Raw genomic sequence first — 144,179 nt, forward strand, 5'->3', positions numbered from 1 at the left:
GAACCGGACAAGAGATAGATGTGTGCAAATTGGCTGCAGGTCACATCTGGTCGTCGGCTGGAAAGAACTTTGAAGTATCCTGAGACTGCAACAGGCAAATAAACCACGTCTTTATTGCCGATTGGTGGAGTAAATATTTCCCTGCCTCACGCTGCTCGGTAACTTGGCAACATTTACTGTACTCCAAAGATAGACAATCTGACGAAGGGTCTCGACCCGAAACGTCACCAATTCCTTCTCTCCAGGGATGCTGTCTGTCCCACTGAGTTACTCCAGCATTTTGTGCCTTTCTTCGGTGTAAACCAGCATCTGCAGTTCCTCCCTACACATGTGTTGGTTGTACTCCAGATTTGTTTAAGTTCCACTTGCCAGAGTGCTAGGTGATACTGAACCCAGTGAAATATCGTGGGGACGCGGACGTCTTACAACCATAATAGGCAATATAAATATAAGTACTTCATTTGGAGAATGCACCATTTCTGCGTGTGCTTTTTACTCGCTGAAGTACGGCATTGTGTGCAAACATATCCTTTCCAATGACTGCTTGGATCAACTATTTCAACACTGACCTGGATTGCATCCTGATACTTAATGCGAATGTATTCTGTAGCTGTTTTCCTCCGTCGACTGGAAGAAACAGTAATAAAGCACTATGCTTTCTATATATTTTTTAATCAAGCCTGGTTGGCTTGGCTGGAGAACGAGTAATCCCACTCAGCCATCGGTAAAGATTTTTAAAGATATGTATTGAAGCGCTTTGGCTTGAATAGGTGCTTGAGAGCAATAATTTGCATGTGAGTCTTATGCAACCGGTTGTTGATCTCAACCATGTGAAACAGCAAGCTTGCTCCCGGGCGCTCCAGCTGGCACCTCCCTATATATAACTCTGACCTGCTCGCAATTGCATCATGATGTAAAACGAACACAGAAAGAATTGCAACGGAGTTTGCAGAAAACGTGGAGAGAATAGGAAACTTTACAACAAATTGTTTGCGAAAAGGAATGCTCGTTTCTCGCTTACCAAATAATTCATGTTTTTTTTAAAAGGTAGATAGCAACCTGTTTCTGTCTGAAAAATGGTCGCGACTCTAAACGTCACGCATTCCTTTTCTCTAGAGACGCTGACTGACCCGCTGAGTTACTCCACCTTTTTGTAACTATCTTCCATTTAAACCAGCATCTGCAGCTCCTTCCTGCACATTTCGCCTGTGCAGCACCACTCTGTTGCTTGCCTCTCCTCCCAGACAATTTGACTAGGCTGCAGTGTTGGCTAATTCCTCTCCCCCTCTCTCTCTGTTGATTTCAGATCCGTTGCTTGCAATCTCATCCTCGGAAGAAAAAGAAGCGCCTTCGCTTTTCGCTCTCTCTCTCTCTCGCTCTCTCTCTCATATATATATATACACACACACACACACCAAGGACCAGTACTTCGCCTTACATCAGGTGGCTGCAATGTGAGTGAGAGCCGAGTTGACGTCACGCCGCGGCGCTGTGCCTGGCGCTGTCCCGCCGCTCCGGGCTCGCTTCGTCTCCTCAGCCGCAGGAGGGGAGCGGGTCAGTCAGTGGCACCGGGCGCACGGCACCCGCAGCAGAGTAAATCACCCTCTGAAGCGGCAAATGACAAATCCGCATCGGCCACAGGGATTACACCAACGGGATTTCTTTGATGGTAAGTTTTATTTATCGTGACACCGGGAATGAATTGGTGACAGCGTTTCTGTTACGTTTTTCTGGAGCATTTTCAGTTGACAGGGAATGACACGGTGCAAAGATGGGTTTTTTAAATCCGAAAACAACAGGGAAAATGGGATTGGGAAGGGAGGATACGGGGATGTTGAGATCTTTATAGCCCTCACTGACTCCTGGGAGAGATGGGAGAGACGTATATTTGCTCAGTACTTTGCCTTTGTCTCCCTTTAATGAGTAAACGTGTGGCTCTGTGTGGAAAAAGGTTCGGGTTAGTGCATCACACGGAAACTGGAAATGCATAAATAATAGATTAATACAGGCGCAGCGTGTTCTACAATGTGTGTACAAGCTTGCTGATTTAGCCGCTACCATAACTATATTTTGTAAATAAACATTAGCATCTGCTATTAAATCTCCGAGATACTGTTACCACCACGGTCGCTAATGCTGTTTCGTAACTGATTATCCCATGAGTGATGTTGATTTAAAATCTAGCCTCAGCACCCTAACCAAAAAGAATGCACACAAGATAGAGGCTTGCAAAAAAACGTATGTGGCTACTTCGGCAGCTGTAAGTGGGTGTCGAATAATGGAGCATATTGGGTGACTCGTACAACACATAGATTTCTTTTGTGTGGAAAGGATTGCCTGTAATGCCCTCTGCTTGTCCAGCAGGGCTTTAAACAAGAGATAAGCATCGGCGAATTGTCTCATGGCAGAGAGATACATTTTGAGAGGAATAATACCCCCAAAACGTCACCCGTTTGCAGGAATTACCCGAATAGCTGAGGTGGGATTACGATCTCATTCCCCCACCTGTACTTTACCTTATGTAAGATATCATCAATAAACCAAACAGGAAATTCCGAAGAAACTCGTTTTCCTAAAGGATGTTGAGCATCTGAAACTCGCTCCAATAAGGAATGATTGTGGGCAACGCTATGGACACATTTAAGGGAATTGTATTTGATCAAGTTGGCAATAAGGAGTTATGATGCTATGTTATAGGAAGAGTCTTCGGGAGCATGTATAACACACGAGCCAGTTGGATTTACTGGTCTCTTCCTGTATTAGTAAATTGTATATCATTTTTTTTATTAAATAAATAATTTCGTGATTTTGAAAAATAATTAATATTAGCCATCACCCACATACTACACCTGCGTCTCCTATCCCATCCCCTAACTGGTTCCATCTACCCATCATCTCACCCTTGTTTGGGTCCACCTTTTTTACTGATAAGATTTTGATCTGCAGCCTTTTGTTTCCACATCACATTCCAGTCTCTGTCTGTCCCTCCACCAACCTTTTCCTCCACCTGGCTCCATTTACTCCCTCCTCACCTGCTTCCACCTATCATCTACCATTCATTACTCCTCCCTTTTACCTATTTATACTGTCTATCTTCCCTGTACACTCTTAAGACCTGATCTAGAATCTCACCCCAAAATGTCGTCTATCCTTTTGCTTCCAAATATGCTGTTGACTTGCTGAGTTAACATAGAAACATAGAAAAATTGAAAATAGTTGCAGGAGGAGGCCATTCAGCCCTTCGAGCCAGCACCGACATTCATTGTGATCATGGCTGATCGACCCTAATCAATAACCCGTATCTGCCTTCTCGCCATATCCCTTAATTCCACTAGCCGCTCGAGCTCTATCTAACTCTCTCTTAAATCCATCCAGAGACTTGGTCTCCACTGCCCTCTGTGGCAGGGAATTCCACAAATTCACAACTCTCAGGGTGAAAAAGTTTTCAATCTTTTACCTGGTCTTTTAAATCTTTCTTCATAAGACAGTCCCGCGATCCCAGGGATCAATCTCGTGAACCTACGCTGCACTTTCTCAATCACATGGATGTCCTTCCAGAAATTAGGAGACCAAAACTGTACACAATACTCCAGATGTGGTCTCACCAGAGCTCCCCTCTCATGCCTTCATAGTCCCCTTTGCTCAACTGCATCACTGACATTTCTGATTTAACCTTCTCCTTCTCAAATTGCAGATTAAAACTAATGATATTATGATCACTACCTCCAAGCGGTTTCTTTACCTCGAGTTCTCTTTATCATATCTGGTTCATTGGAAAACACTAAATCCAGAATTGCCTTTTCTCTGGTCGGCTCCATTACAAGCTGCTCTAAGAATCCATCTCGGAAGCACTACAAACTCTCTTTCATGGGGTCCTGAACCAACCTGGTTTTCCCAGTCTACCTGCATATTGAAATCCCCCATTATCACTGTGGCATTACCTTTGTTAGATGCCAGTTTTAACTCCTGCTGCAACTTACACCCTACATGCTGGCCACTATTTGGGGATCTGTAGATACAGGTGCACAACCTTTTGTCCGAAAGCCTTGGGACAAGACACTTTTCGTAATTCGGAATTTTTCAGCTTTCGGAATGGAAGATTTTTAGCGTAGATTTTAACGGCTGGCTCAGTGGTAGAGTGCTCGGCTCATATCCGTAAGGTCGCGAGTTTGCGCCTCGATCCCGGCAGTTACTCGATCGCGAGTTTGAGTCTTCAATGTAGTTTTTTCTTGCAGAATAGGAGAGAATAGGGAGGGTTAGGCTGGGATCATTCTCTGCGAGATGATCTTAGTGCGGGAGACAAGTGTAGGAGAGGTGTACTGACTGTGTGGGCAGAACTTTGGAAGTATTTGCCCACCATTCTCAAAAGCCGCTGTGTCTCCCTGTCCCTGGGATAGCAGGGGGCGATTAAACAGCACAATACTCCCCTCCCCCTCCAACTCCAGAGGAATCCGCTCCCCGATGGGCCGCTATGGCGACAAGTGGCAGTTCACCCACAGCCCGAGCTGCGCCACCCCAAGAACAAGACGTACTTTGCACACCATCAGCTTCTGCCCCTCTGGAGTTTCTCTGGAGTTGGAGCGGGGCTGGGCTGCTGCTCCGTGCTTGCAGTGGGCCTAGGGGTCAGTGTCCCGATGAGAGGGCGCAGCTCGGGCTGTGGGCGAACTGCCAGTTGTCGCCGTAGCAGCTCATCGGGGCGCGGCTTCAGGTGGTCCTGACGTCTCCGGCCAGTTTGCAGTTTTCCTCTGGAGTTGGAATGGGGCTGGGCTGCTGCTGTCTGTGGGTCTCTGGGATCTCCGTGCTTGCAGTGGGCCTGGGGGTCGGTGTCCCGTTGGTCCAGACGTCTCTGGTCCAGACTGACCTGCTGGCATCGCCGACGTGAAGACAGTGCAAAGCCCCCACGCCGGTGCAATGGGTGGGGAGCTGGAGAGGGGAGGGAAGGTGTACTGAGTCTACCGTGGGAACTTTTTAACTCAGCAGGCAGGCAGCAGCAGATTGTCAATTATTAACCCTCCGCACAATATACCCTCACCTTCTCTTTTATGAATTGGGATTTAGTTCCCCTTTCTTCGAGGACCGACAGGAGGTTCCGCTGTCACCTCTGCGGGCCGCCCTCGGTGATCGTCTTCAAGGACCTTTCTTCAAGGACCGAAAAAATGTCCGCTATTCGGAGCTTTTCGTTATTTGGAATTTCGGATAAAAGGTTGTGCACCTGTAACACCAATTAGTGTCTTCTTGCCTTTAGTGTCTTCTTGCCTTCCTCCAGAAGTTTGTTTTTTGCTCCAAATTCCAGCATCTGTAGTCTATTGTGTCAACTATTAATATTAGATTTCTTATTAAGCACAAACAGAATGACTGCAAGATTAACTGTATTTGGTTTAAGTAGAATATATTAAACATTATTTCTGGTAGTTGTCTACGCTCCCATGGTAAGGTAGTTTAATTTAGAGAAGCAGCATGCAAACAGGCCCTTTGGCCCACTGATAGACACAAACAGCTGGAGTATCTCAGCAGGACAGGCAGCATCTCTGGATAGAGGGAATGGGTGTTGTTTTGGGTCGTGACCCTTCTTCAGAAACATCACCCATTCCTTCTTTCCAGAGATGCTGCTTGTCCCGCTGAATGACTCCAGCTTTTTGTGTCTATTTTCGGTTTAAACCAGCATCTGCAATTCCTTCTTATACCTTTGGTCCACTGAGTCCATACTTTCCATCTACACTAGTTCTATGTTATTCCACCATCCCATCCACTACCTACAAAAGGAGTAATTTACAGAAGCCAATTAACCTACAAACCTACCCATGTTTGGGATGTGGGAGGAAACCAGAGCACCTAGCACAAACCCATGACACCAACCTAAGGAGAATGCAAACTCCACACAGACAGCACCCAAGATCAGGATCGAACCCGGGTCTCCAGCACTGAGGGAACAGCTCTACTATGTCTTTGAGTCAGTTTTTATTTTTTTTATTTTTAGCTGTGTATATGTGGGGAGTGGGGGCTGTGGGGGAAACCGTTAATCTCTTCCGTGTGCGGGGACCCGACTATTCCCTGTCGGGTCTCGGATGTCGTTGGGCCTAACATCGTGGAGCCGGCGGCGACCTCTGGCCGGGACTAACCTGAGGGCTCCAGTTGCAGAGCCTGCGGAACTGACATCGCGGAGCTTGCCAACTTCGGAGCGGGAAGAGCTGTGGTGGCGTGCAGCTGCGACCCGACATTTGGAGTTCGGAGGCACCGGCCGCAGACCCGGTGGACGGGAACATCGGGAGCTCGCAGGTCCCTGGTGGGAGACCGCTTTTCCGAGCTCCGCAACGGCGACTTCTCCCGCTGGAATCGCGGGTTTGAAGGACATGGAGCCGGGGCCTAACATCGCCCGGCGTGGCTTAAACGGCCTCAGGACTTATCATCGCCCGCCGGGGGCTTTAACATCGGTGCCCCAGTTCGCCTCGACACTGCAGTTAGACTGCTGAACCACGGGAGAAGGAACAAAGGGAAGAGATAAAGACTTTGCCTTCCATCAGTGAGGAGATGTTGGAGACTGTGATGGATGTTTATGTAAACTGTGTTAAGTGTGGGCCTTGGATTGTTTTGTAATGTGAAAAAACTTGTAATGTAGAATGGAATTTTGTTCAAACCCAGGTTTGAATGACAATAAATAGCATTCTATTCTATTCTATTCGTCTACTAGCTGTGCCACTGCTGCACTAAAATAGTAGCTGAAGGAGTTATAATCATCTCATAAATTCCTCCATAAAATTGATACATTGTAATCATTCTGCGATATCTGTTAATCTCTGTAAAATATAATCCAAGGTATTACTGAATAGTATAACAATTGTAATATCATGTGCAGGAAAGAACTGCAGATGCTGGTTTAAATCAAAGATAGACACAAAATGCTGGAGTGACTTAGCGGGACAGGCAGCATCTCTGGAGAGAAGGAATTGGGTGATGATTCGGGTCGAGACTGAAGAAGGGTCACCCATTTCTTCTCTTCACAGATGTTGCCTGTCCTGCTGAGTTACTCCAACATTTTGTGTCTATCTTCAATTGTAATGTCACCTTGTTTGAAAACAATGAGTGCAAGAATACATTATCAGTCGCTTGTTATTTATAAGTGGAGACCTTTAGCCCTTACATTGATGATTTATTTTACAGACTCACTGCTATGCATGATGTAAACAATGGCTTTTCTTTATTGCCACACTCCAGATATTGGTCATGTTCAGTCTTAAAGAAGAGATAAACACTGCGTAAAAAGTAAATGTTCCAAATAGCTTAACGATAGCCTAACATTACATCTCTCCTCATGTTGATTAAAAGAAGCATTCTGATTTTTTTTAAACTCGTAATATAACCATATAACAATTACAGCACGGAAACAGGCCATCTCGGCCCTTCTAGCCCGTGCCGAACACTTACTCTCACCTAGTCCCATCTACCTGCACTCACACCATAAACCTCCATTCCTTTCCCGTCCATACACCTATCCAATTTATTTTTAAATAATAAAAATGAACCTGCCTTCACCACTTCCACTGGAAGCTCATTCCACACAGCTACCACTCTCTGAGTAAAGAAGTTCCCCCTCATGTTACCCCTAAACTTTTGTCCCTTAATCCTCAAATCATGTCCTCTTGTTTGAATTTTCCCTACTCTCAATGGAAAAAGCTTATCCACGTCAACTCTGTCTATCCCTCTCATAATTTTAAAGACCTCTATCAAGTCCCCCCTTAACCTTCTGTGCTCCAAAGAATAAAGACCTATCTTGTTCAACCTTTCTCTGTAACTTAGGTGCTGAAACTCAGGCAACATTCTAGTAAATCTCCTCTGTACTCTCTCTATTTTGGTGACATCTTTCCTATAATTTGGCAACCAGAATTGTAACCATATTCCAGAATTGGCCTCACCAATGCCTTGTACAATTTTAACATTACATCCCAACTTCTATACCCAATGCTCTAATTTATAAAGGCCAGCACACCAAAAGCTTTCTTTACCACCCTATCTACATAAGATTCCACCTTCAGGTAATATCTTTTTGTCACTAAGGTTTCTGGATATGAGAAGGTTGCACTATGGATAATTTTTGAATTCTGGTTGTGAAGGTGCAGGCTTTGAGATCAGCTGTTCAGTTTCTTTGATCTTGAAGTATCCATTTTGGATTCAGTGATGATCAATGTTGATGATCAATGCAATGCTTGATGATGGAACTTCTAGTCATAGGGCCACAGAGCATGCAAACAGGTCCTTGACCAAGATGACATCCAAGATATACCAATTTTCCTGCGTTTGGCCATATCCTTCTAAACCTTTCCAGTCCAAATGTCGAGTGTTTAATTGTCATGTATACTTGCAGCAGCATAACAGGACTGTAAATATAGTACTCATAGGTAACATAATGAACAAAAAAAATAGAAACTTAAATATTAATGCTAAAAGACCTTGGTGCAACCAAAATAGTTTCTAAAGATTGTTTTTGTAACTCTCTCAACCACTTAGTCTGGCAACTTGTTTCATTTTTGCATGGCTTTCTGTGAAGAAGTTGCCCCATTTAAATCTGTCGCCTCTCTCCTTAAAACTATGCCTTCTAGTTTTTGCTTCCCTTGATAAAGACTGAGCCTTCACCTTATCTATGCCCTACCTCATGGGATTTTCCTTTACTTGCCTGCCAGATCCAATTCTTGTCCTCTTTTTGCTCTCTGGATTTCCCTCTTGAGTATAACCCCTACATTAAAGTCATCGAGGGATTCGCTATATCTTGATTGCCTAAACCTGACATGCCTCCTTCTTTCACAAGATCGGAGCTTAATATCCCTCATCAAGCAGGGTTCACTAAACTTGCCTTTCGTCCGAACAGGAACGTGATGTCCGTATGCTTCTGCTATCGTACTTTTTAAAGCCTCCCACTAGCCAGACATTATCTGGTCTTAACCCTAAATGTCACCTACTCCTTTTCTCCAGAGATGCTGCCTGACCCGCTGAGTTACTCCAGCTTTTTGAGTCTATTGAAACATATAAGATTGTTAAGGGCTTGGACACGCTAGAGGCAGGAAACATGTTCCCGATGTTGGGGGAGTCCAGAACCAGGGGCCACAGAGTAAGAATAAGGAGTAAGCCATTTAGAACGGAGATGAGGAAACACTTTTTCTCACAGAGAGTGGTGAGTCTGTGGAATTCTCTGCCTCAGAGGCCGGTGGAGGCAGGTTCTCTGGATGCTTTCAAGAGAGAGTTAGATAGGGCTCTTAAACATAGTGGAGTCCGGGGATATGGGGAGAAGGCAGGAACGGGGTACTGATTGGGGCCGATCAGCCATGATCACATTGAATGGCGGTGCTGGCTCGAAGGGCCAAATGACCTCCTCCTGCACCTATTGTCTATTGTCTATCTGTGGTTGTCTACGTCACCCAATCAGCCTCTGAAAGTTCTTGCATAATGTCTCCAAAATTGCCTTGCCCCAATTTTGGACCTTAACTTGTGGACCAATCCTGTTTTACATTAACCATTTAAAAACTAATAAAATTATGGTCACTTATTCTCCCACTGACACTGTGACACTTGCCTTACCAGGAGATCTAGTGCTGCACCATCTCTAGTAGTCTATTAAGGAAGCTTTCTTGGGCCCATTTTGATGTTATGCGATGTGAATTGGCTAAGATAGACTGACAAATGATACTTAAAGGATTGACGGTGGAGATGCAATGGCAAAGATCTAAAGATCTCATGGATGTATTGCAGCAATTGTTCATCCCTGTCTGGCGTAAAAAATAAAACGGTAAAGGTGGCTCAAATGTGACTAACAAGGGAAATTAGGGATAGTGTTAAATCCAAGGAAGACGCATATAAATTGTCCAGAGGAAGCAGCAAACCGGAGGACAGGGAGAAATTTAGAATCAACAGAGGAGGACAAAGGGGTTAATTAAGAGGGGGGAAAATAGAGCATGAAAGAAAGCTTGCGGGATATAAAAACTGATTGTAAAAGCTTCTATAGATATGTGAAGATGAAAAGATTAGTGAAGCCAAATATAGGTCCCTTACAGTCAGAAACAGGCAAATTTATAATGGGAAACAAGGAAATGACTGACCAGTAAAACAAGTACTTTGGTTTTGTCTTCACTAAGGAAGACACAAATAATCTCCCAGAAATACTTGGGGACTGAGGATTTAGTGGGAGGGAGGAACTGAAGGGAATCCACATCAGTCAGGAAATGGTGTTAGCTAAACTGTTGGGACTGAAGGCAGATAAATCCCCAGGTCCTGATGGTCTGCATCCCAGAGTACTCAAGGAGATGGACCTAGAAATCGTTGATGCATTGGTGCTCATTTTCCACTGTTCTATAGACTGAATCAGTTCCTGTGGACTGGGGGTAGCCAATGTACCTCCACTTTTTTTTAGAAAAGGGGGAGAGAGAAAACAGGGAATTATATAGACCAGGTAGCCTGACTTTGGGGAAGATGCTTGGGTCGATTATTAACTATTTTGTAGCAGCGCATTTGGAAAGCAGTGACAGAATCGGTCAAAGTCAGCATGGATTTATGAATGGGGAAATCATGCTTCACTAATCTTCTGGAATTTTTGAGGATGTAACAAGTAGAAGGAAATAAGGGAGAGCCAGTGGATGTGGTATATCTGGACTTTGAAAAAGTCTTTGACAAGGTCCCATACAAGGGATTAGTGTGCAAAATTAGAGAACATGGTACTGGCGGTAGGGTATTGACATGGATAGAGAACTGGTTGGCAGACAGGAAGCAAAGAGTAGGAATTAATGGGTCCTTTTCAGAATGGCAGGCAGTGTCCAGTGGGGTGCCGCAAGGCTCAGTGCTGGGACCCCAGTTATTTACAATATATATTAACGATTTAGACAAAGGAATTAAATGTAACATCACTAGGTTTGTGGATGACACAAAGCTGGATGGTAGCGTACTTCTCAGGGGGTATGGAGAGAAGGCAGGTAAGGAATACTGAGTTGGATGATCAGCCGTGATCATATTAAATGGCGGTGCAGGCTCGAAGGGCCGAATGGCCTACTCCTGCACCTAATTTCTATGTTTCTATGTGAGCTGCAGGAGGATACTATGAGGTTGCAGGTTGAATTGGATAGGTTGGGTGAGTGGGCAGATGCAGAATAATGTGGATAAATGTTACGTCATCCACTTTGCTGGCAGGAACAAGAAGCTTATTATCTGAATGATGTCAGATAAGGAAAAAGGGAGATGCAACGAGACCTGGATGTGATAATATTGGCCAAATAAATATGTCACAAAATGGAGGATCCCTGCATTTGCAAAGCCTGCTTGTCCTCTTTCTGTGAAAAGCTGCAAAGCCATGAGTCTCATGGCTCCAAGGAGTCTGGATCCTGGGAGGAAGTCAAGCACAGGGTGATGTCCAGATGTCCTCCCTATTGTAAACATGTATGAGGGTTTTGCAGAAAGAGCTGAGCAGGGTTGCAAATGCATGATTAGGATTGGTTATAGAATGGGGTTCTGTAAAGTATTGTTAATTATATTGCAGAGTATTGGTGCTGTTATCTTGTGATTTGTCAAAGTATGGTGCCTTGTTCAAACTGTTTATACTACCTGGGGAAATGTTTCTTTACTTTGGTGAACTGTCTTCCAACTAGAACCGTCTGTGAAAACAATGTAATGGGATACTTTGTGATTGGGTTAGGGAACTGTCAATAAATGTATTATATTATCTTTATTTGTGATTGGCTTGTAGGGGTTGCCCCCCTCCCCCTGTATTTTCACGCCACAGGTCCGATACAGTATAAAAGAGGGGACACCACATGGATCGGAGTCGATCTTCTGGAAGTGCACTTGGGACTGTGTTGATCGTTTGGAGGTGTCTCTTCGCACGAGGCTGAAGGGCTTGGACGAATAGAGACAAGGATCGGACTCGCAGTGTTGGTTAGGTATCGTGTAGGAAGTTTGTTGTGAGTGAGAATAAAGAGTTAGTTGATCCAGTGCTTGACTCAGTGTTTTACTGAACTGGACTAAGGGGGTAAGTTGTAGGAGCATCATTACAGGTGTCCTTGTACATCAGTCACTGAAAGTAAGCATGTAGGTGCAACAGGCAGTGAAGAAAGCAAATGGCACATTGGCCTTCATAGCGAGATGATTTGAGTATAGGAGCAAGAAGATCCTTCTGCAGTTGTGCAGGGCCCTGGTGAGACCACACCTGGAGTATTGTGTGCAGTTTTGGTCTCCTAATTTGAGGAAGGGCATGCTTGCTATTGAGGGAGTGCAGCATAGGTTCACCAGGATGGTGGGATTGACATATGATGAAAGAATGGATCGACTGGGCTTATATTCACTGGAAGTTAGAAGGATGAGAGGGGATTCTTATAGAAACATATACAATTCTGAAGGAATTGGACAGGCTAGATGCAAGGAAATGGTCCCAATGTTGGGGGAGTCCAGAACCAGGGGTCACAGTTTAAGAATAAGGGGTAGGCCATTTAGGACTGAGATGAGGAAACATTTTTCACACCGTGAGTTGTGAATCTGGAATTCTCTGCCACAGAAGGCAATGCAGGCCAATTCACTGGATGTTTTCAAGAGAGAGTTAGATATAGCCTTAGGGCTAACTAAATCTGGGGGATATGGGGAGAAGGCAGGAACGGGGTACTGATTTTGGATGATCAGCCATGATCAGATTGAATGGCGGTGCTGGCCTAAAGGGCCGTATGGCCTACTCCTGTACCTATTTTCTATGTTTCTATGGTCCTATTAACAAATTCTATTGCGTTCAAGCCTTTTGTACTATGGATAGTACATTTCAAACAAGATCATATCTATGGCTTTGCTTGTTTGGCTGTGTTTATTGTATTTCACAGCAACTGTAATGTGTCAGAGGTCTGAATTCTGTGTGCTGCTTTGCATTAGCTTTCATGTTCTCTTGGGCTTGTCACACGTGTAGCTGCTGATCATGTATCTCATGGGATATCTCTGGAAGACTTGTGTGCACACGTTGTCAATGAGTGCAACTGCATCTGTTCCTATTATTGAGAATGACATTGTCCTATAGTTTAAAAAAGGAGCACTGAACTCGTTCGTTCCATGGAGTCAGGTCTTGATGGAGGGTCTCGCCCGAAACATTGACAATTCCTCACCCCCCTGTTGCTCAACCCAACAGATGCTGCTCAACCTGTTGACTTCCTCCAACAGTTTGTTCTTTACTCTCATAGAACAAGGCTCGTTGCAGCTTTGATTTTGCTCGGTGTCAAAAGAGCACGGGAAACTAGGACCAGGTGTCGGCTGGCTAACCAGCCCCATGATTCAATATCATCATGGCTGAACTATGTATAAGAAGGAACTGCAGATGCTGGTTTAAACTGAAGATAGACACAAAAAACTGGAGTAAATCAGTGGGACAGACAGCATCTCTGGAGAGAAGGAATGGGTGTCGTTTTGGGTCGAGACCCTTCTTCAGACCGGTTAGGGATCTATGTAAAGGAAGGAACTGCAGATGCTGGATTACACCAAAGGTGGACACAAAATGCTCGAGTAACTCAGCGGGTCAGGCAGCATCTCTGGAGAAAGGGAATAGGTGATGTTTCAGGACGAGACCTTTCTTCAGACTGGGAGTCAGGGGAGAGGGAAACTAAAGGTATGAAAAGGTACAGAACACAGATCTGGCAGCAATTGCTCGGGAAAGGTGGAACCCACAATGTCCATTATTGGTTGTGGAAGAAGGGATACAAATAGTGGAACCAACAGGATGACTAGAGTGGGAGGAGGGTTACTTGAAATTAGAGAATCAATTTTCAGCCATGTTGGCCTCAACACCTCAACTTCTCAATATCGCTCTATTGCTCACTCTATTAATATTTATCCACATCCTGTGCGGCACGGTGGCACAGTGGTGGAGTTGCTGCCTTACAGCGCCAGAGACCTGGGTTCAATCCTGACCTTTGGTGTTGTCTGTTCGGAGTTTGTACGTTCTTCCGGTGACTGCGTTGGTTTTCTCTGGATGCTCCAATTTCCTCCCACACACATAGATGTACAGGTTTGTAGGTTAATTGGCTTCAGTATTGTAAGTTGTCCCTAGTGCTGCTATTGCTAGTGTCGGCCGATTGTTGGTCGGCGTAGACCTGCTGAGCTGGAAGGCCTCTTTCTGTGTTGTATCTGAAGTCTCAATCCTCTTCAAATGGTTTTAATGATCCAGCTTCCACCACCCATCAGAGCAAGAATTCCAGAGATTACCACTTTGTGTTAAATGGCCAGTTCCTTATCTTGAGGCTATATCTCTTCACTAGGGTGGCACAATGCTTCACAACACCAGAGCCCCAGATTTAATCCTGACCTTGGTGCTGTATGTGTGGAGTTTTCACATTCTCCATGTGACCTTGTGGGTTTCCTCTGGGTGCACCAGTTTCCTCCCCTATCCCAAAAAGATGTTTAGTTTAGAGATACAGTGTGGAGATGGCCCCTCGGCCCAACGAGTCCATGCCGACCATCGATCACCCGTACACTACGTCTATGCTATCCCTCCCCACACTCTAGGGGCAATTTGCAGAAGCCTATAAACCTGCATGTCTTCATGCAGAAAACGCCCATAGTCAGGAACCAGGGTCTCTGGTGCTGTGAAGCAGCAGCTCTACCGTGTGCCACTGTGCCGTTTGTGCAGGTTTTTAGGTTCATTGGCCTCTGTAAATTGTCCCTAATGTGTAGGGGGTGGATGAGAAAGTGGGATAACATAGAACTAGTGTGAATGGGTGATCACTGCTTGATGTAGACTTAGCGGGATGGAAGACCTGTTTCCAAGCCATACTTTCAAACTCCCATTATTGAAAACATCTCAACATTTACCCTGACAGCTCCCTTTGGATCTTGTGTACTTGAATAATGACACAAAGCTGTGTGGCAGTGCGAACTGTGAGGAGGATGCTATGAGAATGCAGGGTGACTTGGACAGGTTGGGTGAGTGGGCAGATGCACGGCAGATGCAGTTTAATGTGGATAAATGTGAGGTTATCCACTTTGGTAGCAAAAACAGGAAGGCAGATTATTATCTAAATGGTGTCAAGTTGGGAAAAGGGGAAGTACGACGGGATCTGGGGGGTCCTTGTTCATCAACCATGAATATAAGCGTGCAGGTACAGCAGGCAGTGAAGAAAGTGAATGCCATGTTGGCCTTCATAACAAGAGGAGTTGAGTATAGGAGCAAAGAGGTCCCTTCTGCAGTTGTACAGGGCCCTAGTGAGACCACACCTGGAGTATACACAAAAAAGCTGGAGAAACTCAGCGGGTGCAGCAGCATCTATGGAGCGAAGGAAGTAGGCAACGTTTCGGGCCGAAACCCTTCTTCAGACTGATCGGGGGCGGGGGTGGGTGGGGACAAGAAAGGGAAAAGGAGGAGTAGCCAGAAGGCTGGGGGATGGGAGGAGACAGCAGGGGGGCTGAGGAAGGGGAGGAGACAGCAAGGACTAACAAAATTGGGAGAATTCGATGTTCATGCCCCCGGGGTGCAGACCTGGAGTATTGTGTGCAGTTCTGGTCTCCAAATTTGAGAAAGGACATTTTTGCTATTGAGGGAGCGCAGCGTAGGTTTACAAGGTTTACAAGGATGGCGGAACTGTCATATGCTGAGAGAATGGAGCGGCTGGGCTTGTATACTCTGGAATTTAGGATGAAAGGGGTTCTTATTGAGACGTATACGATTATTGAGGGTTTAGACACTCTAGAGGCAGGAAACACGTTCCCGATGTTGGGAATAAGGGGTAAGCCATTTAGAACGGAGATGAGGAAACACTTTTTCACACAGAGAGTTGTGAATCTGTGGAATTCTCTGCCTCAGAGGGTGGTGGAGGCCAGTTCTCTGGATACTTTCAAGAGAGAGCTAGATAGAGATCTTAAAGATAGCGGTGTCGGTAAGGCAGGAATGGGGTTCTGATTGTGAAAGATCAGCCATGATCATATTGAATGGCGGTGCTGGCTCGCAGGGCCGAATGGCCTACTCCTGCACCTATTGTCTATAATAAGGTCACCCCTCTTCAAATCTCCAGGGCTCAAATGCTCAAATGATCTATCTCATTGTAGGCCAATTCTCTCATCTCGATTAATCTGCTTTGCGCTGCCTCCAAAATTAGGAAAGGAAACAAAAATGTACACAGTATTACAGTACAAACTTCCTATTTTTAAACTTCAACCCTTTTACAACAAAGGTTAAAGTGAAGTTTACGTTAACTATTTATTGGAGCTACCTGCTAGCTTTTTGTGATTCGCACACTGGAACACCTAGATCCCCCTGCCATTCTCTTATTCGTGGTCTCCCTTTATTTAAGTACTAATCTGCTGTTTGATTTCACTTACCAACGTGCATGATCTCATACTGCCTCACATTAAATCCCTTTGCCCACTGGCTCAGTCTAGCTGTGTTCTTTAGCAGAATCACAGTATCTTATCAAAATAATGTATTCTACTTATTTTAGTATCATCAACAAAACAGTCGCTGCCTCCAGGTCATACAGGTAAATAGTAAAGAACTGATCCCTGTGGTACTCCACCAGTTACCTCCCTCCTACCAGTCTGAAACTGACCCATTCATTCCAACTCGGTTTCTATGAAACAGACAGTTTTCAATTCATTCGAACACGCTTCCTCCAATACTATGGTCGTTTAATTAATGCACCAACCTCGTATATGGCATCTTGTCAAGTGCCTTTTGGAAATCTAAAGGTGTTACATCTATAGATTCCCCTTACCCAACTATCCCAGTTACATCCTCAAACATTTGAGTAAAATTGTCAAACATATTTTTACCTTTCATAAAATCACAATAGACCAGGTGTAATCTATTTGGGTTTCTTAAATGATTAGTGATCCCCTCTTTGGTTATTGAATCTAGCAATTTGCCAATAATAGCTGTTAAAGTACCTGGCCTGTAGTCCCCTGCCTTATGCTCTTAGGCACTCCACATTAGTGCCCTGAATTTTTCCAATATGCTTCCCCTTGTAATTGGGATTTTTGCATGTTTCAGCATGTTATTTTAGTTATTCTGATAGCTGAGGAACATTAGCAATGTATTCCACAGCAAAGACTAATGCAGATTTATTCAACATTTCTGCCACATTTTGTTTGCTGTTATTCGTTTACTGACCTTGTTCTCTGGAGGCCACACATTTACCTGAGCTGCCTTCTTCATATTTATATGTCCATAGAAACACTTCTTTGTTTCTATATTGCATCACTATATTTTTTCATTAACTTGGATACATTTATGGGCATTGATTGCCAGAATGATCTGCAAAGTTGATGCAAGGTGCAGGAAAAGGAGTAGGAACCATCTTGGGGAACGGCTGCTAACCAGCAGCCGTCCGTTTAATTCACTTTTTTTTGAAGTTTTGAGTAAGTCCTGTGCTTCGTCCGTTGGAGAAATGGACTTTTTAATGTGGGGGGTAGGGGGCAATTTTACTTCTAGGTCCCTACCTGGTCGGTGAGGCAGCTTTTTCTCCGGGCTGCCCCGTCGACCCGTCCTCAAGGCCTACCAACGGGCGTGGAGCGCCGTTTCCTGGCGAGGACCACCCAGCACCTCGGCTTCGGTGGTGGCACAGCGCTGGAGCGCTATCGCGGAGCTGGCGATGCCTTGCCTGGGTCGCCGCGCTGGATTGACGCGCTGGAGCTCCGGTGAGCTGTGACCGCCGAGATCAACACCTCCGGGCTGCGGGTCTGTGGAGCGGAGCGGGCGGCGCCGACTTCAACATCGGGAGCCTGGGAGCTCCAAACCGGCGCGGCCTTGTCGGCTTTGGAAGCCGCGGTCCCCAGCTAGGAAGCGGCCGTTCCAGGTGGCCCAGCCGCTGAGAGGACTCTCCCGACGCCGGGGCAACACCACCCGGCCAGAATGGCCAGGAACATCGGGCCTCCGTAGAGGCAATAGCGGAGGCCTCAATAGGCCTGACTTTGGGTGAACTGGGGATGGGGACTGGACATTGTGCCTTCCCCCACAGTGGTAACCACTGTGGGGGGATGATTTTTTTCCTGTGTGTAAGTTACTATGTTAGTCTGTGTCCAAGATGGCTGTCGGAAGGGAGAGTGGACGCTGGCGCAGTTTAGCTGCCGCTGCTCTCTCTTCACATTGTGTTTTTTGTTTTTTTGTCTTTGGAGCGATTTCTGTCTTTAATTTGTGTATTGGTGATGTCATTATTTATTTTACTCCGACTATATGTTTTTTCTCTTCTGTTAATTTCTGTAAGGTGTCCTTGAGATTTTGAAAGGCGCCCGAAAATAAAATGTATTATTATTAAGGTGATATTTTCACTTGATGAGTTAATGATTGGGCTTGAGGTGATGTGTGTTAAACATTGGCTCTTTACCTTGTGCCTTGCTTACAAATCCTCAACACAAAATAGTTTCTAAATTGTCAGTAATCAGCTTTACATTGTGAATGCTAGTTTTGATATGGAGAAATATCACCCTGTTGCGGTCGGGATGCCATGAACTGAAGTGGCCTGAATAGAAAGTGTTCAGGTTCAACATGCAGGTGCAGAATCTAGCTAAGCTTTCATTGCAAAAAGATTTGAGTATAGGAGCAAAAACAAAAGAGAACACAAAAAAGTTTATCGATAGAGGGAGTGTTGACTGCTGGGAACTGCTTATGTGGATTACTTCCAATTGATTAAAATTCCTTAAGGGGTTGGACAGGCTAGATGCAGGAAGATTGTTCCCGATGTTGGGGAAGTCCAGGACAACCAGCTTAAGGATAAAGGGGAAATCCTTTGAGAAGAACTTTTTTCACGCAGAGAGTGGTGAATCTCTGGAACTCTCTGCCACAGAGGGTAGTTGAGGCCACTTCATTGGCTATATTTAAGAGGGAGTTAGATGTGGCCCTTGTGGCTAAGGGGATCAGGGGGTATGGAGAGAAGGCAGGTACGGGATCATATTGAATGCGGTGCAGGCTCGAAGGGCCGAATGGCCTACGGCACCTAATTTCTGTTCATCTATAGAACATAGGTTCACGAAATCTAGTATTGAACAAAAACAAAAGCTTAAAATTCTGTGGATTATTCCAATGATTAAAATTCCTTTCCAGAAAATAACATTATATGTGGTGAATAATGTTGTAAATTCTTTACAATATAATAATTGAGATGAAATCGTCCGCTGATGAATGGACCTTGAACGGATGTTCATCACATATCAGAAATCGTATTGTAGCTTAAAATTCAATGAGCCTTGCAAATGCATTTGAATCTCATACTGCTACATAAATACTGATTTATTCATCAGCATGGTGTTTGAAAATGTTAAAAAAAAATCAGATAACATAAAACAAAGAAGGATGTTTCATTTATGATTTAACAAGAGTAGTTGCAATGCACTTGATTTTCGAAATAAACATTTGTGTTGTTTAAACATTATTTAAACATAAATAAACATATTGCATTGTCACAGGAGAGTGCATCGCTTTGGGCGAATGACTATCTACAGAATTCTTTGATCCTCTTGGCATTTTTTAGCACACAGGAAAGCTACAGATATCATTGTTAACTCTCTCTCAGCCCTGCTCTTGAATGCAGCATATGTTAATTTTATCACATGGATGACTCGCTATCTGATCTACTGTTTCTGTCAGCGTGGATACCCATTCCATCTCTTTTTGTCGCTTCCTCCAAAAGCTCTGAAATTAGGACCTCATGCAGCACCATATATGGTATATTTTCTTCCTTCAAGTATATTAATGCTGATTAAGATGCTTTTGTTCATGACAAAATAACTTTTTGAGGTTCCAAAACTCGTAATGCAGAGATTAGTATTGAATTTTAAGATAAAGATGGAAAGTAAAAGAAAGAAAATCAGCATCGGCCCATGTCCAAATGTTATCTTGCTGCATTCAGGAAAGTACTAGTTCACTTTCTAAATAGTTCTGAATGCAATTGAACATTGTGTAATCATCAGTGATCATCCCTCTTTCTGTGCTTCTGATGTCCTTACTCTTATAACAGCGAGGGAATAGCTGTCCTGAATTTAGTAGAATGTGTTGTCGAGTTTTGTATCTTCTGCCCAACAAGAGAGGGGAGAAGAGGGAATAGAAACAGAAAAATAGGTGCAGGAGTAGGCCATTCGGCCCTTCGAGCCAGTACCGCCATTCAATATGATCATGGCTGATCATCTAAAATCAGTACCCCGTTCCTGCTTTTTCCCCATATCCCTTAATTCCTTTAACCCTAAGAGCTAAATTAACGCTAACTCTCTCTTGAAAACAGCCACAGAGGGTAGTTGAGGCCAGTTCATTGGCTATATTTAAGAGGGAGTTAGATGCGGCCCTTGTGGCTAAGGGGATCAGGGGGTATGGAGAGAAGGCAGGTACGGGATACTGAGTTGGATGATCAGCCATGATCATATTGAATGGCGGTGCAGGCTCGAAGGGCTGAATGCATTTCGTTGTCTCTGTACTGTACACTGACAATTAAAATTGAATCTGAATCTGAATCTGAATCTGAATGCCCTACTCCTGCACCTAATTTCTATGTTTCTATGTTTCTATCCAGTGAATTGACCTCCACTGCCCTCTGTGCCAGAGAATGACGGGTGCATAAATGTTGGCTGAGCTTACTGAGGCATCACGAAGTGTAAATGGAGCTGATTAGGGGGGAGGCTGGTTTGCATAATGAACTGGATCAAGTTAACGGGTAATAAGAACCTCTGAGAGACAATGAAGGAGATGTGTTCAGAGAGGTACAGAGCGAAGCTTGGACCTTTCAAGTAAAGGCAGGTGAACAGGAAGGAGAAGATGCATCTCAAGAAAGAAAAACGTGCAAAATAATTGACTTGGCTTACTGCACACTTGTTTGTGTTCAAAGGTTGGGATCTTTACCTCAACATCACATGGTAGAAATGTGATGCCTATCAGTCTTGCAAACTTGCTTATATAGTTATACAAGGAAAGCCAGATGCTGGAATGCCTATTCACATGTGACCATAAAGTATTCCTAGTCCTCCTCCTTCCTAGATACTGGCTTACACCGAAGATCACAATCACAATCACAAGAATACTTTATTGACCAAGTATGTTTTGAAACATACGAGGAATTTCATTTGTCAAGTCAGTCATACAAATAAAAAGCAACAGAACACACAAAACACATTTTAACCCATCCACCACAGAGGCTCCTCCACATTCCTCGCTGTGATGGAAGGCGAAAAAAAGTTCAATATTTTCCCTTAGCTCTCCCGTGGTTGGGGGCCTCTGTTGACGGGACGATCTTGACTCCTGGAGCCAGCGGCGTTTTGGATCCTCCGCGTCGGGGCGATCCAGCTCCTGCATCGGGGGGATGTCAGCTCCCCGGCACTGGGTGACTGAATTCCACGTCGACGCTGGTCGAGCCTCTGCATTCGTCGGAGCTCCCGACTAGTCTCTCCCGAGACAGCAAGCTCTTGATGGTAAGTCCGCAGGCCGCGGTTGGAGCGATCCCAGGCAAGGGATCGGCTCCGATATTAAGTCCGCGCCCCATGGTTGGGCCCAAGATTAGTCCTAGGAGGCCTCCAGCTCCATCGATGGTAGGCCGCAAAACGACCGGAGACGCGACCCTGAAACATCGTGTCTCTGGCAAGGTAAGATACTGCAAAAAAAAGATTCCCCCAACCCCCCCACCCCCCCCCACATAAAACAAACCGGAGAACATTTACACAAACTTATAAAACGCACTAAAAATTTCAAAAAAGACGAAAAAACAAACAGACTGTTGGCGGGGTTGCCAATCGTTCGGCAGATAGACACAAAATGCTGGAGTAACTCAGAGGGACAGGCAGCTGACCCGTTGAGTTAATCCAGCATTTTTTTTCTGTCTATAAATGACGGGAGTTTGACTGGCAGATAGTGACGGTGGAGTAAGTGACATACATGGTAGCAGCTGTGCATTGAACTGGACCTGGCTAAGGACCTGTGGTTAATCAGTGGATTGGGCTTGTGAGGGTTGATGTACACATGATGTGTACATGATCCTTTTGTGCTAAAACCATTCAGTGGCTTATCGTAGTAATGGAGAACGAGAGGAAAAAATAATAACAACAGATATTCATCTGAGAACAAGAATATCAATCAGTTCAGCAGGTCCAATTAAATGACATAATGACATGAAACTAAGTGGGAATGTGGGTGGTGATGAGACTGCAAGGACAGTTTGGGGATATTGATAAGTAGTAAGTGGGAAACAATGACAAATATAATATAGAAGAATGTGAGGTTATTCGCTTTGGTAGTAAAATTAAAAAAAATTGAGTTCTTTGTAAAATATGAGAGGTTGATTCTCAAAACATGCTGGAAATATGTTCATAAGACATAGGAGCAGAATTAGGCAATTCGGCGAAGCGAGTCTTTATTCCACTATTAAATCAGGACTTACAGTATCTAACTTAAGGAAGTAGCCCCAGAAATAGTGGATGCATTAGTGATAATTTTTCAAAACTCTTTCGATTCTGGAGTAGGTTGTGAGGATTGGAGGGTAGCTAATGTAACCCCACTTTTTAAAAAGGGAGGGAGAGAGAAAACGGGGAATTACAGACCAGTTAGTCTAACATCGGTAGTGGGGAAACTGCTAGAGTCAGTTATTAAAGATGGGATAGCAGCACATTTGGAAAGTGGTGAAATCATTGGACAAAGTCAGCATGGATTTATGAAAGAGTATGAGTTAACAGGTCCTTTTCAGAATGGCAGGCAGTGACTAGTGGGGTACCACAAGGCTCAGTGCTGGGACCCCAGCTATTTACAATATATATTAATGATTTGGACGAGGGAATTGAATGCAGCATCTCCAAGTTTGCGGATGACACGAAGCTGTGGGGCAGTGTTTGCTGTGAGGAGGATGCTAGGAGGCTGCAAGGTGACTTGGATAGGCTGGGTGAGTGGGCAAATGCATGGCAGATGCAGTATAAGGTGGATAAATGTGAGGTTAGCCACTTTGGTGGCAAAAACAGGAAAGTAGACTTATGGATGGTGGCCGATGGTAAAAGGGGGACCTGGGTGTCATGGACTTGGATAGGCTACAGGTTCTTGGTGAGACCACACCTGGAGGTGAGTAGAGGGGGCTGATTCCTGGGAATGCATGGCTTGTACTGCTAGAATTTAGTATAGGGTGGATCTTATAAATGTGAGGCTAGATATTGTTCCCATGTTTGGTGGCACAAAGGAACAGGGGAAATCTTTTAAGTAGAAAAACATTTTTCACACACTATGTTATCCCTGAATGGAGGCCAGTTCATTGGATAAAGAGGGGTTAGATGTGGCAACTAAAGGGACCAGGGGGTATGTACATGGTGACACCAGTCATTGAATGTAGGCAGGCTCGAAGGGCACGGCCTACTCCTGCTAGCATCCCGGCAGTAATCTTTGACAACCTTACTAAAGAACCTAATCTTCATCAATTATGAGTAGTCATTGAAAGTTGCACGCATTCATAAAGAAAGCAAAAGGATTTGCATTCATAGCAAAAGATTTAGTATAGGAGCAGGGAGATTCTACTGCAGTTGTACAGGGTCTTGGTGAGACCACACCTGTAGTATTGCGTACAGTTTTGTTCTCCAAATCTGAGGAAGGACATTATTGCCATAGAGGGAGTGCAGAGAACGTTCACCAGACTGATTCCTGGGATGTCAGGACTTTCTTATGAAGAAAGACTGGATAGACTCGGATTGTACTCGCTAGAATTTAGGTGATTGAGGGGGGATCTTATAGAAACTTACAAAATTCTTAAGGGATTGGACAGGCTAGATGCAGGAAGATTGTTCCCGATGTTGGGGAAGTCCAGGACAAGGGGTCACAGCTTAAGGATAAAGGGGAAATCCTTTAGAACCGAGATGAGAAAAACATTTTTCACGCGGAGAGTGGTGAATCTCTGGAACTCTCTACCACAGAGGGTAGTTGAGGCCAGTTCATTGGCTATATTTAAGAGGGAGTTAGATGTGGCCCTTGTGGCTAGAGGGATCAGGGGGTATGGAGAGAAGGCAGGTACGGGATACTGAGTTGGATGATCAGCCATGATCATATTGAATGGCGGTGCAGGCTCGAAGGGCCGAATGGCCTACTCCTGCACCTATTTTCTATGTTTCGCATTAAAAATACCTAAAGACTTGGCCACAAATATCTGTGACAATGACTTCCATAGATTCACCACCCTCTGACTAAAGACATTTTTGCTCATCTGAAGCTATGCCCTCTGATCCTAGTGGAAACATCCTGTCCATGTTATCCAAGCCTTTCTTTTTTCAGTAACTTTCAAAAGCTTTTCCCTGTACCTCAGTACATGTGACAATAAACTAAACTAAACTTCATTGAGATCGACGTTCATCCTTCTAGACTCCAGCGAGTACTGGCCCAGAGCATTCAAAAGCTTATCATGTTAACCCAATCATCCCCAGGATCTACGTAAACTACCTCTCCAACCCCAGCACATCCCTCCTCAGACATAGGGCCAAAACTGCTCACAATACTCCAAATGCAGTTCGACAAGTGCCCTATAAAGCCTCAACATTACAACCCTGCTTTTATATTCTAGTCTTCTCGAAATGAATATCTTCCTTACTATCGATTCAAACAGCAAATTGATCTTTTGGGAATCCTGCACCAGTACTCCCAAGTCTCTGCACCTCTGAATTCTGAATCGTCTCCCCATTTAGAATATAATCTATGCCTTTAAAATGCATGACCTCACACTTTGCTATGCATGTATTCCATCTGCCACTTTTTTGTCCACTCTCCGAATCTGACCAAATCCTTCTGCACAGTCCCGGCTTTCTCTACACTAGCTGCCCCTCCATCTAGCATCTGAGTGTTGATGTACACAAATTTGTTTGTGAAAGCTAACATGCAGGCGAATCAGGTAGCTATTCTGTAAAGTGGTATTCGAACCTTTGTTGAAAGAGGATTTGAGAACAAGACTAATGATTTTCCAAATTTACAGACCCTTGGGTGAGACCACATCTGAAGTGCTGCCGATGATTTTAATTTTCTTAGTTAATGTTGTAGTGGCCAATTCGCCACTATAAATATATCCTCTGCAGAGGAAATGCATCATGGATTCAGCTAGTCCACCATTTGAGGAAAGGCAGAGTATGCTCAGTTGCTATCTGTTAGAATTTAGAAGAATAAGAGGTATTATTGTTTGAAATCTACAAAATGTTTAGAAGTCTTAGGGTAAATGTTTCCCCTGGTGAGGAGTCTAGAACTAGGGAATCCAATTTAAAAAAAAAACAGTGGGCTATTTGGGATTGAAATGGGAAGAAGTTTCTGCACCCGGAGGGTGGTGAATTTTTGGAATTCTCGGTGGATGTTAATGATCAACTGTGTTCAAAGCTGAGATTGATTTCTGGATACTAATGGAATTAGGGGATGATAGGGCAGGAAAATGGTGCTAAGGTAGAAGATTAGGTTGGGGTTGTTGAAAGGTGAAGTCGGCTTAAAGGCCTGAAAAGCCTTCCCCAGCCAATATTTTTATATTTGCAAATGAAGTTCACTCCTTTGAGCACAAAGTGAGAGTACAGTAAATTGAATCAATTATTTTTTCCACGCATTGTTCAAAGGAATATTAATGCAATTCAAGCAGCTTTTACAAGTAATGGGAAATGGTTATTTCAAATTTGGTTCACTTTAAATAGGTTTCATTGCAAACTAGCACTAAAGTCTAGCTGACATTGTTGTTACTTCTAACATCCGTTGTACAAAATAATACAGTTATTGTCTAATTAATACAGTGCTCCGAACAGAGAGCTAAATAAAGTTTGATGCCAAAAAAAGTACTTGCAAAACATAAATTATACCTTTGGCTATATTTCATGTTAATTGAAAATCAACAAACCTGCAGATGTGGAAATTGAAGTTGGTGGAAATCTGAAAATGTCAGAAACACACAGCAGGTCAGACAGCATACAGGGGTTGAGAAACAGAGTTAATGTTCACCTTTTGCAACTTCTAGCATCTTTACTGCAATTTCACTACTGGACATCCTCCCTTCTCTCCAAATAGTATGAAGGAACAATTACCATCATAATTCTCTGGTCCACTTTTCCACGTCCATCAATCAACCCACTTAGCAAATTTCCCATATAATTGTAGGAATTACAAGTGGGACCCGTTGGGTCCCGTCCCCGCAATGCGCTGTTGCGGGGGGAGGGGGCAGCCTGTGATGTCACACACACACTAACCAACCCCTCACACATACTAACCACCCCCACACACACACACTAACCACCCCTATTGATATTATATTAATATTATTCATTCACTCCTTTTACACCATCACCTGCCCTATCCACTCACATAAAGCCCCCAACTCACAGGCACAGCTAGAGAGGGAGAGGGAGAGGGGGTAGAGAAAGAGGGGCACAGAGGCACAGAGAGGGACACAGGCATAGAGAGGGGCACACAGAGGCACAGAGAGGGATACAGAGGCACAGACAGGGACACAGAGTGACACAGAGGCACAGAGAGAGGGAGGGAGGGGAGAGGGAGGATAGAGAGGAGGGATAGAGAGGGGGGGACAGAGAGGGGGGGGAGAGAGCGGGGGGGGAGAGAGAGGGGGGGGAGAGAGAGAGGGGGGAGGGAGAGAGGGGGGAGAGGGGGAGGTATGGCGGAGAGAGGGGAGAAAGAGAAGGAGAGGAAGAGGGGAGAAAGAGGGGAGAGAGGGTGAGAGAGGGGGAGAGAGAGAGAGAGAGAGAGTGGGAAAATGAGGGGAGGGAGAGAGAGAGAGAGAGATGGGGGAGGGAGGAGGAGGGGGGAAGAGGGACCCGACCCGAGACAGCCCAACCAGAGACTGATCCGACCAGAGAGCTCCAGTACAAAGCCCGACGCTCGTTCTTCAAAGCCCGGGGGGAGAGAGAGGATGAAACCAAGGAGCCGAGAGAAAGTGATGCCGAGCGTCTTTTGAAGGGGGGGGAGGAGGGAGAGGGGGGGGGGGGGGTGACGTCCCTCACAGCGCGAGGAAGACAATTGACAATTGTGCAAGTACGACGGCAGCAAGCAGAGGGGCGGGGGAGGAGGAGATTGCGGGGGGAGAGAGGAGATTGAGGGGGGGAGGAGGAGGAGGAGGAGGGGGGGAGAGGGAGGGAGGGGGGGGGGACGGGGGGGAGAGGAGGAGGATCCGAGATGGTTCCGACCCGAGACGGACCCGACCAGAGATGGACCCGAGAGCTCTAGCTCTGGGCCCTACTTGCTCGTTCTTCACTCGCAGCGCACTCTTCAGCTCAGATCTTTGATCTTCAGTCGACGGGCCGTCTGTTGAATAACGGGAGGGAGGAGGGAGGGGTGGGGGGGCTGACGTCACTCGCAGCGCGAGCAGACGCAGGCAGGCAGATCCATCGTGACGTCATCAGGGAATAAGCAGTTATTTTTTTCCAAGTTTCTTCAGATTTGTGAACATTTTGATTAATAACTCGAGAAATAATGCATGAATTTTTCAGATAAGCCGATTTTTGACTTCACGGGATAAATCTCTACTGGAATATGTTAACATTTTACCATTAGCACGTTGTCTTTTCAAGAAGATGTGATCGCACACGAACAAATAAACACACACACACACACACACACACGATCAGAATTTTAGAGTTATAAAGGATAGCATCTGCTGTTTTATTTCTTCCCTTCGCACCATCCAGGGACTCAAACAGTCCTCCCAGATATAACAGCAATTCACTTGCACTTTTGCTTGCCCAGTGCACTATTTGGAATACTTACTTAATAATAACTTTAATAATAATAACTTTATTTATAAAGCACTTTAAACAACTGTAGTTGCCACAAAGTGCTGTACATGAGAACTCATGGACAAGAAGGTATTACAAACCATTAAAAACCGTAAAACAAAGGACTATAAAACAGTAAAAATTAAAAGACATTAAAAGCACTAAAAACAGGAGCCAGTGTCGAAAGCCAGAGAATAAAAATTAGTTTTTAGGGTGGATTTGAAGATGGACAGTGAGGGGGCCTGTCTGATGTGCAACGGCAGGGTGTTCCAGAGTGCCGGAGCAGCAACAGAAAAGGCTCTATCCCCTCTGAGCCTCTGACTAGACCTTGGTACCTCAAGGAGCAGCTGATCAGCTGACCTGAGGCACTGGGCGGGAGCGTATGGGTGGAGCAGCTCAGAGAGGTAAGGCGGGGCGAGCCCATTCAACGATTTAAAAACAAATAAAAGAATTTAAAAATAAACTCGAAAGTGCACTGGGAGCCAGTGAAGGGAGGCCAAAATTGGCGTAATGTGCTCCCTCTTTCGAGTTCCGGTTAAGAGGCGAGAGGCAGCATTTTGAACCAGCTGGAGACGAGCCAATGAAGCTCGTGCGACTCCAGAGTAGAGTGCGTTACAGTAATCCAGCCTAGATGTAATAAAGGCATGGATTACTGTTTCAAAATGCTGCCGCTCGAGAATGGGCTTCACCTTTGCCAGCTTCCTTAGGTGAAAGAAGCTGGACTTAACCACCGCGCCTATTTGTTTATCTAGGTTAAAATCACCGTCCATCCTAAAACCCAGGTTTAAAACTGTTGGCTTTACGGACAATGCCAGTGGACCCAAGTCAACAAAGGGAGGTTCACGGCAGCCATTAGGGCCAAACAAAATCACCTGTCTTTTTTTCATTAAGTCCCAGAAAGTTTAAGGCCATCCTTACTTTACCTCATTGTCACATGCGACTGGGCACAGTTAAATCCTTTGCTTGCATACCCAATGTATATTGGTGTTCATGGTGTGGTCTCCTCAACATTAGAGAAACCAAATGAAAATTGGGTGACTGCGGATCCCTGAGCTATTGAGACTCTATATTGAATTCAACAATTTCAGTAAACCTGAATTTTCTCTTTCCAGATTTTGCTCCAAGAAAGAGAGTGAAAACAAATTAATTGTCAGTTGCAAAGAAGGTGGGGGAGGGTTGTTGAAACAAAGGAAATGTCCTTGATAGGGTGAGACTCGATGAATTAATGTTGCAGTTAGAGTGGCTAAAGCACATTATGCTTCTTTGCCTGTGCAATGTGTTGTTAAAAACAAGGTTGTGGGACATAAGATGCAGGACAGTCTATATAAATAGAATAAGAAATGCTAACCCAAAATGATGGCAGGTGAAATTGTCTGTTCTAAGAAAGACCGAAAGAAATGTTATTCAAAGTTGAGAATTTGATATTGAGTTAGGAAGGCTGCAACATACACAGGTGGAAGATGATCTGTTGTTTTCAAGAGATAGTTAGATTTAGCTCTTCGGGCTTAGAGAATCAAGGGATATGGGGGAAAAGCAGGAACGGGGTACTGATTTTGGATGTTTAGCCATGATCATATTGAATGGCAGTGCTGGCTCGAAGGGCCGAATGGCCTACTCCTGCACCTATTGTCTATGTTTCCATGTTTCCTCAAGCTTGCATTATGCCTTTATTGTAACATTGTAAAGTGGCAGGAAACTGGAAGTGCAGGGTCAATCATGTGGACTGAATGCTGGTACAGTAGTTCTCCTTTCAGTAAAGTAGAAACGAGCAGCTGCACATGCTTGTTTACACAAAAGAACATAAAGTTTGGGAGTAACTCAGCGGGTCAGGTAGCATCTCAGGAGAACATGGATAGGTGATGGTTCGGGTCCAGATCCTTCTTCAGACATCTGTGGAGAAAAATGGATAGATGATGTTTCAGGTCGGGACTCTTCTTGAGACTCCTATCAAACTTACAACATTCTTAAGGGGTTGGACAGGCTAGATGCAGGAAGATTGCTCCCGATGTTGGGGTAGTCCAGGACAAGGGGTCACAGCTTAAGGATAAGGGGGAAATCCTTTAAAACCGAGATGAGAAGAACTTTTTTCACACAGAGAGTGGTGAATCTCTGGAACTCTCTGCCGCAGAGGATAGTCGAGGCCAGTTCATTGACTATATTTAAGAGGTAGTTAGATGTGGCCCTTGTGGCTAAGGGGATCAGAGGGTATGGAGAGAAGGCAGGTACGGGATACTGAGTTGGATGATCAGCCATGATCATATTGAATGGCGGTGCAGGCTCGAAGGGCCGAATGGCCTACTCCTACACCTAATTTCTATGTTTCTATGTGTGTTGTTGTTGACACAATTGTTTTTCTCACACCATTTTCGACACGATTTCTTAGGAACACAATTATCACATTACAGCAGAATACCTGTACAAAATAATCACATAATCTATGTTTGGTTTGTCCAGCGTCGAGGAGATCACATTGTGATCATTGCAAGTGAATAGTTACTTCACTACAAAAAACTGATTGGAGGGGAATAAGTGAAAGAATAGGTGTTGCTTTCCATGTGGTTGCATGGAAAGTGAGAAAGTGCCATTAGGGAGTCGTTGGAAGGGTTGGAATAGCAGACCAGAACATTTACTTATTTGAGATGCTAAAAGGAAAGGAAAGTATTTTTCTGTTGGCAGAATCTGACAAACATTGTGAAAGACGATCCATTGAATGTGGAAAATAGTTGAGTGGAAGGTGATGACCAGGGGATCTCTGTTCTTGCTCTGTCCAGGAGGAGATGGTGAGAGCAGAAGTGTGGGAAATAGATGAGATGCAGCTGAGGGTTCTTCCCCTCTGGTAGTCTGAAGCCTTGGTTAAGGAAAAGGAAGCCTGTGCAGAACATCTCTTCAACGGAGCAAATGCAACATAGACAAAGGAAGTGGGAGAATGGGATGGAATCGTTACTGGAGGCAAGATAAGAGGAACTAGAATTCTGCCGGCTTGCAATGGATTTTGGCTCGCCTATTCCCTGCCATCTAGATGGATCATGTGAGGATGAGAGCAGGCTGAAATTTGCGGCAACAGGAATTAATATTTGGAAATCAGTATTAGTGCAGGAGGCATCACCAATGCATTTATCTATGTACCAGCGAAATAGTTGAGCGAGTGGGTCCCAGAATGACTGAAACACATCCATGTAACCCACAAAAATACAGGTGGCCCCTGAGCCCATGTGAATGTCCACAGCAATACATTTGATCTGCAAAAGTGAGCGGAGTCGAAGGAGAATTTCTCAGATGAAGATGTGATCAGCCATGTGAATCAGTATGCTGGTGAAAGGGAAACTGGTTGGGTCTCCAATCAAGGAAGAAATTGACAGCCCTCCGATCCCTGGGGGAGGGGGGGGGAGGGGTTTAAGGATTGTATGTCCATCCTGGGTGATGAACTGGTTGGAACCAGGGAATTGGAAACCATCAATGTGACAGGTGGAATCATAACAGCCGTGGATGTAAATGGGAAGGTACTGGATCCGCAGTGAGAGGAAGGGCTCAAAGTGGGCCAAGGGCAGGCTGAAGCAATGTGTCTGTTTGGACGGTCCTACTTATGGACCTTGGACAGAAGGTAGAAACAGGCTGTGCAGGGCAGTGGCATGTGAACGTGTAATATAAAGTTCATTCTCTCACATGGTCCACTAAACAAGTTAATAATGACATGGAGCCTAGCCTCCAAAAGTTCATACAAGTGAACAAAGTAGGCCCTAAGAATTTGCTTTAAAAAAAGCAATATGCTGGTAAAATGGTAAGAAGTATAAAATGGGCTGAGAATTTCTGCAAGTAAGTATAAAAAAGAAAAGCATAGCAAGGGTGTACATTTTGGTCCCTTATGGACAGAGATAAGGGGCTTGATAATGGGGAGTAATGAAATGGTGGAATTAACATAGTATCTGTCTTTGCAGACTAAGACATATCTATCTATCTAAATCTGTCTATATATTAAAAGTCTCATCTTGTGTATGTGTGTGCGTGTATGTATGTATGTTGTGTCTTCCTCAATTTTAAGCGCTTAATTTTTTACATATTCTAACTCACATTTTTCCCATCCACGCCGTACTCGGGTTCACTTAAGATTTCATCCTATATTTCACGTTATTCATGATTAAAGTTAAAAAAAAGCCAAATACTGCTTCTCACGGAGAGCCTTTTTCCAGCAGCATCCAGTGATGATGTCACAATGCCATCTGAAAGTGCACCAATCACAATGGGCTCTCAAGCTGCCGAGTGCCACAATGATATCACAATGGGACGTTGCCAACGGTAACCGCAGCTTCTCACAGAGAGTCTTTTTTCCAGCAGCTTCCAGTGATCATGCTATATTTCACATTATTGATAATTAAAGCTTTAAAAATGCCAAACTTTAACAAGATTTTTACTGTTAAAATCCTTCCTGCCAGCTTCCAACACACTTCGATACAAAGTTGCAAGACAGGAACACTCTTAACTTTTTACCTCAATGGGATATCACAGCAGGTGCTTCAACAGGAGGGGGAGGGCAAATTTGTATTGCAATTGGAACTGCTGCAGCAGGCAGTGGAAGTGTAATTAGAATTTATTTTTTAATTTCCCGTGCTGAGAGAGGCAGGGGTGAGCTGGAATTTTATGTTCGGGAACGGCTTCAGTTGGTGGACCATGCCTCCCATGGGGGCTACGGGTTAGTGGTGTAATATTGCGTTGGGGAACGAGTTGTGTTAGAGGACCAGGCCTCCACTGTGACAAGAACCCAATGGGTCCCACTTGGTCCAGTATGTACCTATAAAGGTCTCATCTTGTCTGTGTGTGAGTGTATGTATGTCTTATACTTTCCTCAAAAGGCTACGCGTTAGCATTTAAATTGTTACATATTCCAACTCACATTTTTCCCGACCACGCCATACTCAGGTTCACTTAAGGTATCATCCCATATTTGACAAGTTGTTCATGATTAAAGTTTTTTTTAAAAGCCAAAAAACGCTTCTCACAGAGAGCCTTTTTCCAGCAGCTTCCAGTGATGATGTCACAATGCCATCTCACAGATGTCCAATCACAATGGATCTCATTTACAAATGATATCACAATGGGACGTTACCAACGGTAACCGCAGCTTCTCACAGAGAGCCTTTTTCCAGCAGCTTCCAGTGATGATGTCACAATGCTACTCACAGTGCACTAATCACAACGGGCTCTCTGGCTGCCGAGTGCCAGAATGACATCACAATGGGATGTTGCCAACAGTAACTGCAGCTTCTCACAGAGAGCCTTTTTCCAGGAGCTTCTAGTGATGATGCTATATTTCACGTTATTGATGAGTAAAGCTTTAAAAATGCCAACTTTTACAAGATTTTTACTGTTAAAATCCTTTCTGCTAGCTTCCAATACACTTCAATACAATGTTGCAAAACAGAAACACTCTGAACTTTTCACCTCAATGGGATATCACAGCAAGTGCTTCAACAGGAGGGGGAAGGGTGAAATGGTATTGCAATTGGAACTGCTGCGGCAGGCAGGGTAAGTACAATTGTTATTTTTTTAAGTCCACTGCTGAGGGAGGAAGGGGAGTGCAGAAATCTTACGTTCGGGAACAGGTTCAGTTGGTGGACCATGCCTCCCGTGTGGGCTACGGGTTAGTGGTGGAATATTGCATTGGGGGACCAGGGCTCCTGTGTGACAGTGACAAGGATAGGGATATCTATATTACTAAAAGTCTGATCTTGACCACTTCCTGTTATTCTGTATATTGATTTTAAATAAAACGCTGCCGCTTACGGCTGTGATTTTTTGCCATCTTACTCAGTCCCCCTCCGCTGCGCAGGACAAGAGGATTTTTCCAATCGATTAAAAATAAAAGAGTTATTAGTGTTTAAAAGATGTTGAGATTCTCTCTCCTGAAGGCCATGCCCCTTCTAGAGGGACTATAAAACCCGGAAGTGTTAAGTGCCTCAGTCAGTCTCTGCAAGATGGGGGAGTGAGAGGGTCACATTTCTCAGCCTGAGCTGTGAATAACACTGAACACATGTCTACTAAACTGTGAGTAGTTTTACTGACCTGTCAGTGCCCTTAATGTGGTTTGAAAATATAGTTTGGAAATGCTAAAGCTATGTTGCCTTTGGTTTGGAAATGCTAAAGCTGTGTTGCCTTTGGTTTGGAAATGCTAAAGCTGAGTTGCCTTTGGTTTGGAAATGCTAAAGCTGTGTTGCCTTTGATTTGGAAATGTTAAAGCTGTGTTGCCTAATTAAAGTTGCCTTGCCTAATTAAAGGTGCGTTGCCTACAAAAAGTTGCCTTGCCTACGTAAAATTGCCGTGCTTAATTAAAGTTGCCTTGGCTTCTATATAATTAAAAGTCTAAGCATGACCACTTTCTGTTTGCGCTTTAAATTGATTTTAGAAAAAACGCTACCAAGTAAGGCCGTGATTTTTGGCCATCCTACTCAGCGTCCCCCTCCACTCATTAGGTGACGAGGATTTTTCCTATCGATGGAAAATAAAAGATTATTAGTGTTTTAAAAATGTGGAGATTCTCTCTCCTGTCAATCACGCCGTGAAGGCCACGCCCCTTCTGGTGGGCGTGCTCAGTCTCTGCAAGATGGAGGAGGGAGAGGTCACGACTCGCTGTCTTTAGTGGCCTTGCTTGAAATAGTATGAAACTGCAGTTGAATTTGGTGGCCTTGCACCCTGCTTGAAGTGGTAAGAAACTGCACTTGAATTTGGTGGCCTTACATCCTGCTTGAAATGGAATTTCAAGGAATAGCCGTGAGTCAACTGCCAGCCCACCAGCCGTGAATGAGTGAGCTACCAGCACAACTGGCTTGAGTAACTCAGCCGCCAGCACAAGAGTCCATTCGGCCCACAATGTCAATACTAGCCCTCTGGAAACCTGTCTCTTCAGCCCACAACACCCATACTAGCTCTCCAGAAAGCCCCCCCCCCCCCCCCCCCCCCCGCACGCCCAGCCGCTTTCGACACAATTACCTCACAATGGGATCCCGAATCTCATTAAACAAAAATTACGATTTTCATTGACATTGACTATATTCTTTTAATAAAGTTCTTCCATTTTCATAAACGGCTAACGTTGTGTTTAGGTTATTTTAATGAAAAAACCTGATTTTCATTGAGAATTCTATTTTAAAAAACATTGCGATTTTCATTGTGGTGGGGTGGGATAGAGGGGAGGTGAGGAGTGGGCGAGCAAGGGGATAGAGGGAGAGGAGGGGTAGGGAGGGAGAGAGAGGGGAAAAGGTCAAAGGTCAAAAACTTTATTTGCCATTTGTGCTTACATAGGAACTCTTGTGTGGTTGTTCAGAGAGTCAAGTCAAGTTAAAAAGACACACAGAAGACACATAATCTATAAAAACATATACTTCTCTAGAACTAAAAAAGAAAGAAAATGCCTAAAACCCTATATAAAGGGGAAAGTGAGAGCATTGTAAATTACACAAACTCTATATAAAAATTGTCGATTGCATTGTAAATTGCACAGGCCCAGGAGACAATATAATATAATATGATGTGCTATGAGGTAGGTCAGGACATCAGTTCATTTTGTTTTGGCCAAGAGTCTCACTGTGGCAGGGAAGAAGCTCTTAAAAAAGCGTGTTCTGTTTGTGACGATGCTGTCCGCTCGTCTGTGCCTGAGGTTGTATGTGCAGTTTTTGTGTTTGAGCAGGGAGTGAGCTGGATGTAGTGTGTCTCTGATGATTCTCTCTGCTCTTTTTTGACAGCGCTGTGTATAGATTGTATCCATGGAGGGGAGTTCCGTTCTGATAATCCTCTCTGCAGTCTTTATGACTCTTTGCAGAGCCTTCCTCTCTGTCTGTGTGGTATTTCCATACCACACCGTGATGCCTGTGGTGAGGATGCTCTCTATCAGTCCTTTGTAGACCTGGGTGAGAGGGCGACAGTGCAGACCAGCTTTTCTGAGCAGCCTGATGAAGTACAGTCTCTGCTGTGCTTTTTTCATACTGTGGCAGCAGTGTTCAAAGTCCAGTTCAGATCTGATGTTACTTGTAATCCCAGGTATCTGTAACTGTCAGCCCTCTCCACCACAGTCCCCTTGATGATGAGGGGCTGCAGGGGGGGTGGATTTTTCCTGAAGTCCATTATTATTTCTCTTGTCTTGTCTGTGTTGAGGCTTAGGTCGTTCACCTCACCATAGGCAAGAATGTCGTTCACCAGACTCCTGTAGCCCGACTCGTCCCCTGCCTTGACGAGGCCCAGGATAGTGGTATCATCCGCATACTTAATACTGATGGTATTTTCCTGGGTGGAGACACAGTCGTGTGTGTACAGGGTGAAAAGTTTGGGACGTGAGGAGGGAGAGTGGGGGATGTAGGGTAGTGGGGGATAGAGGGAGAGGAGGGCAGTGGGGGAAGTGAGGGAGAGCGGAGGGTGGGATAGGGGGGAGGTGAGAGGGGGGGAGTAGGGGTATAAAGGGAGAGGAGAGGAGAGGGGTTATGGAGGGAGGAAGTGACTGAGGGTAGGTGAAAGGAGAGGGAGGGAGAGGTGAGGGAGACAGTGGGGTAGGGGAGGAGGAGAGGGGAAAGAAGAGGGAAGGTGAAGAGGATGGGGAGGGAGTGCTGGGGGATGAGGGGGAATGGAGAAGGATAGGGGTAGGAAGAGGGATGGCGAGGGGAGGGGAAGAGGGAGGAGGGGAGGAAGCAGAGGAGGGTTGGTGGAGGGTGGGGAGGGAGGATAGGATAATGGAGGAGGGGAATAGGGAACTGAAGAGTGAGAGTGAGATGCGTTCACATTGATCTTATATTTTATAGGTTATTGACATTTTGAACTTTAAAAGCGTTGCAGTCGTGCTCCCACTTACCTGCCACGTTTGCGCAGTTGGGGGAAGGTTGCCGTGACTCGCGTCACAGCAGGGATCTCTGGTGTTACAATGGGAACCCGTCAGCCGGGCCTGCGCAGTTGGGGAGCTGTGGGTCAGTGGTGGAATATTGCCTTGGGGGGGACAAGGCCAACTGTTCAGCACCTGGTCTACTATTTTTAAAAACTGCCAGAAATACCAGACAATCAAAGATATGGTGAGACTGAGGAACTGAAGGAATGAAGTCATCAGAAAATAGTAGGGGAGAACTTGACGACATTCTGGTTATCATGATCACAATTCTATTGAATCTAGATTCGTCCCTGTAAATCGGACGATTGCAAAGTTGGAATCTATGATGAAGGAAGTAATAATACAACTTCTTGCAAAGATAAATAGGATTGGGCAGAGTTCTCATGGATTAATGAAATGGAAATCATCTTCAATGTATCTACTGGAGTTTTTGAGGGTGTGACTGATAGGCTAGATAAGGATTTCCAGTGGCTGTGGTCTGTTTGTATTTTTGTGAGACTTTCCACAAGCAGATTGGTCAACAGGGTTCGAACACATAAGTCTGGGGCGAATATGTTTAAAGACTGAGAACTGGATATCGGACAGAAAGAAAGAGTAAATTGTTCTGTCTCAGGTTTGCAGTTTATGATTAGTTGTGTACTGCAGTGACTATTGCTTCGGCTCCAGTTTTTCATTAAGCATCTAACTATAATGAAGAAACCCAATCACAACTAATAAAACACTAAGAAAATATTTCAAATTGGACCCAGAAAAAGTTCATCCCCACAGTCTGCAATCTGCAATTTGAGAAGGAGAAGGTTAAATCGGAAGTGTCAGTGATGCAGTTGAACAAAGGGGATTATGAAGGCATGAGGGAGGAGCTGGCCAAGGTAGACTGGAAAGGGATCCTAGCAGGAATGACGATGGAACAGCACTGGCAGGAATATCTGGGCATAATCCGGAAGACGCAGGATCATTTCATTCCAAAAAGGAAGAAAGATTCTAAGGGGAGTAGGAGGCAACCGTGGCTGACAATAGAAATTAGGGATAGAATTAAACTGAAAGAAGAGTTGTATAACACAGCAAAGAGTAGCCGGAAGCCAGAGGATTGGGAAACTTTCATAGGACAACAGAAGGAAACAAAACGGGCAATACGGGCTGAAAAGATGAAGTACGAGGGGAAGCTGGCCAAGAATATAAAGAAGGACAGTAAAAGCTTCTTTAGATATGTTAAGGGAAAAAGAGTAGCAAAGTCAAATGTGGGTCCCTTGAAGGCAGACACGGGTGAAATTATTATGGGTAACAAGGAAATGGCAGAAGTGTTGAACAGGTACTTCAGATCTGTCTTCACTAAGGAAGATACAAACAATCTCCCAGATGTACTGGAGGACAGAGGATCTAAGGGGGTTGAGGAACTGAAATAAATTTTTATTAGGCGAGAAATAGTATTGGGTAGGCTAATGGGACTGAAGGATGATAAATCCCCTGGGCCGGATGGTCTGTATCCCGGGGACGTGGCTCTCGAAATAGTGGACGCATTGGTGATTATTGTCCAATGTTCAATAGATTCAGGATCAGTTCCTGTGGATTGGAGGATAGCTAATGTTATCCAACTTTTCAGGAAAGGAGCGGGAGAGAAAACAGGGAATTACAGACCAGTTAGCCTGACTTCCGTGGTTTGAAAGATGCTGGAGTCAATTGTTAAAGAGGTAATAATGGGGCATTTGGATAGCAGTAAAAGGATTAGTCCATGTCATATGAAAGGGAAATCATGCTTGACTAATCTTCTGGAATTTTTTGAGGATGTGACAAGTAAAATGGATGAAGGGGTGCCAATGGATGTTGTGTATCTAGACATTCAGAAAGCCTTTGATAAGGTCCCGCACGGGAGACCGGTGACTAAAATTAGAGTACATGGTATTGGGGGTAGGGTGTTGACATGGATAGAAAATTGGTTGGCAGACAGTAAGCAAAGAGTAGGGGCGAACGGGTTCTTTTCAGAATGGCAGGCGAGTGGAGTGCCGCAAGGCTCGGTGTTGGGGCCGCAACTGTTTACCATATATATTAATGATTTGGAAGAGGGAATTAGGAGCAACACTAGCAAGTTTGCAGAGCTGGGTGGCAGTGTGAACTTTGAAGACAATATTAGGAGGTTGCAGGGTCACCTGGACAGGTTGAGTGAGTGGGCAGATGCGTGGCAGATGCAGTATAATATAGATAAATGTGAGGTTATCCACTTTGGCGGCAAACAAGGGGGCAGATTATGATCTCAATGGGGTTAGGTTAGGTAAGGAGGAGGTGCAGCGAGACCTGGGTGTCCTTGTACACCAGTCACTGAAAGTTGGCGTGCAGGTACAGCAGGCAGTGAAGAAAGCTAATGGAATGTTTGCCTTCAAGTTCAAGTTCAAGTGAGTTTATTGTCATGTGTCCCTGTATAGGACAATGAAATTCTTGCTTTGCTTAAGCACACAGAAAATAGTAGGCTTTTATTACAAAACAGATAAATGTGTCCTCTTCATAACAAGAGTATTTCAGTATAAGAGTAAAGAGGTTCTTCTGCAGTTGTATGGGGTTCTGGTGAGACCACATCTGGAGTATTGTGTACAGTTTTGGTCGGGGGGGGGGGGGGGGGGGGGGGGGGGGGGGGGTGAAGGGTGATGGCAGGTGGAGAGATGGTGGGAAAAACGGGAGCTCAGGGAAAAGTTGAATCAGCTGTAAACTTATTGAATGACAACACTTGTTCAAGGGTCCAATTGGGGGAAGAGCTCCTTTCATAGCGTGTGGAGAGTCTGTGCCAGGGGTAAAGTTGCGGGGAGGGCAGGAGTGTTGAGAAGGAGGGGGTCGGGGATAATGCCAGTAGCTCACTCACTCACCGCTGCTGCGGTGCTCCGGGCGCGGAGCCACCGTATTGTAGCCGGGGATAGAAGCAGCTTGGGTAGCTGCGAGCGGCCGCCGGGACCCGACAGCAGAACTGGCCGCCACTTCAGCGCCTTCTGCCGGCCCGCTCACCTCTGGCAGTGCTCTCCGTCTGAACATCTCTCACCTGCCGCTCGCCGACTTCGTTCATGTCAGCCACTTCCCGCAAATCCTTAAATTCCGACAGCCAATCGCGCTGTCGGAATTTAAGGATTTGCGGGAAGCGGCTGACATGAGTGAGGCCAGCGAGCGGCAGGAGAGAGGTTTTTAGACGGAGAGCTGCCAGAGGTGAGCGAGGGCCGGCAGAAGGTGCTGAAGTGGCAGCTGGTTCCGCTGTCCGGCCGGGCGGCCGCTCGCAGCCACCCGAGCTACTTCTCCCCCCCGATTGCCTCCATGCAAGGAGCATCGCAAGTGGTATGATCCCGACCCCCTCCTTCACAACACTCCTCCCCTCCCCGCAACTTTACCCCGGGCCAGACTCCCCAAACACTGTGAAAGGAACTCTCCCCCCACCCCGGTAAAAACGGTATTTAAAAAAATATAGCATTAAGAAATGTACTTACCACGTTATTGGTACACAAACTCCATTCCTCTCTCTTTGTTTCCTAAGATACTCTTCAGATAATGGCAATCCATATTTGAAAACCCCGCCAAGAAACTAGCGCTGCGCATGCGCAGTACAGCAAAGGCAGAATTTCTGTAGCCTTCAGCTCCTCTTGAAATTGTCGGCTTGAAGCAGCGCTGACGGCACATGGTCTGCACAGACCTTCACGTGTTGCAAGCGTTGTGGTTGAAAGGTTGAGATCGATCTCTTAGATAGGCATAATTCTCCCATGCCTTTAATTATTGATATTTAGTAATTACCGTTTTATAATTTTAGTCAGGGTAGGCAGTGCCTACCCTGCCTACCCTGGCGGCACGTGCCTGCTCTAGGGGCCAGTGGAGTCAAGGGGTATGGGGAGAAGGCAGGCACGGGTTATTGATTGGGGACGATCAGCCATGATCACAATGAATGGCGGTGCTGGCTCGAAGGGCCAAATGGCCTCCTCCTGCACCTATTTTCTATGTTTCTATGCCCCAATCATCTGATTGAGAAAATATCCCAATGGAGCAAAATTGGAAGAAATGTTCTGGTTAATTTTCATCTGAATTCCTGAATCGGCTTCTGATATCAGTTTGTAGAGATCGTGATTATTGTATAAGGCAGCGAATGAAATATTATTCAAATTGTTGGTCTTAGTTATTTCTTTGATAGAGCTCTTTATAGTGTCTCTTTCTTCAGTTCTGTCCCACGCCTGTAAAATCTTACTCGTCAAACATGTATCAAATTTCATTTTACAAGCCACTGATCAATCAGTTTTCATCACACTTTCAGATACTGTGCTCCAGATCATAGCAAGAAATTTATTTTTAACGTTTTTCACAGCTTCAGATGATATTGCAAGATTAATGTTTGAAGCAGCATTTCTGATATGTTTTCAAATGTTTTCACAGAAGATGTCTTCAGCTCTGTCTGCTGTGGCTATTTCCTGAAGGCACAGCCAACTTGGAATATAACAACAAGATGTAGAGTGTCCAACAATCCTTCGGCAAGAGGAGGATCTAAAATAGCCATTTGACAGCTGGCAACCATGGGAGGATTGCTTGCATTGTCACATACTCTGATAAGTTTCCAGCTGTGGTCGGGTCCACCACAGAATCTTCTCTGAGGTACCAGAAACACATCGGTAGATTAAAAACATACAAAGCATTGTGTCAGCAAATATTACGGTGCCGGCAGTGCAACGGTAGAGTTGCCGCCTTGAAGCGCCAGAGACCCGGGTTCGATTCTGACTATGGATGCTGTCTGTATGGAGTTTGTACGTTCTCCCCGTGACCTGCATGGTTTTGTGGGATTGTTGGTCGGTGCGGACTGGGTGGGCCTGTTTCTATTCTGTATCTTTAAAGAAAAATAACTAAACTAAATAATGGGTTCAGTGACCCTCTTTGAGCTATAAAGAGTAAGATATATTTAAGAGAGGAAATGTTGATTTTTATTGCCAGTTCTGGAATATCACTTGGAGACGTCCAAGTGTTCCCCACGAATCGATCAGTAATATTGTATAAAACCTCAACTAATTCTGTGCACCCATGAGATTTTGAAGTCATCCAAGTGACCCTCTGCAGGGGTGCTGAAATCTGCTCTTAATTCGCATGTTCTGGTAACCTCCATTTAGCATAGGGGCACAAGCAGTAACTTAAATTTTTTAACAGGAATGAGCAATTGTTTTATGATCACATAAACATTTAATTAAGGTAGGCAAAAACATTTAATTAGGTTGGAAAGATATTTAACTACTGCAGAACTTCAGGGTCCAATTTTTAGTCCCAGAATTAATGTGCGTGCTTTCTTTGTATTCAGCAGGAAGAAGGATGTGAAGGTTCGAGAGTTTGGGAGGCTGTACAGAAATATTCTGGAGCAGATGATAGACACAAAGTGCTGGAGTAACTCAGTGGGTCAAGCAGCATCATTGGGGAAAAAGAATGGGTGACGTTTCGGGTCGGAACCCTTCTTCAGACCCGAAACGTCACCCATCTTTTTTCCCCAGAGATGCTGCCTGACCCGCTGTTTATCTTCGGTATAAACCAGCATTTCTACACAAATATTCTGGAGCGTGCCTGAATCAAGGAGCGGGGAGTGTTAGAAATATTGGAGCACATTAGGGCAGATGAATCCCCAGGGTCGGATGAGATCTATCCCAGGATGCTAAGAGAAGCGAGGAAGGAGATGCCTGGGGCTTTAATGGAGATGTGTGTATCTTTGATAGCCATGGGTAAGATGTCAGAATACTGAAGGACAGCTCACATTGTCCTCTTACTCAAAAAGGACATTAAGGATAAACCTGGATAAACAGGCTGGTGAGCTTTACATCAGAGAAAGTTGTTGTTAAAGATTCTGAGGAATAGGGTGTATATTCGCTTGGAAAGGCAGGTATTGATTCGGAGACACCAGCATGGTTTTATGCAGGGGAGATCAGGTCTCACAAATCTGATGGAGTTTTGTGGAGGAAACTAGAATAGCGTGTGACTTGTAGGGGATTCAGCAGCTGATGTATTCTCATGTATCCGCTGCCATTGTCATTCTTGATAATAGTTTGGGAGATACTATAAGAACAGATTGACGGGCAGCACAGTGGCGCAGCGGTAGAGTTGCTGCCTTACAGCACTAGGGACACTGGTTCGATCCTGACGTTGCTGTCTGTATGGAGTGTGTATATTCTCCCTCTGACCACTTGGGTTTCCTCTGGGTGCTCCGGTTTCCTCCCACAACTGAAAGACATTCAGGTTTGTAGGTTAATTGGCTTTGGTAAGATTACAAATTGTCCCTAGTGTGTAGGATAGTATTAATGTACGGGGTGATTGCTGGTCGGTGTGGACTCAGTAGGCCGAAAGGCCTGTTTCCATGCTGTATCTCTAAAGTTTAAAGCCTAAAGCTTAGTTATGTAACCAGAGTTCATTTTGTAGATGATACACAGTGCTGCTGCTATGTGCCAGTGGTGTGGGGAATTAATGGTTAGGGTGGTTAGTTGAGTGCCAGTCAACACTGCTTTTCACTGGATGGTGTGGAGCTTCTTGAGTATTGCTGTGAGTCTGTACTCATCCTGACAAGTGGAGACATTCCATTACACACAGGACTTGTGTTTCTACACCTCCATGTGCCCTGGGGACCAGCTATTATTGTACGTCCATCCCAAGGCAGTCCTCCCAAAGTGCATTACCTCACACTAAACAGGATTAAATTCCATCTGCAACTGACCAACTGATCAATGTCTTCCTGTAACCTAACAGCTTCTAGCCTGTAGAGAGTGGAAAGAATATGTGGTATTAAGAGATGAGTCACTCATCAGAGGATATCTATCCTGTGACCTGTTCTTGTAGCCACAGTATTTATGTAACTGTTCCAACTGAGTTCCTGGTCAATGGTGACCCTCCCCCAAGTATGTTGATGATGGAGAAATCAGAAGTGATAATGCAAAGCACTGATAGTTGGACTCTCTTACTGGAGACGGTCATTGACAGGCATTTTGATGGCATATCTGATAGTTGCCACATCAACCCCTGCCTGAATGTTGTCTCGGCTTTGCTGACAGAAGAAAGGTTTTAAAGCAGCTACAGATGGTTGGGTCGATCGAGTTTATTTAGCATGTGTGTATATATTTATATTATGGTATATGGACACACTTATCTGTTTTGTAGTAAATGCCTACTATGTTCTGTGTGCTGAAGCAAAGCAAGAATTTCATTGTCCTATACAGGGACACATGACAATAAACTCACTTGAACTTGAACTTGAGGTTACTGCCCTGGGAGCTCTTGGAGTGACCCTGAGACTCTTAACAACCACATCCAGTCTGCTTTATGTGAGGTATGTCTCCGATTACCTTGATGCCCATTTTGTCAGAGCTCCTTGCATGCGCAATCAAATGCTGCCTCAACGTCAATGATACTGATGGTTATTGATATATCAGCTGAACGAGTCTGTTAACTTTTGCCAGTCCCAAATGTTTACCCAATGAAGAGATTGAAGGTTTGTATGATGAATTCAGCAAAATATTTAAGGAATTCACAGAGGAGGTTAGAACAGCACAAAGACAAGCCTGTCGGCTCACAATGTCCATGCCGAGCATGATGCCAAGACCATCTGTTATCTAATACCTGCACAAAACCCACATCCATCCATTCTTTGCATATTCAGGTGCCTATCCAAAAGCCTCTTTGCCCCTCTCACCTAAAAGCTTTGGCCTCCAGTATTTGATTTTTCCATCTGGGAAGAAGGTTCTGAGTACCCTGTCTATGCCTCCCATAATGTTTTATACTTCTATCATGTTTTCCCACAACCTCCTGCATTCCAGAGTCTGTCCAACCTCTCTAATCCAAGTCTGTCCACTCTCTCCCTGTAACTAATATCCCTCTAATCCAGGCATCATTCTGGTAAACTTCCTCTGTATTCCTTCCAAATTCTTCACATCCTTCCTGTATTGGGACCACCAGAACTGCACCTAATACTCCAAATGCAGCCTAACCAAAGTCCTATAAAGCAGGGTCAGTAACCTTTAAGGTTCCATATTTCAACAAATGGAGAGAACATATTTAAAAAATAATTAAATTTGATAATAAATAATTCAATTTAATTTCATTGTCCTAAGTAAACTCCAGTCTAAAAGTAAGTTATGCCTTCCAGTTGATTGTGCTTTAATCTCTCTGTAACAGCTTTATTGGAAAATAAATGTATTACCCCACTCCAACAATTGACTCCAAAGGGGTCAGACAATCACCCAGTAGTAACACATATTCCACACAGTAACCAGATGGTTCTGCGCATTACACAATGCAGAGGTTCTCACTGCTCCTCATCTTTATTAAGAGGTTTTCTATCTATGCTACAGGTGCACTGATGATGGCTTGCTGGCACTGCACGGTTGGGCCTGGGAGTCAAATGTGGGAGGGTTGGGGTAGATGATCAAACCACCAATATGATCCTGAACTCTCCAGGAAAGGAATGCTTAGTATCCTGGTGTTTTCAAGGAGTTTGAAAAGTACATGGAGGCAGTTCCAGGATCCAGGCTGCAATCCTTGTAATATTGAGGGTAGAGGAATGGAGATTACAGAGATGGGGAGGGGCAAGGAACACTGGTGCGCAAATCGCCAGTGTCCCCTATTAATAAATGGCTTGATAGTCAATTTTCACTTTTTGATATGTCACTCATCCGGGCAAACAAATAACGTTATTTTCAAACGTGCCTTGTAGATGAATGTAGATACCTTTGTAAAGGCAGGAGTTGAGTTACTTCCTGCAGAATATCAAGCCCTAGCAGTATCACTAATAATAATTAAATGCTGGTCATGTTCTGGTTCCGAGGATGAAGTACAAACCATGGTTTGCTAAGTGGCAAGGGGCTCCGGCTAAACTACTCTTGTAGCTATGGATTGGCACATAAAGCATTAACATCACATATCATCTCAAATCTGAATGTGGTCAAGGACTGTTGCACTTGGGCTAACAGGCTTTTGATCTGAACTCTTATTAAATAGAGACACAAGAGACTGCAGATGCTGGCACTTTGCCACCACTGATGCTGCTTGACCTGCTGAGTTCCTCCAGCAGTTATTATTCCTTAATAAATGGAGTGGGATCCTCAACTGAACCATACGGTGATTAGCAAATCTGTGCTTCTTGTAAGTATGCTTTGGCAGCACTTGCAGCACACAAGCATTTGGGGGAAGGAAAGTAATTGTCCTCCAAGAGCTGAGTATAGAAGCTGGGATGTAATGTTAAAATTGTACAAGGCATTGGTGAGACCAATTCTGGAGTATGTTGTACAATTTTGGTCGCCCAATTATAGGAAGGATGTCAACAAAATAGAGAGAGTACAGAGGAGATTTACTAGAATGTTGCCTGGGTTTCAACAACTAAGTTACAGAGATAGGTTGAATAAGTTAGGTCTTTATTCTCTGGAGCGCAGAAGGTTAAGGGGGGACTTGATAGAGGTATTTAAAATGATGAGAGGGATAGACAGAGTTGATGTGGACAAGCTTTTCCCTTTGAGAATACGGAAGATTCAAACAAGAGGACATGACTTCAGAATTAAGGGACAGAAGTTTAGGGGTAATATGAGGGGGAACTTCTTTACTCAGAGAGTGGTAGCGGTGTGGAATGAGCTTCCAGTGGAAGTGGTGGAGGCAGGTTCATTGGTATCATTTAAAAATAAATTGGATAGGCATATGGATGAGAATGGAATGGAGGGTTATGGTATGAGTACAGGCAGGTGGGACTAAGGGGAAAAAAAGGTGTTCGGCACGGACTTGTAGGGCCGAGATGGCCTGTTTCCGTGCTGTAATTGTTATATGGTTATATGGTTATCCCTTGTGCTAAATATGCTCTTTGGTTAATTCCTCAAACCCCAGGGTTCTGATAATTCACATGTCTCATTTGAATATTTCTCTCTGGTCACTCAGAACGATTGATTTCCTTTCCGCTTAAGTGCACAGCTCAGTATAGTCAAACTGGGACACCTAACATATCCGCAGCCACATGATGTGATTTGGAGGCTAAATCGCTTGGGTTCTGTGTCTTTCACTGCGACAGCCAGAGCTGTCCATGGAAGGTATGGTGGCTGGAGCCCTCTAAGCACCAGAAGACCAGCTATGTGAACAAAATCTGAACCTCAGAGTACCCTTCCATAGAAACATAGAAAATAGGTGCAGGAGGAGGCCATTCGGCCCTTCGAACCAGCACGGCCATTCATCGTGATCATGGCTGATCATTGTGATCATGGCTGATCATCCATCCAGTACTTAAGTTCATGGAGTACAAATCAAATGTCCGATCTGGAAGACAGCATCCCACCACTGCCATGGATAGTGGCATCAGTGTGGCCCACAATGCTGGCATTAATGGCGAACTGCGCAGTCTGAAATAAGGCTTTCTTGGCCAAGCTACCTGAGTTGCCCCTCCAGCTATCTGCAGCTTCTTCCACAGCAGGAACCAGACTATGTCTGAACATAACAGGCCCGATGCAGAAGTTGCTGTAGTAACCAAAACGGTTGATGTGGGCAAGGACATAGGTGTTGTCTATATGGACTTCAGCAAGGCCTTTGATAGGGTTCCTCATGGTGGGCTGGTCTGGAAAGTTAGATCACATGGTATCTAGGGAGAGCTACATAACCCGATTCAGAATTGGCTTCATGGAAGGAATCACAGGGTGGTGGTGCACGACTATTTCCCAGACTGGAGGTCTATGACTGGTGGTGTGTGTCAGGGATCGGTGCTCATCAGTTCAAAGTCATGGAAGCAGAATTAGGCCATTCGGCCCATCGAGTCTACTTCACCATTCAATCATGATCGATCTATCTTTCCCTCTCAACCGCATTCTCCTGCCTTCTCCCCATAATCTTTGATACCCTTAATAATCAACAATCTGTCAATCTCCGCTTTAAAAATACCTAAAGACTTGGCCTCCACAGCAGCCTGTGGCAATGAATTCCACAGATTTGCCACCCGTTGTGCTAGGCCCACTGCTGTTTGTGGTTTACGTCGACAATTTGGATTAGAATGTAGGAGGCATGGGTAGTAAGTTTGCAGATGACGTTAATGTAGGTGGTATCGTGGCTAGTGAAGGTGGTTATCAAAAATTATAGCTGGATCTTAATCAGCTGGGCGAGTGGGCTGAGGAATGGCATAAAGTGGAGTTTAACGCCTGTGTTGCATTTTGTGAAATCAAACCAGTGCAGAACCTTTTCAGTGAACCGTAGGGTCAAGGGGAGTGTTGTAGAGCAAAGGGGACTAGAAGTACGGGTATATTGTTTCCTGAAAGTGGCATCACAGGCAGATAGAGTGGTAAAAAAGGCTTTTGGTACATTGGCATTCATCGTATTTCAGTATAGAAATTGGAACATTATATGACATTTGTGCAAGATGTTAGTGAGGCCACGTAAGGACTATTGTGCTCAGATTTATCACCCTGTTTAAGATGGAAAAAGTGCAGAGAAGATTTATGAGGATATTGCCAACACTCAAGGGCCTAGCCCATAGGGAGAGTTAGTGCAGACTAGGACTTTATTCCTTGGAATGCTGGAGGTTGAATTGCAACCTTCTAGAGATGTTTACAGACAAGTGGGGAATAGGTAGGGTGAATGCTTTTAACCAGGACGGGGGAATCAAAAGTCAGAAAACTTAGGAATGAAGTGAGAGGGGTGAGATGTAATAGGAACCAGAGGGACAACTTTTTCAGTTATAGGGTGGTGGATATGTGGAATGAGTTGCTAGAGGAGATTGTTCAGGCAGGTACTATAATGGCATTTTAAATACATTTGGACAGGTACATGGATAGGCGAAGTTTAAAGGGATATGGGCCAAACGCAGGGAAATGGGATTAGTTTGGGTGGGAATCTTGGTTGGCCTGGACGGGCTGGGCAGATGGACTTGTTTCTGTGCTATGTGACTGACTCGAGAGGAAGGCAGGCTGTAACGATTTACACAAGGATGATTAGCCACATCTCGACTGATTCAATAGAAATATTTTCAGTATCTGGCTATGTTTGTTCTTACTTTTACAATACGGAAAAGTGAGAGAGCTGAAGGATTAGGAGGATGAGCTCACCCAGCCCCTTAACCCTGCACTGCCATTTAGCTGACCTTGATCCACAGTCTCATTTTCTAGCACAAACCCCATATCTCTGATTGTACGTTACTTGCAGCCTACTTTCATGTTCTATCTTGCCTTTCTTTTTCAATTGATTGAAGAAAGACATTCAACCCATCAGATCTATGCTTTCATTGCAAACGGATTTGAGTATAGGAGCAGGGAGGTTCTACTGCAGCTGTACAGGGTCTTGGTGAGACCACACCTGGAGTATTGCATACAGTTTTGGTCTCCAAATCTGAGGAAGGACATTATTGCCATAGAGGGAGTGCAGAGACGGTTCACCAGACTGATTCCTGGGATGTCAGGACTATCTTATGAAGAAAGACTGGATAGACTTGGTTTATACTCTCTAGAATTTAGGATATTGAGAGGGGATCTTATAGAAACTTACAAAATTCTTAAGGGGTTGGACAGGCTAGATGCAGGAAGATTGTTCCCGATGTTAGGGAAGTTCAGGACAAGGGGTCACAGCTTAAGGATAAGGGGGAAATCCTTTAAAACCGAAATGAGAAGAACATTTTTCACACAGAGAGTGGTGAATCTCTGGAACTCTCTGCCACAGAGGGTAGTTGAGGCCAGTTCATTGGCTATATTTAAGAGGGAGTTAGATGTGGCCCTTGTGGCTAAAGGGATCAGGGGGTATGGAGAGAAGGCAGGTACAGGATACTGAGTTGGATGATCAGCCATGATCATATTGAATGGCGGTGCAGGCTCGAAGGGCCGAATGGCCTACATTGCACCTAATTTCTATGTTTCTCTATGTTTCTTTGCCAGTTCCAAGCAGAATACCCCATCAGCTCCTTCCCTCTCTTCTTTCCATGCAACCCACACTCACTTTCTCACATACCGAACACTTCTCTGATTCATTTGCTGCCCATCTCCAGCACATCTGGACGATGGAGAAATTCAGAGCAATTTAGGAGAAGCACGTGGTCACTGGGGAATCAGCATTGAACCAATAATTGCTGTGCCTTGACATCACCCCTTGTATCCATTAGTGCTGAGAAAGACACTGAGACGATCATCAACATAGAGAATGTAATGAGGAAAAACGGCTTTGCTTTTGCTCTAGTTCCTCCACATTGTTATGTGATGAGTCTGTGACTGTAGTTCAACGTTCAATGATGATTTTTAACTGCACTTGGCAAGCTGCCCCTTTAACCAGCTAAACATATGTTGTGAATAAACCACCTCATAATGTTATTGTGTGGGTTGTTTTAGATTCACAATCCGTAGCAATGGGAGAATGGGCATCAGATATTCCCAAATCACATGATAGAATCAGAGTGATATAGCACTGAGCCTTTTCCCAACTCATCCATGTTGACCAAGATACTGGGTCTAAGCTAGTCCTATTTGCCTGAGCCTGACCCATATTCCGTTAAATCTTTCCCATCCATGTACCTTTCAAAAATGTCTTTTACATGTTCTCTGACAGCTTATTCCATATACCTACCACCCTGTGTGTGGAAAAAGTTGCCACTCAGGTTCCAGCTAAATCTTACCCTCTAATCCTTGATTGAGGAACTCAACAAATCAAGCAGCATCTGTGGAGAGAAATGGACAAATAGCATTTTGTGCTGAGCACCTTCTTCAATCTAATACAAGGGGATTTGTGTTCATGAACATAAATGTCTTTATCCATTTATTTAGAGCTTTGGTAAGACCACATCTGGGATATTGTGCACAATATTCACTAAGGAATGTAATACATGTGATAGAGGAATTAAAGCTGGGGTACACCAAATTGATTGCTGGGATGCAGATTTATAAGAACAAATTATGGCTTGGGGTATATAGTCTCAATTTTTTTAAAAGAGGGGTAAAATGTACAAAATTCTTCAGAATTTAACAGGGTGATTGCAGGATTAGCGATAGCTCATTTAGCTGTGGACAAACAGGAGTCTCAGTCTGAAAATAAGTTATTGGCCATTCAGTACAGAAATGGGAAGAAATGCTATCATAAATAAGTGAATCTTTTGCAGTTTTCTTCTCAAATGGCAGGGAGGCTCCGTCACTGTATATTCAAGGCCAAAATATTGAGGAAACCGAGGGAAATGGGTTGATGTTGGAAAATGGAACTGAGGCAAATGAACAGCCATGATCCTGCTGTTGGGTAGAACGAGTACGATGAGCTGAATGGCCTGCTCCTGCTCGTATTTCTTATTGTAATTCAATTTAAAGAGTTGCTCTAGGCATACTAAAATAATGCAATCATAAATTCTGATTAAAATTCCAGAAACTGGAACCCTTAATGCCAAAAGGAAGGGCATTACTGAATGTTTTTAAAGGAATTGTTTAACAGCATTTCATTATTTCAATCCTCCATGTTATAGAAGAGTTAGTAAGCAGATTTTGGTTTTATTGAAGTAATTTTTTTTTCTCTAACAGGAGAAGATTTGGAGTGGATTAAGGCTAAACTGTTACTCTAACACAACAGAAACAAACGGCAATAAAAATCTCAAGGAGCCGTGAAGTGCATTTATAGAACCCACTGCTGAACAAGACAACCATGTGTCTGCTCTGCTTTGCATAGCGCTGTGGGAATTCTTGCAGGCACTCAACATCCCAGGAATATCATCCAATGCCATGCCCACCAAAAGTTAATTCTCTTCGGCTGAGTATCGTATATTTTGCGTAACTGTTCATTGGAAAAATAATCCAATATTTTTAAAAGGCTTCTGGATGAAAATAACCCTTAACCTCCACCGTGAAATAATAATTCACCAGGGAAATGGCAGAAAACTTTGACTGTGCCGCCCAAGTCCATGGCTTTGATCTAGGTGCACGTTACATTGACTTGCAGCCTTTGGGGTACGGCGCCAATGGTTTGGTATTTGCGGCAATAGACAGCCAAAGCTACCGCAAAGTTGCAGTGAAGAAAATCACTATTAGTGATGCTCAAAGTCTAAAACATGCTCTGCGGGAAATCAAAATTATCCGTCGATTGGATCATGACAACATAGTAAAGGTTTTTGAGGTTCTTGGTCCCAAGGGAAGTGATATACCTCAAGATGTTTATAGGTTGAGCATGGTGTATATAGTCCAAGAACATATGGACACTGACCTTGCTCGCCTTTTGGAGCAGGGACCCCTTTCAGAGGAGCATGCTAAGCTTTTTATGTATCAGCTACTTCGAGGACTTAAGTACATACACTCAGCCAACATACTGCACAGGGATCTAAAGCCTGCCAATATCTTTATCAATACCGAAGACCTTGTGTTGAAGATCGGGGACTTTGGATTGGCAAGGATTGTGGACCCACATTACTCACATAAAGTAAGTGATTCTTTTTATTTTATTTGTTCGTGGAATGCAGATGAAGCTAGCAATGCTAGAGTCAATCTCTAATTGACTTGAGAGTCACATACAGGCGGGATTGGGTAGAGATATCTGATCATTCCTGTGGACATTAGCGATTCAAATGGATATTTACAACAATCCAGTAGTTTCTTGATTAATATTGCTGAATTAGTATTCGAGAGTTATTTAATGACTTGAATTTAAATTTTGTAATTGCCTTCATGGGTTTGGAACTCGTCTCTCTGGATGCTGAGACAGAACTCTGCTGCTGGACCAAAAAAATCAATAGGAGATTGTATTTCCTTTCCTACTACAAATTGGAAATGTCATACGTCCTTAAACAAGTTGATTTTGTACTGTTACAATTATAAATACGATTTGACTGTAATCCAGAGATTTGGATTAATAATCCAAGAGTTTGTTAAATATAATTTTACTGTGGCAAGAGAAATCTGGAAATAAAAGACCAGTATCATTATCATCTCGGTAGTACTCCACTGACATATCTTGGACGAAGAGGTCAAGGAAGGTGCAATGGGAATGTAAGTTTAAAAAAAAAGATCTCTTATGCTCTTTTGAGAAGGAAACCTAAAAGTTGTCTAATCAATAGACAGTAGGTGCAGGAGTAGGCCAATTCGGCCCTTCGAGCCAACACCACCATTCACAGTGATCATGGCTGATCATCCACAACTATGACCCCGTTCCTGCCTTCTCCTCATTTACCTGACTCCACTATCTTTAAACGCTCTATTTAACTCTCTCTTGAAAGCATCCAGAGAATTGGCCTCCACTGCCTTCTGAGGCAGAGAATTCCACAGATTCACAACCCTCTGTGTGAAAAAGTTTTTCACAGTTAGGCAAATTTACCTCCAAAGAAATATTGGGCTGTGAATGAGCTCAGTGTGGCGGCACCTGATAGTAGTGTGGTGCATGGTGTGGCAGCACCTGATAGTGGTGTGGTGCATGGTGTGGTGGCACCTGATGGTGGTGTGGTGTATGGTGTGGTGCATGGTGTGGCAGCACCTGATAGTGGTGTGGTGCATGGTCTGGTGCATGGTGTGGCAGCACCTGATAGCAATGCGAGGTCATGACGAACCATCGGCTCTAGAGGGCGGTGTCTTGGTGGGGGAGGCGCGAGTCACGGGGTCGGTATCTGAGTTATTTAACGCCGGGCAACGCCCGTGTCAGCTGAGGAGGAGGGAGCTGTATGCAGAAGAATAAACACATCCAGAGCACACAACTTGTGTCCAACTAGTTTTTGGCTGGACTCCCGCCAGTCCCCGCCACAATTAGTCGGACACAAGTTGTGTGCTCTAGACGTGTTTATTCTTCTGCATACAGCTCCCTACTCCTCAGCTGACAAGGATGTTGCTGCCACAATGGCATCAATCAACAATGGTTATTTGGATGGGGTTGCAGACGTTGGATCATAGCCAATTTAATTAGAGAGGACTTGAGAATTTTGGGGAAGGGGGTGGCAGAAGCACTTCCTTTTTAGTCAACTGGTCTTTACAATTAAAATGTAGGTCAGTTACAGGTCAACTGGTGAGTAAATTAATTTCAGTATATATTGAGTGGAACAAAAAACAATCTCCCAACACTTTGTTAAACTCAGTTTACGAACATAAAGCAACAGCATTTTTGGTCATGAGTCACTTACAATTGCAAATTAAATGGTTTGAGAGTCTTAGGACAAAGTAACAGTGTAGTTAATGTTTGAGACTATTACCCATTTTGAGCGACACAACAACTTGTATTAATAATGCATGTGTAAATAAGTAAAAATTACCAAGGCACTGAGCAAATGCTGATCATTGAAGCAAAAGAACCAAGAATTGTGTTTGTTTTTTTCACCATATACTGGTCAGATTATTATGTTAAATAAGACTCCACAAACACCTTCTGAACATTGAGCTATTTCCCTGCACAAATGCAGGTCCTCCTTACAAAGTTGTGAAATAGTTTTGTATCTAAGAATGCAAGAACATTAGCATGTTTCATTCTTACTGTGAAAGAAACACTGAAATGCAACCTGTTCAGTTCCCAGCAGGACTACACTCAACTCAGCACAGCTGGTGACACTTAAGGGCCTGTCCCACTTAGGAGACCTCCACCGCGACCTCTGGCGACCTTAAGCGACTTTTTTAAATCAAGGTCGCGGTGACCTACGACCCTCCATTTCTATGTGTACGACCTCCTACGACTACGTTGAAGACCCTCGACTATGATGAAGACCTCCTTCGACAAGTTTGAAGACTGGCTTCGACCATGTACGTTTTACTCGAGGATAGTCTCTGGCAAATTGGTTCATGAATGAGCACCACCCCCTTCCACCTCAGAGGACCACACCGAAAACCAAGAAAGACCAGTGACGAGTGTCTACAGCTCAAATGATCACCTGGTAAAATGATGTCATGTCTGCATTTTTTTCTCACTAAAAAATGGCTCCCAGGTTTTTTTTTAAATTACCTTCAACTACCTACGACTAGCATCACGACCTACTATGACTGGCTACGACTAGACCTACGACAGTGAGATACATGATAGGATGCAGGAACTTTGATTAATGTTGTAGGTAGTACATGATACATAACAAGACCATCACAGAGAGTTGCTGCAGGGTTGTCTGCAGGAGTGAGTGTCCATACTCAACAGATCCTTGTTACAAGAAATGTAATGATCTCATAGGTATGTGAAGGTGAACTGCTAACCATCAAAGTATTGTTTTGTTCATCAGGTTAATCAGGATCCCAGGTATGAGTGGGTTTTACATATGATGAGCGTTCGACGGCACTGTGCCTCTACTCACTGGAGTTTAGAAGAATGAGGGGGGATCTCATTGAAACCAAATTGTGAAAGGCCTAGATAGAATCTGTGTGGAGAGGATGTTTCCACAAGTGGGAGAGTCTAGGACCAGAGGTCATAGCCTCAGAATTAACAAACATTCCTTTTAGGAAGGAGATGAGGAATATTTTGGTCTTTAGGGTGGCGAATGTGTGGAATTCATTGCGACAGAAAGCTGTGGAGGCCAAGTCAATTGGCATTTTTAAGGCAGAGATAGATAGATTCTTGATTAGTACGGGTGTCAGGGGTTATGGGGATAAGGCAGGAGAATAGGGTTTGACGGGAGAGATACATTAGCCACGATTGAATGGCAGGGGCAGACTAATTTTGTTCCTATCACTTATGACCTTGTGAAACTCACCAGGACAACAGTGAAACAACTCGGGTGGGGTAGGACAGAGAGAAAGTGGGGATGCAAGGATTACTTGGAGTTAGAGAAATCAATATTCATGCAAGCAAGACAAATGGAATATTGGCCTTGAATCCAAAGGGAATGTGGGATAAAACTATGGACCTGTATAGGACACTGATAAGGCCACACCCGCATTACTGCAGATAGGCTGATTATCTTTTTTATGGGGTGATATAATTACATTGGGGCAATTCAGAAAAGGTTCATAGGCTAATTCCTAGGAAGTCAGGTTGTCATGAAAAGTTTAACTGTGCTAATTTTGAAATAATTCCATCTATTTCCTGGCTGGACGATGGACCCCTGTTCTGGGAATATTCATTGTCCTCCTCCTCCTGCTGCAGTTGATCCCCATTTGCTTCTTGGCCCTCTGGAAACTGGAAGCCCAGCATACTAAACCTACTAGGGTGCAGTAAGCACTGCCAATTGTTTTAGCACACTCTGTGACTTTGGCAGGTCTGCAGTTGGTTCTGAAGCCGTTCTCCCAATGTCAACAGTGCGTCCATTTAAATCTCAAGTGAAGCAAGAACACAGTGTGCTGTGCCTGTTCCATGGCAGTCATTGTCATAGACCGAGTCCATGCTGACCAAGATGCCCATCTAAGCTTCTCCCATTTGCCTGAGATGGACCCATATCCCTCTCAACTTTTCCTACCCACATACCTGTCCAAGTGTTTTTTAAATGTTATTATTGTAACTGCCACAACCACTCTCTCTGGCAACTCATTCCAGATACATACCAACCTCTGTTTGAAAAAGTTGCCCCTCAAGTTCCTATTAAATTTTTCCCTTTTTGTGTTAAACATATGCCCTCCAGTTTTTGATTCCCCAACAATGTGAAAAGGTCTTGTGTGTATTCTCCCAACCTCTGCAGCTCATGGTTTTATACAGCTCTATATTACCCCTCAGTCTATTATACTGCTAAGAATTATGTCCCAGATTGCCCCCAGCTCTCCCCATGGCTCAGGTCCTCAAGTTCTGGCAGTATGTTTATAAATCATCTTTCATTCTTTCCTGCTTAATGATGCATTTCCTGCAGTCGGGTCACCAAGGCTGTACACAATACCCCTAGTGCAGCTGCACCAACAACTACAATTTCTATACTCAATGCCCTATCGTCAATATCTGCAGCTTTGAGTTGCAATTCACCTTAAATACATGCGGTGCAAAAATTGAGATGAACAGTGTGCATCGGACTGAGGAGAAGATCAGGTGAGCCAGTGCACATTGCAACTGCAAGTACTCAATCTAAATGTACGATTGGCATGATTTCACCCAAACATGATTACCTAACCTATTCATCCCGGATAAGATTAAATTTAGACACATAACACTTAAAAGAAGATGGCATCCCATTTCCATTGGGATGATCCCATTTGCAGGCAGAAGGATTTGTTGGATTTCCAAAAAGTATCCAATATGTCACCTTAAAAAAAAATCACTGCACAAGATAACAGGTGATGGCATTAAAGATAATGTACAACTAGAAAGGGTCAAGGATTGGCCACATAACAGAAAGTAGAGTCTACTTGGACAGGAGAAATAAATGAGAAGCATATTAATTGCAGAGTTCTGAGATGCCGAGGAATCTGGGCATCCTAGTGCAAGATTTGGAACCAGGATGCCTAGGTTTTGCCACCTTGGTGCTATCACAAAGCTGCCAATATAATGCAATACAATACCAATACAATACCATTTATTTGTCATTTGAACCTCACATGAGGTTCAAACGAAATTTGGTTTCTGCAGTCATACAAGAAAAGAACCAAGACACACACCAACACAATTTACACAAACATCCATCACAGTGAATCTCCTCCTCACTGTGATGGAAGGCAAAGTCTTGTCTCTCCCCTGCTCTCCATTCTTCTCCCGAAGTCAAAGTCAAAGCCCCCGGCGGGCGCTAGCAAGTCCGCGGCCATTTAAAGCCACGACGGGCGATGTAAGGCCCTGCTCCGGGTCACTCTCAACCCCGCAATTCGGGTGGGAGAAGTCGCCGTTGCTGGTGCTCCGTGAAGCAGTCTCCCACCGGGGACCCGCGAGCTCCCGGTGTCACCATCCACCGGAGTGGATCGCAGCAGCGAGCCACCACAGCTCTCCACACTCCGAAGCCGGCCTGCTCCACGATGGTAGGTCCGCAGCTCCGCCGGCTCCGTGACTTGAGCTGTCGTTCCGGTTGGAGGCCGCTCCATGGCGCTAGGCCCCAACGGCAACGGAGACCCGACAGGGAAAGGTCAGGTCCCCGTACAGGGAAGAGATTTAAAACGACCGGAGACGCGACCCTGAAACATCGCGTCTCTGGCAAGGTAAGATACTGCAAAAAAATGTTTCCCCCACCCACCCCCCACACATACACATTTAAAAACTCACTACAAAACTATACCCTCAACGGGACAAAAAAAAAAGACAGGCGGACTGCAGAGGCCGCTGCGACGTCGGTCGCGCCGCCCACCCATCAAGTAATCAAAGACTTGTCTCATCCTGGTCATTCCTTCTTGTCCCTGCTCCCATCAAGCAGTAGATGCAGAAGATTGAAAGCATGAGGACTGAGGAACAGCTTCTTCTCCTCTGCTATCAGGCTTGTGAACAGTCACTCACCTCTACCCCACTGCAGAAGATGAACTTTGTCTATGGAACTGATGCACTACAATGCTTAGAAGTATATTCTTCACTTTGTATCTTCTGCTTTGCTCTGTCTATTGTATGAGTTTGAATTGATTGAATGTATGTATGATATATGTGCATCTGAGGACATTTTGAGGAACAAGATTATTATTCTGTTTTTTACACCAATACACTGATCTTAAAAATCTACCCATCATGTGAAACCTTATATATATAACAGATATCAATTAGATAACTTCAAGACCAAAAGTCCAAAAACATTTTTCAAGATAGACAAATTTTCATCATTTTACCACCATTTTGGACACCAAAAATGTGACATAAAAACGCCACATTTAGTCATGAATATTTAATTCATAAATAAACTTGATATGATCCCTCATACATATATGTTTTGATAATGATCTAGGGAAATATCTTCATCAATACCAGGAGAAAAATACAGTAAACATGTCTGGTGATCTGCCTAGCAAAGATCCCGTAACGGTCGTTATGCTTGGTGTCCATTGTCACAACGACCTTTATCGGGGTGGGTACCTCCGTAAGTTAAACCACAGAGGCTCCAAACCTCTACTGCTTTTCACAAACCCCAACAAGGTATCCTATGGTAGAAGGTCTGAAGAAGGGTTTCGCCCCAAAACTTTGCCTATTTCCTTCGCTCCATAGATGCTGCTGCACCAGCTGAGTTTCTCCAGCATTTTTGACTACCTTCGATTTTCCAGCATCTGCAGTTCCTTCTTAAACATCCTATGGTAGTAGTGACTTTTGGGCGAGTTAATTATTTTTTCTTATATTCAAGTTTAATATATCAAAAACATTGTGGTGTCAAAAACACAATGACCGTTTATGATATATTTTCTGACTTTTTAAAATCAATAAACATTTTTTTGGGCATAAATTAGTCATCAAAACTAAGAAACTGAGCCAACCTTTGTTTTGGCAACACATATTTGGCAATCTCTTGTTTACCTTTCGTACGGACCAAGTCGCTAACTTCATTCCTTCGTGTCAACTTCCGGAAGCTCCACAACGACCGTGATGGAGACATTTTACTTACTAAAAAATCATCCCAGATCAAACCTTCTGACGAATCATCGGCCATCGATATAGCTCAAATCCATAAGGTAATGTAATTTAGATCATGGTGAAAATGTTTGGGTTTTCTCTAATAATGTTACGTTCGTTTTCTGGGACACCAAACCTTTTGAGTGTCCACTGCAATATACGTATGTGTGTATGATCGTGTAACGCTCGTAGCGGTGTCCACTCAGATGGATGCAGTATTCTACTACATGATCAGGTGAATGAAGTGGAAACGGTGTTTGCAATTTTATTGTTCCATGTGGTATTCATAAACATAGAAAGAAATAAGAATTACGTGCACTTACTGTGCCAACCAGGTCACTGGTGGACACCACGCGACAACTGTTACACAAAATGTATTTGTGTATTCTGATGCCATTTTCGGAAATTTGACATCAATATGCTATCTTTTCTTATTTTTTGTTGATACTATGTTGGTCATGAACCTAATAAAGTGCTTGTCAACTTTTTTGAAGGAATTTGAAATTTGACCCCCTTTGTCACATTATAAAGGCACATATCTGATATGTTTGGATAGCATGCAAAATAAAGCTTCTCACTGTACCTTGGTATGCATGACAATAATAAACCTGAACATGCCAGTGAGCAGAATATTGATAAATGCTGCTTGACAGTGCTGCCTATGATAGCTTCCAATGTCAGTCAACTGAGCAGTAATTCACTAGGTAGGATTTGCCTTGCTCTTTGCAGATCAGCCATATTTGTGAGATTTTCCACGGTACAGTCTGCTGAAGGAACTCAGCAGTTTGAGCAGCATCTGCTGTGAAAGAATTGTTGATGGTTTGGGTTGAAATCCTGAACCAGTTCTAATGCAGGGTTTTACCCCACATAATTGACTGTTCCTTTTTCCTCACAGATACTGCTCTAACCACAGAGTTCCTCCAGCAGATTATCACTTTAGATTCGAGCATCTCCAGTCTCTCGTGTCTCTGCATTTTCAATGCTGTCTGGTAAATGCCAGTTATATAAATGTACTAAGCACTTCAACTGGAAGGACAACCAGTTCTGAAATGTACGTATTCTATACTATAGCTTGGATGGTGTCTGGTTCTTTAGGCTCTGTTGTTAGTGTCTACGGAACTGAGTTTGAATTGGAAAGGGCTAGTTTCTATATTGGTCTTTTCTGGGCATGGTTGCAATGCTTCTGCTTTATCTTTGCCAATCATACACTGGATTCTTCCATTACTGGGGATGGAGATGATTTTGGATCCCCCTTCTCCTGTTTGTTAACTATCTGCTGCCATTTACAACCAAATATGTAATGTTTGCAAACTTTGGTAAAGGAACTATTTGGCTTTATCTTACTTGACGGTGCGGTTCAGATTGGGATACCAGTATTGTGAGAAAATGAAAATTGTGTTGTATTCAAAAACACTTGTGTCTTTGCAGTACTGCACCTTATGCCAGATAACCTCTATTGTGTGCATGTGATTTGGATACTCTTTAATTATTATTATACATTGTAATTGTTTAACTAGTTTTAAAAATATAATGGTGTTGCAATATCTAGTGCAGGAAAACCATGGTTGTGTGTAGGGTGTATTGTTAAAATGAGACCGGGCTAATTACAGAAGGATGGGACTGAAGGTCGAGTCTATCATTTATCAACTGAGTCTCAATTTGATTAAGCAGAATAAGCAAAGTACGTTCATAGTTTCAACTGAATGATTGCTTAATCAGTTCTATACACTTCAATATTATCATCAAATTTAACATTGTTATCGGGATACCTAAATTTGCATTCCAATTGCCAACTACAAATAGTTTAATTGGCAGTGATAAAATATGACAGCATTAATGTGCGTGTAGGTAAAGTTATTTATTATTGGAACTTAAGGAAAGTTATAGTGCATACTATGGAACATAAATATAAGAAATAAATGAATAGAAATGTTTATTGCATGGGGGTTGAGTACTGAAAACGATAATTGGCTGAGTTTCTTGCTGGAATCAAAATTTGTTCTGGAATAGATTCTTCACCTGCTCAATCATGACCTGATTGAAAATGTGTTCCTCCCTTAACTTAATTAATGAGAGTTCCAAAGACTGGTTTGCTGTGAGGATTTTTCACCTGCCCGCCCCCTCTCTCCACACAGAATAGGATTACACTTTGTTTTTAGGGGTCAGCAGGTTTATGGCTCAGTGACAAAAAACGACCGACTCTGATTTGAAAACTAAAGATATTGTGTGTGTTTTGTATGTTGAATCTTTCAACAATCATTATACTTGATAATCTTTACTTGTAATTGTCTAGAAACAAGTTCTGATTGTTTTCTAGAATGAATTATTAATTGTCATTACATCTTGCCCATAGACAACACTTCCTTGGGCTAAAAACAGTACCTGCTGTACTATTCAATATAACGTGGGGTTATATTGAATAGTACAGCATGACTTTGGCCCACAATGTCTGTGCCAAACATGATGCCAAGACAAACCCTTACCTGCCCGCACATAATCCACATCCCTCCATTCCTTGCATATCCATGTGGTAATCCAAAAGTCTCTTAAATGCCACTATTGTATCTGTCTCCCCCCCCTTACCATCACCCCCGGCAGCGTGTTTCACGCACCCACCACTCTCTGGGTAAAAACAAAACTTGTCAGCACATCTCTATATAACTAAAAGCCTTTGTCTTGTTTGTGTCTCTGAGTGTCAATCTGGTTAATTCCTATCTTCTTCCAAACGCCTTCCCATTTTCACACATTCTACTAACATTTTTCCCGTATTGGCGATAAACATCTTCCCTGTCGCATTTCTAACTATATTTCCGAAATTATTAATCGTTGAAATTTTTAAACTAGCCCGATTTCTTCAAACTCACCCATTTTGGAAAAAAAAGATCTGAGCGACGTCACAATGCACTCGCAAGGCAAGACGGGCCACTACAGGAGGGAGGGGCACTCCAGCACTCCCAACGGCAGTTCACAAAGCTGGACAGGCCACTCCAGGCGGAGAGGTGCACTCCAGGGCTGCAACGGCAGTTTCCAGATTAAATCGGAGTGTCGTCACAATGCACTGGCAAGGCAGGACGTGCCAGTCCGGGGGGAAGGGGCACTCCAGCGCTCCAACGGCAGTTTCCAGATTAAATCGGAGTGTCGTCACAATGCACTGGCAAGGCAGGACGTGCCACTCCGGGGGGAAGAGGCACTCCAGCCCTCCAACGGCAGTATCCAGATTTTAAAACACTTGCCTTTTAAAAACAACTTCGCCAATGGTCACTCGTCCACGCTGCAACTTCGCCAATGGTCACGCTTCCACAATGTTCTTCAAACCCTCTCCCAAGACAGTCGGGTGAAGATTCAGTTCAGAGCTGACTGCTTCATTCTGACCTCTAACTTCGCTCTCTTTAACGATAAGCTTTTATTTATTTTTAACGGTGCGCGATTCTTTCAATGATACTTGCATTTCTTTACTTATTTCATTATTAATGTTGCACGATTCTTTCAATAATATTTGCATTTTTTAAAAATAATTCGCTTTTGCATTGATTTACTTTTATTTTAAACATTTCATTTCAAAAACACTTGCATTTCTTTACTTATTTCATTTTTAACATTAAATAATCTTTCAATAATACTTGCATTTTAAAAAATAATTCCTTATTACATTGATTAACTTTTATTTTAAACCAGTTGGATTTCAAAAAAGACCACCATTTTATTTTAAACGGGTTGCATTTGCGTAAGACACAAGTAATGATGTGATGTAACAAGAAAAAACTGAACATGTCGAGAATCAACAAGAAAGAACACAAAACAGAGGGAGCAAGAGACACAACAAAAAATAACTTAACTGAATAAATCTCATCTTTAACGTTTAAATTGTTGTTATATTTTAAGAGTTATTCACATTTTAAGCTTTAATAAATCACTTTTCCACTTGCCGTGCCCGTCAGCCGCGCCTGCGCAGTTATGCCTCCATCTTCTATGTCACAACGGGAACCCGTCAGCTGTGCCTGCGCAGTTGGGAGCTATGGGTGAGTGGCGGAATATTGCATTCGGGGACCAGCCCTCCCGTGTGGCGCCGCGCCTCGCCCCCGCGTTGGGGGATGGGACCCAACGGGTCCCACTTGGTCTAGTCTCCTTTAAACTTCGCCCCTCTCACATTAAAGATATGCCTTCCAATATTTGATATTTCCATCCTGGGAAATAGGTGTTGACTATCTACCATATCTATGCTTCTCATAACTTTATATATTTCTATCAGGTTTCCCTGCAACCTTGGGCATTCCAGATAATACAATTCAAGCCTGTCCAACTTCTCCCCGTAGCTAATACCCTCAAATCCAGACATTAGTCTGGTAAGCCTCCTCTGCACCCTTTCCAAAGCCTCCATATTATTTCATGTATGCAATCCTTGTTTTTTTACATGAACATAAATAATGAAGCTGCTGCTGCTATTTCTTGTCAAGATTGTGATTCATTCATGTATTTAGTCCACTTTCTACATCGGCTGGGATTATCACAGATCTATTTGACATATGTCTTTGACGCAGTAATTTAGCTATCGTGGATCGGCATTCATTAAAAGCTTCATTAACACGGATGAACAGCAAAATGATGAAACCATAAACAACAAGTTATTTGTTGGAGTTCCCTTGGAATTTGTTCTGTTGCTGCAATGCTTTGTCCATGTAGAAATCATGCAAGGACATAGAAATTAGGTGCAGGAGGAGGCCATTCGGCCCTTCGAGCCTGCACCGCCATTCAATATGATCATGGCTGATCATCCAACTCAGTATCCTGTTCCTGCCTTCTCTCCATACCCCCTGATCCCTTTAGCCACAAGGGCCACATCTAACTCTCTCTTAAATATAGCCAATGAACTGGCCTCAACTACCTTCTGCGGCAGAGAATTCCAGAGATTCACCACTCTCTGTGTGAAAAAAGTTTTCCTCATCTCGGTCCTAAAATATTTCCCCTTTATCCTTAAACTGTGACCCCTTGTTCTGGACTTCCCCAACATCTGGAACAATCTTCCTGCATCTAGCCTGTCAAACCCCTTAAGAATTTTGTAAGTTTCTATAAGATCCCTCCTCAATCTTCTAAATTCTAGCGAGTACAAACCGAGTCTATCCAGTCTTTCTTCATATGAAAGTTCTGACATCGAAGGAATCAGTCTGGTGAACCTTCTCTGTACTCCCTCTATGGCAAGAATGTCTTTCCTCAGATTAGGAGACCAAAGCTATACGCAATACTCCAGGTGTGGTCTCACCAAGACCCTGTAAAACTGCAGTAGAACCTCCCTGCTCCTATACTCAAATCCTTTTGCTATGAATGCTAACATACAATGTTACTATTATGATCATGTATTGTTCTTGCCAAAGCCAATATGATCAACTGCCTACCCAACCAACAAAGGGTTCAAAGGAGTTCAGTGCCCTCAAAGTAATTTTCTCTGTGATTGGGGGAAATCGGTCCTTGGATTTAAACAGTCACACACAATGTGCCACATACATCTGATTAATTTAATATTAGATGATATCCTGTCTTGAAAGCGGTGGAAAAACACAGGTTGAGAGAAGGATGTCTCAGACCGACTTCAGAACATCCTCGCGAGGGAAGGTGAACTGCCGGAAATAGTTGTGCCTATGCATGTAGGCACGAATGACGTGGGTAAGAAGAGGAAGGAGGTTCTGCAACGTGAGTACAGAGAACTAGGTAGGAGGCTGAAAAGCAGGACTTCTAGCGTGGTTATCTCAGGGTTGCTTCCAGTACCTCATGCAAGTGAAGGTAAGGGAAGGGCAGGGAGATAGGGGATCTGAATGTGTGGCTGGGGAGTTGGTGCAGGGGGCAGGGATTTAGATTTCTAGATCACTGGAATCTGGGGCAGGGGTGACCTGTACAAAAGGAATGGGTTTCACCTTAATAGGACCGACATTCTGACAGGCAGGTTTGCTAGTGCTACACTGGTGGGTTTAAACTAAACAGTGGGGGGGTGGAGTCAACAACGTGAAAGCGTATGCGTGCAGTTAAGAGAGAGAGAGTGCAAAATGCTGGAGTAACTCAGCGGGACAGGCAGCATCTCTGGAGCGAAGGAATGGGTCAATTATCTGAATGGTTTCAGATTAAAAAAAGGTGAGGTGCAACGAGACCTGTACAGTGATTGTACATCAGTCACTGAAAGTAAGCATGCAGGTACAGCAGGCAGTGAAGAAAGGTAATGGCCTGTTGGCCTTCATTGCGAGAGGATTTGCATTTAGGAGCAAGGAGGTCCTAATGCAGTTGTACAGGGCTCTAGTGAGACTGCACCTGGAGTATTGTGTGCAATTTTGGTCTCCTAATTTGAGGAAGGACATTATTTCTATTGACTGTGCAGCGTAGGTTCACTGGGTTAATTCCCCGGATGGTGGGACTGACCATGTGATGAAAGAATGGGTCGTCTAGGCTTGTATTCACTGGCATTTAGACGGATGAGAGGCGATCTAAAAGCCTGCCCCACTTAGGCGAGTGCAGGAGACTCTGCCCTCGCCTCACGATCATCACATGGTCGCTGGTGGTCTCTGGTGAGTCTCCTTCATGGTCGCGAGGAGTTCCCGCATTCTGGGAACTAGTCGCAGCCTCAGTATGGTCGCCGCACATTTTTCAACTTTTCTATGACCAAAAATCGCCATGGAGAAAATCGATAATCCTGTAGTCGTAGGTGCAGTTGTAGTGGGGTCGCCATGTAGTTATAAGTAGTCGAGGAAGTCGTAGGTAGTTTTACTTAATCGCCTTTGCTAACCGGGCATTTTCATTGGCTCATTGGGGGAAAAAAACGTGAGCACGAGTTTTCAGAACCAAGGATAACCGACTCGTAATGTTAAATGCCCACCGAACTTCACAGCTGTGTATCTCTGGCTTATTAAAAGTTGTCTGGTTTCATAAAAATGTCTCCACTCCTTCTGCCCCCTTCTTCCCCCCCCCCCCCCCCCCCCCCCTCCCCCCTCTCTTTAAAAGGACTTACCGTACACTGTGCTAGTCGTCTTAACCTCCCTGTGCATCGCTGTGTGTATCTGTATTACCTTGGCTTTGTACCGTGTGAATTTCACACAGCGCTCCCCCGCTTTCCCTGGCCCTCGCTGTGTGTGTGTGTGTGTGTGTGTGTGTGTGTGTGTGTGTGTGTGTGTGTGTGTGTGTGTGTGTGTGTGTGTGTGTGTGTGTGTGTGTGTGTGTGTGTGTCTCTCTCTCTCTCTCTCTCTCTCTGACAATCGTTGTGCCAGTTCCCGGTCTGTCAGGCGAGTGGGCCAACTTAACAGTGGCCGGCAGTCCGCTAAACAAGCACGTACGTCGGACAGGCCCTTTATTGCAACATATACCATTCTTAAAGGATTGGCCAGGCTCGATGTAGGAAAAATGTTCCCGATGTTGGGTGCGTCCAGAACCAGCGGTCACAGTTTAAGAACAAGGGGTAGGCTATTTACGACTGAGATGAAGAAAAACGTTTTCACCCAGACAGTTGTGAATCTGTGGAATTCTCTGCCACAGAAAGCAGTGGAGGCCAATTCGCTGGATGTTTTCAAGGAGTTAGATTTAGTTCTTAGGACTAAAAGAATTAAGGGATATGGGGAAAAAGCAGGAGCTGGGTACTGATTTTAGATGATCATAATCATATTGAATGGTGGTGCGGGCTCGAAGGGCCGAATGGCCTACTCCTGCACTTATTTTTCTATGTTTCTAAGGTGTAGATCAAGACAGGAGGTGAGCTGACACAAATCCAGTATGTATTGGGACATTTGCCAATATTCTATGCAAGTCATAAGAGCAGGTGCGACATTGTGGACAAGCTGTTAGGTTGTTATTCATTTTGTGAATATATTGTCTCAAAGATTGAGCTTGAGGTGGAGTTAAGAGCCCCTGTGTATTGTTGAAACCGTACACCGCTTTTGTCTGTAAAATATGTTGCTCACTCGGTAATTTTATTGTTTATCAGTGTTTTAATGTCTTACGGCGTCTTAACCTGTGTGAAATGACAAGGTGGATTTTACTTGATCAGTAACTAATTTTTATTGGATTGCAGAAGAAAGGTAGCAAGTCAAGGTTGCACTTTCAGAGCTAACTGGTTCAAACAGGTGGAAGCCATCGAATGCTGGAATAGTTCAAGGTCAATGACTGGCCTGATCAAATGTAACCAGTAATTGCACGCACATAAAGAAAAGGGAAGAATTTGAGGAAGAGTTTGCTGGATTGTTTTACAATCTAAACCGTTATCTTTATTTTTGTTTATTATGCTTTGCTACTCAGAACTATACTTAAAGCACTGTTGAGAATTTGGATATAATTAGAGCTGGATTATAAATATAGCCTTGTTAGGTCTGTACATAATCCTCAATTGCCAGGCATTTATAGTTATACAATTGAAAATATACTGGCCTAGAGGATCTTCAGAGCTAAATTAATCTCTATCCATGCAGTTTACCAATAACTATGTTGGCTGAGTGCAGCAACTTAAAGGACAGAAGCACCTGGGGAAGATTTAAAGGGGACCAAAGGTGCAAAAGTTTGATACAGATAATGGTGGGTATGTGTAACGCGTTGCCAGAGGAAGCTGTGGAGGTTGGTGCAATTACAATATTGAATAGACATTTGATCAGGTTTATGGATAGACAATAGGTACAGGAGTAGGCCATTCAGCCCTTCGAACCAGCACCGCCATTCAATGTGATCATGGCTGATCATCCACAATCAGTATCCTGTTCCTGCCTTCTCCCTATATTCCCTGACTCCGCTATCTTTAAAATCTAACTCTCTCTTGAAAGCATCCAGAGAATTGGCCTCCACTGCCATCTGAGGCCAGAGAATTCCACAGATTTACAACTCTCAGGGTGACAAAGTTTTTCCTCATCTCCGTTCTACCCCTAATTCTTAATCTGTGGCCCCTGGTTCTGGATTCCCCCAACATCAGGAACATGTTTCCTGCCTCTAGCGTGTCCAATCCCTGAATCATCTTATATGTTTCAATAAGATACCCTCTCATCCGTCTAAATTCCAGAGTATATATTCCCAGCTGTTCCATTCTATCAACATATGACTGTCCCGCCATCCCGGGAAATAACCTTGTGAACCTACGTTGCACTCCCTCAATAGCAAGAATGTCCTTGCTCAAATTTGGAGACCAAAACTGCACACCATACTCCAGGTGTGGTCTCACCTGGTGTTCGGGCCCTCCGTGTTGAGGCGATCAAGCTCCCGCATTGGGGGATGTCAGCTCCTCCGCGCCAGGCGATCGAACCTTGCGTTGGGGCTGGTCGAACCTTCCGCGACGTTGGAGCTCCCGACTCAGCCTCACCCGAAACTGCGAGCCCTAGATAATGTTGAGGAGAGACCTAATAGAAGTGTACAAGATTGTGAGAGGCATAGATGACATAGACAGTTAGAACCTTTTTCCGAGATGAAAACATCAAAGACTAGATGATGCACCTGTAAGGAAAGGGAAAAGGTTTAAAGAAAATGTGGGGTCATGTTTTTCATATAGAGAGTGGTAAATTCCTGGAATGTGTTGCCAGGTGTGGTGGTGTAAGCACTTATGATCTTTAAGCGGCTTTTAGAGAGATACATGAATATGCAGGGATTTGAGGGACATGGAAAGCACATGCATGAGAAGTGATTAGTTTAACTAGGCAATGTATTGGGTACAGACATCGTGGACAGAAGGACCTGTTCTTGTGTTGTACTGTTCTATGCAGCAAAGATATTTAAAATATGAAACCAACCTTGCCACAGAACCAAAGGAGCACATGAAACATTAGTAGGCACTTGAAGTCAGAATAAAATAATATACACAGTGCCCTCCATAATGTTTGGGACAAAGAGCCATCATTTATTTATTTGCCTCTGTACTCCACAGTTTGAGATGTGGAAAATAATAAATCACATGTGGTTAAAGTGCACATTGTCAAATTTTGTTAAAGGCCATTTTTATACATTTTGGTTTCAGAAATTATAGCTGTGGTTATACATCCTCCCCCCATTTCATGGCACCATAATGTTTGGGGCAATTGGCTTCACGGGCGTTTGTAATTGCTCAGGTGTGCTTAATTGCCTCCTTAATGCAGGTATAAGAGAGCTCTCAGCGCATATTCTTTCCATCCAATTTTTCCATCACCTTTGGAAACTTTTATTGCTGTTTATCAACATGAGGACCAAAGTTGTGCCAATGAAAGAAGAGGCCATTATGAGACTGAGATACAAGAATAAAACTGTTAAAGACATCAGCCAAACATTAGGCTTGCCAAAATCAACTGTTTGGAACACCATTAAGAAGAAAGAGAGCACTGGTGGATTTACTAATCGCAAAGGGACTGGCAGGAAAAGGAAGACCTCCACAGTTGATGACAGAAGAATTCTTTCTATAATAAAGAAAAATCCCCAAACACTTGTCTGACAGATCAGCAACACTCTTCAGGAGTCAGGTGAGGATTTGTCAATGATCACTGTCTGCTGAAGACTTCATGAACATAAATACAGAGGCTACACTGCAAGATGCAAACCACTGGTGAGCTGCAAAAATAGGATGGCCAGGTTACAGTTTGCCAAGAAGTACTTAAAAGAGCAACCACAGTTCTGGAAAAAGGTCTTGTAGACAGATGAGACGAAGATTAACATATCAGGGTGATGGCAAGAGTAAAGTATGGAGGAGAGAAGGAACTGCCCAAGATCCAAAGCATACCACCTCATCTGTGAAACACGGTGATGGGGGTGTTATGGCCTGGGCATGTATGGCTGCTGAACGTACTGGCTCACTTATATTCATTGATGGAACAACTGCTGATGGTAGTACCATAATGAATTCTGAAGTGTATAGACACATCCTATCTGCTCTTTCAACAAATGAGTTCTCAAAACTCATTTGCCGGTGGTTCATTCTACAGCAAGACAATGATCCCAAACATACCACTAAAGCAACAAAGGAATTTTTAAAAGCTAAAAAATTGTTAATTCTTCAGTGGCCAAGTCAATCACCCGATCTGAACCAAATTGAGGATGATTTTTATATGCTGAAAAGAAAACTGAAGGGGACTAGCCCCCAAAACAAGCATAAGCTAAAGATGGCTGCAATACAAGTCTGGAAGAGCATCACCAGAGAAGACACTCAGCAACTGGTGATGTCCATGAATCGCAGACTTCAAGCAGTCATTGCATGCAAAGTATATACAACAAAATACTAAACATGACTACTTTCATTTACATGGCATTGCTTTGTCCCAAACATTATGGTGCCCTGAAATGGGGGGATTATGTATAAACACCGCTGTAATTTGTACATGGTGAAACCAAAATGTATAAAAATGGCCTTTATTAAAATCTGACAATGTGCACTTCAAACACATGTGATTTTTTTTCTACTACAAATCTCAAATTGTGGAGTACAGAGGCAAATAAATAAATGATGGGTCTATATCCCAAACATTATGGTGGGCACTGTAGATGGTACTTTTCTGATGTTTGAACTGTTGAAATTTGGGTTCCTGGGCTTACAGTTGCCCTGCCTCCAAATTGTGAAAAAAAAGCTATTGAGGAAAACCTGACCAAAGTCCTGTTTCTGTGTCACATGACTTGGTTAGGACACCTTTCCTGAAAGAATCCACCCAGATTGACACTCATTTCTTTAAAGCGGCTATGCTTTCAGATACCGCCTGAGCATGTGGCTCTTTTGGAAGGGCCAGGAGTTCCACTCAGTGCAGCCCAGTTCATTAGTAAGTGTGGACAATCTAGAATGTTTCATTATATTATACTGTTTGATTAATTCAGAATTGATAATTATATTTTTAAAATATTATTTGTGGTGTTAAGTGGATGTTTATGTTGATGTCTTTGATAATGTAGCCAGATATAGTCAGTCAGCCAGGTGCACAGATTGTGAGGAATAAAACGCTGCTCAAGGGTATCCAATGGGATGTTTGGCAAGTGTTACACTAATGACAATAATTAGAAATATAACAAGGTGTTTCTTACCAATTTCTAGAAATGCACTGTAGAAAGCATATTTTCTATGCATATTTTCTATGCATCTTGGTTTGGGAACAGGTTTGCCCAAGAGCGAAAAAGAATGCAGAAGTTGCAGATGCAGCCCTGTCCATTACGCAAACCATCCTCTGTTCCACCTGTCCATCGACTCCATCTACATTTCAGCAGAGCTCAAGGAGGACCATCCACACCCCAGTCCTTCATTATTCTGAGGATACAAAGCGTGAAAGTACATACTACCAGATTTAGGAACATCTTCTTCCCCCGCTATTATCAGACTACTAAGTGGACATCTTGTAAACCAAGAGTGTAATCCTGATCAACCAACCTACCTCACTGAAGCCTCTAAGGTGGATAAAAATGCTGGAGAAACTCAGCGGGTGAGGTAGCATCTATGGAGCGAAGGAATAGGTGACGTTTCGGGTCGAGACCCTTCTTCAGACTGATGGGGGTGGTGGTGGGGGCGGGAAGAAGAAAGGAAGAGGTGGAGACAGTGGGCTGGGAAGGGGAGGGGAAAGAGGGAGAAAGCAAGGACTGCCTGAAATTGGAGAAGACAATGTGGTTAGGAGGGGCTGATAGATCAGCTATAATTGAATATCGGAGTAGACTTAATGGGCCGAATTGTCTAATTCTGCTCCTATCACATAATCTTGTGGTTGACGGCAATGAGTGAAATCCCATTTCATGGATTTTTGACATTATACCAATTAGTACTTTTGGTGCACTGTCCAATCTATAGTATAATGGTATAACATTTACATTACATTAGTTGTAATTTGCATTTGGAAAGCAGATGGGAAATTTCCATTGGTTTTGTGATTAAAATACTACCAGAGGGTCAACATCAGAAATGGGTACTGTACAGTATAGATAAAATTAATTACAATAGATTCATTTCATGAAATATCTTTAATAACTTAGGGCGGCAAGGTGGCGCATTGGTAGAATTGCTGTCTTACAGCGCCAGAGACCCGGGTTAGATCCTGACTTCGGGTGCTAGTCTGCACAAAGTTTGTGCATTCTCCCCGTTACCTGCGTTGAGTTTTGCCGGTGAACTCCGATTTCCTCCCACATTCTAAAGACATACAGGGTTTGTAGGCTAATTGGATTGGGTATAATTGTAAATTGCCCCCTGGTGTGTAGGATAGTGTTAATGTACTGGGATCACTGGTCAGCGAGGTGAACCGAAGGGCCTGTTTTTGCGTTGCATCTAAAAAAAAGAAACTTTGGTAATGATGTGTTGTCAATTTCATGACATGTTAAAGGTAATCACATACTTGTTCAAGTAATGCAGTTGTCTTGCAAAGTTTTTTCTAATTTTCTCGTTCAGATTGAGAATCTGTGATATTTCTCAGTGCCATGCTTTCTACTTCTTGTTGTCCAGGGTCATCTTTCGGAAGGTTTGGTAACAAAATGGTATCGATCTCCACGCCTCCTTCTGTCACCGAACAATTACACCAAAGCCATTGACATGTGGGCTGCAGGTTGTATATTGATAGAAATGCTGACTGGAAAGATGTTGTTTGCTGGTAAGAAGTTCCCATGTTCATATACGCCAATTATCAAACATTGCGTCAAAGGACATCTCTAACAGTCTTGCATATTACATGTGAAAAGGAAACAAATAGAAAAGAAAAAGCAATTTTCTGTAATTTTTTCTCCATAATTGAATAGATTTCAATTTCACCACTCGATATTTCAAGTGTTGTCTAACTAGTCTTTTGTAAAGTTACATGCCCCAATTGTTCTTTTCTATGCATTGACCTATGAGGGCAAGCATACCATTGCATTATTCACCACCTTATCCACCTGTGCTGCCATTATGGACTTGAGCCACAACATTTCTTTGTACATCCTACCATTCACAGTATATGTCCTACCCTATTTGACTTCCTAAATGTATCAACTTGCACTTGTCGGGCTTAAATTAAGTCAACGTTCCACCTTTTAGTCTGCTGTTTTCCATTTTCACTGTCTATAACACAATCAGCTTTTGTGGCATCTGCAAACCTAACTAATCATAGCTCCTACATAGCAAGATGGTCACATTGTATAAATGAAACTTTGTTTTCACATAAATAGCGCATTCATCACACATGCCAACATAGTCAGGTCTGTAAATGATTGGTTGGGGAAATGAGGGCAGGTAAATTATCTCCTCTTGTTGGTTTCTTCACTTTTGCCATTGACCCAGCCTGATATCCTGCGGGACTTTATTGAGTTCGTAGTGGTGTTTCCACATCACATCGTATGTGAACATTGAAGGACGGTCAGTTCCCAAGTTACATCTGGAAGACAATTTTTTAATAACTCAGAAATGTCCATTTTTTTGTAGCTACCCAGATCATATCAATCTACATGCATTTCTGATGATTATTTCTTTTCATTGGATATTCACCCGAACACAACTTACAATTAAACTAATGGAACATATAGTGCATCCATTCGTTAATGAATACCACAAAAACACTTGTATTATTGTTATTACTGTCATGAAGAATTATTTAAAAAAATTACAGGAGAGTTAGCCTAAAGTCAGATTCCCATAGATCAGGTCTTCCGTAACCCGGGGACCCCTATACCCAACCCTTGTAATCTGTGTACTCAGTGCTTCATGAAAGTGGTACTTATTGTAAACGAAGATTGATTGATCAATGGAGTGGTCGTAGAGCTGCTTCTCACTTCTTCTGGCGTGCACAGCCTAAAGTTGTAGGCCAACTTGTTCTCTTTGATCTTATTTGATTGTGCACGCCGGGTTGATTGCATTTGTCAAAACAGGGCGGACCACGTGAAGGTTGCAATCTCCCACCCCCGTAGAACTGCTGATCGTCAGGTGATCTCTTTAGTTCTTCAATCTAAACATTAAATTTCATGGGGTTTAAGTTTTGGGAATTCCTACTTGTCTTGTCACTTTGGTAGGTCTGTATACAAGCAGGGATGACTACAATGGATTCTAGATATGTTTTTGCTACTACATTCTCTTACAATTATTATGTCAGGTTATTTGTGGGCCAAAGGGCCTATTCCTGTGCAGTACTGTTCTGTTCTATGTTGCATTGCATGGATAACCTGCAGTGGGGCTCTTCCAATTCGAGCACTGTTGCTCACTAGTACTGAGAAGTACATTATAGGACACTGATCTTGTATTGGCCACTGATCTTACCCTTCGTCTCTGTGGCGACTCTTTGCACACTGGTCCCAGGGGAGGATCTACTAACATCCAATACAATCGCCTGACTCTTTCAAATCTTGATTCCACATGTAAATCTGCACCTTCCCTTCTTTTTCTTTCATCTACCTTTTCTACTAGTTTGGCTTGATTGCGTTTATATATTGTATTATATGATTTAATTTGGATAGCATGCACACAAAAGCTTTTCACTGTACCTTGGTACATGTGACTAAAATAAACCTAAAGATCATTCTGCTATTTGTTTATTTTCATTATGTTCTGCAGTGCTTATGCTACCTCTTCATCACCATCAAACCATTTTTGTCCTTGTGTTCCACTAAACTATCGAACATATGGGGGGGGGGGGGAACCCCTTCTTCTTTAGTACCTGAACCACTAAAGAACGCATTCTGAGCATCCACTTTTTATGAGCCTTGAGTTTTGTAGGACTTAACTGGGCAGGAATGCTGGTTGAATCATAGGTGAATCAGTGTTGCTTCTTTTCTATGTATAGAATCAACTGACAGACATCTGAGGTGATATTCAGTGCCTGTTCTCCGGGCCACAAATGAAGACCTTTTAGCCTAGTATTCCCTGGCAATACATGTTTTTGTTTTAAATGTTGAACTGTACATGGTCTGTGATGGTGAATGCAGTGAGCTAACTTTAAAACACAGTGACTTCCTCCTGTCCACTTTTTTTTCTTCCTAGGTGCACATGAGCTGGAACAGATGCAGTTAATTCTGAAAACAATTCCTGTTTTCCGAGAAGAGGACAAACAAGAATTGCTCCGTGTCATGCCCGCCTACATCAACCCAAAGTGGGAGGTATCAAAACCCTTAAGCGATCTACTTCCTGAAGGAAATGCAGAAGGTAAATAAGAAATTAGTGTGATTATTTTTTTTGCATATGAGATCTGTTCAGGGTTCGAGAGGTTCTATGCACGAAAAGGGTGAGGGTGCATGGAAAATAAATTGAGGCTAGGTCACATCTCAGAATAAGAGGTCGACGTATCAGGAGTGTGATGAGAAGTAATCTCTTCACCCTGATGGGAGTGAACCTTTAGAATTCTGTACTGAAAAGGGTGGAGGCACAGTCACTGAGTATATTCAAGATGGAGAGCAATAGAATTTTGGAATTTAAGTGAATAAAGAAATTATGGAGAGTTAGCGTAGGAAAATGAAGTTGAGGTACAAGATCAGCCACGATCTTATTGAATGGGAAGCAGACATAAGGGGACGAATAGCCTACAGCTGTTTCCACTGATTTCTTAACAATGTTCTTATCCTTAAAAAAATCTGCACATTTGGACTTGCTGTTCACATGGTGACTATTAAGAAGTAGAGCAATTTAAAATAGAGGAACCAACGAGAGAGCAGGCTATTCTAGACTGGGTATTGAGTAATGAGGAAGGGTTAGTTAGCAGTATTGTTGTGCGTGGCCCCTTGGGCAAGAGTGACCATAATATGGTTGAGTTCTTCATTAGGATGGAGAGTGACATCGTTAATTCAGAAACAAGGGTCCTGAACTTAAAGAAAGGTAACTTTGAGGGTATGAGACGTGAATTGGCCAAGATAGATTGACGATTGATTCTTAATGGGTTGACGGTGGATATGCAATGGAAGGCATTTAAAGACTGCATGGATGAATTACAACAATTGTTCATCCCAGTTTGGCAAAAAAATAAATCAGGGAAGGTAGTGCATCCATGGATAACAAGGGAAATCAGGGATAGTATCAAAACAAATTAGCCAGAAAAAGCAGCCTACCAGAGGACTGGGAGAAATTCAGAGACCAGCAGAGGAGGACAAAGGGCTTAATTAGGAAAGGGAAAATAGATTATGAAAGAAAACTGGCAGGGAACATAAAAACTGACTGCAAAAGCTTTTATAGATATGTGAAGAGAAAAAGATTAGTTAAAACAAATGTAGGTCCCTTGCAGTCAGAAACGGATGAATTGATCATGGGGAACAAGGACATGGCAGACCAATTGAATAACTACTTTGGTTCTGTCTTCACTAAGGAAGACATAAATAATCTGCCGGAAATAGCAGGGGACCGGGGGTCAAATGAGATGGAGGAACTGAGTGAAATGCAGGTTAGCCGGGAAGTGGTGTTAGGTAAATTGAATGGATTAAAGGCCGATAAATCCCCAGGGCCAGATAGGCTGCATCCCAGAGTACTTAAGGAAGTAGCCCCAGAAATAGTGGATGCATTAGTGATAATTTTTCAAAACTCTTTCGATTCTGGAGAAGTTCCTGAGGATTGGAGGGTAGCTAATGTAACACCACTTTTTAAAAAGGGAGGGAGAGAGAAAACGGGGAATTACAGACCAGTTAGTCTAACGTCGGTAGTGGGGAAACTGCTGGAATCAGTTATTAAAGATGGGATAGCAGCACATTTGGAAAGTGGTGAAATCATTGGACAAAGTCATCATGGATTTATGAAGGGTAAATCATGTCTGACGAATCTTATAGAATTTTTCGAGGATGTAACTAGTAGAGTGGATAAGGAAGAACCAGTGGATGTGTTATATCTGGACTTTCAGAAGGCTTTCGACAAGGTCCCACATAAGAGATTAGTATACAAACTTAAAGCACACGGTATTGGGGGTTCAGTATTGATGTGGATAGAGAACTGGCTGGCAGACAGGAAGCAAAGAGTAGGAGTAAAGGGGTCCTTTTCACAATGGCAGGCAGTGACTAGTGGGGTACTGCAAGGCTCAGTTCTGGGACCCCAGCTATTTACGATATATATTAATGATTTGGACAAGGGAATTGAATGCAACATCTCCAAGTTTGCGGATGACACGAAGCTGGGGGGCAGTGTTAGCTGTGAGGGGGATGCTAGGGGGCTGCAAGGTGACTTGGATAAGTTGGGTGAGTGGGCAAATGCATGGCATATGCAGTATAATGTGGATAAATGTGAGGTTATCCACTTTGGTGGCAAAAACAGGAAAGTAGATTATTATCTGAATGGTGTCCGATTAGGAAAGGGGGAGATGCAATGAGACCTGGTTGTCATGGTACACCAGTCATTAAAAGTAGGCATGCAGGTGCAGCAGGCAGTGAAGAAGGCGAATGGTATGTTAGCATTCATAGCAAAAGGATTTGAGTATAGGAGCAGGGAGGTTCTACTGCAGTTGTACAGGGTCTTGGTGAGACCACACCTGGAGTATTGCATACAGTTTTGGTCTCCTAATCTGAGGAAAGACATTCTTGCCATAGAGGGAGTACAGAGAAGGTTCATCAGACTGATTCCTGGGATGTCAGGACTTTCATATGAAGAAAGACTGGATAGACTCGGTTTGTACTCACTAGAATTTAGAAGATTGAGGTGGGATCTTATAGAAACTTACAAAATTCTTAAGGGGTTGGACAGGCTAGATGCAGGAAGATTGTTCCCGATGTTGGGGAAGTCCAGAACAAGGGGTCACAGTTTAAGGATAAGAGGGAAATCTTTTAGGACCGAGATGAGGAAAACTTTTTTCGCACAGAGAGTGGTGAATCTCTGGAATTCTCTGCCGCAGAAGGTAGTTGAGGCCAGTTCATTGGCTATATTTAAGAGGGAGTCAGATGTGGCCCTTGTGGCTAAAGGGATCAGGGGGTATGGAGAGAAGGCAGGTACAGGATACTGAGTTGGATGATCAGCCATGATCATATTGAATGGCGGTGCAGGCTCGAAGGGCCGAATGGCCTACTGCACCTATTTTCTATGTTTCTATGTTTCTAAAATGTATGAAATTTCCTCACTGCATTTCCTTTGATTTCCTCAATTGGGAAATGGGCAAACAACAGTTAAAAATCCCTACTCTAATATTACTGTAGATAAGTGAACACAGAACAGGCTGCAATGCTCACTTTCAGTTTCGTACTAATGAATTTGTATTGGGTTCCTTTTGTTTTCTTTTACTGCTCTCCTTATCTATCTGAGCATTAAACAAGTGAAGACAAAGATTGCCAGATATCATCTCAGTAGCAGTGTTGCAGTTTGGGATTTCTGCAAAAAATGTATTTGCAAAAAGGCAATTACTAAAAACAGGCAGAGACTTTGCATTTGGGGGGGGGTGGGGGGAGGTGTGGAGGGGAGGGTGTGTGTCCCCTCCCATTGGAATGGAGCTTTTGCATTTTTCAGTTTGAAAATGTGCAATCTGGTGCATACTGTAGTGAGTCTTTTAACTTGTATTTGAATGCATTATTTATGCTTTAAATCGGATTAGCTATGAATAAGGTTAGGCTAAATTACATTCCGAATTGCATTCCACAGTAGAGCCATTTCTATTCAACCTGTCAAAGGAATTTGGGGGCGGGCGGTGGGGGTTTAGAAATAGTCAGTGAGGTAAACAAACATAATAGTTGAGTGGCAAATGACAATAGTGCTTCCTTCCCAATATTTAACTGAAGGAAATAATGGGTTATCGGGACTGTATGTTGTGACAGACAGCCTGACACCTTGCATGTCATTTTAATATTACACTTATCCCATCCCCCTGGATATTCCGGATTAATCAATTAAGGTTTTGGCAACTAATTACAAATCAGGCTAATTACAAATCAATAATACAAGTGAAACACAGAGCACTGAGCATTGGGATCCAGACATCATGGACAACTGGCCTCAGTTCCCCGCTCACATCTGGCAGTGCTCTCTGTCTGAACCAGGGGCCACGGAACGTTTTTGAAAGTGGGGAGGTTGAGCGATCACTGATCACTGGCCTTGGGGGTAACCGGCGAGGGAGTTGAGCAACTGAGTTGGGGGAGGGTGTGGGAGGGAGGTGTCCATCCCTCCCATGGTAGGGACATTTTCAAATTTGATGTATCCAAATCATGTTTTAGTGCATTATAGAATTATGATTTCAATATTTTTTGTTTTGAGGTAACTTTTTAAGGAGTATGTTTTTCCACACAAAGGGCAGTGGGTGTATGGAACAAGCTGCCAGAGGAAGTAGTTGAGGCAGCGACTATCCCAACATTTAAGAAACAGTTAGACTGATACATGGATAGGACAGGTTTGGAGGGATATGGACCAAAAGCAGGTAGTGTAGCCGGGACATGTTGGCGGGTGTGGGCAAGTTGCGCTGAAGGGCCTGTTTTCACACTGTATCATTCTATGACTACATTATACCTCCACCATGCATGAATGCTTCAAAATCGTTGTCGAGTTTTATTGCCATATACTCAAGCATAGAAACATAGAAAATAGGTGCAGGAATAGACCATTCGGCCCTTCGAGCCAGCACTGCCATTCAATATGATCATGGTTGTTCATCTAAAATCAGTACCTCTTTCCTGTTTTTTCCCCATATCCCTTGATTTCGCTTGCCCCAAGAGCTAAATATAACTCTCTCCTGAAAACATCCAGTGAATTGGCCTCCGCTGCCTTCTGTGGTAGAGAATTCCACAGATTCACAACTTTCTGGGTGAAGAAAGTTTGTCCTCATCTCAGTCTTAAATGGCCTACTCCTTATTCTTAAACTGTGTGACCCCTGGTTCTGAACTTCCCCAACATCGGGAACATTTTTCCTGCAGTTACAGTAAGTGAAAATCTAGCAGGCAAGCAGTATGCTTTCTCCAACCACCCCCATTTGAAGGTCACTATCTTCCACCGTTTCTACCCAGTGCTTGGTACTTACTTCCAGTAGCCATTGGTTGTCCTCCAGGATGCACCGAGCCACAGCCTGGTCCATGCCGGTTACCAGGGCGAATTCGGCACAGAGACTCTCACGGCAGCGGCGCAACGCTTCCGGACCGCCGATGGCCCTGGACTCTTGCACTAAGGCTGCTCCATGGCCGGAGCTGCAGCGAGCGACTCACCAGCCCGGCAAACACTGGCCAGCCCGGCAAACACTCGTCAGCCCGGCAATCACTCGCCAGCCCGGCAAACACTCGGCAGCCCCGGCTCCCCGTCCGCCCCCTCCGCTGCTTCTGCTTCCATCCCTCCCTCAGCCCCAGCTGAGCAACACCGGCAGCCCATGCAGTTGATATGTGTTTTAAAATCTTCATTTATCACAGAATTTCTCACGACAGAGCGTGAGAAATTTGTGATCAGCGTGAGCGCGTGAGAATTTAGCCAAACGCGTGACGAGTTGGCAATGCGTGAAAGTTGGCAGCCTTGTTTTTATCCATGAAGCAGCTACAGGAGAGAATTGTGTTGGTACAACAAAATACAATGTTTGCAAATGTAACTGATATTATCTGCTTGAAACAGCTATCGATTTCCTGGAAAGGATCTTGACATTTAACTCTATGGATCGATTAACTGCTGAAGAAGGCCTAGCACATCTCTTTATGAGCCCTTACTCCTGCCCACAAGATGAACCAATATCTCAGCATCCTTTCAGAATCGAAGACGAAATAGATGACATCCTGCTGATGGAAGCGAGTCAGAGCCAGATGTCTAACTGGGAGAGGTATAACGCCTGATGTGAATTATGTTAAATGACCCTGATAAAGAGTCTTCTTTAGAAGTTATTGTTTCTTATAACATGTACATAATTGTTGAAAGAAGGGACATGTGTTTTCATCCTTAACTCCCTTTATAAGCAATTCTTGGTGTAAAAGAATTATCAATTAGGGACTGGGTGACCCATAGACAGAAAGGCAAACCAGAACGAAGTGAAACAGGGGATGGGAAGGTATTTTCTGGATGGGGGAGTAATAATGCTATTAAAATACATTCCATTGGCATAGTGGAGTATACCTTGGTGAGGGGTGGATCTTAGGAATCTTAAAACTCTTAAAACATTCAACTTCCAACCTAAGCTGAGTTGCTAGTTTAAACCAAGCAACAGAAAATATAAATAAATAAGCAAAATTCCTGACACCAATTGTAATTTAGGATTCCTGTTGTAAACTATATAAAGGGACATTGGATGAAGACGTGTTCATGCCCAGGCACCACTTAACTGACTTCTTTGGGAAGTTAATTAGCACCTGCAAAATGAGGTTGAAAAGTCAGTTTCACACATTCAAACCTTCAAGAAAGAGGATTTTTATTTTGAAAGGGAGATTAGATTTTTCACTATATTTACTGTGTTGAGGAGACCAACAGGATAAAATGCTGCATTGTAATCATTTTGCCCAGCTGTTAGTGGAAGGCACAGTTTTCGCTGAAATCACATTTGAATGACAATGTTGCCACGTTATCCCAAAAGATCAATGTTTTTATGCTGCAAAGCACCGTCGTTTCTTGGCAATTGTGACTGCCTGTGGTGCAACTATTTTTTTTTTAAAGATATAAAAGAACAGGATTAAATATTTATAAACACATTTACACCTCAATACACAAATATATAGAATTATATCAACTATCTCACGGGGGATTTAAACACAATGCACAATTGCAGAAACAATAACTGATTGTAATATCCTGAGCAAAATAAAATTGAGAGAGCCACATTTTCACATCTGAAGTATCAGCTGCAGTGCAAACTCTATCAGGCAACATGTTAACATCTGGCCATAGTTTCCAGGAAAAAAAGTCCCTATTCATTCCAAGAAATAGTAATTCTATCTTCTTTGGTACTATCTTTTACAAATATTTCTTTTTTATTTTAAATCTGCTGTGATATCCATTTTTACTTCATTTCCGCTCTATGGTACATTATCTCTTTGCCTTTGCCAACACAACTGGCCTTGGGAGACCATCTTTTCCCGATGGGAAAGCTGTTGCACATCAAATCAACAGAGTAGAAATCACTAATCAGCTAGCTGGACCAATGATGGATACAAGCTCTCAATTTATTCACAGTACAGAAATGAACTGTGTGCCTCATCGTCTTGCTATTCGTTTAAAAGCAAACAATGCATCCTTCGGGGTCGATCAGTTTAGTTTAGAGGTATTTAAGAAGGAACTGCAGATGCTGGAGAATCGAAGGTTACACAAAAAAGCTGGAGAAACTCAGCGGGTGCAGCAGCATCTATGGAGCGAAGGAAATAGGCAACGTTTCTCAGCTCCATAGATGCTGCTGCACCCGCTGAGGATTTTCTCCAGCTTTTTGTGTAACCTAGTTTAGAGGTATAGTGTGTAAAGAGGTCCTTCGGCTCACCAAGTCTGGGCCAACCAACTATCACCCGTTCATACGCTAGTTCTATGTTATCCCACTTTTTCATTCTACAAACTAGGAATAATTTACAGAAGCCAATTAACCTACAAACCTGCACTTCTTGGGAAAGTGGGAGGAAACCCATGCGGTCACAAGGAGAACGTGTAAACTGTGTATAGACAGCACCTGTAATTAGGATCAAACCCAGGTCTCTGGTGCAGTGAGGCAGCAACTCTACCGCTGCACCACTGTGCTGCCCTGGGGAAAGATCAAACACTATACATCCAGGATCTTTAATCATGACTTTCTGCTAAAGCAACACAACTTCGAATGCAAAAATAATATCAAACTTTATTACTATTCTACAAATCATCTTCACAAACCTTTAACCGTTTCTTCTCTGCCCAAAATTCAAGAAACTCATGAACTGTTTTGTATCATTAATTGAGATGACTGCAGCCATGACCTCTACAGCTAATTTCTCTGACACATCAGGCCACTGCCACTGAATTCATATCATTTCTTTGCTTTTTTGCACTTTTTGTTCTTTGCTTTTTTGCACTTTCTGAGCTCATTAATTTATCTTGTACATAAGATCTATCTCCTCCCTTGATCCTTTCAGAAATCAGATATCCATTTCCTCCCACTGTGATCTATAGTGCAGATGACATAGTTACAAATAGCTGAGCAACAACTGATCAGGATTCATTTTTCAGATACTTAACCAATGGAATCATGGTTAGATAGGATGGTCAAGAAGGCTTTTGGTACATTAGCCTTCATTCATCAGAGTATTGAGTACATAATTTGGGAGGTTATGTTACAGTTGTACAGGATATTGTTGAGGCCACATTTGGAGTATTGTGTTCAGTTTTGGTCACCCTGTTATAGGAAATATGTTGTTAAGCTGGAAACGGTTCAGAGACGATTTATGAAGATGTGGCCAGGACTCGAGGATGTGAGCTAGAGGGAGAGTTTGAGAAGGCAGGGATTTTATTCCTTGGAGTGAAGGATGATGAGGATTCTTAGAGAAGTGTATAAGATCATGAGAGGAAATTAACAGAGTATTTTACCCAGAGTAGATTAATCAAGAACCAGAGGACATAGATTTAAGGTGAAGGGGAGGGGGGGATGATTTAATAAGAACCTGAGGGACAATTGTTTTATACAAAGGGTTGTAGGCATATGAAAGGAACTGCCAGAGGAGGTAGTTGAGGCAGGTGCTATCACAACATTTAAAAGACATTTGGAGAGGTACATGGATAAAGGGATATTGGGCCAAATGTAGGTATTGGGCCTAGTGTAGATGAGCTATGGGTCCATGTTGGCATGGGCAAGTTGGGTCAAAGGGCCTATTTCCACGCTGTATGATTTGGCCTGTGTATTATTTGTTGGGAAGATGTAGCTAATTTGAAAATCCAAAAGGACGTTCCCCAATGACTTACAATCTTAACTTGAATGAAAGCAGAGAATGCTAGAAATACTAACGTCAGTCAGCATCTGTGGATTGAGGAACCGGAATAACACAGGCAGCTGTGGAGGCCAAGTCAATGGATATTTTTACAGCAGAGATTGACAGATTCTTGATTAATAAGGGTGTCAGGGTTATGGGAAGAGGGTAGGAGAATGAAGTTGAAAGGGAAAGATAGATTAGCCATGAATCGGCCGTGGAGAAGACTTGATGGGCCGAATGGTCCAATTCTGTTCCTATAACATGAACATTTCAGGGCAGTGACTCTTCTCAGAACCATGATTTGAAGTTGCTAATTTGAATTGAAGTGCCTGCAAAGATTCTTATTTACGTTGTTTTGTACATGCAAGTGGATGATGAGTATTTTAGAGGGCAAAAAAGTAATAACAGAAGTTTATTCTGTTGCCCTGCCTGCTCTGATGTTGACCCTGCTTAAATGTAAAATCAAGGAACTGCAGATGCTGGTTTATACCAAAGAGAGACATGAAATGCTTATGTAACTCAGTAGTTCAGGCAGCATCTCTTGAATAACATGGATAGGTGATGTTTCGGGTCGGGACCCTTCTTCAGACTGATTGTAGGAGGCAGGAAAGAAAGCTGGATAAGAGCAGGAGCTGGACAGAGCGTGGCCGGTAATTGGTGAACGTAGGTGAGGGTTTTTTTTTGATGGACAAACTGTTGGATGCAGGTGAGGTGAAAACACCAAGTTTAATGTGTGGTCTACGACAAGTTAACTTAACATAGCAGAAAGCTATGATAAGTTACTTTGGACACTGGGAAAGGATAACCAAGAAAAACTCACTAAGGTGCAGTAATCTGAGCAAAATGAAAAGTTGTAGATGAGAACAAAGCTTGACTAATGTATTGATGCCCTTCACAACCACACGCAATTACATAAAATGCACTGCCATATCTACATACACACTAATGGCCAGTGGTAGTGAAAGATTGTTTAATATTGTACAGGTAATTGTAGTATAAAAATGGAAATTGTTTAATGAAATAATTTCAAGACTTTGTGGAGAGGGTAGGTAGTGGGACAAGATAGATTACTCTTACGTAAAGCTGGTATGATCTTGATAAGGTAAATAGTGTCCTTCCAGGCTGCAATCATTCCATGGATCTACCATAGAGCACAGAGTAAAAGCAGAAAGTGCTGGAATCACTCAGCAGGTCAGGCAGCATATGTGGAAAGAGAAACAGAGTTAATGTTGAAACTTCATGACCCTTGCCAAAACTTCAGTAGAAGAGAAGATGGGAGAGTTGGGTAGCGCAACAAAAATATTTCTGATAGGTGAAGCCAAATGCGTTATAAATGTTATTATCTAGCTTTAGCCTGTGTAATATGGGACTTGCCCTATAAACTATAATATACTTATGAAGGGAGAAAAGGGGATTCAAAATCACAGATGGATGACTGACAGAAATGGTGTGTACTGATAAAAGACAGAAAGTCAGTGTGAGTTACCCAGAGCTGGATATTGAGTTTGAAAATCTGCCGCATGTCCAGAAAGAAGATGACATGTTGTTGCTCAAGCATACTTTAAGTCTTGTTTCCACAGTGCAGGAGGCAAGAGACACATAAGTCTAAGTAGGAGTGGGATTGAAAGTTAAAGTAACATGTATTTTCTGCTTCCCAGTTCTTTTGAAAAGTCTTAACTCCGTGTCCCTTTCCACAGACATCGCATGACCTTATGAGTGGTTCCAGCAGATTTCCAGCATCTGCACTTATTATATTTTCATAATACTAGAGTGGTGTTACTGCAACATGTATTTTATATGTAACATGCTATTTAATAAAGTATCTTGAGACATTTTGGTATGATAAAGGTGCTATGTAAATATAATTTACTGTTTTCAACTCTAAAATTCTTATCACAACCAACTGATGGTGGGAGGTACAAACAAAGTCTAGGTATTTCTTAAACAAGGAGAGACAAATAGTTCTGCTATCCAATTCCTTATAATTCTCAGGAACCTTGATGGAAACATAGAAAATTCTGTGTTCATTATTTGATGAGGGGGATATCCAATTAAAGTGAAAACTGGACCTGTAAGCTTTCCCAATAAATGGCAAAAATTACATCCCCCATTGTAAGACATTGGAGAAGTTTGAATCAATACAGGGATGTTACCTCTGCTGCTAAGCACTGGAGTAACTCAGCAGGTCAGGCAGCATCTCTGGAGACAAAGGATGGGTAACGTTTCAGGTTGGAACCCTTCTTCAGACTGACCTCTGCTGCTTCTCTTTAAAATAATCACAATTAACATTTGTGTTGCAGATATCATGATAGCTTCTCTTCTGACCTGGAGTGGCTCCGGGACAAATATGGAGACATGGATGAAGTGCAGCGAGATCCAAGAGCTATGTCCAAAGCTGTAGCAGAGGATGTGCAGATCGACCCACGTAAATATTCACAGAGTAGCTCGGAGAGACTCCTGGAGCAGTCTCACACATCAATGGATCGAATGTCTGAAATGGACTATGGACGATCGTGCGATTATAAAATCGGATCACCCTCTTACCTGGATAGACTATTGTGGAGGGATAACAAGCCCCATCATTACTCCGAACCCAAACTCATTCTGGATTTATCTCACAGGAAAAGAACAGCAACGGCCTCGTGTGTGGCTGTTTCGCTGGATGAAGGGAAATCTGACCTCCTTTTGAAAGTCTCAGATTATAAGAATGGCGGTCCTTTAAAAATTGATTGCTCCAGCTCATTGCCAAACATTCAGGAAAGGAGTCAGCCGGCATCGCCGCGCACTCTGGCATCTTCAGAAATATCAAGTGGAGGAGGCTCACAATTTGATTTTGATGTCTTCATATCCAGAGCTCTGAAACTTTGTGGGAAACAAGAAGAGCTAGCCGATAATAAATTGAATGATTTGAATGGCACTTGCATGTCAGAACATGCCAATGAAATAGTCCAGGCAGAAATCAATGAAAAAGAAAGATGGTAGAATACAGCATTATTGGATATTATTGGAGCTGCTGCATTGGGGTGTCAGTTTATAAAGATGGTGTCTCAACAAACAAGTAGAATAACTTAATGGAAATTAAACTGGAAAATTAATTATTGGGGGTGTGGGCTGTTTGATCCATTCCGACCAAGAATCACTGCTTCATTCATTTGCAAGGTAGCTGTAGTAAACACTGATGACCTGCTAAACCTGGGATGATTATAACACAATTTCAGCAAAAATTAAAGCTCATATTTTTTGTGTATTTCCAGGCAATGAATTTGTCACTGTGTACTGATAGTTTCAATTAATTTGCCTGAAAAATCGATAACTTTATGTGATGCATGTACATACAGGTTACATTTTAGGTTGATACTAATGAATTAGGGGTAATACCATGGAAGTTGTGACATTTTTCTTTCAAAGGCTAAATTATTTTTTTTTACTATTTGATGCCTTGTTCATTTGCTCTGTCCAATTCTAGCTTTCTGCCATGTTTTTGTGTGTGAAATTGCCCAATTGGAATATTTCCATTTGCCCCATATAACATCTCAACTTCTTTGGGTTAATTGTAATCTTTGAGTTAGAATTTATTTCCCCTTTATCACAAATGCAATTTATACAGAATCCTGATGGGATTTTAGCTGGGCATGGTATTCGCTAAAGATGCTAGCCTCAATGAAATCTGATGGGACAGAATTAGTAGTTATTTTCTAAATATAAAATAATATTTTTGGAGAGCCAGGAGATATTCCATGTGCACAATGTGGGCTGCTGTATCCCAGGCTTTCCACTTCAATGACTGAATCTCTATATCCCCAACTTTTACATTATTGGATTGGCAGCTTTAAAAGTGCCAAAGTATCTTCATTACCCTGTTAGAGATTTAACCACGGTGTCTCTGGAAGGCCCAATTTAGCAGTCAACTGCCCAGCCAGGAGTTAAAATCTAGCCTCTTGTATGCTGTAGATGAGATAACATTTTGGAGTTCTGGACTGTTACACCACCTATTGGTGTGAAAATCCTATTACTATCTTCTCAGAGGTGAAATTATTTACATTTATTTTTTTAAGAGAGCTTGCTTATTTCTTGGGCTGAATAATTATTGTAGAAAAATGAAACACTTCTCAACTCTGCCTTTGTGAAGCATTCCCTTATCAAATATAATCCAGACTGAAGGCTCTGGGTTTCACATTCTGTTCAAAGGGTACACCTTGCTTGCAAGCTCAGAAAATCTTCTGGTAGACAAAAATGCTGGAGAAACTCAGCGGGTGAGGCAGCATCTATGGAGCGTAGGAAATAGGCAACGTTTCGGGCCAAAGCCCTTCGTCTAACTTGCACCATGGTGATCATTTTCCATTGTATACAGCTACACATTTTATGACCAGTCAGAATATCACTTAATGCAAAAGGTAGACAAAATTGCTGGAGAAACTCAGCGGGTGCAGCAGCATCTATGGAGCGAAGAAAATAGGCGACGTTTCGGCCCGAAACGTCGCCTATTTTCTTTGCTCCATAGATGCTGCTGCACCCGCTGAGTTTCTCCAGCAATTTTGTGTACCTTCGATCTTCCAGCATCTGCAGTTCCTTCTTGATCACTTAATGCAAAATGGCATGTGGACCTGTTCTGTCTCAAAAATGAGTCGAGTTGCGACTGGTTGCACTGAATTTAAACTGGGGCTGAGCAGCAAAAATAAACTGCTGCAAGATTTCTTTTTAGTACTTAAAAAGGCTAAACTGCTGAAAATACATCCTGAAGATTTTCAATCTGATCTAAAGTGTAATGTAAATGCAGGTTATTTTTCAAAAGCTTGCAGGTAAATATTAGGAGTGAAAAAAACTACTGAAAATTGGAAATAGTGCTCTTCCTGATAATGCCATTATGCTGTGTTTGTCATTTCAACAGGTACTGTATATTGCAGCGAAAAATACATTGAGACATTTTAATTGATACGAGAAACTAAGTGAATTCTGTTCAGCAAATGTTGAAAAAAGAGCTATTTGGCATAATATTCTTGGGTCCCCTGGCCACTTAGATGAGACTGAAAAATAAATAATGTTAAATGCGGTAATGAATCGATGCATTCAGGAAATAAGTGTTCAAAATGACATGGATAAGATACATGTATTATTGAAGGTTATCAAGGGGACTGAGCCATGAGGACCAGGATAGTACCTGTTCCCTCTCTTGAATCCCATGAGCTAGACAGTTCAATCAAGGCAGCAAAGGAGCACTTCAACATTATTTCAGCATTGGGTCCTTTTTACATCTAGTCTTACAGTGTAGAAAGATACGTTTCATTCCTCACTCGAAGGAAAACAAACCCAGTCCATCCAGTATTTCCTAGTTATTAAAATGACTTTGACTATAGTACTGGGAAGAATATAAATTATAAAATTGGAGGTATTTGGAGGTAATACATGGGAAAATTCAATCTTCATGTATATTGGGCAAACCAGATTTACATTAATAAGGATCAAGGTGACTTCACAAATGTATTCATGATAGATTAAAAGATCCGTATATCAAGGATGCAAAATGTAACAGGCTAAATTGGAAGTGGTATTGTGCCTTCAGGCAAGATTAATTAATAACCATGCATTAGAGGAATGGTTGTGAAGTGTCAATTTTTTGATGAAGTTTGGTTGAGTCTCAGAGTTTTTAGTTACATTACAACCAGCATATTACATCTGAACAAATCTAATTCTATGTGTATATAAGGGCCAATTTAGGGTGGTAATTAAAATAATAACCTAGAATAAATGTAAATTCCCTTAAGGAATTAAGAACCCTTTGGCGAAAATGATCCTGCTGTCGCGAGGGAATTTTAATAACGTTTAAATACAAGGATTAGTCACATAATTTTGCCAAAACCACCAAACTTGTTGCCTAGAAAGATTTTATATCAGGAAAGGATGTCGAAGGATTAAATAGAGTATCATAGAAGAGACAAGAGTAAGGAATGGAGAAACAAAGAACTGCAGATGCTGGTTTACAACAAAAAAAATACACAAGTGTTGAGTAACTCAGTGGGTCAGGCAGCATGTCTGGAGAACATGGATGGGTTTTGGGTTGGGACCCTTCCAAATCAGCCTGAAGAAGGGTCCGGACCTGAATTATCTTTTAACCATGTTCTCCAGAGATGCTGCCTGACTCGCTAAGTTACTGTAGCATTTGTCTTTTATTTACTTAAAAATAAATTGTGAAAATATCTACAGGATCATAAATGGGTAGAGATTAACAAAAATAGTCATGGGTCCTTGCTACACAACATAAAGATAAATTATAATGGGGAATTAGGGAATTAGATATTGAACAAGTACTTTGTACGCATTTTTAAGGCAGAAAACACAGATCTCATTCCAGAACTGTATAATTATACAGGTGAGAGGATGACATTAACAACATTTTAACAATAGGAAGCAAAAAATTAATGGATTGAAATCTAACTAATGTACAGGACCTGAAAACGTATTCCTTCGTCTTAAAAAAATGACTGCAGAAATTGTGCACATGTCAGTTTAGATCTTGTAGAATTTCTGAAGTTTAGAATAGGACCCATTTTAACACACTACAGATCAGGACTTCTTTAAATATGAGCATCAGAAACAGACGGCTGTTCGGCCTAATTGGCTTTCGGCTAATTGGCCTCTCATGCCTGCTCCATCATTCAGAAAGATCATGGTTGATTCACTCACTGTCACTTTCCTATGCTCTCCACATTGTGCTCTTAGTCAAATATCCATTAAATTCCACCTTAAATATATTCAAAAGCCCCACCCCTATAGCTCTCTGGAGAGGAGGATTCCAAAGTTGGATGAAGTTCTGAGTGAAGAAATTCCTTCTCATTGTCTCAATAAGTGAGCCTTTATTCTGAAACTCGGCAACCTCACTGGGGGAAACGTCAGCATTCACCTGCAAATCCCCTTAGAATCTTGGGATTCAATCAGGACACCTCATACTTCTTAACTCCAATGAATATAGATCCAATCTGCTCAACATCTGAGCCTTTCGTCAGAGGAATAAATCTAGTGAACATTGTCTGAATTGCCCCTAATACATATAATTCGTTAAATATAGAGACTGAAACAATACACATGTATGGCTCTTCAAAATCGCATTGCAATTTCCTCACTTTTGCTCTGTACCACCTGCAAGACAAATCCGTGCTGCTTATCATCTATACACCTCATAATCTGTTTTGCATCCTTTCCAACTTAATGACAACTTTCCTACAGCTGGATGATCAGAATTACACATGGTGCTGCGTGTTGTTTTAACAATGGATATTTGCTTCTGGTCAATATAATTTAATCTGCTTCCACCACCATTCCTGGCATTGCTTTCCAGGCACCTGCAACTCTAAAACAAAATTTGCCCCACCTGTCTCTTTAAACTTTACCGCTCTGATTTTAAAGATATGCCATCTCATCTTTGTCATTTCCACTCTGTGAAAAAGATTCTGACGATCCTATTTATGTCTCAATTTTGCATGCTTCTATCACATCCTTCCTCAACCTCCGATGCTCCAGAGAAAACAATCCAAGTTTTTTCCCCAGCCCCCCTTACAGAAAATACCCTCTAATCTAGCCAGTTTTCCTGTAAACCTCTTCTGCACACTCTCTAAAGCATCCTTATTCCTCCTATAATTAGACAACCAAACCACATGTAATACTCCATATGTGGGTCTAACAAAAGAAAAATCAAGCTGCAACATTACCTCCTGCCTCAATGCCCCAATCAATGAAGGCAAGCAATAAAAGCAAGAGTGAGGCTAATTGCAAATTGGAGGAACAGCATCTCCTATTTTGCCTGGGCAACTTACCGCCAAGTGCTATGAATATGGATTTCTCTAACTTCAAGTAATCCCTGCACTCTCTTTCTCTCCATGCCTCCCCCAACCAAGTCGGACCAGGTTCCCACCAAGCAAACAGCTAACAATGGCCTGTTTCCCTCTATCATCGTTACTTTTTTGCATATCTTTCATTCATTTGTTCTATATCTCTCTATATCACTGTCTATATATCTTGTTTCCCTTTTTCCCCTGACTAGTCTGAAGAAGGGTCTTGATCTGAAACGGCACCCATTTCTTCTCTCCAGAGATGCTGCCCGTCCTGTTGAGATACTACAGCATTTTGTGTCTATCTTCGGTTTAAACCAGCATCTTCCTACACATACTATAACCCTTCTTTACCACACTATCTTTTGTGTTGCTACTTTCAGGGAGTTATGGTTTTGGACCCCAGATCCCTCTGCTGTGCATTTTGTCTATCTGTTTCCTGTTGCTTACAACCGCTTGAAATCTGAATTACCTGCAAAGATGGACAAGCTTGATTATGCACCCAGTTTCATGTGAAATAAACAGGACCAATGTTACCATTATTCTAAAGGATCATCTTGGCCATATTCTACTTCAATAAACTAGTGCCATGCCCATGCATGTCTTAGTTCCTCTGCTTAAACTAATTTGTAAGCAGAAGAATATCCCTCTGTTGTGGTGTTCTATTTCTCTAGGTAGCTCAAGCCATAACATTAAAACCAAGAAAAAATGGCCTATGATCCATCAGATAGATGCTGGAGTAACTCAGGGGGAAGGCAGCATCTCTGGAGAGAGGAACGGATGATGTTTCGGGTCGAGACCCTTCAGACTTAAATCAGCATTTGCAGTTCCTTCCTACACACTATGATCCATCAGATTTACTTAGAGGCGAACATCTATAACATTATTTTCTACTTCATCACTTTTTCTTATCACATACGATTGGATGGCAAGGGGGAAGCTGGGAGTCCCTAAATGGTTACTTTAATCTTGACTTCCGAGTATGACGTTAGACATCTGTCTCTTTGATTTATCATTCATTTTCCGGGAAGGAGTGGGTGTTTAATCTTCAGTCAGTTGCTCTCCAGAGAATGACAACAAACATTTGTGAATTCAAGAAATTGATCCATAAACGATTCATCACTTATGACAAAGTACACTGATGCTTCACATATCTCACTGCCTCAAGATCACATATTATTGATTACTAATTTTCAAACTGACATTGTGACTATTGTTTCAACTGCAGTATGTATTGGAAAACCAAAACATTAAGACTAGGTCACATGTCCATCAGATTAATCATAAACAAGGAACTACAATGAAAAATATCTTGCAGTTGTTATTATTTTTTAAGTTATGCACATACTATTTATTGTCTTTGCCATAAAGAACAAATGAGAATGTCATAATTTGTAGATGGTGCAATCTACGCTATCGGCCAACTTCTATTTAACCTTAAATAATAAAAATTAGTATACGGGTAAATGCTAGGTATTTTAACATTTATCTAGATGATTCATTGGTAAAACTATGTTGCATAATTTCTGTTTGAGCTGTTGAATAGCAAAGGATCTGCTGAGCCCTACAGTTAGACAATAGACAATAGGTGTAGGAGTAGGCCATTCGGCCCTTCAAGCCAGCACCGCCATCAATGTGATCATGGCTGATCATCCCTAATCAGTACCCCGTTTCTGCCCCATATCCCCTGACTCCGCTATCTTTAAGAGCCCTATCTAGCTCTCTCTTGAAAGTATCCAGAGAACCGCCCTCTGAGAGTTCCACAGACTCACAACTCTCTGTGTGAAGAAGTGTTTCCTCGTCTCCGTTCTAATTGTCTTACCCCTTATTCTTAAACTATGGCCCCTGGTTCTGGACTCCCCCAACATCGGGAACATGTTTCTTGTCTCTAGCGTGTCCAAACCCGTAATAATCTTATATGTTTCAATAAGATCACCTCTCATCCTTCTAAACTCCAGAGTATACAAGCCCAGCCGCTACATTTTTTCAGCATATGACCGTCCCGCCATCCCGGGAATTAACCTTGTAAACCTATGCTGCACTTCCTCAATAGCAAGAATGTCCTTCCTCAAAATAGGGGACCAAAACTGCACTCAATACTCTAGGTGTGGTCTCACTAGGGCCCTATACAACTGCAGAAGGGCCTCTTTGCTCCTATACTCACCTCCTCTTGTTATAAAGGCCAACATGCCATTTGTTCTCCATTTGGTTGAGTAACCAGTACTTCAATAACTAGTTCTGGCAATGTGAATTATTTTAATATTTTCTCCCTGAACAAAACATTTTCCTTCTAACCTGAAAAATAGTTTTTTTTTACATTATATGATGGTATAGAATGGAACATACATTTCAGTACCTGTTTTAAAGCAATTTTCTTTCATAGCAAAGTAAATTGTTTTGTATACTATATTTTGATAAAGGCCAAGGATAAAATTGCATAACTCGTTAAAAGTAAACAGACTTTTGAGGTGATTAATTAGGTCAGATGGTGGTTGTAAAGTAGTCAATGGGTTATCTTATTTCTGACTGAGAATAATGCCTTGTATAGGCAGACAAATAGTTAAAGAATCAAAACATTTATATTCTATTGTGAACATCAGTCACATTGGTATTTTAATATCATTGCCTAATGGTATACAAATATCTATGTAAGAATGTAATTTTGCATTACTGTCATGTCATACCTGTTTTATACTCTCTCTCACAGCTCACAGTCAAATTCATTCTGGGCCATTTTTTTGGTTGAAAAATCTTGTGCATCCAATTTTTTATGAAAAAAGGTTGAAAGCTGATCCCCTGAAATAATTCAGATTTTTAAATCAACCTCAAACCATTACTAACACAATAATCAGAATGGTTAAGGCCCATTAACCAAAAAAAAGACTTTACCAAATAAAATAGAGGAAGGAATCCAAACAAGCCATAGTGGTTCTTGAACCGGAGTCTAGGTGAAGTGATTGGTCTCACATTAGATGCCCATTTCTGAACAATCTAGTTGACAAAATACTCCATTTGCTAAATAACAATTACTTTTTAAGTGGAACTTAAAGCATTCTGCCAATTCATTAGGTAACATGCTTGAGCTTTGTCTTATTTTCTGACTGACTTTGATTCATTCTAATAGTGTCTACACTTTCTCATATCCTGCCAATGTCACACTTCAGTCCAGAGGCAAAGTAACTTGAGGAAAAAAAACAAAGAATAAAAGAAGAACCAAAATGATGAATGTTTCTCCTATATGTACAAAAACATTAAATATTTTTCAAATCAACAGTTATCTCGCCAAATTAAATTATTTCTCTGATTTTCAAGAAGGTGTGTATATATTTAACAAGTAAACTATGTGGTTAAAGGGACACAGTTTCAAGTCAACAGTACAACAGGATGTTGCATCGTACCCTTCTTTATAACGTCCCATAACATCAGATCTCCATGTACCATGCCATAAAATGTTTTAAATGGTTATTTCATAGATGCTGCCCAACTTGCTGGATATGTCAGCATTTTCTGCTTTGATTTCTGATTTCCAGCATACAGTTTTGTTTTGCATTTAAATCATTGTTTGAAAAAGATATCCTGAAATAAAGTCTTGAGGTTCTGTTTTAATGTTGTTGATTAGTGAAAATGCAAAAACACAACTGGTGTTTCACTTCATTCAAACAAGAATCTCAATCATTTAATCATGTAACTAATTTATTTGGACACCAATTTCATTGTTACATCCAGGAATAATTTATTTTCTAAGGAAAGTAAGGAGATTAGAAATGGTCTTGAAACTTAAATTATGAAGAGATGACGTGAAAAAAGAGATCACAAATAAACTTATTGAATTATGTTACCTAGATAGATTCAAAGAGCTAACGACTAAATATTCATTGTTCTAAATGTAAATGCTGGTAACACAATATCTGTAAATACATTTGAAGGGGTGAATCAAATCATCTGTAAGTTATGAGGTTCAAAGTGGAATACAATTAATGAGCATGTTACTTTCTGTAAATATTAAAAAATTTTGAATATACAATTCGATGAATTTAGGAAAGGTCCATGTTCTAGTATGTGCTGGGTTAGTAAACCTCATGCATACACTTATGGGTACTATGATAAACTGCAATGACCCCAGATGGCAGAAAAGGCTAAATAGTCCTTTATTGTAAACTATTATATACTTTACAAATTTTTTCTTTGTTGAGATTTCTGAATCATGAGCCAGAGACACATGATGTAGGAACCTCCAAATATCGTGTGGATTTGTAAGGTATTAAATGTACCTAATGAGATCTTACTAATTTACAGAGAACAAATTTATACCCATTGTTGTGCCTTACTGCTATCATGTTGGGCCTCAATTAGATTACTTTCAATAGTTGTAAAAGGACATTATTATCATAGGTAGAAAATACCGAAGAGTTGTACAAGCAAGTGATAAAATAATCTCAATGCAATTGAAATGACCATATCATAATTTTGCTATGAACAAAATGAAAAATAAGTTTGTTTCTTTTAATGAAGATGGAGGCCTTTTAAAATGAATTTGACTTAACAAAAGGAAGTGGTTGCCAGCTCAGGTGATCCACCTAAATGTGGCCTCAAAATAATTTTGCAATATTTTATTACGAATGTGGGCCTGCAAAAGGGATACTATTACTTTAAAATTGAAAGAATCACAAATCTTAATAATGCACTGTATAACAAAATTTATATTTAAAGTTAGTGACGGGAATGAATGTTTTGCACAATACTGTATATCATGCATAATACAGAATTCCAATGTGCATTTTATAAAAACTAAATTAATGTGACTCAAAATGTGAGATGGAAATAAAGCTTTGGTGTTTTATTTTTGAAAGCAGATATATTCCTCATTACTCTTGATTTATTGGGATGTTAAGGGTAAACCTGTAAATATCTCCAAAAAGGAATAAAGATAATTTTTCCAAGAATGTGTTTTATGCACTACTTTAACTTGATGGTCCACTTAGTGCAACAGTTTTGTTTCTGTTTGCTGATTACTTTTCATTATACACTTCTGTAAACCTTGTATCTAAAAATAACCTGGCTGCAATGGTGAATTAAGTCACTTGTTATTCTCAGCATGCACATTTGTTATCAATAGCAACAAGAAGTCTGGTAACCCAGCAGACGATTTACAAAATGCAAGAAAAAACCTGGGTATTAATAATTGCACATGACATCGGGAAGTTACATGGATGTATATTTTAGGATAAATTCTGAAAGTTTAAAGATCATGTTCTTGGAGTTTATCCCAAGATCATTCTCATAAATTGCACTTAATCCCCTGGATTTAACTTTCCAATTCCCACATCTTCAACTTTAATGAGAGGCACACAGCATGGAAACAGGCACTTCAGCCCAACTGGCCCACGCCATCCTAGATGCCCGATGATTTCCAGTTCTACAGAAATATTAATGTATGTAGCAGATATAATACTTATCACCGAATGACATTTTAAAAGGGAAGGTTCTGAATACTAGGCTCAATCCACACTGTTAAATGTATTTAGTTTAGTTTAAAGATACCGCATGGAAACAGGCCCTTCGGCCCACCAAGTCCGCACCGACCAGCAATCCTCGCATGCTAACATTATCCAACACACACTAGGGACAATTTACAAATAAGCCAAGCCAATTAGTCTACAAACCTGGACATATTTTGGAGTGTGGGAGGAAACCAGAGATCCCGTGGAAAACCCACACAGGTGAGAACATACAGACTCCGTACAGCCAAGCTCCCACGTACATGGGTCTAGCGCTGTAAGACAGTAACTCTACCACTGCTCCGCCGTGCCGTCCATTTATTAATTAAATATTTAAGATTATCTATCTCGTAATAATATCCCATTACGTCAGTGTGATCAGTATGAATGTTGTTACCTCTAAATGTATGAAGTACTGATAACACTGAGTCGTTTAACTTCATAATAAGTATTTCAGTAATATCACAGAGACAGAATTACATGGGTTGTTGTAAACTGAGTCCTAGATCAAACAGAACCGCTAGTCACACACCACCAGATGGCATAGTGGAAATCCAAACTGGATTAAGGATCAAGTGAACAACAGCAAAGCCAGACATGGATAAAATCAGCAATAGTGATTGATCTACATCCTCCTTAAGCTTAGCCTATAAACTAAATTAAGAGCATACAAAACATCACATATATAGATGTAAAAATTAATTATAATCTACAGCGAAGTGGCTGAGGATGTAATGTGAATACAAAGGAGTAATGTCAGTTACAATTAGTTAGAGTCCAAGATCTGCAACTAGACACAGTCTTTGTATCTGGGATTGGGCTTGCAGACCTGTCCCGCATGCGTTCAGTACAATCCCTTAGCGGTACTGTTTACAGGTGATGCCACCACAGGTACAACCTTCGCAGACGATGACTCGAACAGCACAGGCTCTGCAGGGCATTTCTCAACAGGTGGGTTTACCATCAGGACCAGCCCCATTGGCGGCTCCTTCACTGGTGTAGAAACCAATTCACAGTCTGCTGTTATATGCCCATTGTTTCAGTAAGCATTCCCATCTTCTGTCCACATGTCGTCCGGGTCATCTGTAACATTGTATAGAACTTGCTGCGATGGCACCAGTTCGTTCACCCGTAGTATATGTCTCCGATTCCGTCTGCAAAGACCCCTTTCTGACCGAATCAAATAGCATCTTGGCTCCGGGCATACCTCCATTACTGTGCCCATGCGATCATACTCTTTCAGGGTCTGCAGCCGGACTGTTTGTCCCTCAGTCAACGGCTGGAGTGGACGACTAGATTGGTCGAAACACGCCTTCTTCGACAGTCTTTTATGGTGCAACTGTGCCTGAACCACCTGAGGCTCGTAGACGTGAGGCTGAAGCAGTTGCCTTGAGACGGGGAGAGTGGTTAGGGTCTGTCTGGACATCAGTTGTTGGGCCGGTGAGCCAAGTGCAGAGTCGCGTGGAATATTGCGGAAAATGAGGACATCTAAGAATATGGCGGACCCGGCCCTGCTGGACCTCTACATGACCTGTTTCGTGCTGCGGCCCACCCACTCAGCCAGTCCGTTTGACTGGGGATACTACTGGTAATGTGTTTGAAATCCCATCATTTGGCAAAGTCTTTAAAATGCTGGCTCGTGAACTGCCCAGCATTGTCATACACGGGGGTGTGAGGAGCCTCGAGTGTGAGGAGTGGCCTGAGAAATGTCTCGCAAGCTTTTGGATAACTGCAGCTGCAGAGGTTGTGCGGAGCAAATCAATCTCGTACCACCCAGAGTAAGAGCCTACCAGGACCAAGTATTGATTACTGTGCCACTGTGGACCACGGCACATGTGGCCACGGCACTGTGGACCACGGCACTGTGGACCACGGATTGATGATCGACGTGAGTGTATGCAGATTGGTGTAGTCCTGTCTCCACCTGGGCGTGGGTTCGAATCCCACTTCTGACACCATGTATCAGCCATGATCATATTGAATGGCGGTGCAGGCTCGAAGGGCCGAATGGCCTACTCCTGCACCTAATTTCTATGTTTCTATGAAGTACTGATAACATTGAGTCGTTTAACTTCATAATAAGTATTTTAATAACATCACATGGAGACAGCATTACATAAACTGTTGTAGGCTCTGAGTCCTAGATCAAACTGAGAACTGCTAGTCACACACCAACAGATGGTATAGTGGACACCCGAACTGGAATACGGATCAGGTGAACAACAGCAAATCCAGACATGGATCAAATCAGCAATAGTGATGGATCTACACTAAATACAATTTCAACACCGATTTTCCAGCAACTGATGGTCCGCCCACCTCGATAATTCGGACAAAATTTCGAATGATCAGTTGAAATTCCCTGAGCGGCCACAAATAGCATTGTGAATGGCAAGCGCCCTTTCCCGACATGTCGCTCTGTCGTGAGAATCAATTATACTCTCAATCTTCTCTTCTAATTATTTTGCAAAGACAATACAGTAAACCCTTTTTTTAAAAATGATCTCCTTATAACAGATGTCGGATATAGTGAACAGACCTGCCGACACATCCCCGGCTCTCAATGGCTCCTCAGCCGTTTATTGCCCCGACATCTGACCTGACGCAGGCCGAGGTCAGGTTGGGCCGAGGACTAGGTCGCGTCGGAGCTTCGAGGTCAGGCCGAAGAAGACAAGGTCGTGCCAAGGACGAGGTTGTGTTGGAGCCTCGAAGTCGGGTCGAAGCCTTGAACGGAATCGGGCCGAGTTGGACAGGCCCCGTCGTCAGGAACAAAGGGGGACCCGGCATAGGGGGATAGTCACTGAGATCAAACATGGACCCGGTGTAAGGTTTAGGAGGCTGTCGGCACCCGACATGGGGGTGCCGCCGAGAATTAAGGTGGACCCGGTGGGGGAATGAAGAAGAAGGACTTTGTCGGTGCCTTTGTGGTGATTCTTTTGTGTACATTGTATGCAAAAACAAAGAATTTCATTGCACCTAAACTAGGTACAAGTGACAAGTACCTGGTGAAATCCCAGGTAGTCATAAAATGAAAGCTCAAACTCAACAGAGACTGCACTGCACTGGTGGTCCAGATTGAATCTGGTTGCTGGAGCTGCAAGGCAGCAGTACTACCTGCATTACGACCAACAGCATGGAAGCTGACCCTTTGGCCCAGCTTGTCCATGTCGACCATGTTGGGACTCTGGGCTAACTTGCATTTGGCCATAAACACTTCCTAACCAGTTATCTGTCAAAATGTATTTTTAGAGCTCCTCACCTGAATGCCTCTAACATTTGCCAACTCTTGCCTCAGCCCTTCTTCTCATCTCTCTCTCTCAGCTAACTCCATCAGTCTAAAGAAGGGTCCCAACACGAAATGTTGTCTGTCCATGTGCCTCCACAGATGCTGCCTGACCTGTTGAGTTACTCCAGCTTTTTGTTTATTTCACTTGGTTGATTCCTGAGATGGTGGATTTGCCATATGAAGATCAAATATGCTTATCAGGCACATCGCCTCTCGAGTTTCTAGAAAATCTATTGACATATACTTAATTCAGGTGAGGCTCAACATTGGAGATGTAGGAATATTATTCCCCAAAAGGGATGTCTAGTCAAGTCAAGTCAAGTCAAGTTTATTTGTCACATACACATACGAGATGTGCAGTGAAATGAAAGTGGCAATGCTCGCGGACTTTTGTGCAAAAGACAAACAACAATACAACCAAACAAATTATAAACACAATCATAATACACATATTCTTTTACATAATAAATAATGGAAGGAAAAACATTCTGTAGAGTTAGTCCCTGGTGAGATAGGCGTTTACAGTCCGAATTGCCTCTGGGAAGAAACTCCTCAACCTCTCCATTCTCACCGCATGGCAACGGAGGCGTTTGCCTGACCGTAGCAGCTGGAACAGTCCATTGCAGGGGTGGAAGGGGTCTCCCATGATTTTATTTGCTCTGGAGTTGCACCTCCTGTTGTATAGTTCCTGCAGGGGGGTGAGTGAAGTTCCCATAGTGCGTTCGGCCGAACGCACTACTCTCTGCAGAGCCTTCTTGTCCTTGGCAGAGCAATTCCCAAACCAGATGGTAATGTTCCCGGACAAGATGCTTTCCACCGCCGCTGCGTAGAAGCACTGGAGGATCCTGGGAGACACTCTGAATTTCCTCAATTCTATAATCAAGGGTCAAGGTTTCAAAGTTAAGGATAAAGATTTAAAGTAATTTATTTACTGAATGGCCAATAAATCTTTGGGGTTTGGTATCTAAGCCAACCAAACAGGCTCAGTCACTGAGTGCATTCAATTCTGACATCAATGCCCTTATCTCACTGTAACTATCCGGCAGGAGATACAAAAGCCTGAAGTCCCACACCACCAGGTTCAGGAACAACTACTTCTCTTCCGGTTTCCACCAGTTTCCTGAACCGCCTTGAACCCCAGTAAAGAATGCCACGGACTACCACTTACCCAGTCTGCGTCTCCCCTGACCCAAAACGTCACCCATTCCTTCTCTTTAGAGATGCTGGAGATGCTGAATTACTCCAGCATTTTGTGTCTATCATTAACAATAAACTCTAATTGATAGGTAAGGTAAAATATCAGCATGCCTAAACGTCGATCATCACTTTCCCTCCACAGATGGTGCCTGATCCTCAGTTCCTTCAGCAGTTTGTTTCTACCCCAGATTCCAGCAACAGAAGAGCCTTGTATCTTATTAAATAGCGTGTAGACAAGAATGACTCAATCGCCTAATTCCATTTTTCCATTTATTACCTTTTATATACAATAGAAGCAAAAGAGCAGGCCAACATAGGCCAAAAATGAATTGTCCACCTGATGTCAGGGCTATCCCAGCGCCAAACAGCAAATAAGATGCAATGTATTGGGAGGAACTGCAGATGCTGGTTTACATCGAAGATAGACACAAAATGCTGGTGTAACTCAGTGGGTCAGGCAGCATCTCTGTTTCGGGACGAGACCCTTATAGGCCTGTCCCACATGCGATTTTTCAGCGGACTGCCGGCGACTGTCAACAGATCGCTTTCTTCACCAGCCCGTTATGCAGGCGGGAGACATGGCAAGCGGGGGGAGCGCCGTCTAAAAAATTAATACGGTGCAAAACCAAGACGAAACAGACACACACCGCGATGAACAGGAAGGTTGGCGCTGTAAAAAGATGGTTAAAGCACAGTGTACGGTAAGTCCTTTAAAAGAAGGGGAGAGCGGAGGGGGGGGGGGGGGGGGGGAAGAAGGAGTGGAGACAACTTTTAAGAAGCCAGAGATACATGGCTGTGAAGCTCGGAGGACATTTAACATTACCGGTCGGTTATCCTTGGTTCTGAAAACTACTGCTTACCTGTTTTTCCCCAATGAGCCAAAGAAATTCACCGGTCAGCAGCAACTACAACCTCCGAGAACCTTCAACCTCCTGGCAACCCGTTAGGAACTCCTGGCAACCCACCTACGGCACGAGAATTCTCGCTACTCTCGATGGCGGCTTCATTCTAGTCGCCGCTAATTTTTCAACATGTTGAAAATGAGGCAAAACAATGACGCCATGACTAGTTCCCAAAATGCGGGAACGCCTCACCTCCATGAAGGCGACTCCCCGGCAACCACCAATGAACTTGTGGCGACTGCATAGTCTCCTGCAGTCGCCTAAAAAGTCGCCCAAGTGGGACAGGCCCATTACCCTGACTAAGAGTCAGGGGAGAGCAGAGGGAGATTAAAGATATTGAAGGTGAGGTGTGAAGGGCCTTCACACCTCACCCTTCCATATATTTAATTCTCCCTCTGCTCTCCCCTGACTCTAGCAATGTTACAAAATTTTGAGATTTTAAAAATCAAGTCTGCAATTTAGTAGCTAATTTTGGGCCCATTATATCCCGCAGTATTTTTCTGGGCATTTGAGGGCACAAATCCACCGCAATGTGAACGTTCTAAACCAGCGGTTTCAAACGATCCCACTAGAAAGCTGATTTAAAATGGACTTTAATTTACAGCAATTGAACACTAAATTCCTTCCGTTTGACCTATAAATTAATGTAAATGAGATTTCAAAATCATGTTTTATTGTGAATTATTTATGAATATTATTTGGACACTTGGGCTATTTAAAAATGTTAATCATTTATTAAGAAATGGATAGATGTTTAGATCTAGTAATTGAAGTTTGAAATTAGCTACACTTGGGTAACTAACTAATTATATGTTTTAATTTCAGGTCATCCAAGTAAGATTATTTTATGTGTTTAAGAGGGAACTGCAGATGCTGGAGAATCGAAGGTTACACAAAAAAGCTGGAGAAACTCAGTGGGTGCAGCAGCATCTATGGAGCGAAGGAAATTGGCAACGTTTCGGGCCGAAACCCTTCTTCAGACTATTTAGATTATTTTATATTTGTTTCAGAATGGTTCAATCTACGATAACTGAAAATTTCATTCAGTTCTCTTAATTTTTAAGAAGGTTGTGGCCTTTTGACAGCACACGATCACAGCTTTTTTGTTATGTCCATAGAAAATCAATAGGGAACATGATGCTAACTTCCGAGTATGAAAATTGCCATAACTTTTTAAATACTTGAGATATGAAAGTGAATTAGGTGTCAAATTAAACTTATTTTTATGCTTTATCTGATGGGATAAATTACAGACTTGATTTTTTAAATCTCAAAATTTTGTAACATTGCTATGTATAGGAAGGAACTGCATCTCTTTAAAGTTTTTACACATACAAATGGATTTCCTGTAGCTGTTGAGGACCAGCTCTTCGATCGTGTGAAAAGATTTGCAAATGACAAGTGGGAATTGTGTAGGAAGTAACTGCAGATGAGAGTGTTCAAGAAGGAACTGCAGATCTGAAGAAAGGTTTCGGCCCGAAACGTCGCCTATTTCCTTCGCTCCATAGATGCTGCCAAAGATCTTATAGCAGAGCTCTGCTATAGGATCTTTGGATGCTGCTGCACCCGCTGAGTTTCTCCAGCATTTTTGTGTAACTGCAGATGAGATGCTGGTTTACGCCGAAGACAGACACAAAATGCTGGAGTAACTAAGAAAAGTGTTGATGGCTTAGTTTTTCAGGCTTCATTTAAAGCAAAGATCCTACAGCGGCTCTGCTATAAGATCTATGTCTTTTGATGAGATGCCACGTGGGTAGGATGTTTTAGAAAGTTAAGACACAAGGGATATGATGGTTTAGAAAGTTAAGACACAAGGGATATGAGGCAGACACAAAATGCTGGAGTTTCAGGACGAGACCCATTTCCAGACGGCAACCGATCAAAGCAGAACTTACATTGGAGCAGCTCAGTCGTCAATCAGCCCGGGTCGAGCTCTCCATTGATGGTCCGATGCCGCCGCCCCCGCCCTCCTCGCCCCGCCCCCGTAACGGCTTCTTGGGTCACGGCGCGAGGAGACGGTGACTGTTGGTCGCGCGCATCGGGCGGGCTGAGGAGGAAGCGGGCGGGCGGGCGGACGGACCGGGTGAGTGATGCGGCGGCCGGTGGCCGGCATTTGCCGCCCGGCAATGGTGGGCGCCAGTCGCTGAGGTCGAGTGAGTGAGGAAGGGGGAGCAGCATGAAATTAAGTGACTCAGACCCGGAATAAGGTCGATCGTGTGATTCCGAGCTCTGTGCATTCATGTTGCCCGATGTGTAAAAATTAGCCGGTGCAGGATACAGTTTACCGTTAATTGTAATAGCTCCTTATTTTGGAGGATTTTGTTTTTGTAAGAAATGATACAAACTTTAAACAGATTAATGAGAAATCCGATCGCTCATCCCGGGATAATTTATTTTAATAATTTGCATTTTATTTTGTGTCCCTTAACTTGGATGTTCGGTATTATAACAATATAAAAACATTTGTGATATCCATCCCATTTTGTTTTTAACTGCGATAACAAGATTTCTAACGTTGGTGAATAGGTAGATATTTTTTTAACAATTCTCAAAACCGAAAAGAACAGGACATTGAAACTGCAAAATAAAAGTAAGACTTTGACGTACAATCACTTTCACAACTGCACAATGTCCTAAATAAGTCCATTAAAAAAAAAATCAGAATCAAACAGCAGTGGAAACATTTCCTTTAGCCTGCCCAGTCTATGAAAACTAAGATGTCCCATATAAGCTAGTCTAATTTGCCCCTTTTAGCCGATATCCTATTCTATCCATGTGCCTGTTCAAATGTGTTGTATATGTTACTCTGGCAGCTTGGTCCATATATATACCCATGCCCTCTGAGTGAAAAAGTTGTGCTTGAAGATTCCTACTTTTTAACCTATGCCCGCTAGTTATTGATTCCCTGACTCTGGGGTGGGAAGGGAGGAGGTGGGAGGGTTGCGGAGGGGAGTCGGAAGAATGCGGCTGGGAGGGGTTGGGGAGGGAGGGTACTGTATCCGATGTGCAAGGTGTGGACTCTTATACATCCGTGAGACCAAATGTAGACTGGGTGATTGTTTCGATTAACATCTTCTGCTCAGTTTGCCTGGACCTACCTGAGCTCCAGTTGCCAACCTTTTTATATCCCCATGTCATTCCCACACTGACCTGTCTGTCGTGGGCCTCCTCCATTGTCAGAGTGAGGCCAAACACAAATTGGAGGTATAGCACCTAATTTCCCTTGGGCTGCTTGCAACAGCGGTATGAGTATTGATTTCTCTAACTTCAAGTAACCCTTGCATCCCCCTCTCTCTCCCCATCCCTCTCCCACCCAAGTCGTACTAGCCTCAAAGTCGTCTTGTTGAGTCTCATTGTCGTTTTTATCTAGCCCACAGCTAACAATGGCCTGTTTCCTTTCTGATCGTTACTATTTTGCATATCTTTCATTCATTTGTTCTATATCTGCAGATCACTGTCTATATTTCTTGTTTCCCTTTTCCCTGACTCTCAGTCTGAAGATGGGTCTTGACCCTAAACGCCACCTATTTGTTTTCGCCAGAGTAATTCCAGCTTTTTGTGTCTATCTTTCGGTTGAAACCAGCATCTACAGTTCCTTCCTACACATTTCATGAGACAGTATAGGAGTCTCCATTTAATAAAAAGGAACCTCAGATGGTGGTTTATAACTAAATTAACTGCAAAATTAAGATACAATATGTTGGAGTAACTCAGCGGGTCGGGCAGCAATTCTAGATAAGACAGATAGGTGACGTTTCGGGTTAGGAACCTTCAGGTCTGGAGAAGGATCCCAAATCGCAAATGTCACCTATCCAGTTTCTCTGGAGATGCTGGGTTACTCCAACATAGAAACATAGAAAATAGGTGCAGGAGTAGGCCATTCGGCCCTTCGAGCCTGCACCACCATTCAATATGATCATGGGTGATCATCCAACTCAGTATCCTGTACCTGCCTTCTCTCCATACCCCCTGATCCCTTTAGCCACAAGGGCCACATCTAACTCCCTCTTAAATATAGCCAATGAACTAGCCTCAACTACCTTCTGCGGGAGAAAATTCCACAAATTTACCACTCTCTGTGTGAAAAAAGTTTTTCTCATCTCGGTCCTAAAAGATTTCCCCTTTATCCTTAAACTGTGACCCCTTGTTCTGGAAATGTTCCAACATTTTGTCAATCTTCATTTAATGTCTCCTCTGAAAGACTGCATCTTCAACAATGCAGTACTGCTTCATTGGTACAGTGGAATGTCGGTGTAGATTTTTATGCCTACGATAATGTAGTACACTGGATAGTTAGCACTTAGCATACATGGTGACTTTGTGTCATTAGAATTTTCTTGCATTTAAAATAAACTTATCAATGTGCACGTGATATGGATCAACGGGATTTTCGTCTTGTGTTAGCACTATTTCTGTGCTGTTGTAAATGTGAAACTGCAATTCAGCCGGTTATGTTATGAATCAGTCTTCACAAAATGTTAGTCATCGTGAATACTCTTTGACAGTTTGCAGAAGGACTTTGTTATCAGGTTATAAAGATATGCAGTTTATCTAAGAGCACCAGTATTTTTTAAACTTTTTCCTTGATGAAGTATCATAAAAAATGGATGCAGTGGAAGACACAAAGAAGTTCATAATCACGATCCACACGTACTGCAAATATGAAAGTTTAAGATTTTGGGCTGCCTAAATTATTATTGTACCAGGCTAATTAATCTTCCCAAAATGTTGATATTTCCCTCTTTTATAAGCTAATGGTTTGATTATTCTATTTTCTTAATTAATGTTTGAGTCATGGGGCAAGAGGAAAATACTTCAGAGTTGGTAAGATTTGTGGAACAGTTTAGATTCAAGACGAAACAACTTGCAGGCGATCCCTCTCATTATGGGAGTGTTGAATTCCTGCTCTGTAATGTGAAGCTGCTTCATCTCTGCATGCATCAAGACCATGAGTTTTTTAAAAAAAGTGTATTTACTTATTTTCACACGTCAAGAGCAAATTTTATGTCTCAATTTTTCAAACCCTCCAATCTAGAGCATTGCTTAACCTGACATTTTTTAAAAACCTTTATTGACACTTACTGTTTATCTGCAAGGCATACTGAATTTAATTACAACAGAAAATGAGATAAGGGTGAGCAATTTATACAGATTAGAACATCATCCATTTTGTAGCTCTTACCTTTAATTGCAGCTGCTTCTATTAAAAGCAGCATGTTTCCACAACATTTTTCAAACATCCAACTACTTTGTTTTATTTGACTTTAGTCGTAACAAGTTGTGACTCGTGTGTTGTGGGTTATGATTATTGTCAGATACCTTTGTCCTAAGCTTGTATGGAAATATTCCGATATATAGTGTAGAAATAAGGAACTGAAGATGCTAATGTGCAAAGAAAATACATAAAGTGCTGAATTAACTCAGTGGGTCTGCTAGCATCTCTGGCCAGGTGAGGCCGGGTCTCTTGCCTTATTTCTCCCCTCTCCTTCTCTTTACACTACAGTCCATCCTCTGGATTAACAATTCACAACTTTTCAATTGCCATCTCATACCTTTTGTCTTTTCATCTCCTGCCTTTGTCCAACCATCTACCTATCAAACAACTCACCTGTATTCACCTAGCATTTAACAGGCTTTGTTCTGCCCATCCTCTCTTCTGGCGTTCTTTTCTGTCCTCCTACGACAAAACGGCATGAAGTAGGATTCCAACCTGAAAGCGAACTGCAGTGGGTCCAGGTTTTTGTCGAGGTATGAGTTGATTTGCGCCAAGATCAGCCTCTCAAAGCTAAGCCACCCCAGACGTTAGTGCCACTGGTCGAACGTCATTGAGGCACGTCACCTTGCTCTTCTTGGGCACCGGTATTATTGATGCCCTTTTAAAGTAGGTGGGAACCTCAGACCTCAGAAATGAGAGGTTGAAAATGCCCGTAAAAACTCCAGCAACTCCACACAGGTTTTCAGAACACGACCGGTATATCATCAGGTCCAGGCACTTTCTGAGGGTTCACCCCTCTGAAGGATTTTCTGACATCAATCTCTGTGACTGACCGAAATACCATCACGGCGAATGGGGACTCGGGAAGGCACATCAGTATTCTCCCTATCAAAGCGTGCGTAAAATGCATTGAGTTCGTCAGGGAGTGATGCTTTGCTGACATTTGAGCTGCCTCCTGATTTCGCCTTGTAGGAATTGATGGCATTCCAGCCCCGCCACAGTTGCCGAACATCCGTCTCATCCTCCAGCTTGGAGCAAAAGTCCCTTTTAGACTTTTTGATGGCCTTACCAAGGTAATATCTGGACTTCTTGTAGACCTCTGTATCTTTGGACATGAATGCCCGGTGTCTGGTCTTCAGAAGAGTGTGGATCTCACAGTTCATCCAAGGCTTCTGATTGGGAAGCACTCGGAAAGTTTTTGTTGGGATGTAGTCCTCCACACATTTCTTAATGAAGTCTGTAACGACTGTGGCATATTCATTCAAGTCCGTTGCTGAGTCCCTGAACATTGCCCAGTCTACAGACTCCAACAGTCCTGGAGTTGTTCCTCAGCCCCCCCCCCCCCCCCCCCCCTCCCGTCCTCACCTCGGGGGGTGCGCTCTTCAATTGCTGCCTGTATACAGGAAGAAGCAGCACCACGGTTTAGACGGATTTACCAAAGTGAGGGCGAGGGATAGAACGATAGGCATCCTTAATGGTGTGGCAGTGGTTGAGGGTGTTTGAAGAGGAACTGTTGCTGCATCTCTTGCAGTTTTGTGTTTTTTTTTTTTTTTTTTTTTTTTATTTTATTAGAAGTTAATACAGCACAAAACAGTACAGTGGCACCTAATTTTAGGTGCCAACTATGTAATACCGTAATCCATTCTATGTACAACCTCTAGTTTTATGTTATAAGAAGGAAGTAAGCAGGACAAGGAAAAGAAAACAATAGAAAGGGGAAAAAGTGGAAAAATAGATGGTAGAGAGTAGAAAAACGTGAAGTGTGTATATAAAAAATAAAAAAAAGGAAGAGAGAAAGTGGAAAGTAGAAATAGAAGATAGTTTTGTGTTCTTAACGTAGTTAAAACAGCTGAAGGGACTTTACAGAATCAAATCCAAAATGTTGGCACTGCTACCTGAGAAGATGTGCATGAATTGAACATTTTAAAGAACATCTTGAGGGCAGAAAGAGTATTCACAGTGGCCTCCATAATGTTTGGGACAAAGATCCGTCATTTATTTATTTGCCTCTGTATTCCATAATTTGAGATTTGTAATAGAAAAAAAATCACATGTTAAAATGCACACTATCAGATTTTAATAAAGGCCATTTTTATACATATTGGCTTCACCATGTAGAAATTACCTTTATACGTAGTCCCCCCCCCCCCCCCCCCCCCCCCCCCCCCCCCCATTTCAGGACACCATTATGTTTTGGACACATGGCTTCACGGGTGTTTGTAATTGCTCAAGTATGTTTAATTGCCTCCTTAAGAAAGCTCTCAGCACCGAGTCTTTCCTCCAGTCTTTCCATCACCTTTGGAAACTTTTATTGCTGTTTATCAACATGAGGACCAAAGTTGTGCCAATGAAAGTCAAAGAAGCCTTTATGAGACTGAAAAACAAGAATCAAACTGTTAGAGACATCAGCCAAACCTTAGGCATACCAAAATCAACTGTTTGGAACATTATTAAGAAGAAAGAGAGTACTGGTGAGCTTACTAATCTGACGTCCACGACCAACAACACAGCACTGGTCAAGAGAGCCCAGCAGCGACTACACCCTCTCCGAAGACTACGTAAAGCAGGTCTCCCCACTACACACCTACGAACTTTTTATAGGGTGACAATCGAGAGCACATTAACCTACGGCATCACTTCCTGGTTCGGGAGCTGCAAGGCGTACGAACGGCACCAACTAGACAGGATTGTGAAGACCGCCAGCAGGATTATTGGTGCTCCACTCCCTTTCCTGCTGGACATATACAGGAAGAGATGTATCAGCAGAGCCATCTCCATCATCAAAGACCCCTACCACCCATCGCATCACATATTATCCATCCTGCCATCTGGGAAGAGGTACGGGAGCATTAGCTGCAAAACCAGCAGGATGCTCCTCAGCTTCTTCCCGCAGGCTATAAGACTGATAAACGGACTTTGCCCCCTGCCAAAGTATCGCGCACCAACCACCAACCTGGACACACTGCAGCAGAGCCACTGTCGTGCCGCTGCCGATCGGAACGCCTGTTGATGTTTAGTAGAATGTTAATTTGTTCATGATATATGTATTTTTATTTCTATTTATTTTTTAATGCACACTGAATGGACACTGGTTGAGCAACGTTTTTTTGTTTCCTCTGGGTATGTGAATACTCAGGAAATGACAATAAAGATATACAATAATCACAAAGGGACTGGCAGGCCAAGGAAGACCTCCACAGCTGATGGCAGAAGAATTCTCTCTATGATAAAGAAAGATCCCCAAACACCTGTCCGAAAGGTCAGAAGCACTCTTCAGGAGTCAGGTGTGGAATTGTCAATGACCACTGTCCGCAGAAGACTTCATGAACCAAAATACAGAGGCTACACTGCAAGATGCAAACCACTGGTCAGCCTCAAAAATAGGATGGCCAGGTTACAGTTAGCCAAGAAGTACTTAAAAAAGCAACCACAGTTCTGGGAAAAGGTCTTGTGGTCAGATAAGATGAAGATTAACATATCAGAATGATGGCAAGAGCAAAGTATGGATGAGAGAAGGAATTCCCAAGATCCAAAAGCACCTCATCTGTGAAATACAGTGGTGGGGGTGTTATGGCCTGTCATGTATGGCTACTGAAGGTACTGGCTCACCTATCATCATTGATGATACAACGGCTGATGGTAGTAGCATAATGAATTCTGAAGTGTATAGACCCATCCCATCTGCTCAAATTCAAACAAATGCCTCAAAACTCATTTGAGGCATTTGGGTGGGGGGGGGGGGGGGGGGGGGGGGGACTATATGTATAAACACTGCTGAAACCAAAATGTATAACAATGGCCTTTATTAAAATCTGACAATTTTTGGATTTTTTTTCCTCTATTATAAATCTCAAATTGTGGAGTACAGAGGCAAATAAAGAAATGATGGGTCTTTGTCCCAAACATTATAGAGGCCACTGTATCTTGGGAGAGAACTTGATCTTTGAGCTCTGCAGCCAATAGTAGTACAAATGAATAAGGGTGTGCATGAGGGCAGAGATTAAAATAAAACACATTTGGGAGGTTATTGTGCTGCTGGAGAATGTTAGAGATGGGGATTTGAAAATAATTTGTAATTGTCCACACTGAATCTCAGTTAAGCAAGAGGAGTATGAGGGCCTTGTTGTGAATTAGGGCATGGAGAGCAGATTTTTGAATACCTTCCAGTATGAGAATAATGAGCAAAGCCAGCCGCATGGCATTGTCAAGTCCAAAAGGAACAAAGAGAACTAGGCAAGGAAGGAGAAAGGTGGTTATGGAGGTGGAATCGGAAATGACATGGGATAAGAGTTTTTTATCACACCACAATTGTGAACAATCTGGATCAATTTTGGTCAGATTACCAGGCAGAGCGATGGAGTTGGTGGCTTTGAACAGAGTTGTGATGGGTGAGCCATTATTCCGTTCCTGGGATTTAGTTAGCTTAGCTCTTTTTAAACGTTCACCCTTTCAATGATTGTGTTACTCATTTTTCTCTTCTGTTTCCTTTTTCTTACACATAAACAAAACCTGCAAGAGCATGAATATACAGATGGAGATATCATACATGAATGTTTAAAAACAATTTTAATAAAAAACATTTTATATCACACAAAGGTTGGAACCTCCGGAGACATGAAAATTGATTGTCACCCAATACTTAACCCATGAATCGAAGATCCAACGTACTGGTGCTATTACAAAAATTTAGAGTCATGGTCATACACTGTGGGAAAAGGATCTTCGGCTGACTGTGCCTGAGATGACCACTGAGCACCCATTACTTTTCATTTTAATGGAGAGGGAAGTTAAGTGTCAATGTTGCGCTAGAAGATGGCATAAAGAAATATCAGAAAATGCTGGGGGAAAAACTTAGCAGATCAGGCATGGCAGCAACTGCATAAAGGAAAAGAGTTAAGGGCCTGTCCCACGAGATGCAACTCCATGTGGCAAGGGCGACCTAAAGGGCCTGTCCCACGAGCATGAGACTGCATGCAGCAAGCACGACCAAACCGGAAGCGGGGGCCGTGCGGAGGTCGAGTGAGTGACATGAAGTTCGAGCGAAGTCCGCGGGAAGTTCGTGCGTGACGTACGGCGTCAAGGCGGTGCGTATGGTGCCGAGGCAGCTGCGGGCCGGCAGGCCGTTGCCGCGCGGAATTTTTGAACACGGTCAGTTTTTCGGAACCCCGCGTGATGTCGGGTCCAGCTCCGCACAACTCCATGCGGCTCCGGCGATCGCAGTGGGACCAGCCCCGCGAGGCCGTACGGCTCAAGTGACCACGTTAGGTTGCGCTTGCCGCATGGAGTCGCATGCTCGTGGGACAGGCCCTTTAATGTTTGCGTTTGAAAATCGTTCATCAAAACAGATTAAATTGTTTTCAATCTGAAGTGTTATCTTTTCTCTTTTCACGGGTGCTGCTTGATGTGCAGAATTTTTCAAACATTTGCTATTTTTAATATACCTGTGCCCTCCAAGCATCAGTCAGCTTCTTGGCACAAATTCTGAACTTTGTCATGCCTGCATACATGATGATTTGCCAGAAACTCTTTTGCTATTTTTTATTTTTTTTCTTGCAGTGCCTCCAATACATTTGTGTCTAAGAATTCAAAAAATGGTTCAAAGTTCACAGTGTTATTGAGTTTTCTTAGTCATTTCATGAGCCATTGTATGCACTTATAGAAATTAGGCTATAATAGTGACACCATCTCTTAAAATAGTAAGACTATCCAAGTCTATTATCTTAAAACAATAGATTATGCAGAGATTGTCGAGTATGTTGAGAGTGCCTCTCCAGTAATTAATGTACCAGCTATGTACTTTGCTCTGATATTCTCCATTGAAAGTTATCAGCAGTACAGAGGAATCCATTGCTCTGCCATCTTTTGCCTTGAGATTAAACAATTTAATTATGGTTATTATTGTGTTTCTTTCATCTTTTAAAATCCTGGAGGATTGTGATGAAAGAAATTAAAGTTAAACAGCCCGTTGAAAGTGAGCACTGGGATTGGTTTATTTTGTATTTTAAAGGGAATGGGTGATTTAAGTGAATGTGAGTGAACTGTGATTGTGTGAGTGCATGTCAGACATTTAAAAATGGAGATAGACACAAAGCTGGAATAACTCAGCGGGCCAGGCAGCATCTCTGGAGAGAAGGAATGGGTGACATTTCGGGAGCCTTCTTCCTCAAATGCCTAAGAAACGTCACCCATTCCTTCTCTCCAGAGATGCTGCCAGTCCCGCTGAGTTATTCCAGCTTCTTCGGGGTCTTGACCCAAACATCACCCATTCCTTCTCTCCAGAGAAGCTGAGTTACTCCAGTATTTTGGGTCTACGGTTTAAACCAGCATCTGCAATTCTTTCTTACACATTTAGAAACTGGAACCTGCTGAGATCATTGACTGTTTCTTGTCATCTGATGGCCTATCTAGTTAATTGGTAGCCTTCATTTTAGCCCTGGTAGCATCCAGCTAAGTTATTTTGCTTCCTGCTGATCAGAGAGTTTTAGTTCCTTAAAGTCAATACTTATTTTTTTAAGATGCATGTATTTTCAGTCTAACCTAATTGTTACTCTGAAGAAACAAAATAAAACCAAAATCTATATTTGGAGGTAGATTTAGAAATTATTAATTTGTAGTGGCCTGGTCAAGGTCAGGAAAAGACAGGCGTGCACAGGCGCGCCAGTAGTGGAGATATGGTGCTCCACCCCATGCTTGGGGGTGGAGGAGCGGAAGTGGGGTTCGAGAATGCCGGGAAAATCTGCCAGGATGCGCGCGAAAGTCGCATCCACTGATGACAGGCGGCCATCAGGGCGTACTACAGGATCATCAGTACGGAGGAAGACCGGTTCCAGCGTGACAGAGTGCATCAGGCGCCGCCGCTTGACATCCACGAGCAGTGAATGGGCTCGAAGGAAGTCGGCGCCCAGCAGCGGCTGGGAAACGTCTGCAATGACGAACCTCCACGAAAACGAGTTGCGGCCAAAGTTGAGGGGGATGGTGTGAAACCCGTAGGTGCTAATAGCACTCCCGTTCGCCGCGGTGAGGAGGGGGCCTTGTTTGTCCACACGGATGTCGGCGATGGAGGGAGGCAGAACACTCACTTCCGCACCAGTGTCGACGAGGAAACGTCCCTCACTGCGGAAACGCGATGAATCGTGCTGGCCGCCGAAGGAATCACTGACGACCGGCCCTTTAGTTTCCCGAGAACGAACAGGGTGGGCGACAAAGCCTGGCTGCAGCTCCCCAGCGGCGATGGTAATAGCACCAACCAGCTTTGCTGGCGTCTGGTTGAACTGCAGGCGAATTAGGCGGGTTGGAGCACCAGCGACCTCTGCTGGCGTCTGGTGAAACTGCAAGCCAATTTGGCTGGTACACAAAAATGCAGGAGAAACTCAGCGGGTGCAGCAGCATCCATGGAGCGAAGGAAATAGGCGACGTTTCGGGCCGAAACCCTTCCTCAGACTGATGAAAGGGGTGGGGAGGAGAGAAGGAAGGAAAAAGGGGAGGGGGACGAGCGCGAGGGCGGGGGGATGGGAGGAGACAGCTCAAGGGTTGAGGAAAGGGAGGAGACAGCAAGGGCTAGCAAAATTGGGAGAATTCAACGTTCATGCCAACCGGACGCAAGCAACCCAGGCGGAATATGAGGTGCTGCTCCTCCAATTTCCGGTGTTGCTCACTCTGGCAATGGAGGAGACCCAGGACAGAGAGGTCGGATTAGGAATGGGAGGGGTAGTTGAAGTGCTGAGCCACCAGGAGTTCAGAGTTCAGGAGTTCCAATTTGGCTGGAAGGACGTGCCTGCTGTTGAATGCGCAATGGCCGCCGGATTTTGCCGCGGGGGGCCGACTGGGAACAGTGGAGACGCGGTGAATAGTGGTCCCGACCTGCTCTGAGCCTCCAAACGCCTCGGGAAGGACGTCCACTGCTTCCAGGTTGTGATGGTGAGAATTCCACAGCTCGTCGGCTTGTTCACCCAGTGCCCGCATGTCGGTAAACGGATCCCTGGCGAGCTGCATGCGAATGTCGGGAAGCAGCTGCTGCAGGTAGGCATATTTAAATTAAAAACATGGCTCATGGTCCCCCATTAGGATGAGCATGTCTTCCAGGAGGGCAGACGGCTGGCGGTCGCCCAGGCCGTCCATTCTGAAAATGCGAGCTGCCCGCTCGGCATCACCCAGGCCAAACCTTCTGATGAGAAATGCTTTAAGGCCAGCATATTTGTTTGTTGCCGGGGGGGCCCTGAGGAAAGGCTTAACTCGCCTCACAGTTAGTTGGTCAAGCGAGCCAATCACGTAATAGTACTTAGTCTCATCCTGCGTGATACGTCTCACAGCAAACTGGGCCTCTGCCTGCTGGAACCAGGTTTCGGGTTCTTCGGTCCACAGAGTTGGGAGCTTCAGCGCAACAGCGTTATTATCCATCACGATGCGTGATGAACGATGTGGGGTCACCAGTGTAGTGGCCTGGTCAAGGTCAGGAAAAGACCAGACGCCAGGCGGATTCAAAAGAAGCTTTTTAATTCCAACAGTCAGAGTACACACCACGACACCCTTGTCAGAACCCCTAGGGAGTGTCGTCAGGAAACCCCGTGGCAGACCAACGCCCCTGTCTCTCAATCGGCGAGGGGGATGATCCAAGGAGTGGCCTACCCCCCAGGGACCGCCACAAATTTGTATTTCTGTTATTGAATTCTTTTGTTTGCCTTGATGGAAATAATTGTTATAAACTGTTCAATATTATAAGAACTGGCCACATCTCAATTAAGATTATCCTTTACTGTTGAGATGATTGGAGCTTTCACTGAAGTCATAGCCTCAGAATTAAAGTGCGCACTTTTAGAAAGGAGGTGAGGAGGAACCTCTTTAGTCAGAGGATCGTTAATCTGTGGAACACATTGCCACAGAGGGCTGCGGAGGCCAAGTCAGTAGATATGTTTAAGGCAGGGATCGACAAATTCTGGATCAGAATTGGTGTCAAGGGTTATGGGGAGAAGGCAGGTAAATGGGATTTGGAGACAGAAATCAGCCATGATTGAATGGCGTAGACTCGATGGGCTGAATGGCTTGATTCTACTCCTATAACTATAATCACCACTGGGTGGCGCCCGTAATGGCTTCCTCGCCAACAGTCTGTCTCGTCCTTCTTTGTTTTTATTATTTTAAGTATGTCTTAAATGTATGTTTTAAAGTTTCTTGGTATGTTTTATGTGGGAGGGGGATCGGGGGAAACTTTTTTCAGCCACTTACCTCGACGGAGATGCAATTTTTTCCCCCGTGTCACATCTCCTTCCACCCCTGCGGCCTACAACATGGAGTGGTGCAACCTTTCCTGGAGACCGGCTTGGAGCTTCAAGGACTTATTATCATGGAGCCTGCGATCCTCTGCCGAGGAAAGCCAGTGAAAGAGCTCCGACCGCGGGGCCTGTGGACTTTAACACTGTGAAGCCGCAGTCTCTGGTAAGAAGAGGCCGACTCGGGTGCTCCATGCTGCAGTGTGTTTTCCGATCCATCCCGATGCCGGAGTTTCGATCATCCAGACGCGAGGGCTTGAACGTCAGCAGTGGCGAACTGAGGAGGGTCCAAAGCACCCGGCCACTGGTAAACAAAGGAGGAAGATGACTGAACTTTATTGCCTTCCATCGCAGTGAGGAATGTGGATTCCACTGTGGTGGATGATTATGTTAAATTTTATTTTATGTGGCGTTGTATATTGTTGCTTTTTACTTAGTATGGGTGTATGGTAACTCAAATTTCACTGTACCTTAATTGGGTTAAGTGACAAACGTGAAATTGAACTTGTGGTATCAACAGCTCAAAGTTAAAATATTTTAAATATTCTCATTCTCAATATTAATTTTAGCATTATACATTTTGAATCACATCCTAAATAGTGGTTTTGGTGCACGAGTAGTGTGTGGGAGAGACTTGTGATGAATTGTGCAATTAATTTCAAACAAATTCAGCTGATTTCTGAAGATATATATAGGAAGTGCACAGACAGATGTTATCTCTGCAGTTTTTCTTAAGATGCCAATTTGTCTTGAAGTCACTAATTTTTCCCTTTTGGATTGACACCGAGGGAGGGGGCTGCATGGGTTATAGAGGTTTATCCTTGCTGTCAATTTGAAACGCCTACATTGGTTTACAGAGGTACTTAAAGATTGGCAGCAAATCATTCATTTAAACCGCATTGAAGGCGAAGTTGCTTCTACAGAAGCTTGTTAATTATTGCAAAATGACAATGCTAAGTGGAATAAAATACTTTATTGTCACATGTGACTAGGCACAGCAAAATTATTTGCTGCATACCCAATGTATACAAATAGCAGCCACTTACGGCGCTGACAAAGTTCCAAAGGCATCGAGACCGTGGCATCTCGATAAAGGCCTCCGGCCGTGATCCCAGTCCACAGCCGCGGCCTGTCGGGAAGCCGTTCCGATCATCCTGTTATAGAAAAGATGCTATTCAGCTGGAAAGTGCAGAGATTTACAAGAATGCCCAAGATCCAAGGGCCTGAGCTGTAGGGTGTGGTTGGGCAAGCTTGGCCTTTGTTCCTTGGATTGCAGAATACTGTGGGGTGATCTGATAGAAGTGTATGATATCATGAGGGGGACGGATAGGTTGAATGTACAGAGTCTTTGTCCAGGATAAGGACATCAAGAAGAAGAGGGCATGGGTTTAAAGTGATCGGAGAAAAAAAATAATAGAAACCTGATGTGTGGCAAATTTTTCCTACAGAAAGGGGTGGGTGGGTAAATGGAATAAACTGCTCAATGAAATAGTTGAGGCCAATACAATAACACTTAAGACATTTGGACAGGTACCTAGATACTGAATGGTTTACGGGGATATGGGCCAAACGAAGGCAAGTGAGGCTAGCTTTGATGGGGCATCTTGTTTGGCATGGAGGCATTGGGCTGAATGGCCTATTTCCGTGCTGTTTGACTCTGGCAGTGTATCGTTGGCTTGAAACCTTTTGAATGCACCCCCTAGAAGGCTCCAAACTATAAATTATACCAACTGTAGAATATAACAAACAATAATCGCTAAAATGAAAAACATTCTTTTCTTTATTTCCTGCAGATTCAATATTGAAAGATGCTCTCTCGACTTAAATTGACTTTAAGGCCATGTGCCTACGTCTGTCGTTGCATGCACACGGTAGAGAAGGGCCGACCGCTGATGTTGAGTCCCAGAACAAATAAGGTAATTGGCTTCCTCTTTAACATAAAACAGCATAATATGTCTTAAAATATCACAGGGCCTCACAGAGCTGCCAAGTAGTACGGATTTTCTGTATTTTGCACGGAAATGCGATAAGAATACGGATGTACGGATTTGCTTTGTAAAGTACGGATTTTTTTAATCTGCCCGACTTCCTGTTTCATTTTGCTGCTTAAAAAATGCAAGGATATAAAAAGTCATAATGTAACTCAAAATTATAGCAGATTAAATCTATTAGTATTTTAAATTTCAAGATCTGGATTATTTTTGTAAGCTTTGATCTGCCTGTCCCGCTACAGGTTTTAGCGCTGACAGCGCGTGTGTCAGATTTTAGATAGCGTGTGCCTGGGCACAGTGAAAATTCCATACAGCCATACAAAATAGGCGCTATAATTACATTGCAGAATCAAAGTTCCCCACTGTTACACAAAGTGCTACTATTCCCCGTGGTCAGGGCTCCCCGTTTATACACTGCACTATGGTCCACAGTGCTAGCGGCGGGTCACAGAGTCGGCGGCTGGCCACGCCGGGTTGGGGAAGGACGCTCCGGAACGGCGACCCAGGTAGGCATCGCCCGCTCCGCGTTGACTCCAGCGCTGCGCCGCCGCTGTAGCAGCCCTGGTCCGGTTCCCGGGGAGGCCGGGGAGGGAGGGATGCGACTCGGAGAAAAGTCGCGTCCCCGAGGAAGAGACTGGGAGTTTCCCCCTTCCCCCTTCCAAACTGGCTTTTCTACATCATCATCTGTGCTGCTGAAAGCAGGTTCTAAAGCGCAGCCTATAATTATTGCCTTTAAACAGATGGGTATACACAAAGCGATGGGCACATGAACGCACTGTCAAGTAAGGTAGCAAAGTTATCCATTCTTGTACTCTTACATGGGTATGACCGCACATTAAAAAATATATATTTTTCAGCAAAATGGAACTGCGTAAAAATACTGATTTCCTCAGCAAAATACTGATTTTCAGGTACCAACCAAATACTGAAATGCTCTGACAAACCTTGGCGGCTCTGGCCTCATGCTTTCCAATGTCTACTGGGGATTAGTAATTTGCTGTAATTATGGACAAACACTGGCAGAATATGTAGAGAGAAGAACAGGTGCTTTAGGTCAGTGACGCTTAATCAAAGCTGTTACTTTTGTATTTTCCAAAAACTATTAGAAGATCTTCATTTTAGTATAATCACTTAACATGTGTGTTATCTAAATTTGTATATCACCAATATACTCCCTGTGGAGGATTTTCATGGGGATTGGGTGAAGAGCATCATTGGAGGCTTGGGGGAGGTTAGGAAGTTTGATCAATGGTTTTATGGAGGAAATGAATACTTTAACTGAGAGGAAAGTAGAGAGTGAGTAGAGTGTGGGGTTTCAATGTCCATTGCAGAGGAGGAAGTGTGCACAATGAGTTTAGTCCAGGTTTTAAAGTGTAAATTTGGAGTTTCAGTACCAAATAAACCATGTGCTCCTTTGTGCATATGTGTAATGGAGTGTAGTGTAGGAATGAATTCATAGTGGGTAGAAGGTAATGGGTTATATTTAAATGGGGTTCATTAATAATCTGATACTTGAGGGGGCTTTGCAGAATGGTGAGCATAATGAGAAATATTGTGCAGTGCCCTCCATAATGTTTGGGACAAAGACACATCATTTATTTATTTGCCTCTGTACTCCACAATTTGAGATTTGTAATAGCAAAAAATCACATGTGGTTAAAGTGCACATTATCAGATTTTTTATAAAGGCCATTTTTATACATATCGGTTTCACCATGTAGAAATGACAGCAGTGTTATTACATAGACCCCCATTTCAGGGCACCATAACGTTTGGGACACAGCAATGTCATGTAAATGAAAGTAGTCATGTTTAATATTTTGTTGCATATCCATTACATGGAATGACTGCTTGAAGTCTGCGATTCATGGCCATTACCAGTTGCTGGGTGTCTTCGCTGGTGATGCTCTGCCAGGCCTGTATTACAGCCATCTTTAGCTTCTGCTTATTTGGGGGGCTAGTGCCCTTCAGTTTTCTCTTCAGCATATAAAGGTCATGCTCAATTGGGTTCTGATCGGGTGATTGACTAGGCCACTCAAGAATTGAGCATTTTTTTTTAGCTTTGAAAAACTCCTTTGTTGCTTTAACAGTATGTTTGGCTTAATTTGTCATGCTGTAGAATGAACCGCTGGCTAATGAGTTACACTTCAAAATTCATTATGCTACTACTATCAGCAGTTGTATCATCAATGACCATAAGTGAGCCAGTACCTTCAACAGCCATTCATGCCAAGGCCATAACAACCCCACCACCGTGTTTCACAGATGAGGTGGTATCTTGGTTTCTTGGTCCTACAAAATATTCCGAATGGAATTTAAACTGGAGGTGGAGGGAGGGCTTAAGCTAGAAAGGGTTATTGGGAAGAAAGAGCTACTTTAAATTTAGTTGCATCTAATTGGGTAACAATAGTTGGGTGGAGATTATTCCATGCTTTAATTGACCTTTTTTTTCCAGAACTGTGGTTGCTCTTTCAAGTACTTCTTGGAACGGGTGAAGAACGAATTGCTGTATATATTTGCCTTTGTAGCTGGGATCACAAATTGGATCGAATGCCCTCGTCTGCTCCTAGTTGGTTTGGGTTTGGTGTAGGTCTTGTAGTCTGTCGAGCTGACCATTTAACATTTTGTAAAAACAGGTCAAACGGTGAGCTTCACGTCTGTCTTGGAGAGGGTTCCACCCCAGAGAATTCAGAAGTTTGGTGAATGGGGGGACTATGTATAAACACTGCTGTAATTTCTACATGGTGAAACCAAAATGTATAAAATTGCCCTTTATTAAAATCTGACAATGTGCACTTTAACCACATGTGATTTTTTATTTTCCTATTAGAAATCTCAAATTGTGGAGTACAGAGGCAAATAAAAAAATGATGGGTCTTTGTCCCAAACATTATGAAGGGCACTGTATGTAGCCCTGAAAGTGACGTGATTCATTCTGAAAATACAAACAAAGCAAACGTCTGAGCTATACATTAATAGCTTTGACCATAAATGAGCAAGAGATAATATTTAGGGTATTAATATATATTATTAATAGTATTAAAAACCCAGAATTCAGACTAACTAGCCCATTGAGATACAAGTTTGAATGTTGTGTGTGACTTGGAGGGGAGCTTATTGAATGGAAGCAATTGTCTGTATGCATCGTGTCCTTTCAGATGGTAAAGTGTGCAGGTTTGTGAGATGCTGTTGAAGTTATGGCAAGTTTTTTGATGCAGATTTGAGTCTAATCCATTGCCTCATTATCCCCTCTTGGAGCTGCAAATGATTTAATGGTGGTACAAATTAAGAGTTAAATGTTTCTCAAATAGATATAAAAATGAAGAATTCTTTATTTTTGTTCACAGGTCATCACTCTGCACCAAGAATGTCGTATGTATGCATGCATACATATCATGCATCTGTGTAGAATGGTGTGTCCTCTGCAATGCACTAACTGTCATTATTGAAACACTTGTCAATATATTTTTAGGGCATGGCATTCACATTAGAAGAACGACAGATTCTAGGCCTGCATGGGCTCCTGCCTCCTAAAATAGAAACACAAGATATTCAAGCAATGCGTTTTAAGAAGAATTTGGAAAGAATTCGAAGCCCTCTAACAAAGTAAGGAATAGTTAAATTATTGTGACCTATATGTTAGAAGTGGGGTTGGGGGGTATTGGTTGGGGGGCTGGCTAGTGGACCGGCTAGTGGACCAGCAGATAACACAGTTATTTTTGTCTATAATTGTTTTAATTGGTATTAAATGTATAATCAAGTAAACTTGGGACGTACCATAATGGGATGAAACCGAATCAGTTGTATTTAGAATCTTGCAAGGATTTTTTGTTCTTTTTTTCGATGAATGAGGGGGTTGAAAGTTCCCAGATGCAGCTCCGCTGAAACCGTGAGACTGGATTGAGCTACTTTTTCATTTGTTGACATTTCTTGTGCTTCAGCAACTGGAATCAGCAGTGGCTTAGAGCTTGACCCTCCCAAGTTCATGCAATGCGATCGGTTCTGCACAACTGTAGCTGAGCAACCAGAACTGCTCACAGTATTCCCAAGTGCTGTCTTACTACCATCTTGTTCGGTTGTCACATGATGACCCAACACGATGTACATTGATGAAGGCAAGGGTGCCAAATGCTGCCACCTTCACCTTGTCCATCTGTGCTGCCACTTTCACAGAGTTGTGTACTTGTACCCTTAGATCGCGATGTTCTGCAGCAGGGGCTTTCCGTTTACTCGTCGCAGGCTTCCTATGTGAAGCACAACCCTCCTCTACCACCATCTGATTCCTACCCCTAAACCAATTTTTGTATTCAAGCTACCATGTGATCTAAGATAGACACAAAAGCCTGGAGTAACTCAGCGGGACAGGCAGCATCTCTGGAGAGAAGGAATGGGTGACGTTTCGGGTCAAGACCCTTCTTCAGAAGGTTAAACCAGCATCTGCATTTCCTTCTTGCACATACTATGTGATCTAACCTGTCAATCCAGCCGACAATACGGGACCTTGTCAAGGACAGTGCTAAAGGCCATGTCAACAATATCCATCGAATGACCATTATCAATCATCTTGGTTGCCTCTTCAAAAGAACTCAATCAAAAAGTCCTAATCAAACTTGTTTTTTCTGAACATGCTCACAATTACAGTTTCTGTGGTCTCTTTGCATATCCTCCAGTACTTAATGTTTCCAATGTGTGTGATTTTAGTTTTTACAATTGTTGGAAATACTTGCCGGGATCATTTGACAGGCTGCATCTTCCTTGTAAGCAAATAGAGGTTGGGAGAAGGAAGTGAGAGGACGAAAGAACAAAAGAGGAGGGTTGGGTTTGGATGGAAATTAAAGAAAATTTGACCAAAAGAGATGTTGCAAGGCCATTTTATGAACAAAAGATAGATCTCTGGAAATCATTACTCTCTGGGAGAAGATGAATTGCAGCAGTGTCTGCAATCTGAAAGTGAACATGTTCAATCAAGAGGTCTGAAGAAGGGTCTCGACTCGAAACGTCATCTATTCCTTCACTCCATAGATGCTGCCTCAACCGCTGAGTTTCTCCAGCATTTTTGTCTACATTCGATTTTTCCAGCAACTGCAGTTCTTTCGTAAACATGTTCAATCAAGAAGTTGTCAAGTATCTAGTTGAACGATTTCGATTTGACATTTCTTTAACTAAGCTCGTAAGATCACTTCAATACCTAAATGCCGTCATTTTGCATTTCAATCGAAGCCTGAAATTATTTAAGTTCCTGTAAAAATCTAAACAATGCAAAAACAGAAATTTGTTTTTGTTTTGCCAATGGAAATATTCGATAAGATGTTGAATTTTTAAATTCAAGATTTATATATATTATGACAATTAATATCTGTGTGCAGCTGACTCTCATAAGATTCTTATTGGGCAAAGAGAAAATGATTACATAATTAGAAAAATGGGGGGAAATAGATGCAGGAGTAGGCCTTTTGACCCTTTGGGCCAGCACTGCCATTCAATATGATCATGACTGATCATCTAAAATCAGTATCGCGATCCTACATTTTCCCCATATCCCTTGATTCCTTAGCTAAATCTAACTCTTGAAAACATCCAGTGAATTGACCTCCACTGCCTTCTGTGGCAGAGAATTACACAGATTCGCAACTCTCTGGGTGAAAATGTTTTTCTTAATTTCAGTCCTAAATGGCTTGGCCCTTATTCTTAAACTGACCCCTGGTTCTTGACTCCGCCAACATGGCGAACATTTTTCCTACATCTAGCCTGTCCAATCCGTTAAGAATTTTATATGTTTCTGTTAGATACCCTCTCATTCTTCTAAATTCCATTGAATACAAACCCAGTCGACCCATTCTTTCATCATATGACAGTCAATGGACAATAGGTGCAGGTGTAGGTCATTCGGCTCTTCAAGCCAGTACCGCCATTCAATGTGATCATGGCTGATCATCCCCAACGAGTACCCTATTCCTGCCTTCTCCCCATATCCCCTGACTCCGCTATCTTTAAGAGCCCTATCTAGCTCTCTGAATGTATCCAGAGAACCGGCCTCCACCACCCTCTGAGGCAGAGAATTCCACAGACTCACAACACTCTGTGAGAAAAAGTGTTTCGACGTCTCTGTTCTAAATGGCTTATCCCTTATTCTTAAACTGTGGCCCCTGGTTCTGGACTCCTTCAACATCGGGAACATGTTTCCTGCCTCTAAACTCCAAACTCTTAATAATCTTATACGTTTCAATAAGATCCCCTCTCATCCTTTTAAACTCCAGAGTATACAAGCCCAGGGGCTCCATTCTCTCAGCATATGACAGTCCCGCCATCCCGGGAATCAACCTTGTAAACCTACGCTGCAGGACCCTCAGATCCCGTTGTACTTCCCCTTTTCCCAACTTGACACAATTTAGATAATAATCTGCCTTCTTGTTTTTGATACCCACTCACCCAACCTGTCCAAGTCACCCTGCATTGTCATAGCATCCTCCTCACAGTTCACACTGCCACCCAGCTTTGTCATCTGCAAATTTGCTAATGTTACTTTGAATCCCTTCATCTAAATCATTGATGTATATTGTAAATAGCTGCGGTCCCAGCAATGAGCCTGTGCTGCACCAATAGTCACTGCCTGCAATTCTGAAAGGGACCCGTTAATCCCGACCTTTTGTTTCCAATTTTCTATCCATGTCAGCACTCTACCCCGATACCATGTGCCCTAATTCTGCCCACTAATCTCCGATGTGGGACCTTATCAAATGCTTTCTGAAAGTCCAGGTACACTACATCCACTGGCTCTCTTGTCCATTTTCCTAGTTACATCCTCAAGAAATTCCAGAAGATTAGTCAAGCATGATTTCCCCTTCATAAATCCATGCTTACTTGGACCAATCCTGTTACTGCTATCCAAATGTGCCGCTATTTCATCTTTTATAATTGACTCCAGCATCTTTCCCCACCACCGGTGTCAGGCTAACTGGTCTATAATTCCCTGTTTTCTCTCTCCCGCCTTTCTTAAAAAGTGGGATAACATTAGCTACCCTCCAATCCACAGGAATTGATCCTGTATCTATACAACATTGAAAAATTATCACCTATGTGTCCACAATTTCTAGAGCCACTTCCTTAATACCTGCCATCCCGGGATTTAACCTGGTGAACATACACTACACTCCCTCAATAGCAATAATGCCCTTCCTAAAATTAGGAGACCAAAATTGCAAACAATACTCCAGGTGCAGTCTCACCAGGGCCCTATACAACTGCAATAGGACCTCCTTGCTCCTGAACTTGCATCCTCTCGCAATGAAGGCCAACATGCCATTAGCTTTCTTAACGGCCTGCTGTAACTGCATGCTTACTTTCAGTGACTGATGTACAAGGACACCCAAGTCTCGTTGCACCTCCCCTTATCCTAATCTGACACCATTCAGATAATAATCTGCCTTCCTGTTCTTGCCACCAAAGTGGATAACCTTTCATTTATCCACATTATACTGCATCTGCCCACTCACCCAACCTATCCGTCACCCTGCAGCCTCATAGCATCCTCCTCGCCGCTCACACTGCCACCCAGCTTTGTGTCATCCACAAACTTGGAGATATTACATTTAATTCCCTCGTCTAAATCTATTTACAAAAGCATTTTACTAATGTTAAATACTTTCCCATCCTAATCCCACAATTCTGCTCTATATCAAAAACTATTAGACATGGCACAGTGGAATATAAGCAAAAAGGTTATAAATCTAAATTGTTAATATATATTGTACATAACTGTCCCAGCACTGAGTCTTGCAGCACCCCACTGCCTGCCATACTAAAAATGACCCGTTAATTACCATTTGACTTTGAGAAAGGTAGTGAGCCCCTACTTGATCTGTTGTTATCCCTGTGGTGAAAATAGAGTGGGATGTTTGCCACCAGTCTGAGAGTCCCATCGGGGCGAGCGGTTCCTCTGGGAGTGGGAGGGGCAGGAGACACAGCGGCTTTGAGCAATGGTGGGCAATCAATCTCCAAAGTTATTGCACACACCCCGCTCTAAGTCATCTCGCAGAGAAGGAATTCCAACAACTCCATTCGGCCAGAGGGAAAACCTACATTGAAGACTCAAAGGAAAGTTTCATTACTTCTTAACTTGCTGGCAATGAAGGATTTAAACAAAATGTTCATAGTCTATTGTATTTTTCTTGTGTCTAAAATTCCAAGCTATAAAACTTGACTCTTCAGATCTATAATTCAGTGTGTATATATGGTATATTCAGTGTAGATACGGTATATTAATATTTTAAATCACGTGTGTCGTCTTTAATATAAACATTGACAACTTTACATTCTCCTCGTTGGTTTGTGGATCGAGGGGGATCGGGGGGGGGGGGGGGTGGATTGAAATTTTTTTTTTTTCATTCCTATTAATCTCAGCAGCCATACTTTGTGTGAACGATCCTGCAGATATTTCCAAAGTGCTTCTCTTGTAACTGTTGTCCCATTATAGATATATTTACGTCATGGGAATCCAGGAAAGAAATGAAAAATTATTCTACCGGGTACTGCTTGACAACATTGAGGAATTAATGCCAATTGTTTATACTCCAACAGTGGGCCTGGCCTGCTCACAATATGGACATATTTTTCGGAGACCAAAGTAAGTCAAAAACACATTTCACTGTGGTTTAACAGGTTTTATATTTTAGAATATTGTATATTGATTCTGAGTTTTAATCTTGGTGCCAGTGCTAATTACCTGGAGATTGGTTTAGTCTGACGTAATCAATTAAAAAATATTAGAAGGTCATCTCCAATTAATTTGTCATCTAAACCAGATTGCAATGAAATTGCTTGTTCACTTGAAGCTCATAGAGTAAACAGTATACATGGTCATAATCGACACAACAAACGGAATACTGCAAGAATTGTAGTGCAATATGAAATAGTGCCGGAAAAAATACTAAAACCGAATAACTGAATGAGATAGAGTTAATAGTAAGAGAATGTAGCAGCAACTCTGGAAAGTGGATCATCGAGTCAGACTGTGTGGAAACAGGCCCTTCGCCCCAATTTGCCCTTATCAACCAAGATGCCCCATCTACACTAGTCTCATCTGCTGGCATTTGGCTCATATCCTAAATTTTTACTATCCATGTACCTGTCCAAATATATTTTAGATATAGCTCTTAGGGTTAACCAAATCAAGGGATATGGGGAGAAAGCAGAAACGGGGTACTGATTCTGGATGATCAGGGCATTGAATGGCGGTGCTGGCGCGAAGGGCTGAATGGCCTACTCCTGCACCTATTTTCTATGTATCTAAATGTTGTGATAGTACCTGCCTCAACTACCTTCTCTGGCAGCTCGTTCCATACAACTGCCACGCTTTGTGTGGAAAAAGCTGCCCCTCAGGTTTGAGGTGAGAGGGGAATGATTTAATAGGAACCTATGTCTTCTGGTTCATGATTACCCTACTCATGGTAAATGTACATTGATTTTTTCCTTATCTATTCTCCTTGTGATCTTATACACTTCTATAAGATCACCCCTCATTCTTCTGCACTCCAAGGAATAAAATCCTATCTTTCTCAATCTCTCCCTATAGCTCGCCCTGGAGTATCTGGCAACATCCTCATAAATCCTCTCTGCACTCTTTCCAGTTTAACATCTTTTCCAGAGCAGGCTGACGTAAATACGATACTCCAAATGTGGCCTCACAAACCTCTTGCACAACTGTAACATAACATCCCGACTTCTATTCTCAATATCTTTTCTGATGAAGGCCAATGTGCCAAAAGCCTTCTTGACCACCCTATCAACCTGTGACTTTCAAGGAACTATGTATCTACACCACTAGGTTCTTTCTGTTCTACAACACTTCTCAGAACCCTGCTGGTGATTAGTTCAAGAGTCTCATGGCATTGGGGAAGAAGCTGTTCTTCCATCTGGATGACAATAGACAATAGGTGCAGGAGTAGGCCATTCGGCCCTTCAAGCCAGCACCGCCGTTTAATGTGATCATGGCTGATCATCCACAATCAGTACCCCGTTGCTGCCTTCTCGCCAAATCCCTTAACTCCGCTATCCCAAAGAGCTCTATCTAACTCTCTTGAAAGCATCTAGAGAACCAGCCTCCACACACTCAAAACTCTCTGTGTGAAAAAGTATTTCCTCATCTCTGTTTAAATGGCTTACCACTTATTCTTAAACTATGACCCATGGTTCTGGACTCCCCCAACATTGGGAACATGTTTCCTGCCTCTAGCGTGTTCAAATCCTTAATAATCTTAAATGTTTCAATAAGATATCCTCTCATCCTTCTAAATTCCAGAGTATACAAGCCCAGCCGCTCCAATCTTTCAATCCCAGAAAGTAGAAGAGTGAAAAGGGAATGGACAAGGTGGCAAGCATTCTTGACAACACTTCCAGCCTTCCTGATGTAAAGCACAGTGTATATCAATTAGATGAATGGAAGTGGCCATTTCCTTTTCTCTCGTCTTCTCTCTGGAAGAAGAAACAGGCATCCAGGCATAAGAACAGCTTCTTCCCCAGTGTTATCAGGCTCCTGTATCAACCACTTCTTTCCCTTCGAAGTTAAGGGCTAAATGACACAAGGTTTACAATATCTTTCCTGTACTTCATTTCATTGTTGTTGTTAATCGAACTGACAACAGTAGTTTCATCAACAAATTTAAAGTTGTTGATTTATGTAGCCACGTAGACTGAGTGCACCACCTTGAGGAGTATTACTGTTCGAGGTCCGGATGGAGGAAATGTTTGACCAATTCTAACTGACTTGGGTCTGTCAGATAGGAAATCCAGTAGCCAGTTGCGTATAGAAGCTCCAAGTCCAAGGTCCTGGAGTTTAAAGATGAGCCTGTTCAATATTATGGTGTTGAAGGCTGAACTGTAGTCAATGAGTTGCGTCCTGATATGGGTGTTCTATAGCTGAATGTAGTGCAAGAGACATGGTGTCTAGATGGGAGGAGAGAGGGGAGGGGAGAGAAATACTTTAATTACTGGGACAGAATATGCTGAGAATATGAGATGGAAAGTAAGGAGTCTAGCATGGAACAGAAAAGAGCAACCATGTTGCCAGTTTCCTTGCAGATTAATCATACTCTATTAGCTCTTGGCCCTCATAATTTTTCTCTGAATATTTTTCTCTTATTCTATTCTATTGTTAATTTTAAGTTAGGAGAACTCTTCCAAGGAAATAATAAGAGAGACGTGTTTTGTAGAAGATAGTTCAAAGCCTGCTCTTCCAGTACTATACATTTTTCAAGGGTGATTAGCATTGTAGATGTAATTTTGACATTAATTTGTGTTTTTCACTTTTCACCAGAGGTGTCTTTATTTCCATCTTGGACAAAGGCCATGTTAGATCAATTCTTGACAACTGGCCAGAAACAAACATTAAGGTAAAGGATTAATGGTGTATTTAAAAACACACTTAGTATAAAGCTTGTTAGCCAATTTTTGAATCTCAAAAGCTATCGTATCATTCCTATATGAAATGGAGTTAATTATAGAGCAGTACCTGTTTGAATCAATAGGATGTTTTCTTAACACGGAATACATGCTGCTTAAGTGTGAAAATCATCTTCACTATTTCCTACCTCTGATACATCATGATAAATAACTAATGTGGGCTGTTTGAATGCTTTCAAATGCTGACAAAGGAGATTGTGATCTACTTCAAGAAGCGAAGCAGTACCCCAGTTTGCAATGACGATGCCGAAGTAGAGATAGTTGTAAACTTCAAATTCCTAGGAGTCAATATCACTAATAACTTCTCCTGGACCGCCCGTGCAGAAGCAACAAGCAGGAAAGCACACCAATGCCTCTAGTTCCTTAGAAGCCTTAGGAAGTTTGGCAAGTCCCAGACAACTCTCACCTACTTTTATCTGGATGCATCACAGCTTGGTTTGGGAACAGCTCCATCCAAGACTGCAAAGATTGCAGTGAATTGTGGATGCAGCCCAGACCATCACACAAACCAACCTCCCTTCAATTATTTCCATTTATACCTCTCGCTGCCTCGGCAAGGCCAGCATCATAATCAAGGACGAGTCGCACCTTGGCCACTCCCTCTTCTCCCCTCTCCCATCAGGCAAAAGGTATAGCAGTGTGAAAACGCACACCACCAGATTTGGGGACATTTTCTTCCCAGCTGTTATCAGGCAACTGAATCATCTTACCACAACCAGAAAGCAGTGCTGAACTACTATCGGATCGGACTTTACTGGATTTACCTTGCACCAAACGTTATTCCCTTATCATATATTTACACATATAAATGGATCGAGTGTAATCATGTATTGTCTTTCTGCTGACTGGTTAGCACGCAACAAAAGCTTTTCACCGTACCTGTGTCCATTTCATGTGACAATAAACTAAACTAAATAAACTTAAATATTATTCCAGAAAATTATCTTTGTCAAAAGTGCATATAAATGTTCACCTTGCTACTAATCCAATAAGAACCCTCTTGCTGACCAGTAGTTGGCTCGGGTATTATTGTCATGTATATTGAGATACAGTGACAAGCTTTATTTTGCATGCTATTGATCAGATAACACCATACATAAATATAATAATGTCAAATTGGAGTACAATAGGGAGAGCAAAGGTGTATGTACAGAGTGCAGAATATAGTTCTCAGCATTGTAACACAACAACACCATTGATAAAGTCCAATGTATGCATTGAGCTGGAGGTGTGTCAGACAGTACCCTGGCTGACAGATGAGAAATGGAATGCCTGCCCAATAGAATAATGGAATATTAAGCACAAGGTAGTGATTGTGGGAGATTTCAACTTTCCACACATAGACTGGGAAACACATTCTGTAAATGGGCTGGATGGGTTGGAGTTTGTAAAATGTGTGCAGGATATTTTTTTGCAGCAATACATAGAGGTACCTACTAGAGGAGGGGCAGTGCTGGACCTCCTGTTAGGAAATGAGACGGGACAGGTGGCGGAGGTATGCGTTGGGGAGCACTTCGGGTCCAGTGATCACAATACCATTAGTTTCAATATAATTATGGAGAGGGTCAGAACTGGACCTAGGGTTGAGATTTTTGATTGGAGAAAGGCTAACTTTGATGAGATGCGAGATGATTTAAAAGGAGTGAACTGGGACATTTTGTTTTATGGGAAAGATGTAGAAGAGAAATGGAGGACATTTAAAGGGGAAATTTTAAGAGTACAGAATCTTTATGTTCCTGTTTGGTTGAAAGGAAACAGTAAAAATTGGAAAGAGCCATGGGTTTCAAGGGAAATTGGACATCTTGTTCGGGAAAAAGAGGGAGATCTACAATAATTATAGGCAGCATGAAGTAAATGAGGTGCTTGAGGAGTATAAGGAATGTAAAAACGAATCTTAAGAAAGAAATTAGAAAAGCTAAAAGAAGATATGAGGTTGCTTTGGCAAGTAAGGTGAAAGTAAATCCAAAGGGTTTCTACAGCTATATTAATAGCAAAAGGATAACGAGGGATAAAATTGGTCCATTGGAGAGACAGAGTGGACAGTTATCTGCAGAGCCAAAAGAGATGGGGGAGATATTGAATAATTTTTTTTCTTCGGTATTCACCAAGGAGAAGGATATTGAATTATGTGAGGTAAGGGAAACTAGTAGAGTAGCTATGGATACTATGAGGTTCAAAGTAAAAGAAGTACTGACACTTTTGAAAAATATAAAAGTGGATAAGTCTCCAGGTCCTGACAGGATATTCCCTAGGACATTGAGGGAAGTTAGTGTAGAAATAGCCGGGGCTATGACAGAAATATTTCAAATGTCATTAGAAACGGAAATAGTCCCAGAGGATTGGCGTACTGCGCATGTTGTTTCATTGTTTAAAAAGGGTTCTAAGAGTAAACCTAGCAATTATAGACCTGTTAGTTTGACTTCAGTGGTGGGCAAATTAATGGAAAAGATACTTAGAGATAATATATATAAGCATCTAGATAAACAGGGTCTGATTAGGAACAGTCAACATGGATTTGTGCCTGGAAGGTCATGTTTGACTAATCTTCTTGATTTTTTTGAAGAGGTTACTAGGGAAATTGACGAGGGTAAGGCAGTGGATGTTGTCTATATGGACTTCAGTAAGGCCTTTGACAAGGTTCCTCATGGAAGGTTGGTTAAGAAGGTTCAACTGTTGGGTATAAATGCAGGAATAGCAAGATGGATTCAACAGTGGCTGAATGGGAGAAGCCAGAGGGTAATGGTGGATGGCTGTTTATCGGGTTGGAGGCAGGTGACTAGTGGGGTGCCTCAGGGATCTGTGTTGGGTCCTTTGTTGTTTGTCATGTACATCAATGATCTGGATGAAGGTGTGGTAAATTGGATTAGTAAGTATGCAGATGATACCAAGATAGGGGGTGTTGTGGATAATGAAGAGGATTTCCAAAGTCTACAGAGTGATTTAGGCCATTTAGAAAAATGGGCTGAAAGATGGCAGATGGAGTTTAATGCTGATAAATGTGAGGTGCTACACCTTGGCAGGACAAATCAAAATAGGACGTACATGGTAAATGGTAGGGAATTGAAGAATACAGTTGAACAGAGGGATCTGGGTATAACCGTGCATAGTTCCTTGAAGGTGGAATCTCATATAGATAGGGTGGTAAAGAAAGTTTTTGGTATGCTAGCCTTTATAAATCAGAGCATTGAGTATAGAAGCTGGGATGTAATGTTAAAATTGTACAAGGCATTGGTGAGACCAAATCTGGAGTATGGTGTACAATTTTGGTCGCCCAATTATAGGAAGGATGTCAACAAAATAGAGAGAGTACAGAGGAGATTTACTAGAATGTTGCCTGGGTTTCAACAACTAAGTTACAGAGATAGGTTGAATAAGTTAGGTCTTTATTCTCTGGAGCGCAGAAGGTTGAGGGGGGACTTGATAGAGGTCTTTAAAATGATGAGAGGGATAGACAGAGTTGATGTGGACAAGCTTTTCCCTTTGAGAATAGGGAGGATTCAAACAAGAGGACATGACTTCAGAATTAAGGGACAGAAGTTTAGGGGTAATATGAGGGGGAACTTCTTTACTCAGAGAGTGGTAGCGGTGTGGAATGAGCTTCCAGTGGAAGTGGTGGAGGCAGGTTCATTGGTATCATTTAAAAATAAATTGGGTAGGCATATGGATGAGAAGGGAATGGAGGGTTATGGTATGAGTGCAGGCAGGTGGGACTAAGGGGGAAAAAAATTTGTTCGGCACGGACTTGTAGGGCTGAGATGGCCTGTTTCCGTGCTGTAATTGTTATATGGTTATATGGTTAATAGTGATTGGAGGTCAAAGGAAGAGACTTTTGAGGAGGAAAGTGGCTGAATGAAAGAGGTGGTTAATAATAACAACCATTTAAACATCTGAGAAAAAGACACAAGGTGGTGGAGTAACTCAGCGAGTCAGGCAGCATCTCTGGAGAACATGGATAGGGACGTTTCTGGTCAGAATCCTTCTCCAGACTGATTCATCTGAGGAGTTAAAGAAAAGAAAGGGTATATAATATTGATGAGATAAGCTTAAAGTTGGGAGTTCAAATTTCATATGTGGTTTTATGTTCAGGGTATTAAAAAAATCTGGGAGCATGGTATTCTATTCCTGTTTAAATAAAGACTAAGCACTTTGAAGTACAATAATGATTGCAAACTCAAATTCTAGCCTGAGTGATTTTAAAACTTTTGCATGGGAGTTGGGAGTGCCTTTCAGGTCCTCTTTCTGTGTCTGTTCAAAGACATGGGAGAGTGGAGATAAAAGATACTGTAGAGTTCATCGCGGTATTCCGCCTTGTCTGTGATAAAGACCAGAGCTGGGAGAACTTGGAAATGTTCATTACAGAGGTGTTCATAGGAGATAGACACAAGATACTGGAGTAACTCAACGGGACAGGCAGGATCTCTTGATAGAAGGAATGAGTGACGTTTTGGATTGAGACCCTTCTTCAACTGCGAGTTAGGAGAGGGAGAGACAGAGATAAGGAAGGTTAAAGTGTGTGTAAACAAAACATCAAATGAGATGAACAATGTAGATTAGGCCCTGACCACGGGGAACAGTGGAGGAAGAGACTGACTTTGGTGCCTTCCCACACAATGGGAAACTTTGATTCTGCTGTGGGGATGTTTTATGTCAAATTCTATAGTGTGTGTTCTTTTTTTTCTTTTTTTTATTGTATGGCTGTATGGGAATTTCATTTCACTGTGCCATCTGGCACATGTGACAATTAAATGTATCTTGAATCATTGTAAGCTAGGTGGGGACAACAAAGCAAACAGATAAAATGCAATCGGGGACTGTCAGACTGGTCGGAGAACTGGAAAGGGGGAGGGATGGAGAGAGGGAAAGCAAGGGTTGATGGAGCGAGAGGGAAAGCAAGGGTTTAAGCTTCATTATAAAGGTTGGAATTTATTTGAAGGATAGTTGGAGGATGAATTTGTAAGAAGCAGTGAAGGTTGAACAAAAATTAATGCCAGGTATTTTGGGAAGTATTCGGGTGAATTTTGAAGGGAATGTTGGAGATGTTGAGGAGTAGGGGATAGTACAGTACATAACACAAGAAAAATTAGATAGGAGAGGATTCTGAGGTGATTAACAAAGATACTGGCAGGAATAGAGCGTTTTAGTTGAGAAGGTTTTGCAGGAAGAGCAATAGGTGATGGACATGGGTTTGATTTGGTGAAAAGATTCGAGGGACACTGAGGAAAAAATATTTCATTCAAAGCAGTTGGGGGTGGAGGATGAGGCGGAGGTGAGAAGAATTCCAAGAGATTATTTTGTGCTGGTTAATGGATTCGTTTTTTTTTTTGGTGGGGGGCTGACACAGACAAGGGGTGTTAAATTATTTTCTGATGTAAATCTCTATGATTTGAACATATTTGCTCATCTAATTTTGATGTTAGAATCTGTAATTGGTTCTTAATTTGAACCACCAAGCAAAATCAAAACTAAAAACAGGCTTGACAGTGAAACCTTTCCTGAGATTCTCATTATTTTGCATATTTAAGGAGCGTCTGTTTGATAATCCTTGCAGTGAGAAGAGATTGTTATGACCTGAATAACATTTAAATCCTTGGATTATGGTGACTCTTAAACAGTTTTTTAATCATTAAATTGATTTTTTTTTTTTTATTTAGAAATGGTTGATGTTTTTGGGAGGGGATTGCGTGTTGATTATTTTAAATGTTTAAGAAGAATTTGAGGGATATTATTGTCATAAGTGATAGGAGTAGAATTGGGCCATTAGGCTCATTAAGTCTACTCTGCCATTCAATCATGGCTGATCTATCTCTCCCTCCTAATCCCATTCTCCTGCCTTCTCCCCATAACCTCTGCCATCTGTACTAATCAAAAATCTGTCTATCTCTGCCTTAAAAATATCCACTGATTTGGCTTCTACAGCCTTCTGTGGCAAAGAATGTCACAGATTCACCACCCTCTGACTAAAGAGATTTCTCTTTATTTCCTTCCTAAAAGTACGTCCTTTAGTTTGGAGGCTATGAGCTCTAATCCTGGACTCTCTTACTAGTGGGAACTAGTATTAATTCTATTTTTTTCCCATTAGGCTGTCGTTGTAACAGATGGAGAACGGATATTGGGACTTGGAGACTTGGGAGTTTATGGAATGGGAATACCAGTGGGAAAGCTGTGCCTATACACAACGTGTGCTGGAATTGATCCACGGGGATGTCTTCCTGTTTGCATTGATGTCGGTACTGATAATGAGGTAACTGCACAGAGCATCAAAGTCATGGCATGTGTGGCGTTATATTTTGTTGGATAATAATGTTGGAGTGTTAGTTGGTAGTATATTAATCAGACCGTCAAAGTTTAAACATATCCTCTCATTTATAATTACTTGAATGTGTATTTTCACTCCAAAATATATGGTGATGGAGAGAGGAGGTGGTTTTATTTTGGGCCCCTGTTACACAAGCCTTTAGCTTAATAATTGGTCATGGATTGCTCGTTTGAAACTGATCTTTGTAATTATTGACCATCCTTTCCACATTAAATATCACATTATGTCTTTCAGTTGCACCAAAGCATTTATTTTCTTTCCTGTCCCTTGTTATCTGGGTAATCAGTTGTAACATTTATTGATCTTTTCTCCTCATCTTTTGAAGACCAATTGAAATACTGAGGCTATAGAACAACTCAAGGGGCTGTGCAACTGCAGCGACCTAATTGGCGAGTTCAGGAGAGTTTGAAAAAGTGTCATGTTGAAGTCCTCCTTCGACTATGTAGAAGTCCTCCTTCAACCTCCTTCGACTATGTTGAAGACTAGATTCGACTAGCTTCAGGAAAATTGGGCACCGAACAGTGGAGAGTGAAGACGACCACCTTCGATCTCCTTCGACCGCCCTACGACTATGTTGAAGACTACCTTAGACTACCTACGAATAACATGCCGACCTACTTCGACTAAACCTACGGGTAAACACCCCCCCCCTTCTTTTTTTTTTCCCCATGGAGACCTTTTTTTACGCACTGACATTTTTCAGCATGTTGAAAAATACGCCGCGACCTAGCTGAGGCCTCGAGTACGCGGGGACTACTCTTGAGCATGGAGGAGAGTTAAGCCCCTATCCCACTTTCACGACCTAATTTGCGACATCTGACGACCTTTAACGACCTAAAAATAAATCAAGATCGCGGTAACCTACGACCTACGACCTTCCATGACTATGTCTACGACCTCCTACGACTATGAAGAAGACCTTCGACTGTGTTGAAGACTGGCTTCGACCATGTACGTTTTACTGCTGTTTGCAGTAGCCCTTTTGCTTCAGCAGCCTTTTAAGAAAGGCAGAAGGGGAAGAGCAAGGGTGAAGAGGAAGCAAAAGAAGATGTCTCAATGGGTGAATGGAGATGATGTGATGGACTGTCCCAGTAAACCAGATGACTGGAAGAGAGTGGCGCTGGGTTTGACAAAAGATGGAACTTTAAGCACAGATGTGGGGAGTGGATGGCAAGCATACCATTCTTGTCTCTGTCCCTGTACCCCTCATTTTCCTTTTCGTACAGGGTGGCATTCTGCTGGAACCATTCCCCAAGGTCCCTCTCCTACTGCCTGGTGAATGTGTATGGCATAACCTTCCTCCAGCCCTCCCTCACCATCAATGCTGTCAGACACAAGAGAAAGTGCTGCTTTGCTGCTTTCAAATGAGGCAGTGAAGGATGGAGTGGTAGTGGGGACATATACTACCACCTTGGTCTCCTCCTCCAGGGGTCTCTGGCATCGCCTTCTGCAAACTCCTCCTCTTGGGTGGGTAACACCTGCATGGCTGTTTTTTTTTTAGGGTTGTGCCCTCCCCCTGCACTGCTGCCTTTTTGGTGCCATCTCTAAAACACAAGTCTCCTCTCCAAAAAACTCTCCAGCTAGGAATGAACATGCCTTGGAGTGACAGAGGTGACGTTCTGCTGTTTAAATAACCTTTTTTTTTCTACTGACCTTTTTTTTTACCCCGGAGCTATTACCTTCGACTGCCTTCGACCACCTACGACTACCTACAACTAGCATCACTACCTACCTACGATCTACCTACGAGTAAAAAGTATCGATTTTGTTCCCTGCCGACCTTTTTTTTTAACTCGTGGATATTTATCAGGCTAGAAAAACGCCGCTACCTACTTGATGCCACAAGTACCAATGACTAGCATCACGACCTACCCACGACCTCGTGGCGACCATGCTGCGAGTATGAGTCAAGGGCAAACTCTTCTGAACTCGCGGATTAGGTCGCCGCAGAGGGACAGCCCCTTTAATCCTCAAGATTTGTTTTAGAGTTACATTCTTAAAGGGCTCTGGGTCATAACTGTTGTGATGACTTTCCAGAAGGAAACTATTTCATAGGACTATTCTCAAATCAAGTTGTATTAATATCTGATTCATTGAGGTTTTCCTTGGATAAATCAAGCTTTATACTGTTGCACTGGTAAAAGCCTTGAAGTTTAACAATCATAGTAACAAATAAATATTTACTTAACAAGCTTTAAAGTTTTCGTCATTAATGAAAACGGCTCATACCTGTCTTGAAGGGTAAGAAAATGTATGATGCTCACAAGTAAACTAAACTAAGTATTATTTTGAGAGAGCTGAGTTAATAAATATAAAACATTAAGTAAAATTAGGAAAAGGTTATTAATTTAGTGATGTTTGCTACTAATTGAAATTTATTTTTGTTTACTTTGTTGCTTACCTTGATATCGAGTTTGCAATGACTGGTTCTAAACAGAGAACCAATCAGAAAAGCACTACTCTGTGCAAGCAGCTCCTCTCATTCTCAAGAAATGTTGGATGGAAGAAATCAGTCAAATTCTGTTGCAAACTCTTGGTTTGTTGAGCATACTTGGTTGGGTTTGGACAGATGACAGAAATTCATGTTCCACCTGATTTATGTAAATCCATGGTAGTCCAATGCAATATGTAACATTTGTGAAGTGATCTGTGGAATTCTCTGCCGCAGAAGGCAGTGGAGGCCAATTCACTGGATGTGTTCAAGAGATAGGTCGATTTAGCTCTTAGGGCTAAGGGAATCGAGGGATGTAGGGAAAAAGCTGGAACGGGGGACTGATTTTGTATGGTCAGCCATGATCATATTGAATGGCCTACTCCTGCACCTATTTTCCATGTACTTTTTACAAAGTTAAAGTTTGTTTTTTCTGTTTCTTGTAGACTCTATTGAAAGATCCATTTTACTTGGGTCTTTACCAGAAAAGAGATCATTCACATCATTATGATGAACTTATTGATGAGTTTATGGAAGCAATTGTGAATAAGTAAGTAATCTTGCAACTGATATGGATTTTTTTTTTAAATGATGAGTTATCCTGTTGGGGAAAGATTATAGTCAATAGTCAGATTTATTTGTCACATACACAATAAAGTGCAGTGAAATGAATTTGCCAACAGCAGTACAATGAAAAAGAAAATACAATACACAATATAAATTTAACACAAATATCCACCACAGCATTCTTCACTGTGGTGGAAGGCACAAAGTATAGTCGATCCTCCTCCATTTTCCTCCGTGGTCCGGACCACAAACATCCGCAGTCGCCGCTGCGAGTGGCCAGATGTACAGGCAAAGTAAGTCCCGAATCGGTGCTTCCCTACCGGCTTCAAGAGATGATATAGGCCGGCGGTCGAAGATCTAAGTCCCCGCCGCGCCGCGTTTAGAAGCACCGCAGACCGCTTCAAGATGTTGCAGGCCGGCTGTTAGATCTCTGCTCTTCCGGGGTCCCCAACGAGGGACCCCAGGCTCCGGACGCCGCGCCAGCTGGAAGTTCCGCAGACACGGGCCAGCGATCGGAGCACTACCTTCTGGTGCCCCCAGCGAGAGCTCACCCGCTCCGTGATGAAAAGTTCACGCTGCACCCATTGCTGAAGCTCCGGGCCCGACTCCGGGAAAGGCCGCACCAACCCTTGGTGTTAGGCCACGTGGAAGGCGACATGGAAAAAGACGCCTCTCCGTGGAGGTGGCGACCGAAAGTGGTTCCTTCCTTACCCCCCTTTTCCACCCCCACACAAGACACACCAACATTTACCTGAAAGCCCTGGAATAATGTAAATTTTCTGTATCCAGTTAAATAAGAATGTGTAGGAATGGACTGCAGATGCTGGTTTACACTGAAGATAGACAGAAAATGCCGGAGTATCTCAGGCAGCATCTCTGGAGAAAAGGAATGGGTGACATTTCGGGTTGAGACCCTTCTTCAGGCTAACATGGGTAGGGGAGTTAAATTCAGAATCTGCAGTTTCTTGTTGCTCTGTGCTTCTCGGGCTCCCACTCACAGAACAAAGGACAGTCAGCACAATTATATATTTTTCTTATCAGTAAAACACTCCTAGCAAGTCTGAATATGGCATGACTGAAAGATTCTGCAACCGATCAGAATATAAGAAAAGCTGGGTCCAAATCAAGCTCATCCAATAACAAGGTATTACTTATCTTGGAGCGTCAGCTATTTTCTTTCAATCTTGGCTTCTTTATGGCCTTGAAAAGAAGCACATGTTATTACTGCAGGCTGCCATCTTAATGTCTTTATTGAAAAGACAACCTGTCCTCCATATTGTGTTCCATATAATTTACAATGTCATTCAGACTTGGCACCGAGCCATTCTTTTGTTCTAGTCCATGCTTTTGTCGAACAATTACTCCATTTTAGATTTTACTATTAGATTTGACTATTGGCTCTTTCATACCGACCAGCAATCCCCGCATATTAACACTATCCTACACACACTGGGAACAATTTACACTTATACCAAACCAATTTATCTACATGCTTGTACGTCCTTTGGAGTGTGGGAGGAAAACGAAGATCTCTGAGAAAACCCACGCGGTCACGGGGAGAATGTACAAACTCCGTACAGACAGCATCCGTAGTCTGGATCGAACCCAGGTCTCTGGCGTAGCAAGCGCTGTAAGGCAGTAACTTGCTGCGCCGCACATGGATGGCTTAATGTTGAACATCAAGTTCCTTGGAATATTTGGGGATATCAAACCCACTGTATACCAAGGTGGGTTTAGCGGCCTAGAAACATAATGCTAATTTTCATTTTAAAACAGGTATGGACGTTCTACCCTTATTCAATTTGAAGATTTCGGGAATCACAATGCCTTCAGGTTTTTGAAGAAATACAAAGATAAATATTGTACTTTCAATGATGACATTCAAGGTATGTTTCTAAAATTATGAACGTACCAGATGAAAAATAATTTGGATAGATAACTGTAAACTGCCAAACGTCAGGACACATGCGAGTGTAAAATTATAGTACCCAAGACTCAAAAGAGATAACATACTCGCAGGCCCTCTGTGCTATGACAATTCTGTTTCATTAATGTCGGGAAAGTTAAATAATTCTAGTTTTCATTGTCTATTTTTAAATTAAATACTTTTTAGTTCTTAAATTGATTACATTATTCAATCATGGTGTTGAACATTGCTTTGTTTTACTTAACATGCTATGAAATCGAGACATCTGATCAACAACTGAAATATCAAATAAATTTCAATTTGCTCTGACATATTTGAATCAAAATTATATTACATTTCTGACTTGGAACAGTTATCCCGACTGGTCTGTTTTCAAAAGTAACGGAGCTCCTTTGTAAACCTGACTTCCTATGTTTGAATGTTTTTAATGTACTGTGTGTAGATTAACTTATTTAAAAATCTGTAACAAGAACATATTTATTTCCAAAGTGTATGTTTCATACAAAATTCCGTAGTAATTTGTTTTCAACTTTAATTGACAATTGAACAGCATGAAACGCAGTACTTTTTTATTTTTTATTTTAATTAAGTTTAATATTCCAGTGCTCAGTACTCTATTTCAAACGGGCCGTTTTTTTTCCTCTCCATGTAGTTGATTGACATTTAGTGTTGTTTTTGTAATGTACAGGCACTGCATCGGTAGCACTGGCAGGATTGTTCTCAGCCCAGAGAGTGATTAAGAAACCAATCACAGAGCACAGATATCTGTTTCTTGGAGCCGGGGAGGTAAGACTGCTTCATTTTTAAACATAACTAAATCTACTGATTGTAGTAATGAGGACAAATTAGTTGAAATTACACTCACATGGTTGTATGGTGCAGAAACTATTGAGAGAACAAGGACAAGTTTACAAAGCAAGTTCCGACATCTCCATGAACATATGAAATAGATTACTGAGCACTGGAATATTAAACTTAATTTAATTTTTTTTAAGTACTGTGTTTCATGCTTTCAATTGCCAATTAAAGTTGAAAACAAGTTATTATGAAATTTTGGATGAAACGTGCACTATGGAAATAAATATGTTCATGTTACAGATTTTGAGTAATGCGGCACAATCGCTAACCATAATTTTTTGCTTTCATTTATGTTGTGTTTCATATAATATTAAACCTTTTTTTTGCTGTTTTTGCCGATGGCTTTTATATTATACTAAACTAAGTGCAGACCCATTGCTGTTTTAAAAGATGGTTTTGTCTTTTTTAAAAAAATAACTTTAATCATGAATAACCTGCGGGGTGTGAATAACCCGTGGGGGGGGGGGGGGGGGGGGGGGGAGAGGGGGAAGGGGAGGGGTGTGAATAACCAGCGGATGGGGCAGGGAGTGTGGCACTTGAGAGCCCATTGTGATTATCATCACTGGACGCTCCTGGGGAAAAAAGGCTGTCTGTGAGAAGCTGCCATTGTGATGTCATTGTGGCATTCGGCAGCTTGAGAGCCCATTGTGAGTGGCATTGTGACATCAGTTTGAAAGTCCTGGGAAAAGGCTGTGCGTGAGAACCGTTTTTTGCCTTTTTTTTTAAACTTGAATCGTCATTAACGTGAAATATAGGATGAAATCGTAAGTGATCCTGATTACTGCATGAAGGGAAAATATGTGTCAGAATATGAAAAAATGTGAGCGCTACCACATAGCGTTTTGACGAACATACAGACACACGCACTTATACATGCATACAAAATGAAACTTTTAATAGTATATAGATAGATTGATATGATAACAGTGTTTAAGAGGACTTAAACAAGCAGAGAAAGAGGGATATAGACCACATGTTGCAAATGGTTGACAGATGGGATTGGTTTAGATTGGCATTGTGGTCAATGCTGACATGGGCCGGACAATGTGTTCTGTACTGCACTGTGCTCTGTATTTTTTGCTTCTTCGGTTGTCCATGGTGTCACCATTATTGAAGAGCAGGACAGATTGATATGTCTGTGTTAAAGACTTTTGTGTTCTGTACTCTATTATTTGTATTGCTGTATGGCGACCACACATTTCACTATACCAATTGGTACATGTGACAAATAACTATCATGGATAGCAGATGGAGCCTTGTTTTAAAATCTCTTCCCACCTGAGCTAAATAGTTAATGGGTTGCACCCTGGCACAGATTAATAATTAGCCTTCAATTATGTGAGTTTTAATTTTAGAGATCTTAGCATTTTTATTTTCCACACAAATAATATCCATAGATATTCTTGCACCCACTGGTTTTACAGATGTGACTTGTCTGATTCCTGAACACTTGTTTAATGATGTTCTGACATATGTAATGCTCCATATCACAGAATCACTGACTATTTGTGTTGAAATCTGGCTTGGTGATCTGACAGTTGGTGTTTTGCAATTTTCTCCTTGAAACATTTAAGCACAATCATCTCTACATTTACATTTATTCCTATATAAATGTAGATAAATATTTAACTTAGAAAATATTCACACATTCTGCAGTTTACCTAATCTGGCTCATTATACTTCAATGACGGCTATGATATTTTAGTATGAAACTAATTTGAATATGATTATAATGACCTTACTGCAATGAGCCAATATATTCAACCAACCAGAAAAAATAATTATTAGAAAATTCTTAATTATGTCTTAACAAAATCTCTTTGCAAAAAAAAGCAGCTTGGTTTGGAGATTTAATTTTTTACAGCTTTAAATTACTATTGTAAATTTAAATAACTTTTATTTCTCTATTTTGCTGCCTACGTGTGAT

General features: G+C 42.6%; 2 protein-coding genes across 3 annotated transcripts in view; both read left to right on the plus strand.

Annotated features, from left to right (window-relative positions):
* The first annotated feature begins 1,384 nt into the window (after positions 1 to 1,384).
* LOC129712416 (mitogen-activated protein kinase 4-like) lies at positions 1,385 to 89,111 on the plus strand. 2 transcript variants are annotated; one of them, XM_055660861.1, is made up of 7 exons: positions 1,385 to 1,669; positions 40,925 to 41,140; positions 51,007 to 51,895; positions 72,234 to 72,378; positions 74,733 to 74,894; positions 80,229 to 80,430; positions 85,819 to 89,111. In XM_055660861.1, the coding sequence occupies exons 3-7, from the start codon at positions 51,350 to 51,352 to the stop codon at positions 86,498 to 86,500; spliced, it is 1,737 nt and encodes a 578-aa protein (XP_055516836.1). In that variant the 5' UTR covers positions 1,385 to 1,669; positions 40,925 to 41,140; positions 51,007 to 51,349; the 3' UTR covers positions 86,501 to 89,111. The 2 variants fall into 2 exon arrangements, with proteins under 2 accessions (XP_055516836.1, XP_055516921.1); XM_055660946.1 differs by lacking the exons at positions 1,385 to 1,669; positions 40,925 to 41,140 and adding an exon at positions 41,550 to 43,835.
* A 15,066-nt stretch (positions 89,112 to 104,177) lies between these two features.
* Positions 104,178 to 144,179, plus strand: part of me2 (malic enzyme 2, NAD(+)-dependent, mitochondrial) — a 70,042-nt gene continuing 30,040 nt past the window's right edge. Inside the window, exons 1-9 of the mRNA XM_055660754.1 lie at positions 104,178 to 104,307; positions 118,499 to 118,621; positions 122,169 to 122,302; positions 127,170 to 127,319; positions 130,008 to 130,083; positions 136,233 to 136,394; positions 139,347 to 139,450; positions 141,244 to 141,353; positions 142,083 to 142,180. Coding sequence (XP_055516729.1) covers positions 118,514 to 118,621; positions 122,169 to 122,302; positions 127,170 to 127,319; positions 130,008 to 130,083; positions 136,233 to 136,394; positions 139,347 to 139,450; positions 141,244 to 141,353; positions 142,083 to 142,180 — 942 coding nt within the window. The 5' untranslated portion in view covers positions 104,178 to 104,307; positions 118,499 to 118,513. The remainder of the gene's footprint in view (positions 104,308 to 118,498; positions 118,622 to 122,168; positions 122,303 to 127,169; positions 127,320 to 130,007; positions 130,084 to 136,232; positions 136,395 to 139,346; positions 139,451 to 141,243; positions 141,354 to 142,082; positions 142,181 to 144,179) is intronic.

This window comes from Leucoraja erinacea, chromosome 1 (genome assembly GCF_028641065.1).
Source record: "Leucoraja erinacea ecotype New England chromosome 1, Leri_hhj_1, whole genome shotgun sequence".
Lineage (NCBI taxonomy): Eukaryota > Metazoa > Chordata > Chondrichthyes > Rajiformes > Rajidae > Leucoraja > Leucoraja erinaceus.

Coding starts and splice junctions, on each gene's coding strand:
- LOC129712416 (XM_055660861.1), top strand. CDS start 51,350: ATGGCAGAAAACTTTGACTGTGCCGCCCAAGTCCATGGCTTTGATCTA. Junction 74,895..80,228: donor TCCTGAAGGAAATGCAGAAG/GTAAATAAGAAA, acceptor TGCTTGAAACAG/CTATCGATTTCCTGGAAAGG. Junction 80,431..85,818: donor CAGATGTCTAACTGGGAGAG/GTATAACGCCTG, acceptor TTTGTGTTGCAG/ATATCATGATAGCTTCTCTT.